At 46.2% G+C, this 119,782-nt stretch overlaps 5 protein-coding genes across 8 annotated transcripts; 2 read left to right on the forward strand and 3 right to left on the reverse strand.

Annotated features, from left to right (window-relative positions):
- Positions 1-274: 274 nt before the first annotated feature.
- WDR81 (WD repeat domain 81) lies at positions 275-37,992 on the forward strand. 2 transcript variants are annotated; one of them, XM_061558837.1, is made up of 17 exons: positions 275-1,095; positions 4,894-6,711; positions 6,892-8,081; positions 16,215-16,346; positions 16,916-17,059; positions 18,203-18,512; positions 19,906-20,013; positions 22,090-22,301; positions 23,177-23,364; positions 26,442-26,610; positions 28,196-28,316; positions 29,148-29,378; positions 29,731-29,999; positions 32,081-32,333; positions 33,083-33,276; positions 34,573-34,752; positions 35,121-37,992. In XM_061558837.1, exons 2-17 carry the CDS (start codon positions 4,944-4,946, stop codon positions 35,460-35,462), a joined length of 5,811 nt encoding a protein of 1,936 aa, XP_061414821.1. In that variant the 5' UTR covers positions 275-1,095; positions 4,894-4,943; the 3' UTR covers positions 35,463-37,992. The 2 variants fall into 2 exon arrangements, with proteins under 2 accessions (XP_061414821.1, XP_061414820.1); XM_061558836.1 differs by having other exon boundaries at positions 4,894-8,081; positions 33,131-33,276.
- A 987-nt stretch (positions 37,993-38,979) lies between these two features.
- Positions 38,980-50,512, reverse strand: CCS (copper chaperone for superoxide dismutase). The gene is made up of 8 exons (XM_061558838.1): positions 50,432-50,512; positions 47,475-47,547; positions 43,995-44,132; positions 42,521-42,710; positions 41,232-41,292; positions 40,973-41,050; positions 40,118-40,221; positions 38,980-39,446 (listed from the first exon to the last, which is right to left on the reverse strand). Exons 1-8 carry the CDS (start codon positions 50,453-50,455, stop codon positions 39,287-39,289), a joined length of 828 nt encoding a protein of 275 aa, XP_061414822.1. The 5' UTR covers positions 50,456-50,512; the 3' UTR covers positions 38,980-39,286.
- A 276-nt stretch (positions 50,513-50,788) lies between these two features.
- LOC133346978 (G2/M phase-specific E3 ubiquitin-protein ligase-like) lies at positions 50,789-78,535 on the forward strand. 3 transcript variants are annotated; one of them, XM_061558841.1, is made up of 11 exons: positions 50,790-51,007; positions 56,174-56,258; positions 64,490-64,565; positions 66,436-66,533; positions 67,057-67,158; positions 68,133-68,257; positions 71,250-71,418; positions 72,000-72,106; positions 73,287-73,403; positions 76,874-77,004; positions 77,511-78,535. In XM_061558841.1, the coding sequence occupies exons 6-11, from the start codon at positions 68,139-68,141 to the stop codon at positions 77,942-77,944; spliced, it is 1,077 nt and encodes a 358-aa protein (XP_061414825.1). In that variant the 5' UTR covers positions 50,790-51,007; positions 56,174-56,258; positions 64,490-64,565; positions 66,436-66,533; positions 67,057-67,158; positions 68,133-68,138; the 3' UTR covers positions 77,945-78,535. The 3 variants fall into 3 exon arrangements, with proteins under 3 accessions (XP_061414824.1, XP_061414825.1, XP_061414823.1); XM_061558840.1 differs by lacking the exon at positions 64,490-64,565 and having other exon boundaries at positions 50,789-51,007; positions 66,413-66,533; XM_061558839.1 differs by lacking the exon at positions 64,490-64,565 and having other exon boundaries at positions 50,792-51,007.
- Positions 78,536-83,658: 5,123 nt separating this feature from the next.
- NPRL2 (NPR2 like, GATOR1 complex subunit) lies at positions 83,659-93,264 on the reverse strand. Its single transcript, XM_061558842.1, has 11 exons — positions 92,890-93,264; positions 90,722-90,813; positions 89,977-90,145; positions 89,405-89,513; positions 88,638-88,774; positions 87,471-87,568; positions 87,176-87,212; positions 86,899-86,992; positions 86,170-86,287; positions 85,776-85,975; positions 83,659-84,745 (listed from the first exon to the last, which is right to left on the reverse strand). Exons 1-11 carry the CDS (start codon positions 92,959-92,961, stop codon positions 84,678-84,680), a joined length of 1,194 nt encoding a protein of 397 aa, XP_061414826.1. The 5' UTR covers positions 92,962-93,264; the 3' UTR covers positions 83,659-84,677.
- Positions 93,265-98,265: 5,001 nt separating this feature from the next.
- Positions 98,266-102,092, reverse strand: LOC133346980 (protein dpy-30 homolog). The gene is made up of 5 exons (XM_061558843.1): positions 102,028-102,092; positions 101,114-101,160; positions 99,794-99,841; positions 99,549-99,688; positions 98,266-98,582 (listed from the first exon to the last, which is right to left on the reverse strand). Exons 1-5 carry the CDS (start codon positions 102,035-102,037, stop codon positions 98,510-98,512), a joined length of 318 nt encoding a protein of 105 aa, XP_061414827.1. The 5' UTR covers positions 102,038-102,092; the 3' UTR covers positions 98,266-98,509.
- Between the last annotated feature and the right edge of the window lie 17,690 nt (positions 102,093-119,782).

Raw genomic sequence — 119,782 nt, forward strand, 5'->3', positions numbered from 1 at the left:
GATGACGATTGCTTGTCTTGCGATGGAAACGTCTTAGTTTTTTGTAAAAAAAAATATTGTTCTCCGTGACTTTACCTTAAGACCCAAATACTGTAATATGAATTCCTGCTGTCACGAGAGCTTTAAGTGAAGACCCACCCACGTGTTGTCAGAAGGATGCGCGTCATTTCCGGCACGGCCCACGTGATCCAAGCGTCGAGTTCCCACGTGACTCGCCGCTCGCCTCTTCACGTGACCGGCGCCCACGTGACTCGCGCAGCGTGGTGCGAAGGACGCGGCCCAGCGGTGGTGGCGGCTGCTCACACGGGGACACACACAGAGACACGGGGACACACAGAGAGACACACACACAGAGACACACGGGGACACACACAGAGAGAGAGAGACACGGGGACACACACAGAGACACACGGGGACACACAGAGAGACACACACACACACAGACACACGGGGACACAGAGAGAGAGAGAGACACGGGGAGACACACAGAGACACACACACAGAGAGAGAGACACGGGGAGACACAGAGACACGGGGACACACGCAGAGACACACACAGAGACACACACAGAGAGACACACACAGAGACACGGGGACACACACAGAGACGGGGACACACACAGAGACACACGGGGACACACACAGAGACACACGGGGACACACACAGAGACACACGGGGACACACACAGAGACACACGGGGACACACACAGAGACACACAGGGACACACAGAGAGAGACACGGGGAGACACGCAGAGACACAGAGAGAGAGAGACACGGGGAGACACAGAGACACGGGGACACACACACAGAGAGAGAGACACGGGGAGACGAAGACACGGAGACAAAGACACACGGGGAGACAGAGACACAGAGAGAGACACACGCGGACACGGGGATACACAGAGACACCCGGGGCCAGACGGAGACGGACACAGCCGCCCAGACTCGCCCAGCTGTGTGAGACGGGCGAGACCGAGACGGGGACACGCGCAGGGGAAGTGCGGCAGCGGCGCGGGGACAGAGACCCCGGGGAGCGCTCCGAGCTGCGGGGAGAGCTGCTCACTCGGCGGGGACCGGAGCGAGGGTGAGGAGGGTGAGTGTGAGGAGGAGGGTGAGGGTGAGGAAGGGGAGAGCCACGGTGAGGAGGGGGAGAGCCGGGGTGAGGGTGAGGAGACGGAGGGGAACCACCCCCGGGGCGAGGAGAGCCCGTGGGGGGGGGACCTGGGTCGGGGTGAAGCCGCCCGAGTTTCCCCGCGGGTCCCCGCGGGGGCTGCAGGTCGGGGCAGGAAGTTCGATTTTGTTGATGTCAGCGGACTTTGTTGGGCTCAATATCATTGGCGCCCTTTGACGGCACAGATCTGATAGTTGTGTAGATGATCTTAGTTACAATCGTGTTGTTCTGTTTAATATGTCGCCACGCAAACAGGCGGAGGTGTTGCTCGTTCTGCCCCCCGGGGGTTGACGGCTCACGGGGGGATCAGCTGGTGGCGGCTCACGGGGCCAGCCTCGCCGTGGGATCCGTGGTGGCACCCACAAGCCGAGATGAGAACTTAAACCAAACGTTACATGTCAACTTGTATTTTAGTGAGCAATCATTAGAAGGATGTTATTAACCAGGTAAAACCATCACTGCTTTGTAGTGAATTTTGATTTAAAGCTTTCGTGACTGCAGGGATTCATATTCTTTGTTGTTTGTGTTGCAGTCGAAACGTCGTGAGAATTGTATTGTTTTATATTTTGTATTATTTTATTGTTTCCCTTCTACGTGACTTTACCGAAAGAACCAAGAATATGCTTTGTAGTGGGTGTCGTCTATCATATCTGCCGGGCATTTTCCCGCATATACCCCACAGAAATAGCGTTTTGTGTAAAACTAATTTCAGATAGCCCGCACCTCCATATTCCCCGCATGCATTCATATCTTTCTTACCACGGCAACTCTCCCACTTAAACAAAATTTTCTTGCTGTGGGTTTCCCACCTGATGATGATTGCTTGTGTTGCAATCGAAACGTCGTGATTTATGTATTTTATTTGCTACCTACGTGACTTTACAGAAAGAACCAAAGAGTGAGTTTGTATGTTAGCGTAGCAGGAAAAATGCCCCATTGAGCTATGTAGTTATTTTTTCAGAAGCGACCTGTTACAAATTATATCTCGACGAAGCCGCTTTTATCATCATCACCATCAAGTGGCAATGTATAGCAGAGGCCAAATGCTCTAAACGCATGATTCTAAATAAATAGGCGTCGGGGTCTGGATCCAAACCAAGTCTTCCTGCATACCCTCTCGCCCTGATCTTGGGGGTCGGAGGCATCGGTAATGTAGTGTAAACTTAATTTTAGGTACTATTTTTTTTGTTTTACAAAAGAACGGGTTAGATTTGTCGACGATCTCGGTACTAACTCAAACAATTGTAACTCGGAATAACGCCAAATATCCTAACGCGTAGGCTGCACGGGAATGTGCTCCTGGTCTCTGATGCTTGTTTTTAAATGGGAGCATGCATCGAGTCTTTGGTCTCAATTGTGGTTGGGTTGTAGTGGGCAGCAGTACAGGAAACTCGGTTGTACTGTAACTCTATGCTTCTCCTTTTTGCTCCCCACCTTCAGCAGCCCGCACTGACCATCGTGGTATCGATCTTCTATATAAGGAGTTAATCTGTATATCTCGAACACCTCAAGGTAGAAAGCTGAAATTTGGTACACAGGTAGTTTTTAGGACACAAACAACAGGAGAAAACATGGGATTTTTTTATTTTAAGGCCCCTAAATCTGGATTTTAAGTTTCCCATAAACATGTTTGTGTGAGGTTTCCTTCAGAACCCGTTCAAAATATAAGATTACGTTTTTTGTTTTGATAAAGCGTTAAACAGCAAGTAAAATAAAAGCGAGCCATTGTTCTATCTTTTATTGTTTTTGAGATATTTCGGATTCTAGTGGTTGTGAACGCTGCACCGTGTCCCACTGTCCAGTCTTCAGTTGCATGAAACGACTCGAGTGCAACATTTATTTATGTTGCTCGCGTTTAAAGCCGTTTCGGTTTCGGGGCCATATCTTTCGTGGAGTTTAGTACGACTGGCTATTTGCGCTGTTTTATTTAATTTAACGATGCGAGCAGGATTAACGTATGCATTATGTATTCGGCACGTTTATTATTGAGGCATCGACAAAGGGATGTACATTATATTTCAGTCTTCACGACCAAAAAAAGTAAGACATACGCAATGTGATAGGGTAAGCCAATGGTGGGTAATGGATTTCGCCAGTAAGTGGAGATTTATTCCCTAAAGCCACAAAGAATCCTCCACGGATTTAATGGGATACATTCAATGCCCATCTGGCTCCTTAAAAAAAAATGACAGTACAGTACTCTGATAGCAAAGATTATAATCAGCACTGACGAGCGTGGTGAAGTTATTATCAAACAACCCCAGTCACCATTGAGGCATAAGGAGGCCTTAATGATGCAGCAGTTTATTGACAATGGGCTGTCAGCTATTATTACTTGATTACAGAAATATAAGCCTCAAGGTATTTTGTATTAATACATGTTGGATTTAAGATTTACTTGCGCCATTCCTAAAACGGCCATCATTTTTCTTAGTTGTAAGCATTGCGCTCCTATCATTAACACGCTCTCGTATCTCGCTTGTGGGATGACGATGATGGTTCTTTTTATTTTCATGATCTCAATGCCAATATTCCATGTTACTGCTATGAAGTCAGGTCATCCGCTTTCAAATGAAATGGAAGTTTCTGAAATTCAGTTTATGTTAAGTTTACCTTTTTTTGTAGAGATATATTCTAATTTATAATACCCAAGTGCCATTATTTAGCATATTGCTAATTGATGGTATGGTTTACTCATTATACCTCTACACAATATAACAATTCACTCATTAAGCCTTAATGTATTATTAAGGATTAAGACTTTTTAATCATTTAATTGCCATTTAAACTCTGATTCCATTTTTATTATTTTCCAGCAGTAGCTGCTGGGTAAAAGCCAATTTGTGTCTGTATGTAGCTTCACTTTAATCGGCTAATGCAAAACAAATATCCACCAATGACAAGCACATTGTGTCGAGTCAACTATAACACAAATTGACGTCAATCAGTGCTCGCCAACAGAATTAGCATAATTTATGTATAACTTTCGAAGAAGAAAAATGTAAAATAATGTCCAGTTGATTGCCTCTTATCCACGACTGTATTCTGAAGTTCCTAATATCCGTGGGGTCTGCACAGTTTGCATTGTGTTCCGTTATTTGGGGATTGACATCGATGTTCGTTCGTTTGATTTTGAGAATTCTGGGAAATGCGCCAGATTGGCGCCTGTATTCATCCTGTGGCATCCATGGGAGGATTTTTCTGTGGATATTGGAAATAAGTCTGCTTACTCAGGAATTTCAATGTTCCCCACACTCACCTTGAGTAGTGGAGTTGTATTTCACTTTCGATAGACTGACCAATAGAATTGTTGTGAGAGAGGTTTATGTAGGTTGTTATAAAATGGAATGAGCGATTCTTTGTCAATCCGCTGCTGGATGAAGGCCTCCCTAAGCTGTGTGATAGTCATGCGGTTGTTTGACCATTAATTAAGCACTCTAAAATATTTGTATTCCACTTTGTTCTGAATGAAGAGTTTAAATTTAATATAAAAAAATATGTTTTGACTTTCTTCCTTGGCAGTGTGTTTTTCACATGGACTGTATTTTATATCATTTTTAATTAAACTACAGTAAAGACCAATTTGTGCCTGTCCTTTGACATGTTGTATATATTTATAGAGTAACTCTTATTTACATATAAAGGCGAAACCTTTATATCGTATTCATTAACTTGCATTCTCTTTGGTTCCCCCCTCCCGATCCCATTCTCTTTTGCTAGGTTCAAACACCGAACATAATATGGAAGCATCATCGCTGGCTGTCTGAAAGATGCTGACGTCTTCTCATGTCACCATGGAGGAATTATTGACAGAAACACAAAGGGGACTTGGAATAGAGTGTGCCCAGCTGGCAGTGGGGGAAGGGAGCCGGATAACTGCGTTGGTGCCAGACGATTGGATCTCGAGCCTGAGCGAAGGGGGTACGCTACCGCCCTCTTGTCCCAAGCCTGATGGGCTGACGGCCTCAGAGGTCAGTACCCTTCTGCAGAAGTCTGTGCACAGGCTCCCGGATGGTTGGACCAAAGTGTCTATACAAGTGGTTGTCAAGAGCTGTCTCGATTACAGAATATCCTGCATCAGGTGTGTCAAGAACTGCTTCTCAGGATTTGATGGCAAATCCCCTCCAGAATCTTTCCTGCATTTCATGCAAGGCGTCTGTCATGATAACTTCAGGAATCAGTGGACAAAAGCCTTCGAGAAGTACGCCGCTCCCTACCGCTCTGCCACGGAAAGCAAAAAGCCACGAGCCGCTCTGACGGCAATCAAGCACGCACTCCAAGAGCTCCATGGCTTTAGTTGTGTTCCTGTAACTTCTGAAAGCAATTACTCGGTTCTGTGTATTAAAGCTGCTCACATGCACACCTGCCCACCACAGGGCATTAGCGTGCTGAAAGCCAAAGCCCTGGTCGAAACTTCTGACCGTCTCTTTGTTATCAGTTCATTTCTAGAGCACAGCCTTCATAGCGTGGTTACATTCAGCCCGGCGAAGCTTGCCAACAGTCACGCCAAGGTGCTGTTTGTGATATACCAGGTTCTGCAGGCCATGGCACTCTGCCACAGTAGAGGCCTGACGTGCGGCGCCCTTTCCCTGCACGATCTTGCCATTGATGAAAGGCTGCGAGTGCAGTTGAACCCACGGTTACCCGACTACGAGAAATGCAAATCTGGGCATCGCAAAAATGAATCAGGAGAAATGCCGGAGTCTGTAACGGAGGAGGTCGTTGGGCACAAAGAGTCAGAAAGTATGGAGGAACAAAGACTCTGTGAGTCATGTAAGAAATGGTTAGCTACTGCTGTCACAGACTGGGTCCACGGGAAGAAGAGCAACTTTAGCTATCTCATGGAGCTGAATCGCCTTGCTGGGCGCAGACTGGGAGACCCAAACTACCACCCTGTGCTTCCGTGGGTGGTGGATTTCACCGTGCCGTTTGGAAAACTACGCGACATGACCAAATCTAAATTTCGGCTGAACAAAGGCGATGGCCAACTGGACTTTACCTACCAGATGAACAAGGAAGCTCCCGTTACCATGGGAGGAGGGCACATGGAGCACCTTCACGTCCCCCATCACATTACCGACGTCCTGTCTGACATCACGTATTACGTGTACAAAGCCAGGCGGACACCCAGGGATGTCTTGTGCAGACACGTGAGGTCAAAATGGGAGCCCAACGAGTATCCGGCCAGCATGGATCGCCTGCAGAGTTGGACACCGGACGAGTGCATCCCAGAGTTTTACACCGACCCAGACATTTTCCGCTCGATCCACGCGGACATGCCGGACCTAGAGATCCCGGCCTGGTGTGACTCGTACAATGACTTTATTGAGAAGCACCGGCGACTCCTGGAGAGTCCCAAGGTTTCGGAGAACCTCCACCACTGGGTCGACCTCACATTTGGCTACAAACTATCAGGAAAAGAGGCAATCAAAGCCAAAAACGTTTGTCTTCACTTGGTGGACAACCACACCCATCTAGCAAACTTTGGTGTCGTTCAACTCTTTGACTTCCCGCACCCTCAAAGAATGAGCCCTCGTGGTGAGTCCATTCAGGATCCACCGTACATTACGCAGTCACACTCATATGCTGGCCATGTCGTTAAGGACGCTGTAATTATTGAAAGCCATCAAATTCCTGACTTGGACGTCCCTGATGTTGGAATTGAAGGCTTGGACTGTAAAAGTGACTTCTTTGCTGCAACATCTTCCGCACTTCCAGATGAGGACGACGGCAGTCTGGAACATGCAGCGGAGGCACTGGATGCTCTGGAAGACGCAAAACGCACCGATAGTCGAGCGGCCATCTCATCCATGGCGACACCGAGCAGCAGCAGCAGCGTCTCTCTACTGCAGCTGGAACCAATGTTTATGGGACTCATGAGCACTTGGAAAGTAAAACCGCAGCTCTCTGAAGGTCAGGAGCTCAGCAGTGCAAAGATAATTCTACCAGAAGATTTTAATCCACTCCAGAATTTGGAGAGGTTGGAGGCATTCTATAAATTCACAAGCGCCACGGGACATTGTCAGCTTGAAAGGACAGAGGTGTCACAAAATGCTTCAGACATTGCCTTCCCTGATTTGCTGCAAAGGGACATGCAGGCGTTGGGTGTGCTGATTGCAGAAATATTTTTCGCCCCCAAACTTAGAACGTTGACGGTGGAAGCAACTCTTGTGGATCGGTTCAAAGCGGTGAGGAAACTCTGCAAGTCTCACAAGAATGCTCTACCACTTCCATTGCAGCATGCTGTGGAGGTCTTACTGCAGTTGGACAAGGATATTTTTGTGGAGGATGTTGGGCAGGGCGTGTGCAGCGCTGGAAGCCTTTTCAATTACCCCATGATTCAGTCGGGTCTGCCGCCACCATCGGCGTTGCAGCTCATCAGCCCTCACGCGGACATCATTGCATTCCCCGCGTATTTTCCGGACCTGTACGGTTTCGTCGTGCGCTTTTACAGGGTGACTGAGAGCGGCGATCAGAGCGCCCTGAGGGAATTTATCGTGGAGCTCTCCGAGGACCTTCCAAAACTCCTCGGTAACCTCACGTCGGAGGGAATGGAGATTCTCCTGCCGTTCCTGCTGTCACTCATGTCTGACAAGGTTGTGGCTGTGCGAGCGATTCAGCACCTCTTTGAGTCGGTGGCCAAGGCGCTGGGGCAGCGGAATGCCAACAGGTTCCTGCTGAAGCCTCTCATCGGCGTGTACGAGAGCGACTGGTCGGGCCAGGAGCGGCGCAGCATGTACGAGGAGGCGTTTGTGCTCAACCTCATCGCCTGCCTGGGCCTGCCGCAGTTCCTACACTCGATCCTGAGCCACATTGTCCACGTGGTGGCCGGCTTCGAGAGCAAGGTCTGCGCCGAGGACGAGGACGCCACCGCTGCCGCTGCTGCCGCGGGCAGCCCTGCACGCCAGGTGTGTGGCGGCGCTCGTGCACGATGCCGCGCGGCCTCCGCCACTGGCTGTTTGTTTCTGTGCGTGTACACTTGCGCTGCCTCTGTTTGTCGATCCGATATTATAAGAGGCCACTGGTGCTATGGCACTTTTAAATCATCTTGGATTGAACACTCGTTTCTTAGTCCGGTTGGCTACGTACGGTGCCAAACAAGTTCATACAATCTGCTGCCGGACAAGAGCCTCTTCACGCTTTTGGGTCGTCGGTGGGGGGGGGGGGTGTTATTTGACCATGATTTACCACCGCTGGTCAATGTGGGTTGGTGGAGGCAGGGAGCACAGGCATGGGGGGGAGCATAGTATAGTACAACAATAGATTTTGCTGCCCACATATTCGTACCGTGTCTGTACGCAGTATATCCTTTGCCGGTGACTTGTTTACATACCATATGTTCACAAGAATGAAGTTAACCTTGTGTTGTATAATTTCAGGTATTCGCATGAAAAAACACACAACACAGAGCCGTGTTGTATTTTTTTTCTATCGCATGAATACTTTCTTTTGACTTCCGTTTACATCCTCTTCTTAGGAATTCCCGAGACTAAATATTTGGCCGTATACAGTACCAAAGGAAATTCCATCTCATTGAAGTTTACGTAGAAAGCATACCCTCTCCGTTTTATTCAGCTCCTCAAATCAAATTGTAAGCCTACGTTTCTGAGAAATGTCACCCACTCCTCCAGTGGTATCATACGGTGTGCTTAAACACTTTTTTTAACACTTATATAGGAATTTCGTTTTTAATGTATGAAGAACGGATAATACACTGTAACATGATCACAAATGTATGTTAATACCTCCAAAAAGTCAGTCTGCACTTGTTCACCATCATTGTCAACACGTGCCTGGAATCTTCTCCAGGTGGTCTCCAGAACCGGATGCACATTTCTTGTGGTATTGTTGCAAATTCTCAGTTGGTGTTATAAAATGTTGATGCACCTTGCAATTACAAGTTGCTACGATTTTCGCTGATCTCATGGTCGTGTGAGGCTCACATACCAGACATTGCAGCAGCATAATCATAATGTACAGCCCTTTGCCAATTCATTGGATGAAGGCCCCCCCCATGCCATGATGGTCAGGGGTGGTCGGTTGACCGTACTTCATTCTACGGGTCAAAGCAGGTTGGTGAAAGGGGGCTACCAGTTGGTGTACTAATAACCGCACTCTCCCTATGCCCCACAGCAGTAGAACGTATAATAATCACCCCATTGAGATAATCGTGATTTACAAACGCGTAGAAATCAACACAAATTGCCTGCTCACTCGAGTACTATAACGTCTGTCTTATATCCAGTACTGTCTCCGCTGTGGTGCCAGTTTAAAAAAAAAAGTTTGTTATGTAAAGAAAATAGTTTTTCTGTCGGCATATCTGACTTGTTGAGCAAGATTCTGAGCATAATAGAAGTGGAATTTGTTCAATGGCTCCGTCGTGATATCAGTTTTACATATTGAAGGTAAACTCCAGCTTATGAGACCCATTAATTTTTTTGGAACGTGCTATTCGCAACATTCGTTTTTAATAACGCTGGTTACAGTGTAATGGTAAATTAAATCCTGTACAGGGGCTCCTCTACTTACGAACATTCATCTTACAAACTTTCAGAGATACGAAAAAACCTGCCGTTATTTCCAGTTGAAGCTGTTCCCGATGCTATTGCCTGTTGCAAGTTGATTTATGAAGAGAAGAAGAGAGCCACTGTGCAGACATCTCTTGGTAAGTTTTTCAAGAGAGTAGAGAGAAAATACGAGCACCAAAGGAAATTAGGATCTACATCTACAGAAGATTAAGAACCAGTGGCATCTATATCTATGGGAAATGATACAACTTTTAAAGCCATTCTCTGTACAACATGTTTGGAATCGACAGGAGTAAAATTAGACTTAAGAACAAATCGACTTACAAACCGACCTCTGGAACCTAACTCGTTCGTAAGTAGAGGAGTCCCTGTACCCATCGGGGCCCTTGAAACTGCTGTATTGGAAAGCTGCTGCATGGGCCGGTCGACGAGCTCGTGGGGTAACACTTTCGTGTGGGGCGGGAGACTGGAGTGTGAAGAAAACGATAAGATGGCAGGAAGATGACAAACCATTGGCAAAGGTCATAAGCTACTGCATGCGCAACGCCATCGCAGCTGCTTGTGGCCCAGCCCTGGGGTGTGTTCGGCACATCATGGCTCCTCCGTGTTTGAACCCAAGCAATTGAACTCGCTGCCAAAGTATCGTGGGTACCGCGTGTGATGGTGCAGTCCTTGTTGATTTTTCCTATTCGCACAGCAGAAGAGAGGGACTATCCGGTATCGCAACCACATAAAGCACTCTTTTTTTCACGGTGAATTCGTATCTAAAAATTAATCGCGACACATTTTCACGCGGAACAAATGTTGCTGTCTGTCGGACACAACTCCCCAATTAAATTGAATAACCCTCCGATAACAGTGTGCACTTTTCAGGAGATGATCTGAATGCAAGCATTGCTTGTCGTGTGGGATGCACGTTTGCCGTGATCAACTTGAGATCGTTTTTGATGGTTTATTTTACGCGACTAGAAAACGTGTGTTTATGTTTGTATGAATATATTCGCCAAGTTACTCGCATGCAGAACTATTGTGATTGCTCTGCTTTTAGTCTGACTTGTCTGTGGTTTGGCAGATATCACTTTTTCCCCTTATCTGCAGGAACATGTGGGTAACAGGGAAGGTGTAGTTTTGTAATACACTGAAAAAAAAAGTATTTTTGCGATACTTTTTTTGCATTCTTGATTAGCTACAACTTAGATCATCACACCCATGTACCATCCATTAAAATTTAAAGAAAAAAGTGCGCGCTCACAATGCACACAGCGGTCACGTTTTCACATATTGCACCACATTGCCCGACATGTCAGTGTTAACCTCACTCCTACCCAGACATCCGCTGTAATCCAACCTCTCTTGTAAAAGGCAGACGAAACAGATACTCTCGGCCTTGACATTCAGTAGTGCACAACAAGCCGAATGGGTTTTTTTTGGCTGATTTCAAAAGGTGTTATCTCACTGTGACATTAAACCCCATAGTTAACCTCAATCATTGCTTTTACAACCCTACACATGATGGAGACTCATTAGACTCCGGTGGTAACATTTGCTCTTTGTTAACGCATAGAATGCATCGGTCTACAGCCAGCCTGACCACTGACGACATCTGACACTACCGTCCTCTGTGGGTTTGTGCTGCAGCAAAGGCGTTAGCCCCCCAATCTCACCCGTCATCTCCAGCTCTCTCCGTATATCACATTATCTCCTTGACAGACTGTTGGGGCAAGTTCTGGTCACGAGAACCTATGAAGGCCGGGAAGGCACACAAGAGGGTGGGTGGCCAGCAGCACGCCCAGGCCACCTTTGTCTCCCCAGCACTGATGTTTACACACCGCACCAGATACCAGTTTAAGGCTGAGTGAACCTAAGGGAGGCCCAGGACAAGTAAAAAAAATTAGCACTACTTTTGGTCATGAGCGGGAATCGAACTTGGGTTGTCGGGTTCATTGTAGAGTGCACAAACCTCTGCACCACTGCTCTCCAACCTTTCTCTGCTGTAAGCAATGGTAAAAAAAAACCCTGTTATTAATTTTAATTAACCAGTTATTCATTGTACAAGTTCACTGAAGCAGCAAGTTTATACCGACATTTTAAAATATTTATTCATGTGAACAAATACATCGTGAAGCAAATACCAAGCTGAACCCTCGTAGCTGCTTTCAAGGCTCCGTGGAGGTTTCAGCAGTGGCCCACGAAGAGCCATGCAGGAGCCACAACACCCTCTATGATTGTGGATGGAGGGCGTGCACCATGCACTTGGCAGTGCGTGCGCAAAGGGGAACACACCAGACAGGTTGGGGTGCTGGTTATAAAAGTATGACTGATACGGGGGTGACCTTTGCTGGTTCGCATTTTAGGAGCCTGTGGACTTGACAACAAGGACCCAGCGTGCTTGTCATGTCTCGCTCCGATAACAAGAGTGTTCCTCTGGGGCTTCTTTGTTTGGTCTGTTCATATTCTCTTTCGTAATTAATCTTGATTTAAACGAACCTCGTTCCAAATCGGATTCATATTTTGTGTGTGATGTAGTCCTGTATCCAATGCTACATTTACACAAAAGAAGCAGTTTTAAGTTTATCTTTAATATACTCGGATATTTAGTGAGTGCAAATAAAAGGTGAATTTTACAAAATAGAGTGTTCTTTCGGGGGAGAAAATAAGTGTTAGGAACAGGAAGTATAAAAATAGATGGAAAGAGCATGGGAAGTTGTTATTATTTTGAATAATGAAGCATGTGCTTCACATTCAAAAAAACACTGGAACACAGTGTTGAAAAAAAACATGTAGCATATGACCTAAATCATACATTGTTTCAAATAAACTTAGAGAGTTTCAGGTTAATCTTGAAAAACAAATCCACATCCAACACAAGCCTCTTCACTTTAATGAGATTAGGCTGGAATTCCCACTGGTGTGTGATTCCTATCCACAGTGTTTAACCACCTTTGCTTTAACACCATCTCAAACATTTCGCAGGAACATTGCACCCAAATATTAAGCCACAAATGTTAAACTCAAATATAGACCAGAAACATTTAACCCATATATAAACCACACACATTTAACTAGAAACGTAGAGCAAAAACATTTTGCCATTTGTTGATCAATTAGTTTTTTTTGATCATCTCACAGAATTATCTCGTCGGTGAATTCTGGTCAACTGTGTTAGTTTGTAAAATTCTCAGCAGTGGTGTGATATCTGCATGAACACATGTTGAAACGTAACTAAGTTATGTAGATTGAAAAGTAAGATGTACGCTATCATTGTCGTAAATGATAACAATAGTAATTGTCAGTTTAACACGTAGGCTTTCGCGACCAATATTATTCATAATCAACGTTTTTGGGTTTAATCCCAAAAAAATAGCAATTCCTAATTAAGCCAAGGGCTTCAAAACCACCTAGATTGTATGGGCTACCAAAGATCCATAAAATCGGCATCCCTTTACGACCCATAGTCAGTACAATTGGCTCTGCCACATATAAATTAGCAAAATATGTAACTAAACAAATACAGCCCTACGTCGGTAGGACATCATCATTCATAAGAAATTCAGAACATCTTGTGAATATGATCAAAGATATTAAACTTAACCCTAATGATATTTTGGTGAGTTTTCATGTGATTTCGCTATTCACTAAGGTTCCAGTGAGCGAGTCGCTTAAATTACTTGATACACGGGTAAAGAATACAGGTTTACCAAAAGATATTCCGAAACTCGCTGACCATTGTTTAAATAACACTTCTTATGGAGAGGCGAATTCTTTAAACAAAAGGAGGGAGCAGCAATGGGCTCTCCTTTATCTCCTGCTATAGCAAATTTGTACATGGAAAACTTTGAAACCAGAGCACTTGCCTCGAGCACATTAAACCATCCTTTTGGTTTAGATATGTGGATGACACTTTAGTTGTCTGGCCACATGGTAAAGATACACTGAACGATTTTCTAAATCATCTCAATGCACAAAACCCAGCCATTCAGTTCACCATGGAAATGGAGGTGAATAACACACTCCCGTTCCTGGATATTGTACTTGGGCATGGCCTAAATGGTAAAATAACACACAGCGTTTACAGAAAGCAAACGCACACTGATGCCTATCTGAATGCAGATTCGCATCATCACCCAGCTCAGAAATCCTCTCTTATCAAGACGCTCATACATCGGGCTAAAACAGTGTCAGATGGTTAAAGTCTAGTGAGAGAGATTAAACATGTTAAAGAAGCACTAAGACAGAATGGCTACAATAATGCTCAAATTAACAGAGCACTAAATGCCAAATCACGATCGCAAAGCAACACTACTGAAAGCAATCAGATTATTAAAACAATAAAAATACCATTTATCTCAGGAGTAACTGACAAATTAGCCCGTGTTTTGCAAAAGCAAAACATTACAGTAAGATTTGGTACAGTCCACAAAATTCAACAACTAGTAACGTGCACTTAAGACGAATTACCTAAATTATCAACAGAAGGTGTATATCGGATTAATTGTGTATGTGGCAGATGCTATATTGGACAGACAGGGCGCAACGTTAGTGTAAGACTAAAAGAACACCAGAGAAATATTAAACTATCACAAACACAACTGTCGGCAGTGGCAGAACATGCATGCCAACAGGGACACTCAATTGATTTTGACAACGTTGAAGTGTTGTGTAAAACTAGTTACTACTGGCAAAGACTAATTAGAGAATCCATTGAAATTGAGAGAAACAGAAATAACGTTTAATCGCTCAGACAGCTACAGGCTTAGTGCGGCCTGGAAGCGTATTATTAAATAAGATACATTACAATTCCTTATAAGGGAAACAAATACTAACTGATTACTAATGTTGCATAATCACAATAAAACACATTCCAAATGATTACTAATCTACAACTAGCATCGTAACAATAGCCTGATTACTAATCTAGTATATAATTACAATAACCCCCCCCTCAAATCTTTGCACCTGATGAGTTAATGAGTTAATGATGACGTCACCCTGCTGCTGCTCTATATTAGAACGGGAGACACAGCAGAGCCTCACCATTCTGGCGAATTGCCCGATGATGCTGGATGCAATTACCAGCGAAACGTCGTACTCAAATTGTAAATTGTTGTGGTTTCACACTTCAACACACCGGTGGGCTAAAGCAGTGAACTATTTGTCTTTTGTCAACGTGACACTTTTTTACTGATTGGCCGTGTCGGGTGGTGGAGGGTTATGACACATAAATAACGCGATCTAAACCCAAAAACGTTGATTATGAATAGTAATTGTGTTAAAGCACCACAGTAGATAGCATTATAAAACACTCCTCGGTTGGCAGTGTTGTGTACTTTGTGTATTCCCCATATAGGCCTTTGGCCAACACTTTCATATCGATTGATTATATAACCTCACAAAGCTCTCATCAGTACAAAACCTCTGTCTAATATGTACAGATTGTCATGAGTGGATGACTGATGTGAATGCTCATCGTCTTCTTGGTTCTTTCGGTAAAGTCACGTAGAAGGGAAGTAATAAAATAATAAAAATAAAACATAATAAAATAATTGTGAGAATTATTTTATTATGTTTTATTTTTATTATTTTATTACTTCCCTTCTACGTGACTTTACCGAAAGAACCAAGAAGATGAATTCCTGCAGTCACGAAAGCTTTAAATCGAAATGCTCATCGTGTTTTACTAGAAAGCTGATATTTGGCACAAATATATTCGAGTCTTTCCTTACGAATAGAAATTTTAAAAAACTGAATTTAGAACGTAAATTGTCTTCCAAACTGAGAGAAACAGCTATGAACTTTGTCTTTTTGAACCTAGGCCTACAAATCCTGGACTGTATGTGGGCGAGGGGATAGCTATGAACAGGCTTAGCAGGCAGTCGTTGTACTAAAGCCAAAGGACTCGTGTGGACCTGGGGGGTGGAGGCGAGTGTGTGCAGCCCTCTGGTAGCGGCATGCCGGGATGTGGGGAACAGGCCATTATTGTGCGCACGTTTGGCGTTGATGGTAGATGTATGCATGTTGAACTTCTGTCGCACCGTACGTAGCTAATCGGAGGTGCGGGGGAATGACAACAAACTAAACGCACAAAGAAGCCCTAAAGAAGTGAGTTTCAATCTAGATTTATCCGTGCATAGCTCCAATAGCTTCCTAATATCGGAAGGAAGAGCGTTCCAGACGACCGCAGAAGCACATTCGAAAGCGAGCTATGCAGTGACCGTCTTTGTGCCATGGCCATCTAAAAGCCCCTGCGAGGATGACCAGAGTTTGCGCAATGGTTTATGCTCCCTGAGATCAGCGAGGCATTGTGGTTAATTTGTGGACAGCACTTTGTGTGTAATGAGTGTGACCTTATAACGTATTTGTTCAGCAAACGGAGGCCAATGCAGCTCAGCGAGCACTGGACGGACACGGTGGGATCTTGATGAAGGGTGCGAGCACGTGATTTGCGCCATGTTCCACCAGGGGCCTTGTGGCTGTGGGAATCGTGTGTGAGCCAGCTGTCCTTCCCTCGCGCAGGTCTTGCTCAACGTCGCAGGCACGAGTGTGAACCACTCGGAATCCATGGACGGAGCTCAGCCCGGGCACTTGGAAGGTGGCGGGGACAGCGAGATGGAGGACTTCTCCGGAGGGGTGGTGCTCAACGATCAGGTTGGGGGGGGGGTGTCGGCATGTACGCATGTTCACATGCGCACGCGAGTAGCCAGTCTCGCACTCACCGCTCGCCCATCCACCTACGCTCACTGGCTGTTGCCTGATGATGCTAGTTGTAATTACTGGCGAAACGTCGTACTCCAATTAAATGTGGGTTTATTCTCCAACACACTGGTGAACTGTACTCGTAACGAATCTGCACGTTTTGTTTACGTGACAAACCTTACTAACTGGGTGGTGGCGGGATTAACGACACATTTGCTCCCTCGTGTGAACCACAACATATTTAAGAATCTACCCCAAAAACCTCTTATGGATCCTACACCAACATTGGTGGGCACGGATCGGTGAAGGCGGTGAGTAGACGTTCAAGAAGCAAACTACGCGACAACAATGGATGAAAATTTCCCGCACAGCCCTCTGCAGACAATGTAGCCACAAAACAAATGTTCTCGGTCTCGCGCGCATTCAAGCGCACGGCGCAAGGTGAGCTGCGGTGGCACATGGCGGCACGTGTCTTTGAGGGGCACGTGCGAGCATCTCCCGCGGCTGCGTGTGCACGTCAGGTCATGCTGGGAGAAACGCTGGACTTCACGTCGGCCGTGTACAGAGGCAGCGGGGACGAGGATGGTGCTCAGCCGCCCCCAGCGGACGCCACCAGCATCGGACAGGACAGCAACAAGAGCAGCGGCAGCGACGCTTCCTACGAGGTGCAGCTCCCCTGCCTCACGAATGTTGTAACTCTGAAATATTGTTTTAATTAATTCTATTCTACTCTTGCGTATGGGAAGATTAGGAGGTTAATGCCAATGTCGAGGCCACGAGAGGGCAGCAGGCGAGAGCTTGTATTCTTTTTCTCTTCCTCCATTGAAGGAACGCAGACTACAATGGTTGACTATACGGTCCATGGCTCGGATGGCATGGCCACAGTTGTAATACTGTGGCTTGTCTTTAAATTTCCATTCATGAAGGAGATGTGCGCAGCGACCTATGTTCTGATGTGGTTGATGGTTACACTAATCTGCCTTTGAGGGGGAATGTCAAAGCCAGGAGATGCGATGTTGGGTCCAGAATGAGGTGTTTATTGTGAATGTCTGCATCGTTCCACTCTGTACGCCAGTATCCTTCCAGATCTGGTTGAGATCCCATATACAAATAGAGTTGCCAGAATCAAGAGGGAAATTAAGATGGACCCTATTCGCGAATGTAGAGCGGTGTTTATTTTAAAAGATTACACTACCCCAGCACTTCATAATGGATTTTTCACAGGCAAAAATAAATGAAAAAGCCTCTAAATATTCGTTGAGTCTCCAGCTGGAAAAAGATTGAGACGAGATCAGTTTTGTCTTTGCCTTTAAGGTACGATAAATGATTGAGAAGCCTGTGGCCTGGCATGAGAAGAGTGACAGAGGGTGTGTGTAGTTGTGTGATGTCATCTTACAGGACCTACCTTTGGCACAAGATGATGCACAGTTAGTTGCAGAGTTCTGAATGTACACGTGAAATGCTATCTTATGTTATAGCATGCTACCAAATCTATCAAAAGAATTAACCTCTGTTCTGATTTTCAGTTTATTGAAAACTATGTTTTTTGTGTTTATCTTAAATTTGCACTCAAAGCAGTCCTGAAATATCCCCATAAAATATCTTCACAAGAAGGAGACGACCCTTACATGGGAAATGCAACTGGAGAATCTACCCGGTCACGTTCCGTCGTTGAGAAGCATGTGTGCAGAGTTTGAACTCAAGACGGTCTCATGGGGGTGATGCACCATGTGAGCATCCTCAAACGGGCCACAGCTGGAGCAACAAAAATATTGAATAGTCGAGGTTCTGATTTCAAATTTTGACAGGTGGAGAAAGACGGCGTGAGCCTCAAGTCTGTGGACAGCGGGCACGACCTGGCAGGGGCGGAGCGGCCTGATGGGGGTGACGCAGACCGCTCCCTTGACGAGGGAGGGCCAGGGCCGGGGGAGTGCACTGCGACGTCGTTGGCTCCCGGCGAGCTCGGTGGTGCGGTGAGCCCAGTTGAAGTGGTCGGCCACACCACCCTCGCCAATCTGTCTGCTTCCTCGCCACTCGTGGCTGGAGAAGCAGCGGATGGATTGGAGCCGGGAGGGCCAGCACCGGACAGCGAGGATAACGACATCAAGAAGCTGATCCGTAAGTGGGCACGTTTTGCGCCGGAAAATACGCAGCGAAATGCACGTGCTTTTGCATTCTACTTTTTCGAGGCAGTGCAACGCGCATTGTATCGCTGGGCATGCATGGATCCGCACAGTAAAACTACTACGGTTATTAAAAGATAGACCGTAAGTTGTTTTTAGAATCGGTCACCGATTCGGAAAGTTTAGTCATCAATGTCAGCGGAATCGTTCGAAGCGCAGGACGCGTGCGACTCTGATTGGTCAGGGGCAGCCATCTTAAAGCCCAATGGCAGGAAGCTCCTCACAATGGGAAATGGGAAGCCCTCTCGTCATGGCAGCTTCATGGGCAGTGTGGTGAAATTCCGGGTTCTCGCAAGACCAAGGGGTTCTTTGCGACTGATGAAGTTGGGGATATAATTTAAGATGGGTTGCAGATACACAGTTAACCATGTGAATGCGAGTATATTATAATGCAGATGGACAGTGCTGTTGACATGGCAATATGAAGATAAATGCCTGAGGCCAAAAAAGCTGCATTTAGGAAACTTAATAGGACAGCTTCCAAACAATTAGCTCATTGCATGAGAAAGGTCAAGGACAAAGTGTACAGTGCAGGAGTGAACACAGGAGTATACATAATTCAGATGTGAATGTTCCACTGGCATGTGTCCAGTGGAGATATGTGGTTGACCTGATGAGATCCTGTCATGTGTCTGGGGTAGATCAGACCCAAGTTCAATCCCAAGCCCTTCAGATCAAGTCCTCATTTGTACAAATCCCATTGCCAGGGACAGAATCTGATCTTGATCTGATGATGGGCAGATTACCTTATTATTTAAAACGTAACCATGCAGTAATCCATTCACTGTATGGGTTAAATAACAGAAATGTAAATGTTTAGCAGTTGGTGAAGGAACAACAAATCTTATTGTGAAAAATACTGAAAGTACACCAAGAGTATATATCAACAAAGAGCTGCTTGTAGCTAAGAAGTAAAGATGCCACCGCTCGATGTGAAAGGGTGATGGGTTCAATCTTTGTGTGCCCGTGTGTGTGTGTGCTCGCCAACAGCACTTACCCCAACAGTGTATCACACTATCGAGGGGATCTGTGTGCATATGGGGAGCGGTAGTGTAGTGGTTAGCATGGACCCGGCGACCCGAGTTCGATTCCCGCTTATGACCAACACCAGTGACGATTATTTGAACCGTTCCTGGGCCTCATCCTAAAACGAGTACCCGATGCGGTGTGTGAAAACATCGCCACTGGGGAGACAAAGGCAGTCAGACGTGGTGCTGGCCACCCACCCCTTCATATGCCGTGCCGGCCTTCATAGCTGCTCGCTAACAGCACTTGCTCCAACAGTCTAATAAGGTTATACGGGGGGGATCTTTGTTTTGTGTTTATAGGCACAGCTTGCCGGACTGTGCGCACGCTCATTGGGAAGCTGGGACCTACGCTTGCCTCGCGCTACGTGGCGCGGAGTCTCCTGCGACTCCTCTCTACCTGCTACCTGGGTACCCCCCCCCCCCCCCATCTGCTGTTACCCCTTGTGTCAAAATCACAGTTAATTCCCACTTGCAAGTGTGCATTGGCTGCCATATCCTGTAAATGTCACGGTTGGCCAAGTACGGTGCGAAACAAGCTCAACATCCATACAGGGCTATTGCTGGGCGATCATACAATCGGTGACCCATGTAAAATATCTTGCCTTGGCATCTTGTGTGAAATGGAGGCATGCCAGGTTTGCACAGAAACTGTGAGTGGGCAACAAAGAGTAGCGGAAGTGTTACAGAATCCCTGACGTAATTTCTGCTAAGCTTCTGCTTTAGCTAAACCACAATGAGCTGTTTTCTGAGTCTCTTGCTTTAGTCCTTAAAGACTGAAGGTCCGACTGACCCAGACGTGACTGCTGCCATCGCCATAACCTTAACGCATAACTGCCGCCATCTTGCTCAACAGCTGCTATTTTGTGATGACACGGTGGGCTGCTCTTAACAAACATCCCTCTAAGTCCTCCGCTCTTCATCGGCCACTGGCCATAAGCTGGCATCTCGGCCTTGTTGCCCTCATCATTCATCATCTGCTGAATCGTTCACAGGCCTTTGTCAGCACCCGACCGCTTTATCTGTTCCATGCACGCGTGGATCTTAACACCAACAGCTGGTTCAAGCTCTGAACGAACAGACTAAGGTTCCAATACTTGAAAGAACATTCGGAGTAGCGAGGCTTTTTTTAAACCGAACAGATTTAAAGAACACAGGATGAGATGTTACTATCCTTTGCGCAAGCACTTCCAAGAGTTCATGAACAGTGAGCCTGGTGAAATTTGGGAAGCGCATCGTCAGTAGTGTACCTTTGGTTCCTAGGGTGTTTCGGCCTTTCATACTATACACCCTCCCCAAAGGCGGCCAGCGACAGGGTGATCAATCCTACGCTTGCGTCCCATTCCCAATTAGTCATAGGAGTTGCCTTGTTGTTGATAGCCAACATCCCATGGGACTATGCAAAGTTGGTGAATTTTGCTAGCAGTTAAATTACAATCTTTACACTGATGTAATTGAGTCGACTTTAAAGCACAAAATTACAATTCCACCTCAATAATCTCAGAGAAGCCTCGGCTCCTCTCAGAAAGAGACTTGAGAAGAAAGTTTAGTTCTCACAAGGTGAAAGAACATGTATTTTGTGGCACAAAGCGCCTCCGATTATCATGGTTGGCTACGTATGGTGCAAAATAAGTTCAACATAAGTCCATACATATGTAGCGAGTCATTTCAGAGACTATTTAGGAGGCAACAGCGTTTATTCTACACTTATGCAACACCGTTACACACGGGACTAAATACACCTATCTCTCTCGCATACGGGATAACTACAATCGAGTCAGAGCAGCCCACGTGCTGTCGAAGACGGAGACGCAGCACTTGGGTTCCACTTCACCTGCAGACAGCCCCGATATTCGGTCGGAGTTTCCCTTTTATCCTTCTCGGAGTGGCTTGGATCCACCCTTGGCCACGCCTACTTCTGAAATATTCCCGAAGGTTCCAGGCTACCTTACACACCTGTTCCCTCTCTGGCTCCATCCTTAACCACACCCCCTTCGGGAACGCTCTAGACGTTTCTCAGCTCCTCTTACCGTGTCCCCTCGTTCACCTTTGGCTCACGTTCCTAACCTCGGCCCATCGCGTGCTTAACCCGTTGCCGGGGTGACTCGTCCTCACATGCCCCCTACCACCAGCAGTCCCCACCACACTTCCCCAGTGACCAGCTATGTGGCAATTACCTGCAGTGCAGGCGGAGGCTGCTATCCCCTACTCTGTAGGTAGGACTCATCTTCTGCTAGCACCCAGTACCATGCCCATAGTGGCCCATAGTGACCCATTGTATGGTACTGCACGGTGTGTGAGCCTCTGCGCCCATTTCTACGGCACTTGCCGCTACGCACCGTAGTGATCCATTTAACATCACTACACATACAAAAGACGGGCGTCGTTTGCAATAACTCCCACTGTGGTAAAATGCGGTGTGGTGCAAGGTAAGTACAGTCGTTTTAATTTACCGCTGTGAAAATGTGTGTGCCCCATTCTGAGCAGGCCCCGCCAAGCACCAGTTTGTGAGTGAGGGGGGAGCGAAGGAGGGCGCAGGGGGCGGCGGTGGTGGCGGTGGACGTGGTGCGGTGTACCGGGCACGCCCCGTGCTGGGGGACGGCCATGCCGAGCCCGTCGTGCAGTGCCTTGTGCACCTCGCCTTCACCTACGGGGAGCCCGTGCTCACGCTGCAGTACATCCCCCATGTCGCCTATGCCGTGAGCAGCAGCATCAGCAGCAGTTGTAGTAGCAGTAGCAGTTGCAGTAGCAGTTGCAGTAGCAGCAGCAGTTGTAGTAGCAGTAGCAATCGCAGTAGCAGCAGCACCTGGGGGTCCTGCAACAGGGTGGTCCATTGGGAGTCCTTGGCAGAAAAATTTTGCTTGGGGCCTCAGCGCACGAGAATTAGATTCCTGATAATGGCTAACACTGGTGGCAAATTGTATCAGAAATTAGTTTAAAGCATCACTTAGGTCAACTCGGCCTTAAACAGTAGCTGGTTTAGGGTGTAAAACAGCAGTACTGGAGATATAAAGGCATTGGGACTTGCTGCTGACCACACCACACCCCTTCGTGTGCCATGCTGGATTTAATCGGGGCTCGCTAATAGCCTTTACCCCAGCAGTTAGTGATGGGCTATGTAGGATTGTTGTCTTTGTTCACATTTTATCTTTTAATATTGATGTGTGCGTGTGTGCTGTAGTATCAATTGTTGTTTGTTCCGGTTTGAGACGTGATGTAATGTGGATATGTCTCTGGCAAGTGGAGAGAATGTGCTGTCATGGGTGTGTTGAGACCTGAATTTACCACAATGTACAAGTACAGCCCTGTGGTCTATCCACTGCTGGATGAGGGCCTTCCCATGCTTTGTGGATCATTGATATTATTTAACTGCACATTAACGCCCTCGTCAGTGTTGGTCAGTGGAGGTGGGGAGCGTAGATGTTGGAGCTTTGCAGTACAGGACAGTGGATATTGCTGTATACGAGATAACCCTACTTGGCAAGTACTATCCCGGTTCAACCCACGCTGAGCTGTGGAGATGTAATGAACGTGTACCTGGACACAGAGGCGGCTGTTTGTATGCGGGCTGCAGGTGGCGTCCAGCTTGGCTGGAGGCGCGCGCATGAGCAGCCGCAGGGAGGCGAGCCTTCTGGGGGCGGTAGCCTTCACGCAGCGCCTCGTTGTCTACCTGTCCGACACCACGCTGGTGGACTGCATGCGCCGACTCAGCCAGGAGGTCCTGCAGCCCGTGGTGAACATCGTCACCTCCCCATCGCTCAGGTGCAGATCGGCACGCTCGCAGCGTGCTTTGCTGAACTTCTTTCGCACTGTGCATAGCCAACCGTGCGAATCAGAGGTGTGGAAATTGTAGCTGAACGAAGTGGCTTATATTTTGGAATTTATGGTAGCAGCCAAGTAATCTAAAAACAAAAGTCTACAAAAATGTAGCTTATTCCATGCCAAGTTCGGTTACTATGTAAATCTTGACTTAAAGCTTTCGTGACTGCAGGAATTCATATTGTTTGGGTCTTTCGGTAAAGCCACGTAGATATAAAAAATTACATAAATCAAAATCACGACGTTTCGATCGCAACACAAGCAATCGTCTTCAGGTGAAAAGAGGGAAATCTGCTGAGGCAGGCTGTTTATAAAGGTTTAGAGATGGGCGGGGCAGCTAATGTTCATGTAGGAGCGAGTAGGGCCCGGACGACGCAGTGGCAAGCCGCCGTTTACTAACACACCTAAAGGTTGGCTGTGTTAGTGAATGTAACTCACAGCCAGTTATGACCTAAACTGGTTAATAATGTCCTTCCAATGCTCAGTTTGTACCCATCCTCTCGGTTGAAATTGTGTCTGTGTTTATATATCTGGATGGCTTCACGAACGAATCTTTGCTGATAGCCAGTGGATTTGCAGAGTTACCTTCGTCTTGTCAAAATAAATTTCGTGTGTGCCCACCGCGTTAAAATAATGATCAGCCACAGCTGAGGTATTGGTCTTACCGTGTTTCAGATCTGCCTTATGTTCACGAACCCGGTCCGAGACATGTCGCTTAATTTCCCCAATGTAACTGCTGCCGCAGACACAGCTTAGTTTGTAGACACCGGGGTATTGCATGTCAGGGATCACATCCTTCACAGATGGGATCAAATCACGAATTTTATGAACTCTGTTGAACCGTACCTGGATCTTGTGTTTGCTTATAATTTTGGAAATCTTTTGGTGACCCCTGCTATGTATGGCAAGGTGATGGTTTTGATTGGTTCCTCAGATGGTTCTTTCCCAACGGTTGGAGTGATAGCTTTACGGATTGTGTAGTCTGAATATCCATTCTTCTTGAGGGCTTGGTGTACGTGCTCCAGTTCACTGGCTAGGTGGTGACGGTCAGAAAATACAACAAGCGCTATGGTATAGAGTTTTGATGAGGGAATTCTTCTGGGATGGATGGTGGTGGGAGTCGGGTTTTAGGTAGGCATCCGTGTGGGTGGCTTTCCTGTAGACAGTGTCCCAACGAGCCGTCAGGTCTCTTTTCGATTAAAACATCCAATAATGGTAGCTTGCCATCCTTTTCCACCTCCATGGTGAATTTGATGGCTGGATGTATGGAATTTATGTGGTTGAGGAATTGGTTCAGAGCTGGTAGGCCTTGTGGCCAGATGACGAACGTGTCATCTATGTATGTCTTCCACAAGGAAGGACGTAGGGTGGATACCTGGATGGCATCTGTCTGAAATTTCTCCATGAAAACATTGGCTAAAACTGGAGATAAGGGAAAGCCCATTGGGGCACCTTCAACTTGTTTGTAGAATGTTCTATTCCAGGTGAAGTAAGTGTTGGTGAGGCAGTCTCTAACCAGGGCCGGTACATCAGCATTCAGTCCTTGTTGGGCCAAATCTTCAATGATTGTAATGGTGTCAGGCACAGGAACTTTGGTAAACAAAGATACCACATCGAAACTGACAGGAGAATCACCTGGAGATGGTGAGATGTCCTTAGTTGAAGATATCAAGTGAGCTTAACTCACCTCAACTGTACTTAACTCAGCTCACTTGATATCTTCAATGATTTATGTAATTTTTTTCTATCTACGTGGCTTTACCGAAAGACCCAAAGAATACTATGTAAATGTCTCGTACAACTCGGGCAGAGTTTCCCCAGCCAGTGGTAAAAAATGTACATTTACCCACACTGGTGAGATTTACGTGGGTCTGATACCTCTCTTCTACTGCACAACCGAGCCGCACTGTGCCCGTGCAAGGGGTTTGTTCACTGCAGAAGCCGAGCCGTGGCACTGGCGGCCACGTACGCTGAATAAGTCCAGTCTCGTGTTGGTGACGCATTGGCGCCATCTACTTGTGGTGCACTGAAGGTGTCAGCCCCACCCACTGCTGGCTTCCAGACTCAGATTGTCTTGCAAGTCGAGCATATCATGTCTTGGTTCTGGCTCAGCGTGGAAAATAGCCCGTGGAAAACCACCCATCCCGTGAGGGTCCTGCGTTGGCTCGGCTCGGATGTGTCAGTAGAATAGAGGTTTTAGGCGCCTGTGGCTAGGATATTAACAATCTAAACTTTTTCTTATTTTACCAGGCAAAGCCCACTGAGCTATTAGCTCTTTTTCAGAGACGACCTGGCTACAAATGATAGCTCAACGAAGTGGCACATATGTGGGAATTTATAGTAGCCGCCAAATAATCTAAAAGCAAAAATCTCATGAAATCTTATGAATACAAAAATAATTATAATTTACATTTATTTGTAAGGCGCCTTCCACTAATGTCTTAAGGCGTCTTGTAAGAATAAGGCTACGGAAAAGACCACGAGAGACAGAGAAGCTAAATAGAATAAACTGACTTAAGCAGATCTGTTTTAAGACGAGACTTGTAAAAGTATAAACGAATTTCCAGTGGTAGGGAATTCCACAACCGTGGTGCTTGTTCCATCCCAAGTTTGTTAACTACGTAAATTTGTAGCAGACTATACATCACATTAACTGTGGATGACCCCTTGTGTAAGTAAACAATGGCTGTGGTCAATTGAGATGAATTAACATAAATAACATTGGCTGTGGAAGGCAAGCGAAGGTGAGAGGCAGGAGAAGGGTTACAAGGTTATGGAAGCATTTCGGCAATGCGTCCGCTAAATAAATGCACTTAACAGCCACACGTGTAGGGTTAATGTCCTGTGCAGGTTACTGAAGAGCAGGTCATATGAATCTACTATGTCGCGTGTGTAGTGTAGAGCAGTGGAATCAATTTCACTATCAATCGTCATTCGATAAGTCAAGCCCATGCTGGCACGTGAGCAAGCGTATACTCGTGTGTGCTTGTGTACGCGGGCGTGCTCGTTCATGTGAGCAGCTTTCCGAGCGGTGGGCAGTGCCGTGCCGTGCTGTGCCAGAAAGCGATGAACTTGATGGCGCTGCTGTGCCTGCGCATCGGCGGAGACTCGGCCCAAGTGCACATGGCCGACGTCATCCGCACCTTCTTCCACGGCTTCTCCGTCGCGCACAGTCTCGTCTCCCCACAGGTGTCCATGCAACCCTGTAGCCTGAGCTTGTTTAAAAAGAAAGGGCTCGGGATGCACAGGGTCCATGAGTGGCCCGACACGGTCAATGGTGAACGAGTAATGACACGGTGTGCTTTTGTCTATCGTTCATTCTGCTGTGGCTGTCGCTCGCTGTGCGTGTATGAGGGAAGGCGTGTGACGTCCACTTGATCCCGCCTCTCCTGTGTGTCCTCCATTCAAGAAAGTAGTCTAACTTTGTTTGCTATCTTTAATTACGTTTGCTGTTTTCCTAATGAGGAAAGTTTTGCAGTTAATTCGGGTTATCCTCGCAAAGATGGTCACTGCATCGCATGCTTACAAATGTGCTTCTACGGCCATCTGGAATACTCTTCCAATATTAGGAAGTTAGTGGAGCTATGCACTTTTAAATCTAAATTAAAAAGAATTTCTCTACAACTGCTTTTTGTATGGCGTCTTTCCCCCACACCTCCGATTAATACAGTTGGCTACATATGGTGCCAAAGAAGTTCTACATACGTACATACAATTCACTCTGGGCATCAGCAAACATGCAAATAGATATCTAAATAAGTGGTTTGAAAAGTATTTGAATCAAGACATACTTTTTTACTCTTGCTTTGTAGATGGAATTAGTTCATCCGTAACATTAGCATCGTCTTCATCATCCTCTTGCATGCCAGCCTTTTGTGAATGGACACCAGACAAATAATCTCTTGCATCGATTTTTTGATGCCAGGCCCCATGAAGTGCTGCTTCTACGGACGAGTTGCAACGGCACCGTGCTTTCTTTCAAGGCCCGATGAAGCGATGGGTGTGGGAAAATCGATTTTTTTATTTTTATTTAAACTTGTTTACGCTCCACACACACAAAGTAGCCCGTAGATATAGATGTGTGTTTTTACATTTGTGTATATTTTTTAAATGATTTTATTGACATAATTATCCTAATGTTTTAACTACGACAGTTTATACCGATTTGCCTTTACAATATGGTCATACACAAGAAATGTCACATCAAAAAGAAGACGTTATTAGTCATCTGCTGTGAGGTAAAACTAAGAATTACAGTACTGAGATGTGGGACACCCTGGAAACAGGTGCAATGGGCACCATGAACAGCCAAATCTTTACACACGGGGCCACCCTCAATTGAAGGAGCATGGTTTAAAACATTGGCATGGCCTAGCCTCTACAGAGACCACAATCGGTGACACGAACGCTCAGGAATACCTTGAGCGAGTGACGAGCCACACGTACATTACGATGTTGGTTTCACATAACTTGGATTCTATCTCTTAATATATTATCATTCTTTTTTTTCTTATTAAGCATGCATTTATCGCAACATTCCTGCTGAGATGCAAATCAAGTGTTTTACAATCGTTCCATACAGATATATTCTCTTAAGTTTAGTGTTCTAAAGTGACACTAATGTTTCTGATTCAGGTCTGATGTATATATTCGATTACTTTGTTGATTTCAATCTAAATACTCTTAATCGTCTTGCACAATTACTCCCGGATTGTTGTACGAGTGGAGGTGCTTGTGGGAGTGTGTGACACGTCCCTTTGGTCTGCCGCTATAGGGAGGCCCTTCAGAGTCTGGGCTCCAACCTGAGCAGGAAGACACAGGCCTAGAGGAGATTAAAAAGGCCTTCACCTCCGAGTTGGCTTACGCTGCGTTTGTGCCGTTCGTCTGCCTGCTCGGTACATTCAGCAACTTTCATTTTTCCCGCTTTGCTTTCCCTTGAACCGGGGGTGGGGGGAGCCAATGGCCCGGGGCCTCTCCCCCGTCTCATGACCTCGTGTCACATGGCCTGTGGGCACACGACGCGGCCTCTACCGCTGCCACAGAACAGCAGCCTGCAAACAATATTATATCTGTCACTTGAAGCATCTCAGTCTCACTAATCGGGTACTATAGGGGAATATTTAAAACTTTGCAACACTGTTTCTAATATTGGTGCCTGAAGTCGCCAAAAAAGTTCAGGCCCCCGATTATATGTTGTGGTCTTGGATGATGCTGAGGTGTGCGTTAAATGGGCGGCCCACCAAAGGCACTTGAAGGTTCTTTTGGACCCTCAGTAAATGAAAGGTACCTTGCACAGTCTCATCCACATACCTCCTGCAGCTCCCTTCACTCTTCTTGCCATAGTCGACCACAGTCCTTTTATAATGTCACAGTAACAGTATAACAACAAGAGAATATTGATATTGAAGGCCTGCCTGCTAGTTGTTACAAAGATGTCAGCAAAGGATGGCCTCCAATTACAATTCATGCTATCACAGTGTCTTTAATGTCTATTTTATCAAGTGGTGTGCTTTGATGGTTTCTAGCACGAAGCACGAATAATCACACAGCTGCAAGAATGCAACTACTGGCTGGCTCTGCAAACTAGCCGTGTGGAACGCATGTTGACCCGTCGGCTATCCATCGCTTTCGCTGACGATGAGATTTGCCACAGAACTTCGCCGTAGCATCCGTGGCATCTTTGTGTGTGGCCTGCGATTTGAGATTGCCGCCGTTGCCCCTCGCAGGGAATGTGAGCGTGGAGAAAGTGATTCCCAACCATGAGCTGGTGACGCGCCTGAGCTTGGAGCACGAGGAGCTGCAGCGGAGTCAGCTGGATTCCTCGCCCGGCTCCGCGACGGACAGAGAGCCGGGCGGGAGCTTCACGCAGCCCCGGGCCAGCTCCTCCTTCCAGGACAGCGATGAGTTCGGCACCTTCGGCGGCATCATGATCGGCAACCGCATTCAGATACCTCAAGGTGTGTCTCGGGCCGCAGCTGTTCCCATCGGTAACCAAGTCTGTTGAGTGACGAGAAAAAGCCCATCGGCAATAGGAAGCTAGTGCATGCTTGAAATGCACGAGTTTCAAACGACGCGCAAATACGTGCGGAACGCACAAAACAGCCTCTGTGCGCTTGTAAAAATCAGTTCCAGTAGAGGTGCACTGTGACCCTCTCGGCTCTGTCCACAACACCAGAGATTATCCGGGACTGACTGTGCATTTCGGATTGAATTGGTCACCGATTTGATCGGCGAGCTCAAGTCGATGAGCAGGACGTGGCTGCTTACATCTCTTAATCCGGTTGTTTGACGGAACGCACGGCGTTGCAGGCTCTGCCCCATCAGACGTGGGGCCGCTGGGCCGCGTGTCGGCGCACAGCAGCCCGCTGGCAAGCGCGGTGAGCATGGTGAGCTCGGTGAGCTCCGAGAGCACGGTGAGCACGCCGCCGTCGCGCTCCCTGGAGGAGGAGAGCCTCGTGAAGCAGGAGCTGCGCGTGAGCGAGCGCATGCTGGCCGGGAACTGGCTCGCCTACTGGCAGCACGACATCGGCCTCAACCGCACGGGCGGACGCTTCATCTTCAACCAGATCAAGCTGCAGGTGAGGAGACGCCATCGCCGCCCGAACGGTGCGCCGCTTTAGTACTTGGACGTGCTGGGGTGGGTGGGGGGGTCGTGTTGCGAGGGGGCTGTGTATCCGCAACGCCCCATTTGCTGGGCTGTTCCAGGAGTTCTGCAAGATCTGTTACTGTTTAGTGAGCCGCGTGCTGCTTGTTATGATTATTTACAGCTCTTCATTAATCAAATATCCGTCATGGGGGTTCTTTGACCATACTTCACTACGCTTGCCACAAAACTGGTTCAAGCATCGCTCGCCACTGATATTGGCCATGACCAGGAATCCAACGAAGTTTGTTGGGTTCATAGAACAGGGCAAGAATGAGAACCCCCTTTGCCAGAGCCCCACCAATTGCGTATTTTAACATCAAACTCAACATTGCATCATCACAAGGAAATAATCTTCACATTGCTGGCAATGTGAAGAGTCTATTCTTCATCAGGAAAGTAATTGACTAATAATTCCATTTACAAAGCACCTTTCATGGAGGATCTCAAAGTTCTGTATAAGACGCAACAGCAAACACCTAGCATAAAATCACTGGTGGAACTAACATATAGACATAAATAACTGCCAAAAACCATTTACTAAATTCACTATTTAACTAAGTTAAATATACAGAAGTGTATAAATATGTTTTAAGACTTTTTTTATATCCTGATATCTCATCGAGATATACATGCACTTTGTGCACCGTGTTGCATTGCAAACAGCAGAGATTCGCCCAACCCGGTGATGAGTAACGGGAGTGAGATTGAGTGGCGAGTTTGGTCCAAACAAACCAGTTTTTACCATGGTACTCAAACCGTATTCTTACAAACCCCTACGAGTTCTTCCAGGTTTGCTTACAAACCGACTGTGTAACCTGGATCGGGTTTTGCATACATTTTAAAAGGACGTACAATGGTGGGTTTTTAAACCCAGCACCCACTGATGTGTAAAAATGCACAAATAACAGCTGCGGCTCACAGATAGTGTTTCAAGCTTCAGAACTGTCAAGAGCGTTATGAGCATATTGAGGTCACCCTTTGTTTTGTCAAATCCCAGCCGAATGCCCGAGTGGCAGCGTATTAAATTAAACATGCTGCCAGGGCAAACCACGCGGGAGCAGCGATCAGCGGGAATGTTCCTCGAGGATCAGCAGTGCAGCAGTGTCGGCTGACATGCCCCTGACCACCATCATGTGACAGCAGTGTGTGTGTGTTCAGATTTGAGGCTCATCTACCCGTGAGAACACTGTATTTCACAGTGATGCTCTACATGTTATTCATCTGCCATTTGAATTCTTTTCAACACGCTATCCCACCCCCGTGCTAAGTTGCATATTCTGAAAAAAATTCACGTGATAATATTTTCTTGCCGAGTTTGGACTAAAAACTATCGACTCGATGGTCTGGGCCGGGTTGCATAAAACAACGTGAATGGAAATTTATCTTAATTTACCCTGATATCAATTGCAAACCCAGCCCTGGTTAAATCTGCAACGATTTCATTCAAGAGCGCTGTGTCGGTCTCGTGACATGGTAATCTGTAATTTCTGAGCCCCCTGCCCCTTCTGCCTCTAGGGTTAATGAACAGGCATTTTATGCCAATGGCATTGGACTTTTGTGACGTGCTAGGCTTGGAGTTTTCTTAGCTTAAGAACACTTTTTATTCACTAGGTAAGAACCACTGAGCTACATAGCTCTTTTTCAGAAGCGATCTGGCCACAAATGATATCTCAACGAAGTGGCTTATCACGTGGAAATGTATAGCAGCTAAATACTCTAAAACGCATGTTTATACATGTGGAGGCAAAAACTGGAGAACCAAAAGAAAAATGCATGCCATCCACAGGGAGAACACGTAAACATGCAAACTCCAAATATACAGGCGTCAGGGTCGGGATCGAATCCATGACCTCCTGTATACCAGGCGAGGTAGTTCACATCTCGCCACCGGGTTTAAACGAGTGCTGGCCCGTAGCGGTATTAGTGTGTCACCGAGGGGACCCCGACAAATTATTCCCTCGAGCATGACCACGGCAAACGTGGCCCACGCCGCTGCGACGTGTCGCGACGCAGACGTACGTGGGGCACACGGGGATGGTGAAGGCGCTGTGCGTGCGGCCGGACGAGGACGGCTTCCTGAGCGGAGGCAAGGACCGCACGGTGCGCCTCTGGTCCCTGTCCAACTCTGGCGATGGCACCGAGCGGCTGCACGCGAAGCTGACGTACGGCCAGCACCGGCGCTCCGTGAGCCAGGTGGCGCACATGGAGGGCGGGCAGCACGTGGTCAGCTGCGACGGCTCCGTACACGTCTGGGACTGCAACACAGGTGCCGGCAGCAGCAAAGATGCGTGCAGTGCAAAGCCTTCGCAGAGAACCAGAGCCGAGCTCGCGTAGGCTAATCTCTTCTGCTAGGGAACCAAGGGGGGAGAACATAACAGGTTCAAGGTGCAGCCCTTCAATTGCTTGCCGACGCCACTACTGGCCGAGGGACCTCCACCCGAGGGAGTTCTAGAGAGAGCCCCCCCCCCCCCTCTACTAGAGGAGATTTGGCATATGAATCCACGCTGGCCAGGTGTCTTGAAAGAGATGGGAGTCCCCACACTTTACCCCACCACACGTAGCCCAATGTCCACCCCCACACTCTTTGCTGGGTATTACCCACACACGTGGGCTGTGCTTGGACTGTATCCAAAAACTTAAGACATGTAAATCTAACTACATCTAAATTGTATATTAAACAAAACATTGTCTTCATATCTTTGGTTATCCAGGTCTCTCTTATGAAGAGATGAGCTCAATGGGATGTCATTTGATTAAGTGAGACCCACTGGCTGTTTCAACACAGTGGTAGGGTGGGACTTTGCCAAGAATGCAGACCAAACTCTATCCATTTAGGAATCTTGTAGTTCACATAATACCTTACAAAAATGCTCCAAAAAGTGAATTCTGCCCAAGTTTAACCATGTGTTTTGTGCCGTTACCTGACGTGTACGTCATCGCATCTTTACGCGCAGGTTAACATCGTGTTGACTTTACACACAGTTAACGTTGGCGTGGCCATTGCGTGCGTCCTAGCGCGTGACCCTGAAGGGAGCCTGTGTGTAATCCACGAGCACCTCGCAGGCTCCACCGTGGCTGTGTACGAGGCCCCCGACTCGCGGCTGAGCGTGAGCTCTCTGGCCGTGCTGCCGGTGCCGCACAACACGATCGTGGCAGCGACGTCCGACTCCATGCTGCGCTTCATCGACACGCGCAAGCCCGGGATGCAGGTGTGATTCACGTGCCGTCGCCTGCATGCGTACGTGTCGGGATGCGAGATTCTGTGAAATGTATTGAACGTTTCAAACTCTACAAACGATTGACTCCCCCTAATACGTGGACACACCTTTTCGTCAATCCACTGCTGGATGAGGTCCTCCCTCCATGTCATTTGCCCCGTGGGGGTTATTTCACTTCACCATGCTGGTCAGTGCAGGTTGGTGAAGGTGGGGAGCATAGATGTTGGAGCATGGCCCAATTCAACAATAGATTTTACTGCATTGCCTCTTCTGCCCACCACATAGCCCCTCAGCCTATAACAACCTGTTGTGCATGGTGGTTACCCATCTTAGTACTATCCTGGTTCCACCCTGCTTAGCTTTGGAGAGCTAACAAGATGGGGCCCATTTGGAGCGGTTAAGTCATTGACACGGACGCTGTGAGTGCCCACTCATGTCCCACGCATGCACACACCCGCTTTCTCATGCACACTCGTGCTGGCATTGTGTGTAAATTCTGTTACTGGATCACGGCTACATGTTGCGATGCAGGAGGGGAATCACAAATATCACGTGGTATTGGGATCAGCTTGTAACTTATCTAAATGTTTTCCTTTAATATTGGCCGTCAATCTCCTAATACAGTTACATCTGTACTTATTTACATTCTACTGATTAATCTCATTGACCTTCCTTTTGTAAAATTTTTTTTACCCTTTTATCTGGCAACAAAACTGACACCTTTTTTTACAAGGAGTCATGTTTGCATTGACCACAATACCTGCGGTCGGAATGCAAACAAAACAACTCTGATAATGTATGCACTGTCCTTGAAATTGATTGGTCCACACCCGAGCCAGCTTTTCTTAAGAGCCTCGTCTCACATGGTGTTGGACCAGATGATGCCAAAAGGCGTTATTGTGGTCAATGCAAACATGATTCCTTGTAAAAAAAGGTGTCAGTTTTGTTGCCAGATAAAAGGGTAAAAAAAAACAATTATCATATTTTGCTACTGGCAAAGGAGGTTCCAATGACCTTGCTGTTGTTTATGCCAGAGTGGGATCCTAGGAATCATAGGGATTTACCTGTAATGTAACATATAAATGTGGAATAGAGCCTGATATTGCCTTTTTAAAAAGTTTAATTTTGTATTTGGTAAATCTGTGAAATAAAATGTGATCGTGATGGAGTCATTATCAAATGATTAACGAGGCTCTCGGTGTCTTTCCGCACGACTCGGCTGTCAATGGTGAAACGAACGTGAACCAAATTTGTTTTGTTGTCTTGCTGTGCGCGGTGCTGACCCAGCACGAGTTCCAGCTGTCAGTGGGAGGCGGCGGCGGTCCGGTGCGCTGCCTGGCGGTGAGCCCGCATGGTCTGTGGGTGACGGCCGGCCTTTCCTCCGGCATGCTCGTCATGCTGGATGTGCGCACGGGATACTTCCTTCGGATGTGGCAGGCCCACGACGGCGAGGTGTTGCAGCTCAAGGTGAGCGCTCTCACTACGAGACTCTGCCTATAGTACAGCTCCTCTTCTCTGCCCATCTTGCCTCCCGCGACAAATCCCTCTTCTGCCGCGTGCGTGGGTTTTCGGCGTTGTGCTGCATTGCTCTCTGATGTGTGTTCGGGCTGTGCCACTGAATGTTAATTTCCTGAAAAGGCTCCCACCACATGGAACCGAACGTCCAACGTCATGCCCAAAAACACATGGGAGAGCTGAACAGTCTTCATGATTTTATCCGCCACCACATTTATATCAACATTGCCACCTATTGGCAGATTGTATTCATCTGTGAAAGCCTTGTGCTGTAATAATGGGGTGAATATCAAATGTATTAAAATTATGATTATTTGCAGGGCGTCGGCAGTAACACGTTGGTGAGCTCCTCGTCGGACCACACGCTCGCCGTGTGGAAGGCGATGGATGCTCGCTTGAGCCATCTGTTCCGCAGCACCCCCGAGGCGGCGCACACCTGGGACACGCTGGCAAGCAATGGCGCCGGGGAGGCCGGCGAGGTGATCGCTGGCACCACCGGTAATCGGATATTTGTGTACCCTCTGGGGGACTGCGCCTCAGGACCAGCCACCAAGCTGCTCCCCGAAAACTTCCGCGGGGTGCTGTCTCGCCTTGCCGTGCTCCCGTCCAAGCGGCTGCTGCTGCTGGGCTCTGACAACGGCAGCGTGAGCTTGATGGCTTAGCTGCCCCCTTGGGACTTCCTCCCGGCCACTTAGCCCGCTCCCTGCTGCGTTTAGTAAAAAGTTAAAAGGTGCAGTCCTGCAATTGCTTTCTCACGTCACTGCTGGCTGAAAGGTCCTCCACGAGAGGAAGCTCAAGAGAAGCCCCTTTTGATTGTATCTAACCGACTCTTCTCCACTGGCCAGACATATAGGATGAGGTGGGGGGTACCTAGTTTACTCTACAGCACACAAGCTGTGGATTGACGCACTGGTCGGACCAATTTATACTGCTGGATGAACAGAGGTAGAGGGTTTAATAAACTTGCACCGTTGTTTCAACTGCCGCACTGGAAGATCGAATCGAACCAGCGACCTCCGAATTGCAAGTCCAATGTGCATTTGAAAAATCTGTACATATGTTTATACCGCCTACGCAGACTTGGAGAGACGCGTTTCCCTGGATGAGTCCTTGCAAATGAATGGACCAAATTTTGGATCAACTTGTTTATCTGATTGTATTATTGATGGATTTTGTAGATTAAAAGATTATGAATAAAGTTGTTTTTAAACATGAAGAAGGATTTATAATGTACTCAATGAAATAAACTTTGAAAAACACAAGTTTCTGAAAAAGTCACACGAATAAATCTTGAAATGTTACGCACTCTTCTCTTACAGTGTACAGCTGTTGTCATTGAGGGTAATTTTGGCTGAATGTAGAAACATTCGGCACTGGTGCTGTAGTCTATGGGCCAAAGCAGAATTGGAAAACCCTTGGCAGCACTATTAATAATGTAGAGCCCCCTTTGTCAGTCCGCTGCTGGATTAAGGCCTCCTAAAGCCGGGTTATTTGACTGCGAGTCAGTGTGGGTTAGTCAATGGGGAACCCCAAACCAGTTCAGATATCGCTTGCCACTGATGTTGCCTGTCGCTGGGAATGAAATTAGTAATGCAGTGTGTTAATCACTGCACCATCGACCCCCCCCCCCCCAATTTGGGTCCGTCAATATTTACCCACATTGAAGTAGCACGCATGTCATATCGGCGACACGTTTTGTGATATCCAGTGGCAGCGACAGGTGACAGTGGTCGAGCCCAATGTGCAGCATCAGGAAGACGTAATGTCATCTCTCCACCAATGTCCTAGGTTGGGCATTTGTTTAATATGAATTGAACATTTTGCTCAATGCTGTAAATGTTTGTTTTTCAACATGTTTAAGTCTCAATATTTTTCTGCGTAACTTGGGAAGATGTTACTGGAGGGATTATTATTTGGAGCAATCGCTGTGCAACCTATTTTTGCTCGTAACCTTTTCCAACACCTTTGCCAGTTGTACACTATTGCTCTTTAAGTTGTGGTGTAGCAATCACCCGTATAGCACTTGAGTTACACACATCTGGTGATATTGTTAAATGTTTCCTTATGCACCCCTAACAAAAAGTAAGTTTACAGTTATGTAAAACGGTAATTGCAATGTAAAATAACATCATGCTCAATTGCATGCCCATGATGTGTACACCTTTTGCTGGACAGGGAAAGCTGCCAATGGGGGCCCTCCTTGGCTAGACTGCAACAGGGCATTGAAATAGTTGAGATGTGACGCAAGACACTTTTGAGTGAGACATTTACGCATGCTATAAATGCATATCCTTAAGCTCGCAATAATGTATTTCAAAAGGCATGGGTATTTCCTAAACATGTAGCCTTAATACTGCTGGTAGATTATTTCTGTCGATGTATTGTAAAATTGTGAACAAAGTGCGACTTATTACTCAACTTGAAATGAGGGTTCAACACGGTAACTACTCATCATGGCTACGTTAATGAGTAAATTGTTGTCATTCGATAATTAGTTTTAAGAATAACGATGCTACTCAATTACATTTAAGATTGAGAACTCTACCACCGGTGGTATTGGCAGGTCAGCAATTGTCAGCATTTAAGATTGAATCCTCCTGTGGCCCCATCCCCTTAGTTTGTGATTGGTTGCAGTTGAGAGAAGATATGGACGCTCAAAGAGAATTGTGCCAAAAACGACCTCCCAGGAATTGCGCAAACTGTTTTGCCGAAAGGTTTCGTCAGTGTTTTCTGCAAATGCAAAATCCATTCTGCATGAATTGGACTTCTGGATCATGTTTTTTTCAGAAAGTTGTCGCTTATTTCGGAATGGATTATAGAGCATAAGTTGCTATTCATCAGATTTTGAAAGAGACTTTTAGGATGTATAAGGCAAATATAGCAGTGCTTACATTTTATATTGAGACCCAACATTGTGAGGAAAGCTGACTGGGATGTGGAAATGTATAAACCATGCTGATATCTCATTGCAGATGACAATCACTGTAACCATCCCACCAACCGTCACCACAGTGTGAAACAAACATGAAGAGCAGGTGACATGGTGTTTGCCTTTGTTGAAGTGTGCCTGCCTAATGCCCCCTCTCATCGTGTCGCACGAAAGAACGGTGTGAGTTGTACCCTCGACATGTTTTCAGAGGAGTAGACAAGTTGACTTTTCAAAGTAAAAATTGAAATAAAATGTCTTCTGTATTCAGTGTATCATTTGTTTAGCAGTGTGGCATCCATGTGGAGGGCGAAGACTGAACGCCCTTGCATTTGCAGCTGTTTAATGTGAATTTGACCTCGGCTGCACTCAGCCCTTGCAATGATCGTGGGAAAAATCGGCAGTAAGCTGCAGATCGTATATCAGAGTTGCAGTGTCAGGGGCTCTTCATCCAGGGCACAGCACCATGCACTACAAACATCAGATGATAGTGTGCCCACGCTGGTACTTGTCCGAGGGTGATATTGCTGCGAGCTGTTTAGGGAAATGTAAGTGCGCGCGTACTCGCAATGCGTGTAGAATGCTCTCGAATGTGGTTTTGGGTTGGGAGCTTTTTCAGGAACTGAAACACATCGAAGAGCTATACAGCACAGCTGCATAAACCGAAGTAGTCGTACGAATAGAATATGCTACAAAATCATGCGTGCAGTCGTACAGGAAAAATACTTAATGCAAAGGCTACACAGCATAGATACCTCATTACCAAAGCAAGTGAGCTGGTAGTGGGGCGGTTGGAGAAGGGTGCTGGTTCAGGTGTGTGGAGTGTAGCTGCAGGTGATGAAGTGTGGAGGCCTGCCCAGGGATTCCAGGTGCATTGAGATCTACAGTGCAGTGTGGGCAGCCGATGATCGGCTGCTACCCAACGGGTTCGCAAGTTGTCATGTGGCCATCTCGGGTGTGAAACCGCAGGTCGTGTTTACCCTTCCCCGACCCAGCGCCCCTCTGTGCAACGATCGCTTGAAACTCTTTCAATGAGTACAGCCCCACGCCTGTCCCAATGCTGCAGTACCCCGAGAACACAAGACCCTACTCAAGAGCCGCCACCACTACCTTGTGCCAGGCTTGTTACTCGTCAACATACGCAGAAATTATAGCGACTGTAACTTTTAATGTTAACAGTCTCCATTTCATTTGTCACTACAATTAATGAACGCTTGACAAATTATATTAATTTATCACCACAGCTATCCAAATGTAATTGGAATAATTTATTGAAACATTGGGGGAAAAAAATTAACTGCAGTCTGACAAATAATAGAATCACGAATGTCTTCTCGGTAAGCAAATTATTTGCGTGAAATTGTTTACAATAAACATAAGACAATTTCACATCATACTTTTAATCTTGCCATCGTATGTCAAAAAATCATACATGAATGGAGCAATAAGTCTCATTTGATCGGAATGGTTGTCCTTCGCGTGTTCCAATGGGGTGCTCTGTGCACCAAGCGCGATCTGTATTTACTTGCACCGTGTTGCTTAATCCGCTGGCGGGTGGCACTAGAGGTTGGCCGTGTGTGCCGGCTGCTGGCCCTGCCGGCCCGGCCCGGCCACCGGCCTGTCGCGCTCGTCCCACAGCGTCACGCCGTCACACGTGCAAATCTTCTTTTTTGAGTTCTCAAAGAGTCCGGCGGAACGAGCAATGATTCCACAAGCCAGTCTGTTGTAGAAAAGTCACATGTCGCACTGAGTATAGGATAGGGTTAAAAGCCCAAGTTGCCAATGAATTGAGCTTGCAATGCATTGCATGGAGTAGTTGACCAATTCCTTACTGCAAGAGTGAAAGAACACCAAGTGGCTTTTAATAAAACAAAAATCTTACTTGTACTAGAAACATACTTTGTTGCTATTCAAATGGAAGTCTTGCAGAAATAATGGCTACATATTTAGATGATCCATCAACCCTCTACGAACCACAACTACACACCGGCAACTTGGAAAATATACCGTGCTAGACTGTTGCCATGTTTCTGTGCTTTCATATATCCCGTTTTTACTTTGCCCCCAAATTCATGGCAATGCCCATTCAAATGCCATTTCGTTTATGACAGTGGTGACATGTTCATATATTGTTCCTCGAGGAAATTTAATCTGTTGCTTAGAACCAGTCCAAATTCTCCAACTGTTGCTGTTACCTGTATATGTTTTGCTTTAATTAGCTGTGTCCTCACTTAGACCAAGTTAAAACAATGGAATTACCACTACCACAAATGATGTTATTAAACCACCTGCATGCAAGAACTGAGGGTGGAAATGCCAAGGTGGACATGCCAAAGTGGACTTTGTAACCTGATACAAATATTGCCTCTAACTGCCACTGAAGAGACTCACCCCGGCCCGGAATTTCCTGTGACTTTTGACAACGGGTGAGTTCCACGTCCCAGGTCATCTGCCGTCTCATCCACCACTACCGATCGTCCGATGATATCTCCCACCTACAAACACGTGGACAATGACACATTGATGCACGTGATTTTGAGCAAGCACACGTCAACTTGGGAATGAGCGAATGTGAAGAGCCGCACAATGAGTCAAGTGAGTAGTGGCTGAAAGGGTCAGTGATGTGTCTGGTGATAGTGACCTGCATAGTCTTCACTGGCTGGGTCAGCTCCAAGCCCTGGTTATAGCTCCACTGGAAAGCCCCCTTTGAAAGTGGTGAGCTGTTACATTTTAACTTAAAACTTTCGTGACTGCAGGAATTCATACTCTTTGGGTCTTACGGTAAAGTAACGTAGATAGAAAAATAGTAAAATAATATATTTTTCTATCTACGTGACTTTACCGAAATACCCAAAGTGTATGGTGAGATGTTATCTCCCTCGCCTGGTATGCAGTAGTTTGTGGGTTCGATCCAGACCCCGCCGCCGGTATATTTGGAGTTTACATGTCTCTCTCCTTGTGGTTGTGTAGATTTATCTCCGGGTCCTCCAGTTTTTCCCTCCACATTTATAAACATGCGTTTAGAATATTTGGCCACTATAAATGTCCACATGATAAGCAACTTCATTGAGCTATCATTTGTTGCCAGATCGTTTCTGAAAAAGAACTATAAAGCTCAGTGGGCCTTACCTGGTAATATAAAAATTGTTTAGTGTAGAAAGTAGTGCGTGAAGGCACGGCTCTGTGCTTACACAGCTGCTGGCCAATCAAAACTAGTCATGAAATCGAAGCGTAAAGATTAAGTACCTTTATTTTTCCAGAGCTCACGCGGAACGATGCCCTGCCATGCTCATCCGCTGTGATGTTCCCCAGATCTCCAACATGCTGCGTGTACAATCATAGATGCAAAAGTACGTGGACAGGCACTCGAGGATATACAGTTATTTTATTCATAATCAACGTTTTTGGGTTAGATCGCGTTATTTATAAATGTGTCGAAACGTGAGACACTTTTGAATGCAGGATTTTAATTCTGCCTTGGCCCATCATTTGATGTCGCACGTACGGAATTGGGGTCATCGGGGCTGCCATGGTTGCTCCTGTGTGGGTTGAAGTGGCCTCCACAACTGCAATTCACATAAAAACACGGCACTTGAATGAGAACATTTTCTTATCAGTGGCATCATGGTTCCGCTGTTATAATGTTGGGATGCAAGTTATGAACCAGTAGCATGCGGAGTCTGATCAATTGACTGTTTTAGGCTGATAAACTCAAGAGTTACAGGTGTCAGAAGATGGCGAAAGGGCCCACGAGCGACCTGCAAGCTTGTCGTTGGCAGGGGATGCGTGTGAATCACCACCTTGGAGTTTCACGTGGCACTGTGTGACAAGGGAGCAATTAAGGGCTGTAAATGGAGCCACTGGCTAAAGGGATTCCTTTTACACTGCTAGGTACATTCACAGGCCTCTTGTCAATCGACTGCTAGATTAGGGCCTCTTCCATGCTGAGGGTTATATAAAACCATACTTTACCATGCCAATCGTGTGGATTGGTAGAGCTGCAAATATGTCAATTGTATATTTTACTGCTTACATTTTTCGATTTAAAGCTTTCGTGACTGCAGGGATTTATATTCTTGGTTCACGTAGAAGGGAAATAATAAAAGCATATTATTTCCCTTCTACGTGACTTTACCGAAAGAACCAAGAATATGCTTACATTTTAATGTGAGTCTTCATTTAACAACAATAATTCAATTTGATTATATATTTGATTTGAAAACAAATGTAAAACATCCACAGCATGACCACACGGTAAAGCAGCACTGTAAAAACGTGTTATTTTTACAGCGCTGCTTTGCCGTGTTTTGAATTTACATTTGGTGAACCTAATTACCAACAGCACATCAACATTAGTATGCATCAACATTAAACTTGTATCGTGGTGGGAACAGAGAGTTGTATAGCAGCATAAGTAGGGTTTGGAAGATGGGGAAATGTGCTTTGCATGGCAGGTCAGCAAGGAAACATGATTCAAATGCTGAGATGAAGAGAGGGGAGTAACAGGATAATATAATCAGACGAGAATGCATTTTCATATGTATTGCTGTTTACATTCAATGTTAATGACTGCAATTGTACGTGGTTCCGGTGGACACATTAAAGTTCAGATTAGTTTGATAAATATCCATATCCATGAATAGTGAAAACATTTTTGGGAGAGACCTGAGCACTGAGAACTTTTATATCATCTGGTGGCTACGACTAATTAAGAACTCGTCACAAAAAGCCCCACGCACTCGCCACGTGCCACGCCCCACGCCGGGTGCATTCACGCATGCAACTCTGCATCACCTGAAGCAGCCGTTGGTGAGGTCTCCGAACTCGTGCACGTGCAGACCATGCGGGCCGGGTCTCAGGCCATCGACGGTGCCCTCGATGGCGCAGGTGAGCGGTGAAAGTTGCACGAAGCGCACCACGCCCAGCACCGCACCCCGCACTGCGCCGTCCCCGGACAGCTGGGCCACGGCGGCACCCAGTGGCCCTGCGAGAGGACACGATGCACGCACCCAAAACGACGAGACGACCATTCTCCACGTCAGCCTTGACGGAGTCTTGAGAAGACGCTAAGAGTAAGCGCCTCTCGACTTGCACAGCACATGGGAGGGCACGATAATTAACTCCACGAATTACCAGCTGCCTTTGTCTCCCTCAGTCATGAGCTGGCCGGTGTACCCGTTTTAGACTTTGTCGGTGCAGAGGCAGCCCAGACAGTTCAAAGACAGTTTTATTGTATTTTTCTGTGTTTGACGAGGGATCTAATCTCGGTTTCTGGGATCGGAGAAGAGTGTTATCTCCATGACTCCCCATAGACATACCCGACACATTTGCGAGCGATAAAGAAATGAACGCTTTCACAAGTGACAGATTATATTCTTTGGTTCTTTCGGTAAAGTCACGTAGATATAAAAATAATAAAAATAAAGTGAATTAAAAATATAATAATAAACTAAAAACCACTAATGTAGACTGGTTCTAAATCGGAGTGAGTGTACTGGCAGTGTGATGTTGACTGTAGCAATGGTTATTAAACTGATTGAACATACTGGCAGTCTATAATGTACACTGTAGCCTGGTTCTAATCTGAATAAAATAAAAACAAACCACGACGTTTCGATCGCAACACAAGTGGTCGTCATCAGGAAAAAGGGGGGTTAGCCTCTAAAGGCAAACTGTTTATAAAGGTTTAGAGATGGGCATAGCCCAAGTGCGTCAGCAGCATGGGCGGGGCAGCTCATGTTCATGTAGGAAACAACTCAGCAGTGAGTGGGTCTGCACCCAAGCCAGGTGAGGGCTCGTTGAGAGTGACAGATTGCCAAGAGCGTGTCACTTTACATTAATAAATATGTTATTCGTTCAAGCCAGGCGGGGGCTCGTTGAGATTCTATTCTCAAATTAGTGCTTTATTACGATTATTAAGCGCGAAATGAAATTTAGAATTGAATATTTCTGCACGGTGCATAAAACTGCACCTGTAAAAACTGGGATATACATGAACAATGTACAAAACATGGTCCAATACATAATTTGAGTCAAGAACATGAAAGGCAAAACCCAGAATTCACAACCCCACACATTAATGAAACAATTACAGAGTACATGGACAAATTGTTGGACTATAAATCACTGCAGCCAGAGCACACCATAATAGAAACCAAAGATGAAATTACCAATTTGCCCAGCCATTGTGTTAATCGGACAAAATGAAAGGTCCTGAGAATATTGCGTGGAACACACTGGATGACCAGTGGCAGCATGCAAGGCACACCTCCCTGTGTCGGTCCGATGCCCCTTAGCACGGCCCTCTTGCCGGTGGTCTCGATCAGGCTTTGGACTTGAGCTGATGGGAGTACGGTATCCACCAGCACCTGCTCTTTCGCCAAGTCCACCTGCACTCCCAGCACACCTGCCCCCAAACAAAGATCCCTCGTATAGCCTTAACAGACTGTTGGGGCAAGTGCTGTTAGCGAGCACTGATGAAGGTGGGCACGGCACACGACGGGGTGGGTGGCCAGCACCATGCCCTTTGTCTCCCGAGTTTCAATGTTTACACATCGCACCAGGAACTTATTCAAGGCTGCATCATCCTAGGGGAGGACCAGGACCGGTTCAGAAAATCGTCACTGGTGTCGACCATGAGCGGGAATCTAACTCTAGTTGCCGGGTTCGTAACACAGCTAACCGCTACACTACTGCTCCCCACACCTGCCCCCACACACATACACGTGTACATTTACACCTATTAGTTTGCACATTCAGTTATGAATTTTCTTCATGCTTCATACACAAAACTCGATTGTTCTGATTCGAAGCAGCCATTGCCTATCCTCGGCTGGATGAAGGCATCACCATCTTTCAGCCCTGAAAATCCACAATCCAGATCACTCATGCACAGGAACCTATCTCATTGGCCCGTCTCCATAGTGGCCATCCTCTGGGGCATGGCTACAAAGGTCGAGGTAACCAAAAGTGGCTGATATTTGAATGCTTCTACCTCGAGAGTTTCTAGTCCCCACTGCTACCATTAAAGGCAAAACCTAAAAAGTTGGTACTATTTGAATTCACTCACAAAACTATTAATCCAAAGCAGTGTGACAAACTACATCTGCTCCTGTATGTAAAACAAGCTGAATCAGCTATCAAATGTCTCTCTGGTGCAAGAGTGGGGCACAATTATGGCCTTTCATTATTTTCCTAATGGCAATGTAGAATTATCTGTACTTGAATTTTTTTCATTTACTTCATTTTTTACTTCTGATTTATTTTGGCAACTTCCGACAGCTTGTATTTGTTTTCTTTTACTTTACCTCTTTCAGCCGTCTGTTATAGTGCAAATATAATAGTATTATTGTTGTTTAAAAGTATAATAAAAAAATGTTATGAATTAAGACCAAACGTGATGGCATAAAAAACATTTTCTCACTAGGACAACATACCAACACCCGCCATTCGCCACTAATTGAAAGTGACGTCACCACAGCACCTGTCCCACGCCAGGTGCACTTTTAGGAGGTCTCGGGACAGACCGAGGTGCAATGGGTTGGCTGACTGAGATGACTGGTAGATGCACCAGCTGTACTATGGGCACCATAGCATTTTGACTTAAAACTTTGGTGACTGCAGGAATTCATATTCTTTTGTTCTTTCGGTAAACTCACGTAGATAGAAAAATTATAATAAAAATAAAGTGAATAAAAATATCACGACGTTTCGATCGCAACACAAGCGGTTGTCATCAGGAAAAGGGGTTAGTCTCTAAAGGCAAAGGGTTTATAAAGGTTTGAGATGGGCGTAGCCCAGGTGTATCAGCAGCACCAGAAACATGGGCGGGGCAGCAATGCCAAATTCAGCAGCAATGCCAATGCAGCAGCAATGCCAATGCAGCAGCAATGCCAATGCAGCAGCAATGCCAATGCAGCAACAATGCTAATGCAGCAGCAATGCCAATGCAGCTGCAATGCCAATGCAGCAGCAATACCAAGGGCTGCCAAGAAATCCCTGCACCCCGCTCCACACACCACACTGCTGACGGTGGAGGTTGATTGACAAGAAAACAAGTCAAGTCATGACCCAAAGTGGTTGATGACATCTTTCCAATGATTGCTGAGTCTATAACGTTCCTCTCGGTTGAAATTGTGTCCGTGTCTGTATATATGGATGTCAGAATATCCATTCCACCAAGCTCTCAAGGCGAATGGATTTTCTGACTACACAATCCGCAAAGCCATTGGCCCAACCGTGAGGAAGGAGCCATTTGAGGATCCAATGAAAACCATCACCCTGCCATATATAGCAGTGGTAACCAAAAATATTTTAAAAATCATCAACAAACACAAGATCCAGATCCGATTTAACACGGTACATAAAATTCGTGATCTGATCCCTTTCTGTGAAGGACAAGATTCCTTACATGCAATATCCCGGCGTCTACAAACTAAGCTGTATCTGCGGCAGTAGTTACTTTGGGGAAACTAAGTGACATGTCTCGGACTGTGTTCGTGAACATAAGGCAGATTTGAAACACGGTTGGACCAATACTTCTGCCGTGGATGATCATTATTTTAATGCAGCTGACTCACACGAAATTTATTTCTCTAAGACGATGGTATTTTGCAAGCCTACTGGCTATCAACAAGGATTCGTTCATGAAGCCATCCATATGTGGTGGTCAAGGTTGACACCAAGGTTGACACAGGTCACACAGGTCACACAAGCTAGGGGAGAGGTACGTACCGGTCTGGACCGGTCCGGAACGGCAGGGACGAGAGGTGGTTGGAACCGCTCTGAGGGGACGGGGCTGGCGAGAGCCAGGGCCCCGAGACACCCCCGCCCCTCAGAGAGAGGGGATATAAGACGGCTCCCGGAGAGCGGAGGGGTCGATCTTACGAGAAGCTGAAGGAGGTGCGGCCGGAGATCCTGGACCCCCAAGCCTCGAGGATGCCGCCCCGCTGGGACTGAGTGGGCTGAGTAGCTGTAGGCTAGGGAAGAGAGTAACTGAGTATCTGTAGGCTAGGGAAGGAGAGTAGCTGAGTAGCTGTAGGCTAGGGAAGGAGAGTAGCTGAGTAGCTGTAGGCTAGGGAAGGAGAGTAACAGAGTAGCTGTAGGCTAGGGAAGGAGAGTAATGAGAATAGAGCCGGAGGCTGTACCTCCCTAGGTTGTGTGGTTGGACTGTTCCCCCAGTGAGTCCGGAGGACTAGTGTTATTGGAATAAAAGCGTGTGGCCTCTACGAAGTCTCGGTCTCATTCAAGAATACTACACATATATACAGACACAGACACAATTTCAACCGAGAGGAAGGTGATAGACTCAGCAATCATTGGAAAGATGTCATCAACCACTTTGGGTCATGATTTGACTTGTGTTTTCTTGTCAATCAACCTCCACCGTCAGCAGTGTGGTGTGTGGAGCGGGGTGCAGTGAATTACTGGCATTGTTGCTGCATTGGCATTGTTGCTGCATTGGCGTTGTTGCTGCATTGACATTGCTGCCCTGCCCATGCTCCTGGTGCTGCTGATACACTTGGGCTACGCCCATCTCCAAACCTTTATAAGCAGTTTTCCTTTAGAGGCTAACCACTTTTCCTGATGACGACCGCTTGTGTTGCGATCGAAACGTTGTGATATTTTTATTCACTTAATATTTATTTTTATTTTTTCAATCTACGTGACTTTACCGAAAAAACCAAAGAATATGACACCATGGCATATATACACAGACACACGAGTTACTCAGCACTGTCCCATGTACCTGGCACTCCATGCAGAGCCTTCTTCACCGCATCTTCGCAGCTCCTGCAGCTCATCTGCACAGCAAACTCCAGCTAGGGGCACAAGAAGCACACCGCACAAAACACCACGTGGGATGTCACGGTACACACGCGTAACAACCGAATGCTCACTGCTTTTTTGTTGAAGCTGTGTTGTTCTGTCCGTGTTGAATTCTCTGAATGTTTAAAATGTCCTTATTTAACTCTGTTTCATTATGTGTCTTTAACCGTTTCTCGCTGTCAATTAGTTGTGCCTCTCCCTTTGAATTGACGTCTCTGCCAGGGACCAACTTTTAATCTCGCAAGGTCTCTGTGAAAATGTGTTTGTCTCTTTGTGCCGTAATGGTATTTAAGAGTTTAAATACACCCATTAGACTCAATTATCTACGCAAGTAAACTAATTAGCAGACGGTGCAACAACCACATAATTACCCTTAACATTTAGGTGATTGTGGGTGGAAAATAACGTTTTATCCACCCAACTCTCACCAAATAACAAGGACCAACTTGTCCTGAATGTGAGAATGCCAATTCGTATACCTTCCATTTTACTTTGTCGTGTTTACCAAAATGATTCCAATTGTGCCGTGTAAGACAAACCACTGCAGGTGAACACAGGTGAGAGACAGAGTGAGACAAACCACTGCAGGTGAACACAGGTGAGAGAGTAAGACAACCCACTGCAGGTGAACACAGGTGAGAGACAGAGTAATACAAACCACTGCAGGTGAACACAGGTGAGAGACAGAGTAAGACAAACCACTGCAGGTGAACACAGGTGAGAGAGTAAGACAAACCACTGCAGGTGAACACAGGTGAGAGACAGAGTAAGACAAACCACTGCAGGTGAACACAGGTGAGAGACAGAGTAAGACACATCACTGCAGGTGAACACAGGTGAGAGACAGAGTGAGACAAACCACTGCAGGTGAACACAGGTGAGAGACAGAGTGAGACAAACCACTGCAGGTGAACACAGGTGAGAGACAGAGTGAGACAAACCACTGCAGGTGAACACAGGTGAGAGACAGAGTGAGACAAACCACTGCAGGTGAACACAGGTGAGAGACAGAGTGAGACAAACCACTGCAGGTGAACACAGGTGAGAGACAGAGTAAGACAAACCACTGCAGGTGAACACAGGTGAGTGGCAGAGTAAGACACATCACTGCAGGTGAACACAGGTGAGAGACAAAGTGAGACAAACCACTGCAGGTGAACACAGGTGAGAGACAGAGTAAGACAAACCACTGCAGGTGAACACAGGTGAGTGGCAGAGTAAGACAAACCACTGCAGGTGAACACAGGTGAGAGACAAAGTGAGACAAACCACTGCAGGTGAACACAGGTGAGAAACAGAGTAAGACAAACCACTGCAGGTGAACACAGGTGAGTGGCAGAGTAAGACACATCACTGCAGGTGAACACAGGTGAGTGACAGATTAAGACAAACCACTGCAGGTGAACACAGGTGAGAGACAGAGTGAGACACATCACTGCAGGTGAACACAGGTGAGAGACAGAGTGAGACAAACCACTGCAGGTGAACACAGGTGAGAGACAGAGTGAGACAAACCACTGCAGGTGAACACAGGTGAGTGACAGAGTGAGACAAACCACTGCAGGTGAACACAGGTGAGTGACAGAGTGAGACAAACCACTGCAGGTGAACACAGGTGAGAGACAGAGTGAGACAAACCACTGCAGGTGAACACAGGTGAGAGACAGTGTGAGACAAACCACTGCAGGTGAACACAGGTGAGAGACAGTGTGAGACAAACCACTGCAGGTGAACACAGGTGAGAGACAGTGTGAGACAAACCACTGCAGGTGAACACAGGTGAGAGACAGAGTGAGACAAACCACTGCAGGTGAACACAGGTGAGAGACAGAGTGAGACAAACCACTGCAGGTGAACACAGGTGAGAGACAGAGTGAGACAAACCACTGCAGGTGAACACAGGTGAGAAACAGAGTGAGATAAACCACTGCAGGTGAACACAGGTGAGAGACAGTGTGAGACAAACCACTGCAGGTGAACACAGGTGAGTGACAGAGTGAGACAAACCACTGCAGGTGAACACAGGTGAGAGACAGAGTAAGACAAACCACTGCAGGTGAACACAGGTGAGAGACAGAGTGAGACAAACCACTGCAGGTGAACACAGGTGAGAGACAGTGTGAGACAAACCACTGCAGGTGAACACAGGTGAGAGACAGTGTGAGACAAACCACTGCAGGTGAACACAGGTGAGTGACAGAGTGAGACAAACCACTGCAGGTGAACACAGGTGAGAGACAGTGTGAGACAAACCACTGCAAGTGAACACAGGTGAGTGACAGAGTGAGACAAACCACTGCAGGTGAACACAGGTGAGAGACAGAGTGAGACAAACCACTGCAGGTGAACACAGGTGAGTGACAGAGTGAGACACATCACTGCAGGTGAACACAGGTGAGAGACAGTGAGACAAACCACTGCAGGTGAACACAGGTGAGTGACAGAGTGAGGACAAACCACTGCAGGTGAACACAGGTGAGAGACAGTGAGACAAACCACTGCAGGTGAACACAGGTGAGAGACAGAGTGAGACAAACCACTGCAGGTGAACACAGGTGAGAGGCAGGACTCGAACTGGGAGCGAGGTGTCCTCCACTCACTACAGTCTACACTACAGTCTACACTACAGTCTACAGTCTACACTCGCCATGGACCACTTTCGCGACTGACTGTGGCCTCCGCCTGCGTTGTGATGTATCACAGTTAACCCTTACGACGTTAAAAAGCTGCCGTCTTTGAATCCCACTTCACAGCGGACGGCGCGCTGTTTTAATTAAAACGTACAAACACAGTATACAGTACAGTGTGTGTGTGTAGCGAGTTTCGCCGGCAACGGGAGTCGAACCCTGGCTGGCGGCGACTCTGAAACCCTCTCACCTTCGTGGTGCCGTCCCCGTCCATGATGGGCACACTGCAGTGTCCACGCGCCAACTGCGCATGCGCGTCTGTGGCCCCCCGCCATCCCCCCCCGCCCCCCACGCGATCCCCCCGCCCCCTACGCCATCCCCCCTCGCCCCCGGACCCCACACCCGCTCTCCCCAATTCAGCCCCCTCCTCCCATCCTTCCCATTACGCCCCTCCCCCATCCGACCACGCCCCCCGCCCGATGACGTCACCACCCCATTCCCCCCCCCCACCTCTCTCCGCCCCCCTCAGAGGCGATCGTTTCTCCTCGTCACGTGGGTGCGCGTCCCCTAACGGTCGCGTTGGCGCGGTGACGTCACGATCGGCGCACCAATGAGCGGGCGCGGCGCGCGTCACGTGAGACGCCAGGCCGCGGTTTGAAAGTCCAACGTTTGGTCGTGCCACGAAATGCAGCCGCGGCGGTGGTGAGGAAGGCGGTGAGGAAAGCGGTGAAGAAAGTGGTGAGGAAAGCGGTGAGGTGGTGAGGAAGGCGGTGAGGTGGTGAGGAAGGCGGTGAGGAAGGTGGTGAGGAAGGCGGTGAGGAAGGCGGTGAGTGACTACTGCCACCCTCCCCTATCATTCACCAACTCGCTCACTCTCCAACTCACCCACTCGCCCACCCAGACATTCACTCCTTTACCCTCTCACCGCTCGCCTACTTTAACCAACTTCCCTTGCTCGCATCTCCGTTCCCGTCGGGAATAACTCTTAAGTGTTCACACGTAACCCCTCAGCGTGTCGAGTCGCGTTTGTTAAATCGCAAGCTGCAGTTTTCGTTCTCGTTGGAATGAACCGCCGCTCGAGACTGATGCGCTGCACGCAACCTGCGAGACGCGTTTGTTGATGGCCGTGGGTGGCCAAGTTGCTTCACATTACCAACACAAAAGTCCACGTCGTGGAAGCAGAAGCGAGGCGTCAAGCTCCGCTACCTGGCAGCGGTGTGTGGCGTGGGGCCAGATGTGATAAAGGAGCGCGTCCCATGTCGGGGGTCGTTGTGAATGGATAGGGCCCTTGACATGAAATGTGGCAATTGTCCTGCCAAAGGCCCTTCGTGGAGACTGGAGGAGGAGGAAGCGGCAGTGGGGGCACAAACGGGACTCTGTGTGGAGAGTTGGCGTGGTGGGGGGGGGGTAGTTGCGTGAACGTTTTAGTTGACTGCGTATCGAAGTAGGATTCTTGAATATCTGTTTGGCCACGAGTACAGATGGAGCAGGGTTATTCTGATCACTGACTGAACTGGCGGTCCCATTAGAGAAATTAACCAGCACACGTACAATGCCAACAACTGTTTAAATGATGCATGGCATACATTTTTTTAGAATGACGTACATTTAATCTGTCCAGATTTTCTGAAAATAATAGTATTTTATGCATATTTATTTTCCAAAAATAGTGACTTTAATACCCAGTGTGAGATAAAATTATTTGTGATTGGAGATTTGTCCATCTGATCTGGCAGAAAAAAAGAGTGTTGCACGTTCAATATGAAGATTATCTCCTTTACCTGGAAAACTGAGTACGTCACACTGAGCAGGTCTGCATCAGCCCTCCATATTCTGTGGTTAGTTTCTTAATAACCCTGCCAGCCACATATTGGCTGTAATTAGCCATGTACATACGTGTATTGTTGAATCCTAGAGCAAATAGGGACATTAATAACAACCTCAACTTAATTGGCGGTTGCCCATTTCTCTTGTGCCGCAACAGGATCCTTCTGGAAGATAATTAAATTATCTTCAAATGTCTCAAAAGTGGGGCGACATTACGCTATTATTGATTAAGATCCCTTTAATGCTGGTTTCGGCAACGTTTTTATATATATTTGACAGTTTTTAAATCGGACAAGTCCCTATGAGAGTTACTGTGACTGAATTTATTCCACGAGTTGACCCCCAATATAAGCCTTTATAGTTACATGTGCATATTTTCCAGTGCAATTGAATGCATGTACTGTATATAGAAAGAGGAACAACATTTTCGTACAGGTAAGGTCAAATTTCAGTATACTAGTCAAGTTTTGATTTTTGGACAGTCCACTTCCTTTTGTGGTGCTCATATGAAAGGTTTTAAAAATGGAATACTTGATTGTGATTGGCTATTCATTGGCATTTGACCTCGCCCCCCTCAATTCTTCATGTAATCCCCAAGGATCTCCAAGTAATTCTCAGAATCTTCAATGAATCCTCAGCACAGCTGATGCAATTTAGTTTTTTCCAACTTGTAAATACCATCATGGTGAAATATATTTATCCTGCAAATGGGTTTACTTATGAACATCTGTTAACAACTTAGGTACCCATCATACACTTTTTTTCTTTTATCGACCAGTTCCATTTTCTTGTAACATATACAGCATGTACCGATACTTGCTGTTTGTATCATGACCTATGAAAAAATGATTGTCACTAAGATCTGTACTGTATAACATCTTCACCATCCTAGGACACCCATGATATAGAGCCTTAGCTCATTGGGCCCTTCCTGCTTAAATATAATTTCTTTAGAAATACAACGGTTTTTTTTTCTGTAAGATTGTTGACTAGAGGCATGCACACAGTGAGACAGAAATACAAAGAGAGGGTGACATAGAGGGGCACAGAAATAGTGATACAGGGACACGGAGATGGTGAGACATACAAGTAGACAGTGAGGCATAGACAGGCACGAGGAGATGCACAGAGTCACATGGAGACACCAAGAGGCAGACAGAACCACAAAGGAAGACAACTGCCGTTCGACACTAAGTGGCGAACGGCAGTTGTCATAATCTAGCTGTTCTGCCCTCCATTGTTGGAGGAGGGCAACTGCCTCCAACTGTCTAGTAGCAACCTTCATGATCCTCCTCCACAGATGCCGATCTTAACATCACTAGTGCCATTTCGATTTAAAGCTTTCGTGACTGCAGGGATTCAGCTTCTTGGTTCTTTCGGTAAAGTCACGTAGAATGGAAATAATAAAAATAAAACATTAAATAATTCTCACGACGTTTCGGCCACAACGCAAGCAGCCGTCCTCAGGTGGAGAACAGGTCTGTCAAGGAGACAGTCTGAATGACAAGCTCCAGGCTTGGAGCGACTATTTAAGCTGGGATGGAGGGGACGAAGAGCGCCTTGACAAAATAATTTGCATATCAAGAGGAATTTAGCATATTTATGGGAAATGCAGATATGCGATTAGTACTACTTGTGAAATGCGTAGGAGGTTTGGCGAGGGGTTTAAAGTCATTGTGCCCGTGCATTATGCAGGATTAGCAGCATCAAAGGGAGGGGATAGGGGTAGCATTAATAAAGGGAATGAGTGTTAATAATATGTAGCTGCAGTAACTAAACCACCACGTAAACAACTAAAGTTTAAACTACATAGTATCATCAGTATACTAAATATACTCTACAAGAAGCTGAGTTACTAACAGTACAATTCTATGTCGCAAAAAATATAATATGCTTCCATCTAAACTTTATTCTCTTACATCACACGAGTCTACACCGTACTATATACTGCCATAGACAAACCCAACATTAAATTATATACTGTATTGCTATACACCACCTTATACATTGTAATATTACACTATGTATTATTCTACCCACCCTAATGTATATCACACTGCTGTATATTCACTATACAATTACGATACTGTATATTACTTTGTACATTGTATTAAGCATTACAATTTTATCTATATATATAAAATCGCAAATCTGTCTGTGTGTCGCCGGACCATACGCAGTTTCATTGGACGGTGGTTGCCCCTGGCAATGGGTAGCGACGCATTCGCTACGGGGTGGACGCCATTTTTAATTCCCGTTAAAAATATGCGCACGCATTAACACGCGACTCTGAGGTAAATTCATCAAAGTTTCACGTCCTCTTCACTCCCCCCCCCCACCCCAATGTGTGCAATTACTATTATAGGGTCGGTAGATAATACAATTATAGCGATTAGACAGTATTATTGTAGCGCGGGGGGGGGGGGGGGTTAACGGCCCCAGTACCCAGCCTCAGCCGGGTGGGCAATTTAGGCGAGGCCGGAGGCTCTGCACGGTACTAGGCCTCGACACCCCACCACACTATAGGCCGTACATATTACTGCACAGCGGCCGAGGAGATCCTGGCTGGGGGGGGGGGGGCAGGGGTAGCAGCCCATCTGTGTATATATGTAAGGTTTTTAAGAAATATATTTTTCACCCGGGCAAAGCCGGGTACTTCCGCTAGTACTATTTATTATTATACACTGTACCATTGACCGTCGTGTGAAAGATACTAAGAGGAAGCAACGAAATATGTCAATGTGAGAGTAGTTGGAGGAGACTTGTAGCGGAGCAAAGAATCCATTCCTTGCAGAGAATACAAGATATATAGTCAATGCCAGTGAGTGGAACGCGGTCTGAAAGTCACCGTAAACGTGAACACAATCAGTTAAGATCCGAAATGGTTTATTACGTCCTTCCAATGATTGCTGAGCCAGAATCCATCTTCTCGGTCAAGAGGAATTTAGCATATTTATGGGAAATGCAGATATGCGATTAGTGCTACTTGTGAAATGCGTAGGTTTGGCGAGGGGTTTAAAGTCATTATGCCCATGCATTATGCAGGATTAGCAGCATCAAAGGGAGGGGATAGGGGTAGCATTAATTGTATAGTGAATATACAGCAGTGTGATATACATTAGGGTGGGTAGAATAATACATAGTGTAAGCAATACAGTATATAATTTAATGTTGGGTTTGTCTATGGCAGTATATAGTACGGTGTAGACTCGTGTGATGTAAGAGAATAAAGTTTAGATGGAAGCATATTATATTTTTTGCGACATAGAATTGTAATGTATTACTTACTGTTAGTAACTCAGCTTCTTGTAGAGTATATTTAGTATACTGATGATACTATGTAGTTTATACTTTAGTTGTTTACGTGGTGGTTTAGTTACTGCAGCTACATACTATTAACACTCATTCCCTTTATTAATGCTACCCCTATCCCCTCCCTTTGATGCTGCTAATTCTGCATAATGCACGGGCATAATGACTTTAAACCCCTCGCCAAACCTACACATTTCACAAGTAGTACTAATCGCATATCTGCATTTCCCATAAATATGCTAAATTCCTCTTGATATGCAAATTATTTTGTCAAGGCGCTCTTCGCCCCCTTCATCCCAGCTTAAATAGTCGCTCCAAGCCTGGGGCTTGTCATTCAGACTCTGTCTCCTCGATAGACCTGTTCTCCACCTGAGGACGGCTGCTTGCGTTGTGGCCGAAACATCGTGAGAATTATTTAATGTTTTATTTTTATTATTTTATTATTTCCATTCTACGTGACTTTACCAAAAGAACCAAGAAGATCACTAGTGCCAGTCATTGACAAGTCCAATCAGTTCCGCATCCTTCTGTACCATATAAGCCCATCTCTTCTCCAGCCCATATTGTGCCTGGAAAACGCTTGAATGAGTAACTACCTTGCACAGATTGTTACAGACAGTGCAGCAATCTTCAATGATGTACTCTTCTTCTATGCTTATGTGGCTATGCTGCCCACCTTGACCATCTATGCTAACCAGTTTGGTAAAGTATGTTAAAATCGTCCTGATCTGGTAGTCATCCAGTATTGGTTGACAAAGGGCTGTAAATGTAATTGTGGATATTATTTGATGTTTTTAAACGAATTTTCTAAATGTATTATGACATCACTGGCATGTTTTCTCTGCTCTTACAGCTCTCTTACCAATTGTCGTGGGAAGTGGAGAGAAAAGCGAGAGAGATGAGCAAGGGCAGTGGTGAGGTCATTCCTGAGGAGCCAGGTGAGTAATGCCTCATCCCCATGACCACTTGCAAATACAGTGATACCTTGACTTTGTCCACTTGACTTTCGTCGCTTCGCTCTTTTGGCCGTTTTCAATTATAACCACATTTCAAATTTCATCCACATACTTTTCTTTTTCGTTCGATTTCATCTAACCTTCCACGATGTTGGCGCCACGATGTTCGCGCCACGCGCCATCTTTTTCGTTAAGTCTTTGAATAGAAGTCGTTCAGTGAGCATCTTACCTATAAAAGTCATTTTTTTGTCTGTCTGTCTGCGCGGGTACCTTGTGACCTTTTTAACTTACAAACTGTGGGATTTACGGATCGAAAAAGTGCATGGATACCACGCCGTATGCCCCGGGACGAAAAAGCACTATTCGTATTTCACATCTGTCAACTTTAAAAGTAGTTAAATTAGCAATTTATTACTCTTATAAGCACAGGGTGGCGCCATGCGCGAGTTAAGCCGGCTCAAAGTGACGGTTGCCCAAGCAACGCACACACGCGATCGTTGGGGGGGAATTCTCATTCATGTTAAAAATGAAAAAAAAATACACAATTCTGAGGTAAGTTCTTCAGTGTGATGTCCCCCCCCCACCCCAATGTGTGCACTTACTACTATTGGTCGGTAGATACTACTACTATAGTCCTTTAGATACTATTACTGTAGAGCAGGCAGGACGATGGTGGGGGGGGTAGCAGCCCAGCCCCAGCCTGCAAAGGTGCCACCTCGGCCGGCTGGGCAATCTAAACGAGGCCGGGGGCTCTGCACGGGACTAGGCCTCACGAAGGTGTAATGGGTTCCGGAGACACTTGTAGAGGTAACTTCTTTATTACAATCCAACAGCAGTCCAACAGTCCTGATACTCTGTAACAACTCCCAGGTACACAGCCTAGGTACACAGCCTAGATACACTACTCTGGCTACGCTCTGGAACTCGCCCTCACAAGGTCGTAGAGTCGGGAGTTCCAGAGTCCCACCACTGGCTCTCACAGCGTCCCAGGGTCCTCAGATGGCTGGTCTTGGGTCTTGAGCTACGACTGGCCCTGATCGTCCAGGGAGCTCCCCTTTTATGCCTAGTCCCCAACGAGGGGTGGGGCCGTGTGCGCCCCCAGATATCCCACAGAGCACACACAGCCCCCCCCCGTTGGTGGCGCCAAGCGGCTTAAGCGCCTGGGCCGCCCGGGAACCCAACGCCTGGCGCCAAGAGGCTTAAGCGTCTGACCCGCCTGGGAACCCAGCGCCTGGCGCCAAGGGGCCCAAGCGCCTGGCCCGCCCAGGGTCCCAGAGCCCCCAGCAGCCCCTCCCTTCTTATGTCACTACATTACCCTCCTCTATGTAGCCTCCAGCCATCCCGGCTGTCAATAATTAGAAAGCTTAAATTAACGAAAGGGAGAGAGAGGAAAAAAAAATACGCGAGCCTCAACAGGAAAAGAAAAGAGAACAAGAAAGCAACCATAAATACCATAACCAACCTGTACAACTTTACACTATATACAAGCATCAATCAACAAAAAGGTGAAGCAATGACACGTGAACAAACGACCCGCGGCACACCTAGCCCTCCTCGGGATCCGCATAGCAAACGGGGAATTAACAACAACAAATATACAGATTCCGACGCGTTGGATGCACAACCACCGCATGGATGGCAGGGTTCCACACCACCCTGCCAGCCTCCCATCCGTCAGGTGGAGAGAAGGCGAAGACCAACATGTCGAGCATCCCTCTACACACACTAATCCGGACGTCTGTCTACGTCCCGGGTCGAGAAGTCGTACTTCAGGGCCGACCCATGTACTGGGCAAAGAAGTCGCACTTCAGGGCTGCTCCAGTATCTACATTTTAAAATATATATATAAAATTGACATGACACAAACTAAATAAATCTGCCTGCTCCTGTCCATAAATGGTGGCCGCACGCGCGAACCGCATCTCCAAGGCATCCCGTGCTTGCGTCCCAGCAGCCCTCAATGAGGACCACCACCAACATTACATGTCAACTGTTAGCACCCCCCGCCTTTCCAACGTGACGTCTCCATCCTAAAACCCTGCACGTCGGCCATATCAGGGAGGAATTTCCGTGTTACCACCCCACCGCCTTTCCGACGCGGCGTCACAACCAGTAGCACGCGTCGGCCATATCGGGGGGGGGGGACTTCAACCCAGTCTCTCTCCAAGACTCGCATCGCAGCATATAGCTGTACCGACCGAGCTGAGACCCAGTCTCTCTCCAAGACTCGCATCGCAGCATATAGCTGTACCGACCGAGCTGAGACGACCCATCGTTCACTCACTGCACAACATGCACCCTAACAACTGAGGGATACAGTCCCAACGTAACGGGACAACTACACCTGAACACCACGAATCTCCAGCCCACTGTTTCACCGCGCCTCGGAGTGTTGCAATCTCCGGGCCGTCAGGGCGAGCCTACTGCTCCAGACGCACCACGGAGGGTCTCAACCTCCGGGCCGTCAGGTCAAGCCATCAGCCATTGCATGACGGGACCACACTCTCCGAGCCATGTGAGCGCACAACCCACTAGGCTAGACATGCCACGGAGTGTTTCAATCTCTGGGCTGTCAGGTCAAGCCGTCAGCCATAGCATGACGGGACCACACTCTCCGAGCCATGTGAGCGCATCGCCCACTAGGCTAGACATGCCACGGAGTGTTTCAATCTCCGGGCTGTTAGGTCAAGCCGTCAGCCATAACATGACGGGACCACACTCTCCGAGCCATGTGAGCGCACAGCCCACTAGGCTAGACATGCCACGGAGTATCTCTATCTCCGGGCTGTCAGGTCAAGCCATCAGCCGTAGCATGACGGGACCACAACTCTCGTATTAGACACGCAACACCCACTGGGCCATCCTGGTCAGGATCTGCACCCCAAGATATTTGAGAGCCAGCACGACAATTCCAAATCTTTGGCAGCATGTCACCATCTCAAGATAAATGCCCCATACAGTCTATACATCGTTAACAATGACAGCACAAGCTATACATTAACAATCACGAACAAAGCTCAATACAAACCATACATTGTTAACAATCACAAGCAAAGTTTCGCACACACATTGACAACACTCACGAGCGAAGCTCCACACAGTTTACCCAACAACAATCACGACTCCCCGATGACAACGAAGAAAATGTCAAAAAAAATCATTAATCCGGAGCGTGTAAATGGACGAAGTGTCAGGGGCCTGGTCTCCCGACCTCCAACCTTTGGCCAGAGCAGAGGCGACGACCAGCGTGTCGGTCGATGTGCCGGCGCCGGTTACAGTAAGAATGGCGCCCTCACTGTCCGGTCGCAGCGCTGATGACGCGGTATGCTAGGTTGAAGCCAGCTGTCGTCCGGCGGTGAAGGTCGCAGCGCTGATGACGCGGCGTTGTTTGGTTGGACCACGTTGGGCCTGGAAGTGACGTTACTCCCAGCGGTCATTGCTCCCTCGACAGAAGTGACGATACACCCGGAAGTATCCCCCACATTTGTAGCGGGAACGGCGGTGGCGTCCACCATGTTTGTGGCGGCGGCGGGCTCAGGCGGGCGCTGCGCCACTTCTCTCCCTCCCGCCATCGCCTGTGAGCGCCGCATCTCGCCCAGGAGGGAGGCGGTGGCGCAGAGCAGTTCTGCGAGGCGAAGCAGCGCCTCCTCCATCCCTGCTCCCGACGCTGGAGAGGGGGCGGTCGGCGGAGCAGACAGCTGCTCAGCCGGCGGTGCGGCGTGGTTGTCGGCTGGCGGTGCAGCGTCGCTGTCGGCCGGCGGTGCGGCGTTGTTGTCGGCCGGCGTTGGCCGCCCCATCGCTGCTTGCTCCTCGACATGGCTTACTTCTTGTCTCCATGGCCACTTCTGACTCCAAATGTAATGGGTTCCGGAGACACTTGTAGAGGTAACTTCTTTATTACAATCCAACAGCAGTCCAACAGTCCTGATACTCTGTAACAACTCCCAGGTACACAGCCTAGGTACACAGCCTAGATACACTACTCTGGCTACGCTCTGGAACTCAATGTCACTACATTACCCTCCTCTATGTAGCCTCCAGCCATCCCGGCTGTCAATAATTAGAAAGCTTAAATTAACGAAAGGGAGAGAGAGAAAAAAAAATACGCGAGCCTCAACAGGAAAAGAAAAGAGAACAAGAAAGCAACCATAAATACCATAACCAACCTGTACAACTTTACACTATATACAAGCATCAATCAACAAAAAGGTGAAGCAATGACACGTGAACAAACGACCCGCGGCACACCTAGCCCTCCTCGGGATCCGCATAGCAAACGGGGAATTAACAACAACAAATATACAGATTCCGACGCGTTGGATGCACAACCACCGCATGGATGGCAGGGTTCCACACCACCCTGCCAGCCTCCCATCCGTCAGGTGGAGAGAAGGCGAAGACCAACATGTCGAGCATCCCTCTACACACACTAATCCGGACGTCTGTCTACGTCCCGGGTCGAGAAGTCGTACTTCAGGGCCGACCCATGTACTGGGCAAAGAAGTCGCACTTCAGGGCTGCTCCAGTATCTACATTTTAAAATATATATATAAAATTGACATGACACAAACTAAATAAATCTGCCTGCTCCTGTCCATAAATGGTGGCCGCACGCGCGAACCGCATCTCCAAGGCATCCCGTGCTTGCGTCCCAGCAGCCCTCAATGAGGACCACCACCAACATTACATGTCAACTGTTAGCACCCCCCGCCTTTCCAACGTGACGTCTCCATCCTAAAACCCTGCACGTCGGCCATATCGGGGAGGAATTTCCGTGTTACCACCCCACCGCCTTTCCGACGCGGCGTCACAACCAGTAGCACGCGTCGGCCATATCGGGGGGGGAGGACTTCAACCCAGTCTCTCTCCAAGACTCGCATCGCAGCATATAGCTGTACCGACCGAGCTGAGACCCAGTCTCTCTCCAAGACTCGCATCGCAGCATATAGCTGTACCGACCGAGCTGAGACGACCCATCGTTCACTCACTGCACAACATGCACCCTAACAACTGAGGGATACAGTCCCAACGTAACGGGACAACTACACCTGAACACCACGAATCTCCAGCCCACTGTTTCACCGCGCCTCGGAGTGTTGCAATCTCCGGGCCGTCAGGGCGAGCCTACTGCTCCAGACGCACCACGGAGGGTCTCAACCTCCGGGCCGTCAGGTCAAGCCATCAGCCATTGCATGACGGGACCACACTCTCCGAGCCATGTGAGCGCACAACCCACTAGGCTAGACATGCCACGGAGTGTTTCAATCTCTGGGCTGTCAGGTCAAGCCGTCAGCCATAGCATGACGGGACCACACTCTCCGAGCCATGTGAGCGCATCGCCCACTAGGCTAGACATGCCACGGAGTGTTTCAATCTCCAGGCTGTTAGGTCAAGCCGTCAGCCATAACATGACGGGACCACACTCTCCGAGCCATGTGAGCGCACAGCCCACTAGGCTAGACATGCCACGGAGTATCTCTATCTCCGGGCTGTCAGGTCAAGCCATCAGCCGTAGCATGACGGGACCACAACTCTCGTGTTAGACACGCAACACCCACTGGGCCATCCTGGTCAGGATCTGCACCCCAAGATATTTGAGAGCCAGCACGACAATTCCAAATCTTTGGCAGCATGTCACCATCTCAAGATAAATGCCCCATACAGTCTATACATCGTTAACAATGACAGCACAAGCTATACATTAACAATCACGAACAAAGCTCAATACAAACCATACATTGTTAACAATCACAAGCAAAGTTTCGCACACACATTGACAACACTCACGAGCGAAGCTCCACACAGTTTACCCAACAACAATCACGACTCCCCGATGACAACGAAGAAAATGTCAAAAAAAATCATTAATCCGGAGCGTGTAAATGGACGAAGTGTCAGGGGCCTGGTCTCCCGACCTCCAACCTTTGGCCAGAGCAGAGGCGACGACCAGCGTGTCGGTCGATGTGCCGGCGCCGGTTACAGTAAGAATGGCGCCCTCACTGTCCGGTCGCAGCGCTGATGACGCGGTATGCTAGGTTGAAGCCAGCTGTCGTCCGGCGGTGAAGGTCGCAGCGCTGATGACGCGGCGTTGTTTGGTTGGACCACGTTGGGCCTGGAAGTGACGTTACTCCCAGCGGTCATTGCTCCCTCGGCAGAAGTGACGATACACCCGGAAGTATCCCCCACATTTGTAGCGGGAACGGCGGTGGCGTCCACCATGTTTGTGGCGGCGGCGGGCTCAGGCGGGCGCTGCGCCACTTCTCTCCCTCCCGCCATCGCCTGTGAGCGCCGCATCTCGCCCAGGAGGGAGGCGGTGGCGCAGAGCAGTTCTGCGAGGCGAAGCAGCGCCTCCTCCATCCCTGCTCCCGACGCTGGAGAGGGGGCGGTCGGCGGAGCAGACAGCTGCTCAGCCGGCGGTGCGGCGTGGTTGTCGGCTGGCGGTGCAGCGTCGCTGTCGGCCGGCGGTGCGGCGTTGTTGTCGGCCGGCGTTGGCCGCCCCATCGCTGCTTGCTCCTCGACATGGCTTACTTCTTGTCTCCATGGCCACTTCTGACTCCAAATGTAATGGGTTCCGGAGACACTTGTAGAGGTAACTTCTTTATTACAATCCAACAGCAGTCCAACAGTCCTGATACTCTGTAACAACTCCCAGGTACACAGCCTAGGTACACAGCCTAGATACACTACTCTGGCTACGCTCTGGAACTCGCCCTCACAACGTCGTAGAGTCGGGAGTTCCAGAGTCCCACTACTGGCTCTCACAGCGTCCCAGGGTCCTCAGATGGCTGCTCTTGGGTCTTGAGCTACGACTGGCCCTGATCGTCCAGGGAGCTCCCCTTTTATGCCTAGTCCCCAACGAGGGGTGGGGCCGTGTGCGCCCCCAGATATCCCACAGAGCACACACAGCCCCCCCCCCCGTTGGTGGCGCCAAGCGGCTTAAGCGCCTGGGCCGTCCGGAAACCCAACGCCTGGCGCCAAGAGGCTTAAGCGTCTGACCCGCCTGGGAACCCAGCGCTTGGCGCCAAGGGGCCCAAGCGCCTGGCCCGCCCAGGGTCCCAGAGCCCCCAGCAGCCTCTCCCTTCTTATGTCACTACAAAGGCACTCTGTTCATAGTTAGTGTTATAGTTTTGATATTTACGACTATAGAGTCAGCATGTACCACTGTAGTGGTAGTAGATACCGCCACAGTCAGCATGCACCACTGCAGTGATAGGAGATACTGCCACAGTTGGTATGCACGACTGCAATGATAGCAGGTACCGCCACAGTAAGTAGGCACCGCTGCAGTGATAGCAGGTACCGCCGCAGTCGGTAGGCACCGCCGCAGTGGTGGTAGGCACCGCCGCAGTGGTGGCAGGCGCCGCCGCAGTGATGGCTGGCGCCGCCACAGTCGGTAGCAGGCACCCCTACTACTGCTATCGAGTCGGTAGATACTACTATAGTTAGTAGATACTACTGCAGTCAGTATACACTACTGTTGTGATTGTAGATACTAATATGGTCAGTAGCTACTACTATAGAGTCAGTAGATACTACTCTAGTTAGTAGATACTACTACTCACAGATACTACTATGGTCAGTACATACTACAACAGTCAGTAGAAACTACTACAGAGTCAGTAGTTTCGACTGTAAAGCTAGTAACTACTATAGTCAGTGGATACTACTATAGTCAGTGGATACTACTATAGTCAGTGGATACTACTATAGTCAGTGGATACTACTATAGTCAGTAGTTACTACCATAGAGCTGGTAGATACTGCCAAAGAGTTAATAGTTACTACTATAGAGTCGGTAGATACTACTGTAGGGTCAGTAGTTACTACTACGGTCAGTAGATACTACTATACAGTCAGTAGGTACTACTGTGGTGTCTTCAAAAATTACTCACACCGACACGTTGTAACAAGTCACCTGCTTCCACTTTATTTCACCTGTTCTTGCGCCAGTTGTAGGCACTCCTATAACTATCTGTATGGTCACATACACCTCACTTCTCCCCGCTCTTATCTATTCTGCACCTCACTTATCCTGCACTCAGCAACTCTGCCCTCAGCGACTCTGCACACAGCAGCTCCGCACTCAGCGACTCTGCACACAGCAGCTTAGCACTCAGCAACTTTGCACACAGCAGATTCACACTCAGCAACTCTGCATCTCCACCGCTGCCCTCACCTACTCTCCCTCATACCCGCTCACCCGTCTGTCCCAGGCGGGGGGGTTCAGCCAACACCCGCCCAGTGACGGCGTGAGGATTGAGGGTCCCATTGACGGCTGGAGCGGAAGCGGTGAGATGTCTTTACTCTTGGTTCCCCAGGCAACAAGAACTCCCTCCGCTTACGCACAATCTCCTCTACACTACTATACAGTCAGTAGCTACTACTAGGCTCAATAGATACAATAACAGAGTTGGCAGATACTATGAAAAAGTCGGCAGATACTACTATAGAGTCGGTAGATACTCCTCACTCTATTTACTGTAGGGTGTGTAGATATATATGCCTACGTGGGGGTAAAACATTTTTCGGAAACCTTTCTATAACTTTTTGGACTTCTACAAGCATCTTATAATTTTGTTGACGGACAAATGGACCAACGGCACGCCGGGCTTTCACAATAGCTTAGTATTTGTGTATGTATATGTTATGTTTTTAAAAGAAGTTTTGAAATATATTTTTCCCCCGGGCAACGCCGGGTACTTCAGGCTTGTCTCTTATATTTGTGTTTAATCATATATTATTCATACTGTACTTATTTCTGTGATTATACTGTAAACAACTCATAGTTATTTTTGTGATAACAGTATAATACTACAATGTTCATAGTTAATTCCGGGATTATAAAACACGTGTACAGTATTCATACTGTGCTTATTTTTGTGATTACTGTAAAATACTTATTTTTGTGCGTTAACATATTAATAATGGGTCCGAAGTGTGGTGATAGTAAAGCTTAAAGAACCCATAAGTTATCATTTTGTTTATTTATTTAGTTTTTTTATTTATTCTTGTGTTTATTTTTATTTTACTTCTGTTTATTTAGGTTTCACACGCATGTGTTATCTAGCTACTGTGGTTATTTGCATGTACGTTTTTATATTTACTGTAGTTATTTGCATGTACGTTTTTCGCCGGCCAAAATAAATTTACAAGCAAAATAAAGGCTCTGCTTTGACATTCATCCATTTTTGAAATTCGTCTAAGCTCTGGTCCCTAACCAGACAGAAGTGCAAGGTGTTCCTGTAGGTTTTTATGCCCAGGGATGGTCTGTGATGATGAAAAGTAGCTTGTGAGTGTGTCTGAAATTGTTTTTATCACTGTATACTGCCAGCTATGACATGGATCAGAGGCATATATACGAACACAAAGAAATAGCTAAAAAGTCAACGAATAAGTGCGATTTCCCCACACCAACAGCCTCGCTTGTCCAGCCACACCCCTATTCTCGAATTCTCCTCGCTGTCCCTGCTCTGTCACTCACCGCCGTAATTACACTTCCCCCGCCATTGGATGCCGTGCTCCCCCTCACGTGACCCTGTCAACGTTTGTCTCATCAACCATCATTAGCACGTCCATTAGTAACCATGGTCCCGGGGAACCATACTGTCCCACTATCACTCCGTACTGTCTTTACATAAATACAGAAAAAAGGATAAAATGGTTCCGGAAACAAACATAAATCGGCCACAATATGGGTTTGGGAAAGACACATTGCTAAACGTGATGGTGACCGTTGGACGACAATTGGGAGGAAAGACAACCAGAGGAACATTTCCAATAGGACGACCACCATGAAGGTGGAGCGATGAGATCAGTTCATGTGTAGCAGTGAGATGAATGGTAACAGCACTGGATCGTGAAGGATGGTGACATCGTGGAGAGGCCTTCATCCAGCAGTGGATAGAAAATGGTTGATTATAATGATGAAATATTACGAATTCAAGTGTAAACATTTCTTATTTCTTTCGAATAAAAAAAAGTTGGCTATTGTCCAGGAAATCTTGTTCATTGTGCAATTGCTTGGAAATATGTGGTATGTGCATCTTATACTGTATACTTGAAAAAAATATTTAAAAGTAAAATGATTGTACATGTTTAGAGATTTGCATATTTACATTTCATAACTGAGAAATTAGTATTTATTTTATGTTTCCTTCAGCCTGCAAGCTGTGTGGCTACGCAGAAAACAACGCCTTACAATATGGGGAGAAAATCACTGATCCAGAAAGTGGCATCACAGCCCATTACTATTGCCTGGTAAGCAACTTTTACATGCTGTCATCTCTGGTATATTTGCCTTTTGGGGGGGTGGAGCGATGACACAGTGATTAGTGTACTGCATTATAAACTCGGTGATCAAAATTTCATTCATTAGCGTAGCTTCCCACACTTTCTCTTTCACTGCCCTATCATCCATGTTAAATGCTCGAATGAGAGGAAAAGGTCGACATAAGTGTGAGCCTATAGATGCCTAGCACCCCGTTTCTCACCTGTCTCCTCCATGGCTACAAGATACAAACAGCCCTGCTCACTGGCAAAATGCATATGAAATATTACAATAGAAAAAAATTATAGTTGATTACGTAAGTTTCCTTTCTGTTTAGCGTGTAATCATTCAACCTGAAGTTAATATAAAGCTGGAAGTTGGTGCACTGCTATAAATGAAATGTATTTAATTTAAATACAACTAATGCATGTGATTCTTTGTATGTGCCATGATATTGACTACGTTGGTTGTGAACTAACATTTGAACGTGATTTTGATTCTCCGGTTTAATAGATTTTTTCAAGTGGCCTATGTCAGCGGGGAAATGACTCGGAGGGCTTATATGGCTTCCTCCCAGATGACATCATCAAGGAAATAAGAAGAGCAAACCGTTTGGTCAGTTTTCACTGCAAAGTTTTTTATTTATGATTTGTTAGTTGGAGCAATGAGCCTTTGCAGCATTTGCTATGTGTGTTCAATTAGCATACACTGCATACGTTTAAACATTGCATGTTATTTAGACCTCTAACCTTATAAGAGCCCATTCGATTGGACATCTTATTTTAAATGAATACGTTGGAGAATATAAGAAAATGGACAGTGAATGGCAAAAACAAAAAGTTAAAATAAAACAGTGCAAACAATTTAATTAGATAATGACATCACTGTTTTTGCAAATGTCGATCAACTTAATACATCGTAACAGATTAGTGATGTTGTAATTTGATATTCTAAGGTAGGCAGGTAGAATATTACTAAAAATATATATGTTTTACAACATTAACTGCTGCCAAGTAACTGATCACTTATCGCAACTTAGAATTGATTGTAAATCTCATTAAGCTCCTACCTGAATTTATCTGATTTTAGTGCTGTGGTCAAAGTCCTGAATTTCCTTGGTAGTTTCATGTATTTTAAACTTGTGTGGCAAGACTTCATGAAATAAATGATGTAACAAATTGACTTGTCTATAGTGTTTCCATAATTATGAGTAAGTTACAACAAATTCAGTGTTTACATAGTAGTTCTTGTTTGATATTGACCCTTTCCCATTCCAATGACATACATGTACGTAAAATAACTTTATCGGGACCAAGGCTCCCACAAGGCCATGCGGGGAGGGTGTGTGGCACAGTTGGGCACCAGCTATCATAGAGTGCGGTTGTGTCGCTACAGTTCTCTGGGGTGAGTACTATGTCTTTAAAAAAAGTGCTATGCCTCTAAATAAAATTACCGCTGAACCACTTGCACGTTCCGAGAATCAGCGGTGAACAGGACCCACCCTGCTACTTGGAGGCATCTTGGAACGGGAAAGGGTTAACTGTCGTGCATTTGGTCTGTGTTTACTCCGCTCTCTCATACCACCACAGAAATGTATGCTTTGCAAGCAGAAAGGAGCTGCTATTGGGTGCAATTTAACAAGTTGCAGAAGAAAATTCCACCTGCCTTGTGGAATAAAGCTTCATTGCCTCTTTCAGTTCCAGGGCACTTTTCCGTAAGTTTTTTCAAACATCCATGGCCACAAGGCTAGTTTATGAAGTAAAAGCAATGTTCACAGCCCATACGTGAAGCCGAGACTACACATAGCATTTTACAGCACATAAAGTTGATTGTCACCTGGAAAAACGCTTTGTCAATCCATCATTCTTTTGTCACTGTCTTCACCCTGTGTATTTTGGTAGCTGAATAATGGTATTTTTTTTCTTCCAAGATTTCTGGTTAAAAATAAAATATCTTACTGTTAATTTACTTTTGTTTAAGACCACAGTCGATAGTACCTTGTTGTTCTGGGATATAGCACCCACTCAGCGACACACAGGGAAAGGGGACTCGGTGCACATACTGGATATGCATTGATGTTGGGGCCAAATCTTAATGTGTTAACTATTTTGACAACACAATAAAATGTGTGTTGGCAGATTTTATAAAGTTTGTATATTTCACTTGCGCCTGACAGTCCTGCTCGAGGCTATAGGGGGGAGCTTTGTTTTTGGAGCTCTCCCTCCGCCAATATAACAACACGGTGAGAACAGATCTGGTCAGTTCTTCTTCCGCCCTACATCCACATGATCATGGAAGAGCGCCTTCATCGCCATACTGCTGCTGATGTCGGGTATCGAGCGAAACCCTGGACCAGGGCTCCTCAACTTTGGATTGATCAATGCACGTTGCATAGTCAACAAGACGGCACTGATCCAGGATCTGATCAACGATTGTGGACTCGACATATTGGCCGTTACCGAAATCTGGGTGTATGATGACTCACCGGACGTAATTATGAAGCTGCATCTAACGGATACGCTATTGTACATCAGCAGCATCGCGGCAAAGCCTGGCACCAGCAGCCCCACATGGTGGAAGGATCCTACTGATTCACCGTAGAGACATCTGGCCATCCAACTCATTAAAAATCACCGTCATTCGAGCTGCTGTGTGAACATAATGCACAGCAGCATGCAGGGGCTTACGATCGTTGTCATCTATCGACCGGCGTCTTCACCGCTGTCGAATTATTTTCTGAGCTTTCTGGTCTGCTAGACTGTGGGTCACTTGGCTCTTGCGATATCATCTGTGGTGACCTATATTGTCCCGGACCGACCGGTTCTTGTGGTAAAATCAACAGTGATCTCGCCGAGATTATTGCCAGTCACAGTTTTATCCAACACGTCTGTGGCACAACATGTCACTCGGGAAATATACTGGATAACATCTTCACATCCACCAATACTGTGACCGACATCGAAGACGTGGGTATTTCAGATCACAATCTCGTGATGTGCAAAGTAGCATAACCAGTTATTCGCCCACCCGTCACAACAATATACAGAGACTGGAAACGACTGGACCACGATTTTTTCCGTCAGATTATCCGGGCATCATCAGTGTGTCTAAATCCTGCATCGATGGTTGATTCATTTGCAGCTCACTTAGAAAATGACATCACTTCTTGTTGAACTCGTGCCCATCCGAACAAGCACAAAGAGCCACCTGCAAATCTGCCAATCGACTAATTATTGAGTCTCTCAGATTGTTCTATGCTCTGCGTGTAAATGAGTTGGCTCATGACCCCCGTGCTCTGTGGCGCGTCGTGAAGGGGATCCTACACTCCAACTTCCCTTCAACTAGTCAACCAGGTCTTTCCACAGTACTTGTGACATAATTCAATAAAATAGTGACAAACAAGACGGCAATTTATAACTTTCAGACAACGCATTCTCCCGGTTTGCCGTCTGAGTTTGATTAAACTGGAATCAATGCAAAACTCGAGACTTCCGCACCAACGCCGGTGGCAGATATGTCAATGTTCATCACATGGCTGCCAAATAAGATCGCCGCTAGAATGCATCCACATGTTGATTCTCAAATCATGGTCGGACATGCTTGCACTGCTGATTGTCCACCTGGAAAATATTTCATTAAGCGAGGGCTGTTTCCCAGACCGATCCAAAATGGCGCAGGTACTGCAAGATCTTCCATTGCTCGCTGAGTTGCATTGGCTTCTGGTTGTCAAACAAATGCATTATAAGGTCGCACTCATTACACACAAAGTGCCTGCCACAAATGAATCACAATACCTTGCTGATATTATAAAGGAGCAGAAACCATCACATTGAACTCCGGTCATCCTCACAGCAACTTTTGGCTAGCCAGCAAACAAAGACGGTCACTGCATCTCGGGCTTTCAGATGTGCTGCGACCGTCTGGAACGCTCTTCCTTCCGATATTAAGAAGCCACCGGAGCTATCCTCTGTTAAATCTAACTTGGATTTTTTTTTTATTCCTTCTTGTGTTTAGTTTCCTTCACCTCCGATTAGCACGGTTAGCTACGTACAGTGGGAAAGAAGTTATACATACGTGACGTCATATTGCCATGCATGTAGATGTGATGTTACATGGCAATGTCACATCATAACCTCTCCATGTGGCCATTAATCTCTATTTACTTCTCCTTTCTAGGTCTGTCATCTCCTTTATCTTGCTAATTTTTATTTCTTACCTAAATCTTTGTTATTTCTGTCTCTTGCTTCACTAATCTGTATCTCGTTTTTCTAATTTGAGTTATGCCTGTCAGCAGTGCTTTGCTTTCAAAAGGTTTACCATACGTGATTTAATACTACACCCAAACATTTTCACAATAAGCTAATTATTCAGTGGTACTGCAATGGCACAAACAACACAAAACTGAACACATTCGTCAATAACAGAATTTTGACCCTCGCGATAAGCAGACCGCTGACACTCACCAACTTGTGGGGTTTTTGTCTTCCCCTTGGTTGCTGACCTTTGCTTGGGCACTAAAATGTCTGTCTTGATAATTTAGTATACTTTACAGTTCCCAGAGTGGTCATCAGTACGATATTTTTTTTTTCATGTGATCTATTTTTCTTGGTGTTGCTTCAGGTCATTCAGACTATATCTGCAATTCGTTGTCAAGTAAATATGCAGTTTGTATACTTAATATATAAAATGGGGATTTCTGTTTTTAGGTCATTCTGCGCAGAACACCGCCCAGTCCAGCTTGAAGCGAGGGGCCGTGCTGACAGTGAGCCGCAGACTTGTGTGCTGTGTCTAGAAGTCATAGACGATCTATCATCTTTTGACGCTCTGTGCAGTGCTTCCTGTTGCAACACTTTCTTCCACCGCTCCTGCATACAGGTGAATAGCTGAGACCCTGTCTATAGTTGTATGTATCACTTTAGTCATTCCTACTGCCATTACCTGGGACATTGTTTTTGGTAAATTTCAATGCGCTGTTTTATCTTGCAAAATCTTGGAAGCTAAAGAAGGCGTGAGTGGATAATTCTTGGATTGGTGATCACCATCCACAAGGCAGATTGTAATGGGCTGCTGCTGCGGGCCTCTGTTGTGGGTAATGGGGAAGTGCAGCAAAATACATTGTACTGTACGTCTATGCACCCATGTCTGTGCTCCCTGCCTTTGCCGACCCGCAGTAATCAACATGGTTAAATTATATTAAATAACCCCCCATGACCTGCATATTGTGGGCAGGTTCTCTTATAGCATTGGGTTGACAAAGTACAAGTCCATTTTTTAAAATCTAAACCTCGATTGATATATAGGTAACTTAATGATCTCTTGTAGTGGTGTATCCTATAATAATACTAATATCCTGACATCCGTGGTAGGACATGGAAATAAGCATTTCCGTATTGCGCGTTTTACCAAAATTACACTTGCACTTTTTCACAGCATAACTTGCTTTTGTTCCACAACAGCAACAGGCGTTGCACTCGGGATTGTTCTTCTTTCGCTGTCCCATCTGCAACAACAATGAGAAGTTCCAAGCTGAAATGCTTCGCATGGGTATCCACATCCCTGAGAGGTAAACCGCTAAAATATTCAAATATTGGCACTATTATTTGGATTGTTGTGGAACATCGTCAAAGGTCTACTTTCCTATTTATTTTCTATCACCAAGGTGTATCCCAGTTGTGCTACGTGCATTATGAAATGTGACAGAGCATGTTTCCATTCTGCAACTTGCTACTGACAGCTAAATGTGTGTTTATTTGGTGCAATTACTGACCAGGCAAAGTCCCATCAACTCGCTACGCTTGAGAACCGAGTTTATTTTGGGAGGATCCCCAAGATTTGACCCCAGAATCTCGGTAATGCTTGCTGTTCGTTTTGCCATGGGCACTGTAAACCCGCTGAAACTATTTTAAATAAGACCGTGACTGGAAATTAATATGCTTTGGGTCTTTCGGTAAAGCCACGTAGATAGAAAAAAATAACAATATCACAACGTTTCAATCACAACACAAGCAATCGTCATCGGGTGAAAAAAGAGGGTTGTGTTGTATCTGATGACGATTGCTTGTGTTGCGATCGAAACGTCGTGATATTGTTATTATTTTTTCTATCTACGTGGCTTTAACGAAAGACCCAAAGAATAAGAATTCCTGCAGTCACGAAAGCTTAAAGTCAAAATTTAAATGAATAGATGCTGCCCTGGTGTTTAACGGTTCGCACACTGGACTTGCAATCCAGCGGTCGCCAGTTTGATCTCCCGGCACGACAGTTGAAACACTGAGACACGTTTCTTAAATCCACCCCGTCTCTGTCCACCCAGCAGTATAAACGAGTGCTGCACAGGTTATTATGATGCATGTGGTGGGGTATCGAGTGGGTATTCCCACCTCTTCCAAGATGTCTAGCCAATGTGGAAAAGTAGGCCAAATACCCTCTAGTTTTTTACCAAATTTTTGTTTTCGCAGATTTTGGAGAGTTCTTTAAATGTTACTTTAAATAGATCTTTACACTATCAGTTCTATCACTTATGTTTTTAAGAGGTACAAATAAATGTTATGATATATATTTTGATGTAATATTTCTAACAAGCCTTGTAGTTAAGGAGTTAAGATGCATGGCCATATGTGCTATATATATATATGACAAAAAGACAATTGTTACTTGGTAGTAGTATCCTCCCCCCCTGCAGGATTAAAACAAATCTGCAATTGATAAAAGCTAAATTTGAGATTGGGATTCATTTGTTAAAGGGATGCATCGTGGGAGCGTGACGAGAACGCCTTTCAAGACCTACTGATACAGTACCAGCGCTGTGACATCAAACGCTGCCAATGTGCAATGGGACGAGATTACAACAAAGCCAACAGGTATGTGCACACAGGCTACAAGCCATTCCTGACCTGCTCAGGGAGTTATGCAATTCAACACTCCACTACTTCGTCACAGCAATGTGTTCGACCAAAGCGAATAAGGTTTCTGGATGCAGCAACTGTGTTAAGATAATATACAGGTCCGTTATGAGCGTGGTTAGCATTTAATATAAAGACATAATTTTCATCGTCATGTATCACTAATAACATTGATCTACAGCCAAAATGCTTCCAAAATAAATGTAGTCCAACTTTAATAATTCTGGGTCAATGAGAATGAAAATGATGCTTAAAATTGTTGATTGGCTCTAGTTTTCAAGATATGCTACTGGGTCAGTGTGTACGACCCTTGACTTGGGAATGGCGGAGGATATGTGAGTTATAAAGGGAAGGGATCTCAATTTAAACCAGAAATGACTAAAATACATCTTTGACTGGATTTATGAATAAATCTATGACTGGGTTTGGACAGGACTTTCTTTTTGAGCAAAACAATGAATGATGCAATCTGAACCTGGTATTGCATCATACATGATATGAATTCCATCATGTTATTCCTAGACGTCATGGATGATGCAATTGTAGTGGGTTAAATTCAGGCGCACACTGGATTTTGGAGGCAACACTATTTATCAGCTAACACAACAGGTAACACTTCACATAACGACTTAAGGTGGTAGCCACCATTCCTAACTTAGCTAACCCACGGGGGCACTACATCACTGGACCAGGACAGCCCAACCCGCTGCCTGGTCCACTAGCGGAGACCGGAGAGCTTCATCCCAGAGATGACTCAGCAGAACAGCACAGAACAGCCCAGCTCTCTGTCCACGTCCCACTTATAACCACTCCGGCATGGCCAGCTCCACCCCAGGCCACGCCCCCTTCCCGATCCCCAACCACGTGACCCCCCTGGGGCCCCTGGCCCCCCTTTATTCGGTCACGTGTCTTGTTGGGTTCACGCAGAGTGTCACGGCCCGACACGACCCCCGTGACACCTGCCTACAGCCCCCATACCAAGCCAATAGAGTAGTGTCGTTCCACTACACTACATAATCATAACTAGGCTTACACCCCTCTGCTGAACAAATTGCCCTATATCAGCTCGAGAAATCATACAGTATCGTGCTCTCTTATTTGTCAGTGTTTGATTTTGCAAAGGGACTTTTCTGTTTAGCCAAAGTGAGCAAAGATGCCTCGTAGTTGTGTGAGCAAAGCAGATAACGTCTGCTGTTTGTGATGAAGTGACATTTGCATCACAAAAGCGCAGTATAACCACTATGGTTAAGAAAGCCTATCATCTTTATTTTGGCTGCAAAATTGGAGATCAGGACAAAATGTGGTCCCTACACATGCTGTAACACTTGTGCAACAAAACTTCACCAGTGGTTGAACAGGAAAAGGAAATCCGATGCCTTTTGCAGTGCCAATGATTTGGAGAGAGCCAACAAATCATATTGGCAATTGTTACTTCTGCATGGCACCTCCAGTTGGGCAAAAGATGTGTCAAAGAAGAGAAAGTGGACTGTGAATTATCCAAACATTCTATCAGCTATACACCCGGTACCCCACGGAGAAGGACTGCCGGTTCCTGATGTACCAGAATCATTCTGGTCCTGAACATCAAGGTCACATGACCCAGATTTTCTCCCATCCTCCTCCTCTGAGCCACACCTCATAACACAAGGTGAACTGAAAGACCTTGTCAGGCATTTGGAACTACCCAAGAGTAAGGCAGAGCTGTTGGGCTCCAGACTGCAGCAGTGGAATCTCCTGGCAGGTGATGTTAAGGTTTCCATGTTCTGTGACCATGAAAAGGATCTTGTCCCATTCTTCTTCATGGAAGGTGATCTTGTAGCCTGCAACAACATCGATGGTGTGATGGCAGCCCTCAACATCGTTCATGATCCAGATGAGTGGAGACTGTTCATTGATTTATCGAAGATGAGTCTTAAAGTTGTTTTGCTGCATAATGGCAATGTTTTGCCATCAATTCCAGTTGGTCATACAGTCCATATGAAGGAAACCTATGACAACATGAAACAACTTTTGAGGTGCATAACTATGACCAACATCAGTGGCAGCTTTGTGGAAATTTGAAGGTGGTTGCTCTCTTGCTTGGTCTGCAGACTGGATACACAAAGTACTGCTGTTTTCTCTGCTAATGGGATAGTCGTGCGAGAGATTACCACGACATCAAGATAGATTGGCCACTCCGACAGTCATTGGAGCTGAGGAGGAAAAGTGTTCAGCATCCACCTCTTGTTGAATCAAGGAAGATTTTGTTACTACCCTTACACATCAAGCTGGGTCTGATGAAGAACTTTGTCAAAGCCATGGGTAAAACACAAGCAGCTTTCAAGTACCTCCGTGGAAATTTTCCAAGGTTAAGTGCAACTAAGATAAAGGAAAGTATCTTTGTTGGTCCTCAGATTCGTGAACTTCTTCGAGATTATGCATTTGACAGTGCACTGCGTGACAAGGAAAAGATGGCATGGAAAGCTTTCCAGTTAGTGGCAACACATTTTCTCGGAAACAACAAGGCAGACAACTACAGGGAGTTGGTGAAAAGGCATATAAAAGCTTTGTAGTTGCAAGATGTCACTAGATAAAAAATTTTGCACTCTCGAGATTTTTTTCCGACCGAACTGCGGAGCAGTGAGTGAGCATGGCGAGCGATTTCACCAGGACATTGCGACAATGGAGAAACGCTATCAGGGCAAATGGAGCCCATCAATGCTTGCAGACTATTGCTGGACAGTGACAAGAGATGCTCCATTTAATGAATACAAGAGACGAGCCAAGAAGCGCTGAGTAGACAGTGAATAAGGACTAAACTATGTACATATATACATAATAGTTTTTTTGCCTTTTGTTTCATAATACATGTTATTTATATAACCCTTTTGCAAATGTTTTAAGTGTTACATGAACAGGCCAAGTGACGTGTTATCATGTAAAGCGCAACCATGAACACATGAAAAGACCTAGGTCTACAATTTGAGTAAAACTCTACTAATATACATAGACGTAAAATGTAAAAACTGTAATATCTTGGGAACAATCAATTGTTTTAATTGTCATATTTTAATTGAGCACATTAAAATCCATAATAAATAGCATGTCATCTCAGAAGTAGACGTCTAAAAAATTGTAGATCAATGTAATTTTACATTTTGTGTTACTCATAAGATTAAACTGGAAACCAGCTAAATGATTCTTCAAGCAACTATATAACATGGCCATATTTTCCACGTTTCTGAATTATGTCGTACATATTTTCCAACATCAAGTTGATGTTGGGTTTTTGTTTAGACCAAATATCGATTTAACCAAGAGGTTAATTCAGCTCGATCTCTTTGTGGTTCTGTATGCTTTGTTTTTGTGACCGGAATATCTTTTTTGAGTTGTATAATCGATAACCAGGTTCCAACCTTGTTGTTTCTCTCACGAAATATTCATTTCAGTAAGTGGGAGGTGACGCGCTGCGACTGCTGTGGTGCAGCCGGCGCTCATCTGGCATGTGCGGGACTGAAAAGCAACCAAACTGACTGGTTCTGCCATGGATGTCGTCCGCTCCTGGCGAGGAGTAAATCGCGTATGTGCATAAGCTGCTAAGGATTTTTTGTTTGTTGCTGCTGTCGCCAATTACGATCGTGTAAGGTTAAAATCTTACGTGCGGTGTTTTTGTTTGCAATGTTAAATTTTTGTTAAAAAAAAACCACGGCTGCATTTGTTCTAGATCACAGCTGAGCGGCCTCATACATTTTTTTAAAATAAATTGTAATTTGTATCATGGAGACTAAGTAACCAAATACATAAGCAGACTGTCTCCTTCATACTTGTCCCTCCACTTTACACATCGATAATTACTTCCTGCTCATGGGATTGTTATAGAGATTGGTCAAAAAGGCCCCTAAATCTAAGGACCAAGATGTTATTTATTAAAAAAATGTATGCTGAAACAGAACCACAGTGGAATACACAAAGGTTAACTTAATAAATATCACTTGCATACACTATGTTGGCAATGTGAGTGATATTCTACATCGGACATACTGTAATTGTATTAAACTGCATCGTATGTGTAATTCATGATTTCAGCGCATGGCAAGATTGGATCTCCAAAACTGCAGCTTTCGTTTCCTTCATCTCCTCTGGATCCTGAGATGGAACGCAGGGATAAAAGCAGCTTCAGCCCATCGCACACGAAAAACGAAGATGCCATGCCCCTCTTCAAACATACGGATGGCAAACAGGGTGCACATTCTGCTACGCCGCCACAGTCTGCATACAGACGAGCAATGGGCAATAAAGATGCACCAGGATACCCAGTTTCTAGCCCTGAGGAACCGAGTCCGTTAGGTGGTAAGGTGAAGAGTAAATGTGTTCGAGGGCTTCTTGATCACCAGGTCAATAGAATGGTGAGAAAATCTGATAAATGCAAACGTACCATTAGCCATTCCTTGACAGATGTATTGCCACTTACAAAAAAACATTCAAGCGGTCACAAAAAAAGTAAGACGAAGCTTACCTAGCGGGCATGAGAACAACACGGCTCCTCTGGCTCTTGAGATGGGACAAGCACTCGCTGGCCACGTGGAATTAAAGAGGTGTATAACATTTGTATCATATGTAAACTATTGGTAAAGGTGGAATTTGGTGATGGTATGTTGGGTGATGGGAATCTTATTGGAACACAATTCACCAGGTTGAAGAGCTGAATGTGCGTAAGCCGTTTTGAAGGTGGAATACCAAAAATGTGCAAGTCACATTTTCATCTGAATGGATCTGCTTGGCAAGCATAACTTGACTTGACTGAACAAATACTCCACCATATTGGTTGCAGAGTAATACAAACCGTGTTATTTCCATTGTACTTGTTATTTTCTAAGTTCACTGGAGCAGCAACTTGATAACATCAAATATTTTTTTCAATGCCAATAAGCAACTATTTGGCGTAGAAGTTAAAAACACAGCTTCTAAATGTATCCCCATTATGAGATAAATATTTGCGTTGTTTTACTGTGTCAATAAAAGACACTGGCTTCAATTCTCGACAAACCTTAGACATGTCCTTGACAATGATGAATGTCTCTTTTTGTGTTTTAATAAAGGGCTGCACAATGTTCAGAATGCTAGTTTGATCTTTTAAGTTATTACATCGATCACCTGTAATAATGCCTTGCATCTGTAATATGAGCAAACCATGTATGTATTTTTTACTTCTTTCACACCGTACGTAGTGAACCGCGTTAATCGGAAACCATAACTCGCTAATTTGCAAATGCCTGTATATTGCTTTACAGTTTTCATATGATTTTACTCAAGGATATACCAGACAACACTGGCATCATGTTGAACACTTCCATATCCTGTAAGTTCTGGATCGTTTGAAATGGTGTCCAACTTTAAGCTCCTCACACGGTTTACCTTAGGTGTAAATCTCCTTGGTCCATTTTCACATGCAAAAAAAATAAACCTTTTCTTTCTATTCCATTATTACTCGTATGCCAAGTTTTACCTTTACCATTTATGAACAAGCTTTGAGAAAATCTTCATGTAATTATCGGCTTTGTTCTGTGCTCGTCTTCAAAGTATACCGAAAGTATTACCGTTTTTCTTTTATATGTAATGTATTAATGTATGAACCGTATCCAGCTACACTGATTTTTCTGATTTAGCCAAAAATAACAGTTCAATAACCAAAGGCAAGTGGAAAAGCATGATTTGGTGTACCACAAGCCTCAGTGTTGTTTAACAATCTGCAGGAGCTAGTTTGAGTTTGTTTCAAAGTGGTAATAATTAGTTTTGATATGTCTACAGGGCGTCTCGGAGCTTGACGTCACACCTCGTCTCAAAACATTTGAAAGTGGACCAATCAATTGTCTTAAGCCTTATACTGACCTCGTTAGTCAATCAGGATTGTCTATAAATTACAAAAAAATTCCACGATGGTAACTTTTCATTATACATTGCCTAATATATGTAAAGCACTCGTGGTTATATATACACACGAGGTTTTGCTACATGTCAATCACTTCTGTTCACAAACTTTTTTTTACCAAAAAGTATTTCTAAGCATCACGTCTCGCCAATCTATTGAAACATTGAATCAATGACGACTGTCGGTATTGAATCTGGTGTTGGATATATTCACCTTCGTCTGCCTCAGTGGGTCGGCAACCAAAATGACAGATTTTTTTGTCACGAAATTCGGCAAAACTCTTATTTCAAGAGCCGGAATGGAATGTGGTGAATACGAGACGGTGGCCCTTGATAAGTAACGTTACGAAGCAGTACTTACAAGAGCCGCATGCGGCTATGTAATATTAATTTAGTAATCGTCTACACGTGTAAATACATTGCCCACGACATGCTCTCAGTACCGCCTTTATAGTTTAGTAGTTGTTTCTTGGGTCAGAGTTTAACTACGTGATAGTTTTTTATTTGCTTCGTTCATTTATTTGGATGGTTAATCTTTCAATGTTTTCAATATTGCGTTTAGCACGCAATTTAGACAATGTGTTAGAATAATTTTACATGTTGCGTGTTCAACCTGAGCGCTAAATCCGTGGTCGGTTTTGAGTAAACATCTCGACAAATGGATACGTTGGTAGTGTAACATTGGGATATATGCAGTGTTTTGCATCGTCTTGAATACGCTAATATGTTATGTTTCGTCTGCAAGCTAGAGACGTGTACTGTCGTATATTTGTTGCTGTTAGAGATGTTATCTCACTTTAATTTAACTCTGTGATATGTCATTAGGTGCTGCTTTAATCACGTGTGTAGCGTAGATGTATGTTTTTCAGCGTGGTCGAATGAAAATAATACAAAATAAACGATTTGGCGGCACGACTAAATCGTGTTTATTTGGGGTCGGTGAGACGCAGGGGATATGAAAGTGCCGTGCTGTAACACCCACCGACAGGATATGCAGTCAGTCTGTTCACCTTACATTTAGTACAGGTGATCATTTGCGTAACAAAAATGATTTGCAATTGCTTTTGTTTAAAGGTGATTGCATTAAGCAATGTCCACTGGAAAATTGCAAATATCGTACTATTTGTGCAGCCTGCACGTCCATAAGTAAATGCTTTAACGTGCCCTACGGTAACATACATCGTTATGAAATACAATTATTATGTTTTGAATGTGTACGTATTGTTGGAATGGCTTAATATATGTAGTGTGGGTTTCACGAGAGTGGAGACGGTCGGTTAGAGGAAACACGTTCATTAACAACTATGTTGTTGGGGGGCTCCTATGGCGCCCCCCAACAACATAGCATGTGGTTGTGCGGGGGCGCCTACGGCGCTCAACCTTGGCCACAATATCGATATAAATCGATGCATAGGTTTATGTGGTTATGGTTGTACTTTATTAATCCCTAGTCTCTGCAATTACGTAAAGGAAACAAGAAATGGTAAAAAAAGTAAAAACAGAGCAATGGAATACAATACATATTCGACATTATTGTAAAGCAAAAAAGTCCATCCCATGTGTTCATTATTTTTTTAATATTTTAGGCAGGAAATAAGTTTTCAAATTTTGACATTTTTCTGGGTTGGGACCCCCAGACACCCTGGAAGATTTGGTCCCCCCCAATGTTGACTCCATGGCGACGACCTTGGGCTACTGTGTCTGGGTGACCTAGGGGAGGCGATTCTGACCTGACCCAGCCAAGGTACAGGTCCCGACCACTGGCCCGCTCGGTCCCAGCCCTTACAAGGACGTCGGGCCCCGATAGTTCCAGGGTCGCACCACTGGCTCACTCAGACCCGGCCCTTACAATGACGGCGGTTCAGGGGAGTCCCAGGGTCCTAGCTAGCTGGTCTTCAACTGGCTGCCTCGACCCGTCCAGAGGTCCGGCTTTTATACAGCTCCGGAGGCGTGCCTGCCCCCGGCCACGCCTCCCTTCTAGAGAGAGTTCCAAGGGGGGTCCCGGGGAGATCCCAGCACACCCCGCAGCCCCCCCTTGCCTTGGAGCTGGGGAATCTAGCGGCCCCTATCCCGGTCCGAGGTATTGCCCCTGGTAGACCCCGTCTGCAACGGCAGGTCAGTAGCGCGACCCATTTAGTATATATATATGGCCCTATTTACAGCGCTACATTTAACTTCAAATGAAATTTATATATCGCTTATATCTGTAATGACTGTGATTGTCACTGTGTAGTGCCGGGCTTACGAAGCCACGGCGGATAATGTGTTAACATTGTGTAGCCGCTTATGGGGCGAAGTACCAGCCCTAGCAGGGCTTGGGTGAGCGCTGGTCAGCGCGGAGGCACCGCGAGCAGTGTGCGGTGCGGGCTCCCAGTGAGGGAGCGAGAGGGAGCGTCAGCCAGCCAGGGTGACGTTGGGGCATGATAACGCTGGTTGACCTGCTGACACGTGACCGGATAATATTGGAGGGGGGCCACCGGTGGACGGGGCCGCTGGGCGGTCACGTGGTCTAAAAGAGCTCTCGGGAGCCTTCGGGAAAGAGCTCGAGAGATCCAGAAGGTGGGCGGGGCGAGGGGTGGAGCCAGCCCAGGGGCATATAACGGGGGCCCAGTGAGGATCTCGGGATTCTTCGTGTTGCTGGTGATGAAGATCCACGTCAGGTAAAAGAAGCCTCTAGCCACGCGGTCCAGGACCCAGCTTGTGGTCCGGGCCGGGATAGCGAATCGTGTCTAGTTCTGCCGTAGCGTAGCTAGATGAGCATTCAACACCCAAGTATAGGTTGTGTTATGTTATGTTGAGTTATTGAATAGTGTTGCTCCCAAGACAACGTCTGCGACTCAGTTGGACTCACTACATATCTATGGAATAGAATGACGCATTTCCCCCTTGCAGAGCACATCGAACTCGCCCTCAGGCCATTCTGGCTTCACCACCTCGCGGTGACTGCAGTTGCTGTAACATCCACCACCACAGCGACACGAAGACGCGTTTAATATTCATTGAGAAATATCCAGTGAACTTGAGGCTGTCGTAAAGATGCGCAGACGCAAGAGGGCAGCTGTGTTAATGTGGGAGACTGCGGGCGCCCATATGACAAAGTTATATCAATGATTATGATTTCATCTGATTTAAAAACTCATGTAGTTCTGTGTTGTCGGTGGGAAATGTTATAGATTCACCTTTTGATTGCTCTTGCTGTTGGTAAGTTGTTTACTTGTAACTCTTGACTTAAAGCTTTCGTGACAGCAGGAATTCATATTCTTTGGGTCTTTGGGTAAAGCCACGTAGATAGAAAAAATTATAACATGTTATTATTTTTATATTTGGCTTTACCAAAAGACCCCCAAAAAATAGTTTACTTGTGTTCTATTCATTTTAAATTAAAATTTGTTTTCCAATCAAAAGGTCAGATAGTTGTAAAGGGTTGTTATTACTACCGCGGAGGTGAATTAACCGTAAATAAATGCGCCGGCCCCTTTCACTGGAAGGATCCCGTGAATTCGTGCACAACAATAGACCATTGGGCATTTTGGCGTCACGGTCCAAATTTGCCACGAAAAATAACTCAAATTACGTGCTTGGAATTGAAATTAACAATATCCCCCCCCCCCCCCCCATCTTACTACGAAAACTTGGCAAGACCCTCCTGAATTTGAGTCATGAGACAAGGGCTTTCCTGGGTACACCAGTGCAATAAATAAATTCGGCGTTTCGCATTTGCGGTAAAATGAACGTATGAATCACGATTGCTTTTTGTTTGTTGTCCTTCACCCACTCCGATTTGCAGTTGGTACTAATGAAGTTCAACAGTACAATCATTACTGGTTACCACACATTAAGTAAAATCGATTTTCTGCACGTAGAATGTACAGTATTGCAAATTCATGCGTTTCAACTCGGAAGCAAAGAGAGCTGCTGTTGAAACCATGGGGCAAGTTTCTTAAATAGCGTGTGGTAGGATAAAGTGTGGACACGTCCACCTCTTCCAAGACAGTCTGGTTAGTGTGAAAGAGTGAACCAAATACATTCTCTGGAGTTCCTTTCAGTGGAGGCCCCTTTCACCAGCAGTGGCGTTAGCAATTGTAGCAATTGCAGGGCAGCCACCGTTCCCTTTCAACTGCAAAGCGAGGGAAAATGTACCACTGATTGGCACGTGGTGAAAAGTCGCCACGTGCCAATCAGTGCATTCACGACTACAGTTCCGCTAGAAACGAACCAGTTCCTGGCTTTTGGAACCTGTCCAGTAATTTATTTGTAAAAACAATCATTGCTTTTTTTATATTAGTATTGAAAAAGCAAATATAAACATGTGTATGAGGTCTTTATTATTAAAGATTGCAAATATGTCCAACACATTGTGAAAGCCAATCGTCTTACATTTCAGTTAAACCTTCACATTTACAAGTCAACAACGAATCATGCGTCTCCAACCAGCGGCAGGATGAAATAATACTAACTGCACTTAAAATATAAATAATAGGAATACATGTCATATGTTATGGCCAGTGCTGAGTGAAATCTGAACTGTTCTTGAGTATTTTCAAACTTAACCAACCCCGCATTGTCCAACATGGTGAACTATGATCAGACTAAATATTGATGTGCTTCATGATCAACACAGGTGAAGAACAAACACATGCTTTCGGCAACTTAATAGCCAGATTGGTTCCAAGCAGCATATGTGCTTTCAAAGGTTACGTAGAAATGATCACAATATTGGCATCAGAAACAAGATAGTGATATAATCAAGCGCAATATCATAAACACAAACTGAACTCTAAACACCGTGGTCAAAGTGAGTTCACGTCAATGGAAACTGCTGAATTCTGGAAATTTAATCAATAAAGAACATTGATCTGGCAATTTGAGTCTGTTGGGGCAGAAATATTCTATAGCATGTCACTCAACCAAATAAGGTTCTGCATATTGTTTCCAAAACCTGCGGAATACAGCATTCGTAACGTAACTAAAATAAGCCCAATATGTACATTTATATTCTAAGCTGCCCAAAGAGACTGGACAGATGTCTTTAAAAAGACAGGTTCTTCCGATGTAACTTCCTTTATTTAGCCACACGTAAAGCCCAACAATTTCTCCGAGACCCGAACCAGTGTCATGTAAAATATTTTTACATTTTAAAGACTTTGTCATACTTAAACAAAAACCCACAATTATCTTTATTATACATACCTTGTATTACGTATGAAAAGGAAACATTAACATTATCCAATAATAAATAATGTGCAACTCTAATATTAAATTAACAGTCATCAAAACAATTGTTAACAGGATAAGTACATGACCACCTTGGTTGTTGGTGTGCTGTTATTTCCAACACACCAGTATATTCGGGTCACTGTCGATGATGTCTTCCAATTCCCGGTAGCTTAAACCTGCACTCGCACACAACGGAGATGATTCACTTGAACACAAGTTCGGTGGGAATGCAAACGAAATGTTTATAGTATTGGGAGCTCGAAGAAGCTGTGTTGAACTACTTACTTTAAAAAATGTTTAACTCTGTAATGATCCTATCTTTCTGTTACAAAAATATATAATTATTTTATGACTGCTATTGCAGGGGCCTGAGACTTCTTGGAAGTTTGGTTAAGGTTCACATGCTGATGTTGCTTTTCGTATGTTTTTTTTATTGCTCAACATTCCCTTGACTTCATTAAGAGAAGAGAAAACCTTCAACATGATGTGCTTTGGGCATTTTATCAAAATGTGCGCTTAGTCCATTGACTTTCAAGCGGCAGAAAGAGTGTTAAGATAACTTTATTTTAAACGGCTGCAAAAAATTCAGCTAATGTGTTCCATAACATTGACGTAGGGAAAATAAACGGAACGGCATGTGAGCAATTGTTTGCATGGAGAGACATGCAGAATGTGAATGGGAGGCCGTGTATACGTGTAATGGTATTTGGATAAGTGCAATTTCTAAATTCAAGAGAACAATTACCATGTAAATGGAAGCAACACAGGGATAGTAATAAGCCGTTCACCCTATATGCTTTGCGCTTACAGGTCGAAGTGGGAATGAGGTCACAGCTGAGAAGCTTGCAAAATGACTCATACCACCAGTCGTATTAGGCCAATACGTTGTTTGTTTTCACTCGTATACAACCTTATTTTGTATTTACACACGTTATGATTAATTTTGTATTGCATCTTCAAGCACAAACCATGTTTATTATTCATGCTCCCCTGACGCACAATAATGTGGATTATGGATATGTATTCGTCCTTTCGGCAGAATTTAAAACCGTTAAAAGTTTCCAGTCATTTTTGCCAATATTTCTGATACCATAATCATCACATATTTACAAGATGCGAATTAAGGCGTATCATTTGCCTGTTAGTAATGCATGCATGTGAATTTGCACAGCAGTCTCATTGTGTGTGACGGTGTAAGTGTGACACCTTTGTGGCAACTGATGTGGTCCTGGCTGTGACAGCCGGAGAACCAGCGCGAGGATCGGACCCTCCCTTCGCCCGTCCTCCCCTCGTTCCCCTTCCCCTCCCTCCCCTCGTCCCCTCCTCTTCCCTCCCCCGTGAGCTTCAGCGGGAAGCGGTGCAATCGGCGGATCATGCCCCGCATCACTCCAAACTGCACCAGCTTCCTGCATGCAGTCACGCACGACGCACGGATTATACACGTGCTTTTGTACAAGCGTCTGTAAACACCGTCATACACAGGCCTATTTGACCATACTTCCCCATGCTGGTCAGTGCGGTTTGGTGAAGGCGAGGTCAATAGACGTGGGAGCATAAAAAAATTAACTAAAAGCACCTGGGGGCCCCTGGGGTCTCTCACCTCTCGTCCACGTGCTGCATGAGTGGGGAGTGGCGCTGGCAGAGATCGCGTACCGTAGTCCCAGGACTCAGGCCCGAGTAGAGAAGGAATGCCTCCCGCAGGGACACGCGCTTGTGACCTGTGTGCAGCCCAGCCCCCACAAACACAACAGATACGAGCACAATATACACATTCATATACACCAGCACACAAAGACACAGGATACCATGAATGAAAACTACCCCAATATTGAGGCTAAACAAAAGCTACTTGGGAATTTAGTATTTTTGTAAAAATATTGTACTTAAAAACTGATACAGATTCTCCTGCCTGAGTTCTTGTTGAGGTATTTTACCAAATCTTACTTGTATCTGTGAAATCTTTATGCCACAAAATCTGCATATACCAATGGAATATTTGCAGACTACTCATGTCTTTTTTTAATCTGACAGAAGTAAAAATATAGGAGTGCCAACACGCAAACTGCAAATATTCTATTCTTGGAATATGCAGATTTTTGTGACACTAGTCATTACTAAGTGGTGGCATGTATGTAGAACTTATTTCGTGCTTGATGCATGCTAAGTGCACCAAGACAACATGGAATGGCAAAGGTTCAGCGGCAGGGCACAGGAAATATCCAAGCGTTACGTCTTAGCAGATGCACAATTGAAACACGGGTACATGAGGCTACACAGTGACGCACGCGTGTACACACAACGCTGTTGCCCACACGGACACAAAGCGCACCTGGCTTGGTGATGTAGGCGAGACACTCCTCCTGTAAAGCTTTGTCGTCGGTCAGCTGCTGCAGCCCAGGCGTTGGGCAGTACACATTGGAATACTATGCACATGCACACGCACAAACACACAAGCATCTCACTTGCCTTGCAATTTTTTTCCACAAATTATAAATAATCTCCGCATGGATTGCCATATACATAAAAAAAAATCCATAGATACATGCCTAACAAGTATTTTGTTTGGAATCAGATAAGGTGTTCAGTAGTGGTGCAGTAAACCTTACCTGGAATATAGGGACAATGGTGACTACATCATAGTACCTGTAAGACAGTTGTAAATAATTTAGTACTGAATGCACTACCCACAGTATCAGAGACAGGGTTAATTATTACAAACAGAAGCACATTTGGGAGAACACATTATACGATTCATTGGTGCGAACATAGTTATTGTATCAGTGCAGATATATTTAATTTTTGCGAAGGGACAAACTTTTCACGGTATTCTCGCTCAGGGATCGGAGTGATGTTCTTCTCAGGGTTTACTGGTGGTGAGGAGCACAGGCTCGGGGCACTCACAGCAGGTTTTGTACGGCAATGCGTACGAGGTTGAGCTCCACATCAGCCTCGTCGGCGATCCTTCGCACATGCCGGTACCCGTCCATATACGGCACGATCTGCGCGGCAGCAAGGCGCACAGTAAACAACAGACATAGCCACGCCTGTGTCCACAGAGCACACACACCCCACGACAGCATCCTTTACGTTCACCATGTGCAGGATTTCATTACGTACGCATGGCAGCATGCGTGCTTGGCTGCTACGAGCAAAGTGTGGCTTCACCATTTGTAATGAGAGTAAAATCTCCCCCGATGTGGAAGGTAAGCAGAGGGGTGCCTCACCTGCTGGCTACAATTAAGGATAGCCCACAGTGCGACTGCGTTCACCAATCTCAAACCATGGACCAGTTGAAACAATGGGTAAAGATGCTCAAATCTCCACTCCTCTGTCCCCATCGGAGCAGTCAGTCTATCAGCAGGTCACGTACCGTAGGGTAGCGTCGGTACACCAACTACTTCCAAGTAGAGCCCCTTCTGCCAGCAGTGGTGCGGGAGAGCAAATTAGCAATTGCGGGGTTGCGCCTTTACCATTTAACTGAGACACGAGGGCCAATGTACTACGTGGTTTGTACATTCGCCTGCGTTAATCTGCATTTATTACTAAAATTATACTGGATAACAATTACTGGTTCCTGACTTTGCAACCGGTGATCGATTCTGAAATGGTTTCCAATTTACCGGTTATAGTTTAAGAAACCTATCCTGAAGCCATCCAATGTTTCATCAACCATGACATGAATATAGAAACGCTGTTTATCAATTCCTTGCCCCACGAAAGAAGAGGAGCTTGCTGGCTTGAGGTCTTACTGGCTGCACACTGCTGGGTAGTGTGCATATGTTGTATGTATGTAGAACTTATTTTGCACCGTACGTAGCCGACCCTGTTAATCGGAGGTGCGGGGGAAGGACAACAAACTAAACACAAAAAGCAGTTCTAAAAAAATGTGTTTTCAATCTAGATGATGATTTACAAGTGCATAGCTCCTGTGGGCTTCCTAAAATAAGGAAGAGTGTTCCAGACGGCTGCAGAAGCACATCCGAAAGCACGCAATGCAGTGACCATCTTTGTTCGATGGCGAGGTCTCACTGACTGAACGCTGCATCGTGGACAAGGTGATGCCCTCACCTGCTGGGTGGTGAGGTCCCACTGGCTGAAGTCGCGGGCATCGCGGGGCTCTGTGAACACGGGGACGTCGTACTCCTGCACCACGGCCGGGGCACGTCGCTGTGGGACCACCTTCACGTGGATCGTGTTGGACTCGTCTGCACAGCGCTCGAGCAATGGCCAAGACGATTCCCAATGTGCATACGTACATGTACAGCCCTTCAGCCCATCCACGGCTGTATTAGGGCCTCCCCCATGCCATATGGGTCATGGGGATTAATTTTTCATACTTCAGTGCGCTGTTCGGTGTGGGTTAGTGAGACATGGAGCATAACAATGTATAATGCTGCATAGCTGTCTGCTGCCCAGTGTGGTCCCAAAGCCTATAATGCATACGTGTTGGTCGTCCATCAGACATAACATGTAAACAAGGACAAATTTACTCCAGCACTGGACTAACATAGGTCCAAAGTAATGCAAGATAGATATTTGTTTTTTCCTGCAGTAAGATCAATCGGAAACAATCATATAACTCGGAAACACCCAGCACGTAGGCAGGTACCGAAAAGTCGTACGATGACCTCGACCAGGGGTCGGCAACCTGTAGCGTGGCTCTTTAAGGACTGCCGCTTCATGACGTTATTTATTAGGGGCCACCGCCGCGTATTCACCGTGTATTATGACTGTTAAAATATGTATTTTTAAACCGAATTCGAAAAAAATGTCTCTTCTTGTTATTTCGGTTGCCGACCCCTGACCTAGAGAAACTCGCAGACCGTGCCGCTCACCGACAGGAATGGAGCATCTCCCGGACGAATTGAGCTCCGACAACAGCTCGGCCATGATGCGTGGCAGCCTCTGCTTACTCTCTTCGTTGGAGATGAATCCATTCTCCTGCTGTACTCGGAGAGCGAGAGGGACACTTTGTTAGAGAGAGGTGACCTAAAGAGGGTGGCAGGTGAAAAACAGATTGGGGTCAGAGGAGGAAGACATGGCGCACAGAACAATAGGAGACATTACCCTTGGCGAGAGTTTACGTTGATATATTGAGTTCTGTAATTAAAGTGTGAGAAAGGTAATGGCCAAAAGAGTTAAATAAATTAAGTGTCCAATTGTAAAATCACAAGTTCCAATTCTGGCCATCGTTAGCTCAGTCTTATCAGATCTCAGAGGTGGGTAAAATTAATACCTCCAAGTCAGCATCACTTTGATGGGACTCAACAATGGTTGTATTAATGATTCATTGGTCACCACTGCAGAAGCATGGCTTGTTCAACAATTACACCAAGCAACAAAGACTGATGGAAGTAGGTTTTAAGGTTGCAGAGTTCTGCTTAAGGTGTAAGAAAAAGGCAGGTACCTCCAATGTCTTGAGGTAGGTGGAGAGCTTCTTAACGATAGGCTCCAGAGAACAGGTCTTGGCAGCCGCATCGCACACCAAGGCCATGTTAAAGAGCAGCGCGTTGCGGGAATACTTCTTGTTCTCGATGCACACCGGGCAGCCAATCACCTTCTTTCCAAGAGCCGTCCTGCAGGCAAAAAGAAACGCCCGAAAACCTGAGTTGTCATCATTTATGTCATCACCTAGTAGTCACAGAAATAGGTCAGAATAGGCACAAAAGCGAAATAGGACAATGGTCGTGCCCAATATCATCTCAGTGTCAGGGTCTTCCTAGTCAGAAAATGTCTGTTATTTGTGGAATCAAGTAACAACGGACCACTGTCTTAGCAATAACCTTTTTTATATCAGGTTCTACTCAAGAGCAGATGCTTTATAACCACTGGCTTAGATATTCAGCATGTTGCCAATAAACCTCCCCCAATGATGAATACGTGTTCCTTAAGCACTGTAAATATTAAATTAATTAATGGTTACATTTCTGAAGCTGAACAATGTTTAAAATCATTATTAAAATGTAACACTTAATAATGTTATACTTTTGCCACTGTTCTAGTGATGTATCAAACATTCAAATGGCAAATTATCTATCACTGGTAAGACTAATGTACTCCATATTTCCCTTAAGGTTCTCTGCTGCACGAATGAGAAACGAATTAATGAACAATAGAACTTACAACAAATGAAAACATGTGTTTTGTCTTACACTGTAATAAGTTTATTTTGTAGTTCAGGTTTGGTGATGATGTAAACTTGAATGGTATCAAAGAACTCCTTTGAGATGTAATCCTCTGGAACCTGCAGGTCAAAACGCACGATGGATGATGCATCAGCACTCATGCGCTGTAAATCCAAACGGAACATACGAACACACCACAAACACCGCACAGATGCAATCATTTCCCACAAAGGCTTTCACAAAAGCAGGTAGGAAGGCATTGATAATGGCAACAGCCACCTTCATTCCCTCTCTATCCAATCTCTTCCTCTAATCATTTTAAAACTCTCAAGTTTTCTTTGGAACCACTCTCTTTAAATACTGAAATCCGAGCGTCATGTGTAGAATAATCAGATTACTGTCCACGGCTACATTGCATGGACAACTTTATTTGTAATTTAATGTCACACTAATGTAATTTCATTTGAATTCAGGAATTAATGCTTTAGTTGGTGCTGGATAATCACAAATATTAATTTAGATTCATACAGCGTCTAAATACCGCACAAATCTGTTCCAACAAGCAAACCAAATCCACATACCACTGATACAATTACTTCCCAAATTTCACGCTTAACGAAACACTGCCCAAGTGGACATAATAAAAAGGAAAGGAACTTGTGAAAAATAAATCGGCAGATCTAGTTATTCAAATATTATTCACATTATCAACTTCGTTAAATTATAACTGTACAGCATTTTAACCTCACGTGTTTAATCTGTCATGTATCTGTTTACACGTGTAAATCTTCAACGCAGACAAATTGTATTATGATCGCAAACGATTAACAGCGTTAATCAGTGCTGTAAATGTTCGCACTTTTGATTGATGGGGGATATTAGAGTGAATAGTTCGTGTTGTTTATAACAGAAGAGCCGAGCACTGCCTCGGCCCTCTTGTGCACGAATGCCTTCAAGGGGTAGCTCTTCAAATGAACACTTGTGTCTACAATCCATGTTGTGCAAACAGAAACTCCTCTAACATTCTACAAACAAGCAAAGAAAGCGGCGCTTCCCACATCTGCGGTTATTACAAGACACCACTAAAGCCCCCATTGGTGTATTCAAGTTAAACATACTTAGTATGAAAAGCTAATAGGTTTTACCCTTTATGGCAATAAATCAGATGTTCTCAGATGTTCAAACACCAACTAGAAACCTTTTGCAAGGAACCTATTTTACTGCCAGAAAAAGTGAAAACCTACCCTTGTTTTTTATACTTTGATACTGGCAACAACAAAAATAAAGTCCCATTTAGTAAATACTGTTAGGGGCCGTCCATAAAAGCTCTACCCCCCCCCCCCCCAAATAAAACATGCTTCAAATCGTGTGGGGGAGGGTGTGGGGGGGTGTGGGGGGTGTGGGGGGTGTGGAGGGTGTGTGGAGGGTGTGGGGGGGGGTGTGGGAGGGTGTGGGGGGGGTGTGGGGGGGTGTGGGGGGAGTGGGGGGGTGTGGAGGGATGTGGGGGGGGTGTGAGGGTGTGGGGGGGGGTGTGAGGGTGGGGGGGGTGTGGAGGGTGTGGGGGGGGTGTGGGAGGGTGTGGGGGGGTGTGGGGGGTGTGGGGGGGTGTGGGGGGGTGTGGAGGGTGTGGGGGGGTGTGTGAAGGGTGTGGGGGGGTGTGGAAGGGTGTGGGGGGGGGTGTGGTGGGTGTGGGGGGTGTGGGGGGTGTGGAGGGTGTGGTGGGTGTGGAGGGTGTGGGGGGGTGTGGGGGGGGTGTGGGGGGGTGTGGGGGGGTGTGGAGGGTGTGGGGGGGTGTGGGGGGTGTGGGGGGGGGTGTGGGTGGTGTGGGGGGGGTGGGGGGGGTGTGGGGGGGTGTGTGGGGGGTGTTGGGGGGGTGTGGAGGGTGTGGGGGGGGTGTGGAGGGTGTGGGGGGGTGTGGGAGGGTGTGGGGAGGGTGTGGGGGGGTGTGGGGGTGTGTGGGGGGGGTGTGGGGGGGTGTGGAGGGTGTGGGGGGTTGTGGGGAGGGTGTGGGAGGGTGTGGGGGGGTGTGGGGGGGGTGTGTGGGGGGGGTGTGGGGGGTGTGGAGGGTGTGGGGGGGGGTGTGGAGGGTGTGGGGGGGTGTGGGGAGGGTGTGGGAGGGTGTGGGGGGGTGCGGGGGGGGGGGTGCGGGGGGGGGGGTGAAGAGGCCGAGACGGGGGCCCGAGCGAGGCCCGTGCCTGGAAGGTGATCTTGGGCCCTGCCGTGGGGTGGAACTCGCTGAAGAGGATGCACTCGATGCTTCGCTCCATCGCCTCCACCACCCCCGCCCCCCGGGGGGATTCACTCAGCCGAAATCTCTTTCACTCCCCTTAGCACAGACACTGGCCTCTCGCTCACCTCATCGCGTCCTCGCTCACCCCTCTTTACTCTCACCCACCGTCTCACACTCTCACCCTGCCGCTTACTCAACGTCTCTCTCTTACCCTCACTCGCCTCCCACTTTCACCCTCTCTCTTACTCACCCACACACTCACCCTCTCTTTTACTCTCTCACTCTCTCACTCTTTAGCACGCTCACTCACTCTCTCACCCTCTCTCACTCACCCCCTTGCCCACGGGAGCCGGGGCCCTGCAATCTGAATTCGCTGTTGTCTGCGTGCCCGGGCACGTGAATCCTTCCCTGTCCGGGCCCTGGAACCGGAATTTCTTTTCTGAGCCCTGCAACGTGAATCGCGCGTTTCCGGGGCCCAGGAACGTGAATGCCTCGTTGTGTTGCGTGGCCCTTGAACATGAACATCTCTCGGGGCCCAGGAACGTGAATGCCTCGTTGTGTTGCGTGGCCCCTGAACATGAATCTCTCTCGGAGCCCAGGAACGTGAATGCCCCGTTGTGTTGCGTGGCCCCTGAACATGAACATCTCTCGGGGCCCAGGAACGTGAATGCCCCGTTGTGTTGCGTGGCCCCTGAACATGAACATCTCTCGGGGCCCAGGAACGTGAATGCCCCGTTGTGTTGCGTGGCCCCTGAACATGAACATCTCTCGGGGCCCAGGAACGTGAATGCCTCGTTGTGTTGCGTGGCCCCTGAACATGAATCTCTCTCGGAGCCCAGGAACGTGAATGCCTCGTTGTGTTGCGTGGCCCCTGAACATGAACATCTCTCGGGGCCCAGGAACGTGAATGCCTCGTTGTGTTGCGTGGCCCCTGAACATGAATCTCTCTCGGAGCCCAGGAACGTGAATGCCCCGTTGTGTTGCGTGGCCCCTGAACATGAATCTCTCTCGGGGCCCAGGAACGTGAATGCCTCGTTGTGTTGCGTGGCCCCTGAACATGAATATCTCTCGGAGCCCAGGAACGTGAATGCCCCGTTGTGTTGCGTGGCCCCTGAACATGAATATCTCTCGGGGCCCAGGAACGTGAATGCCCCGTTGTGTTGCGTGGCCCCTGAACATGAATCTCTCTCGGGGCCCAGGAACGTGAATGCCCCGTTGTGTTGCGTGGCCCCTGAACATGAATATCTCTCGGGGCCCAGGAACGTGAATGCCCCGTTGTGTTGCGTGGCCCCTGAACATGAATATCTCTCGGGGCCCAGGAACGTGAATGCCCCGTTGTGTTGCGTGGCCCCTGAACATGAATATCTCTCGGAGCCCAGGAACGTGAATGCCTCGTTGTGTTGCGTGGCCCTTGAACATGAATCTCTCTCGGGGCCCAGGAACGTGAATGCCCCGTTGTGTTGCGTGGCCCCTGAACATGAATCTCGGAGCCCAGGAACGTGAATGCCCCGTTGTGTTGCGTGGCCCCTGAACATAAATATCTCTCGGGGCCCAGGAACGTGAATGCCCCGTTGTGTTGCGTGGCCCCTGAACATGAATCTCTCTCGGGGCCCAGGAACGTGAATGCCCCGTTGTGTTGCGTGGCCCCTGAACATGAATCTCTCTCGGGGCCCAGGAACGTGAATGCCCCGTTGTGTTGCGTGGCCCTTGAACATGAACATCTCTCGGGGCCCAGGAACGTGAATGCCCCGTTGTGTTGCGTGGCCCCTGAACATGAATATCTCTCGGAGCCCAGGAACGTTAATGCCTCGTTGTGTTGCGTGGCCCCTGAACATGAATCTCTCTCGGAGCCCAGGAACGTGAATGCCCCGTTGTGTTGCGTGGCATTGTCATTCCCACTCGAAGAACTCGACCACATCGGCGCTGTCCAATCCGTATTAGTGCACCGACTACCTCCAGCAGCATCACCACTTGAATGTTGTTTCTCCTTTTGTCCAATGCAGTTACCTGCATTACTTTAGAAATAGGCCGGATGCAATTGTTCAGTGCGAAAGGGACCAGTCACATTCTCCCAGCAAGTCTCAACCCGGAGTGACCAGATCTGGAAGACGCTACTTAATGATGATTTTAATACAAGGGCACACCTCGATTTAAAGCTTTCGTGACTGCAGGGATTCATCTTCTTGGTTCTTTCGGTAAAGTCACGTAGAAGGGAAGTAATAAAATAATAAAAATAAAACAATAAAATAATTCTCACGACGTTTCGGCCACAACGCAAGCAGCCGTCCTCAGGTGAAAACCAGGTCTGTCGAGGCGACAACGTCTGAATGAAACAGCACACGAGCTTGGAGCATATATATAAGCTAGGTTGGAAGGGGGGGAAAGAGCGCCTTGACAAAAGAATATGCATATTCTTTTGCATATTCTTTTGTCAAGGTGCATATCAAGATATGCATATTCTTTTGTCAAGGCGCTCTTTTCCCCCCTTCCAACCCAGCTTATATATATGCTCCAAGCTCGTGTGCTGTTTCATTCAGACGTTGTCGCCTCGACAGACCTGGTTTTCACCTGAGGACGGCTGCTTGCGTTGTGGCCGAAACGTCGTGAGAATTATTTTATTTTTATTATTGTATTACTTCCCTTCTACGTGACTTTACCGAAAGAACCAAGAAGGGCACATCTCTTTCGGTAGTGTCAGATTAATGTGTAAATAACAGGAATGTAGTTCTACATCTATTGCTGGAAACGTTTGTCGTGATAATGCTCATTATAGAATGCAAAAGTCACGAATAGCAAAATCATAATTAAAAAATTGTTGTGGAAAACTGTACCCCTGATATATACATTACTTTAATCATGATGTTGCTACTGGCAACTTTTACATTCTATAATGAGCACTTACCACGACCTTGGTATGGAAGTTGTTTGGCTTGAATGTCATCACATTCATCTCCACATGGGTCATGTTCACTGTCAGTTTTATCCATGAGCATCGGACAGAACATTTGGTCACGTAGATAGGTTCAAAAATTTTTTTTTTAAATAAACAAAACACCACGACGTTTCGATCGCAACACAAGCGACCGTTTTCAGGCAGAAAAAGGGGGGAAAACTCCCAAAGGCAACCTGTTTTTAAAGGTTTAATATGGGCATAGCCCAAGTGTCAGAACGAAGTGGGCGGGGTACAGGTGCCCTGGGGTCAGCACACCGCCCTTGCAGTGCGCCCAACAAAGTGGGTTATGTTAATGTGGGAAATTAACAACTTTTTGTACTTGTAGTATGCCCAACTTCAAGCGGAGATGGTTATGTTAATGTGAAATCGGAGAATAAAGAGAAATGTAGGCGCATGAGCCCTGGAGAAATTAACAACTTTTGGTGTGCCCAATGCTGGGGCGACACAGTGAAAACTGGAATTGTTTGTCCCATATTTAGTCAAATAAAACTAACATCGGAAGGTGACAAGATGGAAACATCACAGCCAGTTATCTCTGGTTGTAGCCAATGTTTCGTGGGAAATATTGAGACAAATTCCATCAAGGCATCCACTCTATGCCCATCCTTGTGGAAGAGGTACGTAGATGACACGTTCGTTATCTGGCCACATGGCCGACCAGCTCTGAACCAATTCAACCACATCAATTCCATACACCCAGCCATCACATTCACCATGGAGGTGGAAAAGGATGGCAAGCTACTATGTTCTAATCGAAAAGAGACCAGATGGCTCAATGGGCTACTCTGTCTACAGGAAAGCAACCCATACCGATGCCTACCTAAAACCTGATTCCCACCACCATCCATCCCAGAAGAATTCCCTAATCAAAACTCGACGCCATATAACTCGATGTATCTCCGACCATCATCACCTAGCCAGTGAACTGAAACACGTGCACCAAGCTCTCAAGACGAATGGATATTCTGACTACACTATCCGTAAACCTATCACCCCAACAGTTGGGAAAGAACCATCTGAGGACCAAATCAAAACCATAACCTTGTCATACATAGCAGGGGTCACCAAAAAGATTTCGAAAATCATGAGAAAACACAAGATCCAGGTTCGATTTAACAATCCATAAAATTCGTGATCTGATCCCATCTGTCACGAAAGCTTTAAGTCAAGAAATTGCCACTACTTTGCCCAGTTTTTTTCTCCCAAACTCTTGCAATTAGTCTTCTTAATTGATACGGATTTAAAGTGAACTTAATAAAAGGGACAGGAAAAAATGTCATCAGCCTTTTTCATTTGTGAAGGTATAACATGTTCAGACAAATTTTCTGAACATACTATAAGCCTTCTCAGTAAGACATTTTTAGAAGTACACATAGGTAACTGCAAAATATTTCAGGCGTGTAGCTTTATTCGTTTTTACCATATTCCAGTGTGAAATTTAACCCAAAACACATTCGTGAATTCATGATTTACTCTCCTCCATGTTTAAATGAGCATTCCAATTGGCCTATAAAACTGAAACGTTGCATATGGTCTAGGTCTATAGTAGTAAAGCCTTGGACAAAAGGATAAACTATGGATATGGTAATGCTGGAAGGTTCCTGGTATGCAGGCAACCTTAACCCATATAAATTTTAAGATAACATAATTTTAATCTTAAGTATGATGCTTGGAATTGTCTTCTATCACTTAAAATGTCCATTCTTTACAATGTTAAGCAACATTAACCTGTACATATTGAGTGGAACACTATGCGCAAGACACTGCGTATTAAAATATATATTGGGGGTAGTTACCGTGAAACACATTCCTGCGGAGGGAGCTGGTAGGAACGTTGGGTTGCTCGGTCAATAGCCAGGGTCAACGGCGGCGTGCTGTATTTCGCAAATATGGCCGACTGTGAGGGCGGGCACAAGCCGGCGTGAGTAGGTTAAACGTTGAGTTTTACAAGGGGGCCATGGGGTGACCAGCCCCTCCCCACCCAGCCCCACCCCTACCCAGCCCCTCCCCACCCCTCCCCTCCTCGCCCAGCCCCACCCTCCCTACCCAGCCCCTCCCCACCCTCCCCTCCTCACCCAGCCCCTCCCTACCCAGCCCCACCCTTCCCATTTTTGGATGCACGACGAACGGACACAATAATCCCCTGTGGGCTGGTGTAACCAGGAGATTCCTACCAGTATAACTGTTCATACCTAGTCGTGCAATGTATGTTCTGTTTAACTCCTGAAACAAGCTGGTTAAGAGGAATGTGACATTTCCAACACTGGGACAGGGCTGTCAGCAAGAGAGAACACACATGCCAAAGTAGGAAACCACTTCGATATTTTTTTCATAACTTGCCAATAAATTACCCTGAGACAGTAAAATCGTAAGCCTGTAACTCTGAAATATAAGCGTGTTAATTTTTATTGACAGCTTAAACAATACAATGTCAAATCATTGTGATTCACTTTACTCAAAATTCAAGTCAACTGCGTCTTAACAGCCAATGGTTATAATTCAATACAACTGATGGTAAAAAAAATCAAAATAGAAAAATCATGGTTCTCCAAAAAACAAACAAGTTTATATAACCTTATCCAGAGCACGCATTTGCAAATGAATATTTCTATCTCTCAAGCACATCCGAGGTTTAGTTCTTGTCTTCGTACTGGGCCTTGTTTTTCATTAAATATGCTGCAAGGTACTCAATAGGATTTGGTGGTCTGCAATGAAACATAAGACAAAGAAAAAATGGTTTCGTTAGTTAGCCTCAACAGACCATTGATATACTTTAAATTGATACTTTATAGAGAAAACACATACTAAAAAGGTCCTGAGTGCAGCATTGGACCAATTTATTTTCAAATATTGTATGAAGAATATCTACACGAAAAATGGGGACTCGATATGCACAAGTGGATGGAAAACTGTATGCTGCCATCATCATCACGATCCATGGGCAGATAGCCTGTAGGTGTCGACTTCACATTGGTCATTGTTTCCACTTTCCTATCTATTGCCAATTTATTTAAGTAGTGCCATGTCATTCTCCGTTAGATTTTCCTCTCTTTTCGATTCCTTTCATTTTTCCAAACAACACACTTTAAATGTGCTTGTTGTTGTTCATTCTACACGTGTCCAAACTGTGTCAGTTTCCTTCTCATCACTGCCTGCATCATCAGGTCTTCTTCTATGTGCAACCTTTTTCTTACTTCTACATTGGTCGCTCTTTTGGTCCAGTTTACACGCAGTATCTATAACAATACATTTCGAATGGAAATGTCCAAGTCTCGCAGGCATAAAAAAGCTGTACTGAACATGCACGAAAAAATGTTCCATGTGGTCTTGTCGCCGATTTGCTTGCTTCTCCATGTTATTGAATACTTCCGATGACTTCTTTTGCCTTTGTGATCTTCGCTCTCATGTCTTTCGTTGCAATCGTCGTCCCATGTCAGTTCGACTTCGCTATGCTGTACCTTCCCCTAGAAGCACCATAATGCCCAGCAGATGGGGGTCTCATGAGGATGATTCTTGCTAAATCACTTGTAGCTCAAGTGTTGTGACAATGTATGGTCTTTTCATATTAAGTCTCTAACAGTGATTAAGAGATTTGTTTTTAAACGGTTAATATACAAACATATCACTGAATAACGTGGTAATGTTTCTATCAGGTAAAAGAGCATAAGCACCTGTCCTTGGCAAGCACAGACAGCCCCTGGAGGAGGATCGGCACCACTGTTTGGTCAAGATATGCCCGCGTAGGCAGTGCCTGCAGGTCCACCTTCTGCTTGGAACGGTCCCCGCCAACCCTCTCGCTCTCCATGATTTTCTGTAATGAAGTACAATAGCAGTGGGGTTTTTGGTTTGCATGTTAAGTTGAAATATCTGCAAGAACAGAAGCCGAATGGAAGATGGAAGTGTGCAGATGCAATACCTGGATACTGTCTGCAAGTCCGAACTCTGCATGTGGATTTTCAGGTCCCTGCAAAGGAAACTTCCGTTTTGAGAATGCAGTTTGCAAAAGCGCAACAGGTTTTAATTTTCAGAATAAAAACTTAGTTAAAATTGAAATCATCATGAATTGTATTTCGATTCCTTATCTTCCATCTTCATAAATCCATCACATTAAACAAAGAATAGGAGTTGTGGTTATGTAAACGGTAAGAGATGGTTAGGGTCAACGCTACGACTGCATACATCTGCATAGCTTGTCATCACTTCACACCGTATGAGGACTGGTGCCGAGCTTGTGGCATTTATGTATGGTAGGTATCTCACCATCTGGTCGTTGATTCCCAGGCACCCATATAAATAATGTTAATTTGCATGAACATCAGCCACTCTGGTGATATGCAAATACATTACAATGTGTGATTCAGGCGTGCGCATCAAGTCAGACATTTACAAGCATATAATGTAAAATCACAAGCTCGTTTGCAGACCAACATCTGGTATGTGCTGGTCATTGGGTCAGATTGGAAAGAGAACTGTAAACATAACTCTCCACCCAATTTCTTCCCTCCCTCCTCACCCCAACTTTCCGTAAGTATTTCCATGAAAAGAGCTGCGAACTTGACCACAGTAAATGGTAATAATGTACAACAGCACCGTCAATCCACTGCTGGATGAATCGCCTATCACTCTGCGGTCAGTCATTCAAACACATGTTCTGGTCCACACTGGGAATATTCAACTTGTATGTATCAAAGTGTGCACCTACACCTCGCACTCATTTACCTCTCGAACTCTCTCTCCTACTCTTGCAACTAGGTTGGGATCTGCACCATATCTATGCAACTCTGCATGTGATAGTATTTGGAGCAGATGCCAAGTGCTGTTCTCTATTGTAGTCTATCAGCATTTAAAATTTACTGCAGATAAGTCTATTGAAACTGTAATTCAAGCAGCCTCGTTTCATTATACAGTCATCTTATCCCATACTGGCCTAGTACATGACCCCACTCAGCAAATTCAAAGTATTTTTTTTTTCATTGAAGTCTGTCTCGTGTAGAATATCATACTGTGGTGAGTATTATATCCAAGACAACATTTATCTTAAAACTCATTCGTCAGGAATCATGTCAACCCGTTTAAGTCCATCAAGTGGTACGTTGCCTGCTGAACCGATGGTTTAAGTCTACCGTGTGAATATATATTTAGAAAAACAAACGGATTGTTGCATTCATGAAAACATGCTCTGGGTCTTCTTTTCAGAATGAGCGGCCTCCTGGCGTTGGCTGTGCCAGCATCTTACCTGGGGCTGCGACTCGGCCGCTTGCTCAGCCGACACCACCGCCTGTTCTGCAACACAACAACCGCAACACACAACACCGCGTCAGAGAGACGGAAGGAACGCCGCGATAAGAACTGATGCGTGAATCGGAACGTGACTCCCCGAGTCCTGGCAATTCATCGAATCACACGGGGTGCGAGGCTTAGTTTGTAACCTTAAACACACAAAGGGGGTGAATATCACCGAGTGTGTTATACAACCGGTGAGTGGCTATGCATGCTCGAGAAACGCTCCATTGTTTAATGTACAAGAGTGTTGAGTGCGAGAAGAGTGAATGTTGACATTTGAGGAGAGTATACGCTCCGAATATGACGACATTGTGGGGAGAGAGCGAGCAGTGTTAAGCAAGTATGTCGTGTTAAAAGTGTCGTGTTCTAAGAGTGCGAGACACGTCCTTTCAGTACGAGTTGAGTGTGAGGAGTGCATTAGGAGTGTGTACTATTTGCAGTGTTTTAGCGGAGAGCGATCTGCTAAGAGTAAGTGCTGGAGTGTGTGAGAAGGGCGAGGAGTGTTAAGAGTGAATTCGGTTTTATTACTGCGATGAGAGGTAATGTGGTAGGAGGGTGCTATTAGTGCATAGAAGTGTGTTATTGGTGTGTAGTCTAGTGAGTACAGTATTAGTAGGAGTGTTATTGGTGTGTAGTGTAGTGAGTACAGTATTAGTACTGTAGTATGTTATTGGCATGAGCAGTGTTAACCGCGCGCTTTGTGTGAATCGTGCGAGGGGCGTGTTACTCCTTTGAGGGGTGGCTTCGTGCGCTCTGTGAGCGTGGCGAGGGTGGTGTTATGTCGGTGGCGCCAGCAGGCGAGTGAGTTGTGAGTGAGTGCGACGAGCCCCGCGCTCGCAGCAGCCGGAGCTGCCAGGCGGCCCTCACCGTCCGCCATCGCTGCTGCTGCCTCCGTCTCTAGGGCCGCGCGGCTCGCAGCCAATCCGCGCGCGCTAAACGTGTCACGTGACGCGCGACGCGCGTGCGTGCGCGTGCACCACAGCCGCTGCGTGAGCGGCCGACGCGCGAGTGCGGAAGCTTCTGTCTGAGACTTCACGGCTTCTGTCTGAAACTCCGCGGGCTTCTGTCTGAGACTCCACCGGCTTCTGTCTGAGACTCCGCGGCTTCTGTCTGAGACTTCACGAGCTTCTGTCTGAGACTTCACGGCTTCTGTCTGAGACTTCACGGCTTCTGTCTGAGACTCCGCGGGCTTCTGTCTGAGACTCCGCGGGCTTCTGTCTGCACCCCTCCCCCCTTGTGAGTTGTCACTCAACACAGCAGAGCCGTAGAGCGGTGGCGCAATGATTAGCGCGCACTGCGATGTGAACTCCACCAAACGGAGTCAATGTTCCGGACACGGCTAACATCAAACACCCGAGCCATTTGCAACATCAACATTTTTAAACTGGATGAATCCGGTAAGCTATAAAGGAGCCGTCCATAAATGACGTCACGCGATTTTGGACGATTTTTGACCCCCCCCCCCCCCTAGTCACACGGCGTCACAAAAAGTCAGACCCCCCCTCAAATATGACGTCACAAAGCTCTGCCCCCCCCCAAATAAACATGCTTCAAATCGCTTTAAACTATTGTCATTGTAGTGCGTATTTAATGTGGCGCTGCACTCTGATGTTGTAGGAAAAAACATTTATTAAAAAGTCTCTTTAATTAAGTAGAACGTGTTGTCTATATTTATTTAAAGTTGCGCATTTTGATGTGACGTCACATTCTCCCCTTCCCCGTCGTCACACATCGTCCCAAATGTCTGACCCCCCCCCCCCCCCCCCAGGCGCGTGACGTCATTTATGGACGGCCCCTAAACGAAGCCGGCAGTGGCGGGCGGTCGTCTGAGAGTTGTTGTTGTGGTGGCAGGGCTCGTGGGGACGAGGGGGCACTGTGGACCGGTGCGCCAGAGGCTCCGCTTTCAATGTCCCTGTGAGACATTCAATGTCCCGGGGAGACTTTAACGATTTCCCAGGACCCACCCCCCCCTTCAAGAAGAGGGAAAAAAGTCATCAGGACGACGTGGCAACACCAAGCCCCGAGCATTCATCACGGCAAAACCGGGGGTCCCGAACTGCGCTCACGCTCTGGGGCAGGGCCGGTTTGGTGGAGAAGTTACCGCCAGCGGATCGTGCCTCCGTGTCGGCGGCCCTGTGTCCCTGTGTGGTGTGAGAGCTGCAGTGGTCTTCATTGCAAGGCCCGCGGGCCACTGGCGGCCCCTGGTGGCCTTTAGTAGGGCCCATGACGTACGGCCCCCCACAAAACACAAAGAGTGAAAACACCCCCCCACCCCCCCGTCATCACCATCGTGCTGTCAAACCCCAATGGTTTCAAATGTGGCTGCGCTCACACTGATGATGTCTTATCGGCGAAAGTGGGCTTCTGATAATGAGTGAAGCACACTGTTAGAGCAATATTCAGCAGCCCAGCAAACCCTCATCCCCACGTCAGAGAGCAGTGAACCAACAAGTTGTGCCACTTTCATTGATTCTGACACATCTTCATCATTCTCAGCGTTGGTTATTTCGGTAAATTCACGTGACTTTACCGAAAGAACTAAAGAAGATGATGAATTCCTGCAGTCACGAAAGTTTTAAGTCAAAATCGTCATCATCGTCCTCAGCCTTGGTCAAGCTGCCGATTCAAATCTTCTCAAGCACCCGGCCATCTCACGAGTCAGCAATGTCATAGTTCACCTAGCACCGTCAAACGAGTTCATTTCATCACTCCATCTCCTCGGTGGACGTACTCTCAGACGTGGTCTGTTCCTTGGATGGCAACTCATTGTTCATGACATCGGCCAGATCTCCTTTAGCCGTGACATTTCACGCTGAAGCCCACTTACTTTTGTTAGGTCAGATGTCAGCAACCTGATGTTCTTCGTTCTGTCTTCTCTCCGCTGTTCTTTCAATTATTCTTAAATCAACTACCCATGACGATGTTGACACAATATTTCCTTTATTGAAAATATGAATGACATTTTGCTGTATGAAGCAAGGGCGACGTATAAGCTAAAGCGGTGTTAATGTGTTCCTCTGTGTGCTACTCATATAGGCCTGTGTTAGTGTAACGCGTGTGAATGTTACATTTGACTTTAGATGCCTGTGACGACTGCTCTTGTTACATGAATACACCTATTACACATTTTATGCGTAGAGGCGCTATTTGAACACACTGCATAATTACCGGAACGCCGCTATGCTGGCTTGGAGTAGGGATTATCGGTGTAAGGCACTTCCACGAGAGTACAAGGTCCGCCTATACATCATAATACGATATTGTTGTACCCTATATCCCTATAACCCTGTCAAGGTGGATTTGTAGAAAATAAGGCGAGATGGAGTGTGTTGTGTCAAAATAATTCCCAGAACAGCATTCCGGATTGAAATTATGCGCTGCATTAGAGTAACGATGTGGTGCAGGATGTGTTACGTACACATCGGTATTGACAGCCAATGAATGACGAAATCCAGTCGCATCCTGCAGTGTCAGCCAGTTGGTGGGCGCATTTCAGAAAGCAGCACAGCTTGGCACAGCATGTCGGCATGTTTGAGACTCGCCTGGAATGCCCATGTGTTCTCATGCCACGCGTGTGGGTTCTATTCCAGCATTCATAGATAATAGCCATGCACGTGTGGGTACTTCACACACTGGAACACCCTGATCACTGTGGTAGTCATTTCTCCCAGAGTTCTGCTAATTTAATTTTACATTTATGTCACTGTAGAAAATTTATTGAAAGGCATCATGGACTGAGATTACAGACTGACCAATAGCTGCTATGAATATAAACATTGGCTTCTATTGCTATTTCAGTCGAATACACACAATCGTATACATTTACCAGACTAGCTGTTTAAAACATTTTCCAAAAAACCTCATGCGAATAAATGTTTGGCGTTTCTACTGGCCTCATTCCGAAGCACAAACATGCACTTTGGGCTGCTCAACAAGATTTTGATCCAGCATTGACTGGGGTTGCCACCTCTGTGGTGCAAAAAACTCGGGACATATCGTGAAGAGGATACTATCTCACTATTTTGAAAGGGGCAGAAATACACTTAATTGCACTGTCTTCAGTGGTGTATATTTACCAACTTACACCGGGACTTCTAATGTCCTAGGAAGACTTACAGAACTCTGCTTTAACTAGGGTCCAATCCTGGGGAAAAACAGGACAAGTGGCAAACCTTATTCTAATACAGCAACGGCACAGCATTACAAGCTGATGGCACGTGGCGGCATGAGCTGTGAAAATTCATACTGGATTAAGATTGATGCCCTACAGTAAACGAAGTGATTTTGGGAGGAGACAGTTTTGTCCCGTGTCAATGGGTAATGAACAAATACGATGCTATCCAACGTTTGTGAGTAAATGTGTGGTCGTGTGTTTCTACGCGTGTGCAAGTACTGCGCTTGCGTGCTAAAGCCAAAACACAAAGCAGGGGAATGGGATCTTCTACAAAAGATTCTCCAACATGTGCTCGATGTCAGCAGCTTATTATATGCTCATGTCGTACGAGTCCTCCTCCACTTGGGTTGCTCCACACGCCTGCAGGTGCTTGCACATTTCGATTCTCTGCAGAAATAAAATATTTAAAAATACTTTTAAAAAAACACGCTTTAATGAAATGTACTCGTAATGGAACAACTCCACGACTCCAGGAAGTGGCCCCGCAGCTTGCCATAGCGTAAGGGACCGTGGTGATTTACAAGCAACGTGAGTTGAGCGTGGACAATTAGATCCGTAAAAAAGATTGTTTATAAATATATATTTTTTAAATTTTTAATGATAGAATATAGTATTGTCATCAGTATGACATAAGTATACCAAGTTTGCAGTCGATAGCACATTGGGAAGTGGGTAAAAATTGAGTTACAAGACTTTTTTAAGGATACGACAACAGACGGAGTGAGTTAAATAATAAAAGCGTGTAATAATAATGACCATCATCGTCATTATCACCATTAATGTCACTCAGTTGTTTTAATCAGATAAACAATGACCGGGGCTTAACTTCAGCCAGGTCCGTCTAGGTTGGTGATCCAGAAAATATTCCCGTACACCACATCCAGTAAACCTCTTGCTTCCGCTGTGGCTGCTCGTCACATGCCACTACAGTCTTCTCTTTAGGTCCACTCCAGTCGACCAGTGACCCAGAACATTTTCAGTCAGACCATGAAGCCCCGATAATTATGATACCATGATAGGAAATAGAATAATTAAGCAATTAGTAAATCCATATCTGGATGAAGACCTCCCCACATAGTGTCAGTGGTAGGGGGGGGGGCATACTTCCCCACGCTGGACCGTGCTGGTTGGTGAAGGGGAGTGACTAGGACCGTTTAGCATTAACTCGCCACTGACATTAGCACCGGTCAAAAATTAAATACAGATCGTCCAGTTCTTGGCACACACGGAGCTCTAACCATGTCGCCACTGTTCCACTCCCAGTTATGATCATACTATTGTCGACATTCCCTCTAGAACACAGAGTAAATTAATAAAAGGGTGCCTTTGAACACGTCAGAGAATTCATGCATATTCATTAATTGCATGCCTTGTTTAATAGTAATTAGAAACATGTAAAGTTTTTTAGATTATGGTCCACCATCAGATGATCACTTGAAATGTATAACAGTGTGGAAGTTACATTCAGTTTTGACAAATGTCCATCCATAAGCAGCGTTCAACGAATCGTGTTATCTACGGTACTCACCGTGCGTTGTTGTATTGAACATGTGTAGGTGTATTGTACGCAGGGGCGGTTTCTTCATTAGGGCGATTGGGCGACGCACCACCAATGTCATTCAACCACAGAGTCACGCTAGCCGTCACTGTGCCTCTGGATATAGTCCAATCAGCGTCATGCTACGTTCTGTGGAGTACCGCCTCTTTTTGGGCGATTTCCCTCCAGCTGAGAATCGCCCCAAGTGGTCCCATAGACTTACATTCAAAGATGTTTTTTTTCGAATGGGGGCGCTGCAATGCATTCTCTATGGCTTCCGGGAGGGCTCGCCCTAACGTGCTTACGTCATCATATGTGCTTACGTCATCATACGTAAGCACGTTTCATCCAACAATATAATTTGTCGCCATCTAGTGGAATCTTTAATAAAAGAAACTTGAGTGGTTTGTTTTAACAGTGAGTATAGAAACAAACAAGATGTATTGTAAGAGTCACTTTATTTTTCATTAATATTAAAGAAGTGAAGTTGCCTTTACATGCTTAAGCTGTTAATTTATCCATTGCATGGGTGGACCTTATCCTTATCAATCATCCAGACATTTGCCCCCCCCTGAGAGATTTTGCAGGAGCCGCCACTGATTGTACGGATGGTGCAAGGTGCATGCAGGGAAACGTTGCACGTACCGGTTGGCTGGTTAGCTTTTTCAACACGTCCCTGGCCATTTTCAGACACGGTTGATAGTCAGGCGTTTTTTTTCATGGACTTGCACGATTGCTTGTACACTACATTCTGTCACACACAATCACACAGTCCATGAATCTCAGGGTTCAAAACAATGAGCAGTAAAACACAACGATCCAGTAACATACAGGGTAAAACGGCACATTCCCACTTTACAAAATACAATTACATTATATTTTTATCATTGGATTATTTTTTATTTCAAACTGACCACATTACCGAAATCTTCCAGACCTTCCCTCTGGCTAAAAGAATTGAAAAAAATTAACGAGAAAGCTGTTGCAAGGAGCCGGCAAAGAATCACCCCCAATGAGGAGCTCGCATCTGGCTCCAATTCCAAATGGCTCACATGGTGGAGCCTATCAGACTGGGAGTGGGTTTCGGCAGATGCAACTCTCATGAAATCATGGGGGTGCTTCTACATAACTGACCAATGTGCTTGTCAGGAGAAGCAACCCTTATGGATCATCTCCTGACATTCCCTGCAGCACCAAATGCACTCCTCAAGATTTGGCAATGCCAACAACAGAAGCGGTGGCCTGTGCATAATATTGGGAATTATTAATACAATTAGCACAATTAATTCAAAATGAAGTGATGTGGTTTTGCATGCAAGTGTGGCTGGCATGCGTGAGAGTTTGGTGTGTGCGTGTGAGAGCGCAAAAAGGGTAACGGTAGAGCGATAGGGTCCTGGATGCGTGTCGCACGTGTAACAGACTCTAGAGTGCGGGAGACATGACAGCTCTGCTCGACCGTACGTGGCTGGACTACACGCACATCGTCAGTCTGGGTGATGTCTGAGCTCATGTAGGAGCTCATGTCACGTTGTGGTGGTTAGTGGCTGCTAAGACAATGAGCTACTCCTTTCCCAGTGCCTGTGGTGACACTGACCTGCTGGGGTTCCACTACCTTGGCAATGCTATAATTGTCCAGGGACCCTATGACCAAGGGCACAACCACATTTGGGAGCTGGAGGCATTCTTCAAACGAATGCTTCCTGGTGCTTATAGTTTAGATTATGGGTACGTTCCGCGAAATTCACTCCCCACTTTGTTGCAGTCACCGGCTTGAGACCATGAAATTGCTACACTTGAGAACCCAGTTCAATTGCAGGTGGCCGAAACCCATATTGAAATCCCTGATGTCAGATGTACCAGGCCAGCACTCTGAAGCGCTGTGCCAACGTTTTATAACTTTCCATGCACAGAATAGTAGTCAATCTGCAATTAATCAACAATATCCCCAAATCTATTACTTGCCGATCAGCCTGAATGTTTTTTCTCCGCTGCCTGTGCACTTGTTGTGGTTGCTTCCATTCTTAGTCTGCTGCTCCCAGGCGTATCACCAATGTCGGTCTTGCCACGTGGAACAACCGGTCTCCACTATGTGTAAAATGGCATTTTTCGTTGGCACAGCGCAGCTTTTGTGAAGTCAAAGTTTCGTTTGACAATTTCTGCTGCTTTTTAACAGTTGACAAGTTAACTAGCAACATGAATAACACGGTAGTGGTTGCTATGCCTTCACACCTTCGCAGGTAGAATATTCTCGTGCCACCTTAGCCATGCTTACTTTGAACCTCTGGACTTTATAGCACCCGATGTATTTTCAGGTTGTACCGCACGTTGTTCAGCATGATGTTCGACATTTTGCTTTGCATGTTGGGAGCGTCTTCAGGATATCACGCCGAACAACACGCGGTACAGCCCACAAACACATCGGAGAGCTGTACGACACCAACCGTGAAAACAAACGGCTTTCCTCCTGATGCAATCCATAGTGGGGGAAGTCTTTGTTGCCATATCCTGTTCATAACGAACTTATTGCCAATATTCAAACATATGGATCGGGTGTTGAATCTGTATAATTGAGTAGTGAGCACATTTGTGCGTGTGTACGTTTATTTCTGTGTGCTTGTGAAAGTGCATTCCAACCTTGCGAATCTTCAGAATGTCCACGACAACTTCCATTGTGGTCTGGCACAAAGCACACTGGTCCTGTACGAGAAAACAAGCACCACGGTTTAGAAATGGGACAGTTATGTAGTCCACCACAGTGCCTAAGATTTATTCTACAAATACTACTGCATATACAAAATAATGTAAATATGAAATAATAAGCTGTTCATCCATCTGTACTTAATGTCCGTTGCCTGTGTCTGCTCTGTGTATGAAAGTAATGCAGTCTGTTCGAAAACGCTGCGTGTTTTCCTGATGCAAATTGGATATAACGTGATGAATGTATGAGGGAACATTTTATTTATAACGCGGATACGAATTGGATTTAACGCGATTAAGTGAACAGAACGATGTCCCATGAGTATGAATGAGCCGTTGTACAGCTGCCTTGACGTAGCATCGCACACGGCGGGATGCTGCTGGATGCTTCGAGATGCTACCCACGCGCCTCAGTCTTTGTTCGGCCTGCATACGCATCGCGGACGGTGCTTTACTTGAATATTATTTATTATCACGCGATTTTCCATAATGCGGTGTTCTTCAGGAATGCAACTACTACCGCGTTATAGGAGAACAGACTGTACCAACAACAATAAGTTAACAGCCACCATTCAACAATAGCAGAACCACTTTTGGATAAAGGCTTCTTTACATCGTATTAGTCATGGCGGGTTGATCATCCTTCCCCACGTTGGTCAATGAAGAGGTTGTGGGGTGCCCAGAACCAGTTCAGATATCACTACCCGCTGATGTTAGCCAGGACCAGGAATCTAACTCAGATCACCTGGTTCATAGTGCAGTGACCATGCACTAATATTATTCGTGCCAATTTCCAAGTGGTAATTTTAAGATAATTTTACGTGACGTGAATGAAGGTCGGGGAGAGTGGGTGTGTGCACCTGGCAGCTCTGTGAATGCTGTTCATTGAGTCAAGTGAGGCATTGCCCGAGACACCATCCCAGCATCACCGGGTTATGTGGCTGAAATGGACGGCAATGATTGACGTGGCTGTAATCACCAACAACCACCAAGCCTCCGTGGAGGCTTTTAAATGGCTCAATAACCTCCACATCCAACAAATAACATTGCAAATGTCACCTCGCCACGTACGAAAGAAGAAGACCCCAATGAACCTGTGTGGCGTGGAGAGGCCCTCATCTCGCAGCGAACTGACAAAGGGCTGTATGTGTACAATTAAATAACTATAGAAATAACCATAGTGGTCTGTATGGGTGAACGGTGGAGGTGCTGTGAAAGTAGAGGGAATTGTAGTCTTTGTGGGCACTCAAATCATGACACTTCACCTGTTGAAATATGGTATATAGTTTTGCAGATACTTCAATAAGTCGATGGCATAATTACATAGCACATGTGACAAGTTCGTTGATGTGATACGATGGTTAAGAGTATAACATTTTCATTTTGTATCATATACAACAGGTAGCGCACCCATGTTCTCACAGCTGGTGCATCACTTGACAATGGAACTGACAGATTTTGGGCAGAGAGCTGGAAACCCTAAGTGTTGTTTTGCGCAGTTATTCGTAGTTACGAGGGTATAACCACCAACGCTCTGCACTTAGGAGCCTGCTCATTTCAAATACAGAACTTAAACCTGAGATAATTTGCGCAAGAGTTTTCGCACCTCTGATTAGTAAAGTTGGCAACAGGACAAAACTTAAACACATATACACACAACCCAATTGCTCTCGCAATCGCACAACTTAATCATCGCCTGCCCTTGCTTTGTTCAAATCTGAGTGAATAGTCGCACGACAAGGAGTGTGAAACAGCGTACTCAGGATTGTAACCACCATGGTTCACTTATGTGCAGCACGCGATAAAATGTCTGCTACAAATGAGTAGATAAAAACTTGATCGAAGTTGAGTATCTTTATGTTGAGCAACCGGATGTGCAACTGCTCGCAATTGGCTCCAGACGTCCACATTCAGGATACGCGATTCAGTTGCGCAACCGATCACTCCGATGTGTACCCGGGTTGAGTGGCCCTGGCACAACTGTTTTTTTTTTTATTCTAAACAAGACGACAGCATATCCGTAAAGAAGCGTGTGCTTTGGGAGTGCAAATATGGCAACGATTTGTACAAAAGTGGCACAATAACTGTCACTTACCAAGGCACCAACGTTTTCAAGCGAATCCTCAACATCGGTGTCAGGTGATTCCAGAAAGCCGTGCGCACCTGAAGGGAGGCAGAATCGTCAAAAAAACGAAGCAAGTATTCTGTCACTTGAAGGAAATGGCCTCATTACCGCATGCTCCTCGGCTTGATGTCCGACGTTTCGCTCGACGTGCATACCAATTCAGGAAGTGAAGAAGCTCCCAGCATGTGGAGCGAAATGTCCGACATCATGCCAAACATAACACGTGGCACAAGCAGAAAAACACATCGGAGGGTTTGTGTGTCTCCTGTTTTGACAGCATGGAACCTTCATTGAGGTTACCGCGACAGATGTGGCCAGTTCACGTAACCCGTCTATCTCATGGTCGCCTTACAACGCCCCCCATATCATTTCATCTCACAGACAAACACACCTCGTCAAAGTTGTACACTACTATGCTCGCACGTCTGTGATATCTCCCTTCCCTAACCAGCGCGAATAAGTATGATCAAATAACACCCACGACTCCCATCCGGTAAAGCTGATTAACAAAAGGGCTGGCTATGTACATAACCATTGCCAACGATCATTCAACCCTATAACAAGAACAGGTGCGCAATGCGTACTGATAGCACACGCCAGGGCGGCCAGGACAACGAGGGAAGACAGTCGGAGATGCTCCATGCTGATGAGCTCCGAGGTACGACTCTGAGACGAGGGGGAGCAGGGTGCCACAGACTCGGAGAGGTGACAATTTATAGTCGATTTGAGAGGCCACCAAATTGGCCACTCCTCAACAACCGATACATGAGGGAGTGGAAGTGTGTGGACGTGTTCGTGTGCGGTATGGCTAACAATGCAAAAAAATATGCGTAAAACGTATTTTTTTTCTTCCCCCTTTTCAAATTTGTTGCGTGAGGTGTTGAAAATAAGTGTGGTCGTACAAAAGGAGCGAATGTTAGGGATTTTAGTCCTCACAAACATCAAGCCAAAGCCACATTAATAGGAAGTAATTTTGCAACATTAGCATTTATTCAAAAAATGATTAAGTTTGTAGCTCTCATCATTTTTTTTTTTCTCTTATTCGCAGTGGTCTGAGTATAGTCAGAAATAACTTGGTCATTATCTTTGGCAACGCTGCTTCATAAGAACATTATGGTGCTCGAGAAACGCCGTATAGGGCGCTATATCAAAAACAAGTCAATATCATTGTTCACTCATTTAGACTTTTGAATATTTGAACAATGAATATTTTCCAAATGAGAGACAAATGGCAGTAGTATGAGTTTGACTGACTTGTATTCAGAGAAAGTGTATCGATGCTAAGAGTGTCACATGGCAATCGTCTGCAGCGATTGCCTTGATCTGGCAGTGGAAATTACATGGCCCGGATATTGTAAAAACACTGCACATTTTGGAAATATTAGCTTGAAATGTAATAACAGGGGAGTTCATTTATCAAATATTTTCCTTTGGCAAATATTTCACTGTAAACCTTTAAATTATGTTGGCAGCGATCACAAATCATAAAAACACATCGCATTACTCTTTTTTTACACTGCTTTTTTACATCCATTTGTAAATCCACTACTAGATGAAGACCTCCTCATGCTGTGTCACTCGGGAGGTTGATGAGGAAGGGGTGGGGGATCCAGGACCTGGGTGCTACAGTGGTGAGATGTTAACTCTCTCGCTTAGCATACAGGTCATGGGTTCGATCCCGACCCTGACGCCTGTATATCTATTTACCCGATCTAACTAAAAAACATCTGTATTATGGATGATATTGGTCGTGAAATCCTACGTCGAGTTTGTGTGTTCTCCGACTGGGCTATAACTGGTCCAAAAAAATTTAGGAGTTCAAACATCACTCACCACCATTGTCAATCATGACCAAAGATCGAACTCAGACCACCAGGTTCATAAGTGTAGTGCACAACCACTGAGCTACTGCCTACCCCAAACGCTACCTTATCACAGAATACAGCAGCCTAGCATTTTGCCTGGATCTGTGTTTAGAAATATGCTTTACAACGTGGTGCCTTAAAGACACTGGACAATTTGCAGAGAGTAGATATAACAATACATTTGAATTGCCGTGAACAGTTTTTTTTCATTCGCAAATTTTGAACAGAACACACACACATTTCAACAGTTCAAATGTATGAACAAACCAATTATAAGTTATAAATATACGCATCCGATTTAGAATTCAGAAACGTATCATGGAAGACCAGACAACAATAAAAAAAAATTAGAGTAGTAAATTCTCCAAGTCCATGTAACAGGTCACATTCACTGATAAAAATTGGGCTTGGGAAGGCCACGTTACAAGAATCAATCGTAGCCGGTGCTTGAGACAAATGACAGAATAGCAGCTAAAGAAGAGAATATGCCTGAGAGCATGTCCAGAGGAGCAATGAAACCAGCTCATTTGCATGAGGGTGCCTTTGATACAGCAGTAGATAGATCATGGCTGATGAGAAATAGACAAACATCCATTGCTATGATATTCCCACTGGTGGTGACATGAAATGAACAATATCATGGAATTCTAGAATATTGCAGAATGAATGAAACTAATGAACAGAATCTGGGAGGTGCCATTGTTTGAGAAAGTATAGGGGCGTGTTGTGCGTGATGGATGAGATGACAGCGAGTTTGATGGGTTGAGTGACAATGAGGTAAACATACAGAGCAGGGTTAGTGGGTGGGGGAGACGAGCAGCAGTCCGTTCCATCAGTTGCAGATAACCCAGTAGCAGTACAAATGTAGTGAGTCCAACTGAGTCGCAGACGTTATTCTTTAGAGGCAACACATGTATTATATCAACACGTGATACACAAAGGGGTAACTGCCCCTTTACCAGATACAGCCTCGGGTGGTGACCACCCAGCTAACTATATTATACGGAGAAGTTACAACTACGAAGGGTCGGACCCTCACTCGGGTCCCGGCCATGTGTTGATGCCTTGTAGGACGTAGAGCTTCCAGCTTGTAGGACGTGGAGCTTCCAGCTTGTAGACGTGGAGCTTCCAGCTTGTAGAACGAAGCGACCCCGGTCCCTTTCAGGGACCCACCTTATATCCTCCCAGGTCGGGGCTGTCTCCACCCAGGCCCCGCCCACCTTCTCGAGCATTCTAGCTCCCTCTCGATCCCTCTCGAGAGCTCTCCCCGGATAAATGATCACCCCTAGCCCCCCCCCCCCCCCCCACCTGGGGTCCTCTCTGTGGACACTCCGGATCACGTGTCTACGGGGTCAACTAGAGTGCCATGGCTCGGGGCAACCCTGCCCCTGGGCTGACACTCTCCCGCTCACCCTTGTGGGAGCCCGCACTGCACGCTATGTGCGGTGCCCGTGCTATCCCAGCGCTCACCAAGCCCCGCTAGGGCTGGTACTATACCCATCTACGGGGTGTACGTGATGACGGTGCATCGCACGCCTTGCTATAGTAAAGCCGGCATCACACAGCAAACTACCCAATGCTCTCCGCGGCGTAGGAACATCGCACGCCACGACCCTCCTGGGCCAGCACCATACAGTGAGATCCCCGATGTCACTACACAAACACCAGCCAGGGGAGGACCTCTCTCGAGCAGGAGGCCATCTTGAAGGTTACGGCCACTGCACGAGGTCCCCACAGAGAACTCCCAGAGCAGTGGCTGAGGCAGTGGAGCAGTTGGGGTTGTCAGCCCACCCGAAGATCATAGAGGCGGCGCGCGCGGTGCTGGAGACGCATGGCGCGGAACTTGGTGGCCGTGCTCCTCTTTACAGGGTGGTCCTGCTGGTGTACTCGGCTCACTGGAGCAGGTGGCACAGAATGCCGCTCTACATCGATGAATACCACGCCAAGGGGGTGCCGGTGGTGCCAAGGGGCTCTGCACAATAGATCACACAGTACACTACACACTGCACCGTACACACTAAATTGCACCACAGACTGCAACATGTATCAAACACTACTGTATGACATTATAGCTTACCCATCAACATCCCACTGTACATTACAGCAGTGCACAATACTTTTAATTAAATCACACAATGAACATGCACACAAAAAATAGATACGCATAAATACGAACACACAAAACAAATAAGTTAAATAACGAACAAAGGATTTAAAAAACTCGTTAAAAAAACTGAGAAAGTTGAAAGAACAGTAGGTGTAGTGACTGTGAATGTCATTGTGTGGTGTCGGGCTTACGAAGCCACGGCGGATAATGTGTTGGCATTATGTGTAGCCCGCTTACTGGGCGTAGTACCAGCCCTAACAGGGCTTGGGTGAGCGCTGGTCAGCGCGGAGGCACCACGTACAGTGTGCGGTGCGGGCTCCCCGTGAGGGAGCGAGAGGGAGTGTCAGCCAGCCAGGGTTACGTTGGGGCATGATACACTGGTTGACCTGCCGACACGTGACCGGATGATATTGGAGGGGGGGCACCGGTGGACAGGGGCCGCTGGACGGGGGCCGCTGGGCGGTCACGTGGTATAGAGGAGCTCTCGGGAGCCTTCGGGAAAGAGCTCGAGAGATCTAGAAGGTGGGCGGGGCGAGGGGCGGAGCCAGCCCCAGCCCAGGCCGACATAACGGGGGCCCAGTGAGGGGCTCGGGGTTCTTCGTGTTGCTGGTGATCCACGTCGGGTAAAAGATGCCTCTAGCCATGCGGTCCAGGACACAGCTTGTGGTCCGGGCCGGGATAGCGAACCGTGTCTAGTTCTGCCATAGCGTGGCTAGATGAGCATTCAACACCCAAGTGTAAGTTGTGTTATGTTATGATGAGTTACTGAAGAGTGTTGCTTCCAAGACAACGTCTGCGACTCAGTCGGATTCACTACATTACAATTAGAATAACGATCCCCCTGATTACAAAGTAGAACACGATACATATTACGCGTTTAATTGTCGTAATTTCAATCATTAAGTACTGTACGAAAGACGGTAAGACATATAGACTGCAATGGTATAATGCGCGCATATGCACAACGGTGCATATCGCGACACAGTCTTCAACATGCACAGATTTAAATAATTTATATCAACAATCATAATTAGAACATTTATTTTGACAATTTCAATAGCAATAACATTCTAAATCATAATCACGGTTCGAACTTGCTCACTCAACTTTAACGTAACCATGTTGCCCTCAGCGCGTCGGAACGGGCGTGACAAAGCAAATAATAATTATATTTATTACGATGTCATTATTTTAGCAATAGTACTAATTATTATTGGTGTAATTGTTGGTCTCGGGCTACCGAACAGCGGCCGCTCCGGCGCCTTGACGAGCGGCGATGTAAGCGGCCTTTCATTGGTCAGAGGCTGCCCAGCAACAACCACTAGGATTGGACGAGACGTCCCCCCCCCCTCCCCCCCGTAGCTGGGCGCGACCATTCATGATTTGAAATGGGTGGGAGGGTGGGGGTTGGAATGTTTTGAGTGTTCATTATAACAATTTAATATTATGGCTCTCGCATAATGTCCGTGATGCAGTCATTAAATCCTTTATATTAAGTTCGCTTGCTTGCTTGCGCGCTTACGACCGTGCAAATCTTTCGGTCGTTTTTTAACCCACTTTCCGTGATCCAATCGAGCTGACATTTTGCACACTGACTCGTTGTGCGTGACAATTTATTTTCGTAAATTTTTTTTCCCAAAATTTTCCACTTTTTAGGAATTTTTTTTTCATATTTAATTAAAAATACCAATGTGATAAAAATAAAACTCTTACTCAAGAAAAACAGAAATGAATAATAAAATAAAACCGATGCCACGCATATAAAGAATTTATAGAAAAAACTTTGTTTCTACGGGTTAATTTTTTTTTAGTCTGTTGATGGTCGGCGATGCGGCAATCGACTCATCTCGACGAGCTGTACACGATGCACCACTATGGTGCGTACGAGCGTTCAGGGTTTCAGCGCTATCGTTCTCGCTGTGTTTTGACATCGCGGAGTGGCACCGATTTCAGATTGATGGGTACCCCAGTCGTGGAGTTAAGTACATCCCTGGAAAAAATAGTGTCCCAGACATAAAATATTTCATTGCCTCGGCCAGTTTGTATTATTTGGTACCCCGGGGTACCGCCATGAGGATCAATTAATATAAAAGACGAAAGGCACAGGATCGGTGGGACCTGGAGCCGTTTTATACAATTAATTCTTGAACTATCACGCGAGACGACGAGTCTGTGTAGAAAATTGCAGCTCGGTAGGCTTCGTAGATCCGAAGATATTAAGCGTCAAAGATTTGAATGGATAGAAAATACGTGGAAAGTCCAATGAAAGTGTGGAATAAAAAAAAGCTTGATTACTGCACCAAACCCAGAACCGGTGTTGAACTCTGCTCCTAGACCAAACCCAGAACCGATGTTGACCTCTGCTGCTACGCCAAACACAGAACCTGTGATGACCTCTGTTACTACAACAAACCCAGAACCGGCGTTGAACTCTAATATACCAAACCCCATACCGATGTTGAACTCTGCTACTACACCAAACCCCAGACCGGTGTTGACCTCTGCTAATACACAAAACCCCGTACCGATGTTGAACTCTGCTACTATACCAAACCCCGTACCGATGTTGACCTCTGCTTCTGGTCCACACCGAGAACCGGTTCAGCTTCCCCCTCCCTGCCCCCACCATTCCAGAATGGCAGTGGGAAGATGTGAGCAGAGCACGAGTGCTTTGTTCACAAGATTGCTGAAAGTCCTGATCTTGTTTTGGACCGGATTTCATTCGTACATTGCTGACTGCTGTGTGTTGGCCACTGTGGTATACCATGCTACGTGTGCGAGTGAGGAAATTGCTGTGGCTACAAGAAGCTGATGCATACATTTGCCAATAAAGTATTTTTTTTTAAGCTCAGCAAAATAACATTTCTCCTTTCTTAGAGAAATTCGTTTACACGAGCAGTAGTGTGGTCTTAAAGGTCAACATTTAACAGAATACAAATGTATCAATGTACTCTGCACCCCCACCATTTTACCAACAGGCTTGGTGAAGTAGGGTCAATAAACCTCCAGTGCCATCACAGTGCGGGCAAGACCCTCAAGCAGTGGACTGATAGGGGTGCACATGCACTCATACAAACATGTACCCCACCAAAGCACGTATGTAGCACGCCGTGGGTCATTTGTGATAAACTCACGACGATATAGAGAATTGTGTACATATTATTGCAAATGGTGAATTTTGCTACACTGATGTCCACTGTGTATAAAGAAAACGTTTAACAGACGTTCTGGTGTGCTCATATTGAAACGTGGTTGTCCCTCAGCCTCCAGATGCCCGGCTGCTCGATTCTCCTGGACCCCACAACCCAGTTTTTAGCCCCAGCAACGCACACCCTTGCCAGGCAGACATCTATGTGAGGCTTGGGGTGGTGGTCAGGAACCACATTTTTAAAAATGTTTGTTTAAACATAGTTGTATGTACATGAATGTTAAGTTAGGTTCTCGCCCTGATCTCTTGAATAGCAGTGCAATCCCTCCGATGTTGGAGAACGGTCTGTAAACTACGTATGAAGTTACACTGCATAAAGTGAACCGTCACCCAAACAATGGGGAGTAGCACTTTCCTTCACACCCTGCTACAGAGTCACCAGTCCATGGGCCAGAGCAGAATTTAGCACCACTGGTGATATCAGATATTTCGCGTATCGTCCTGGGAAATTCTTCAGCAGGTGAAACGAGTTCCAAGACAGAGCTAGGCAGCACAGCCACACGCACGTACGCAGCAGGATCACATGAACACGTCGGGTCCACACTGGTAGTCGGATGTGGGAGGCAGAGCGAGCACATGGCCAGGATGCGGGGTGCGGCACACGAGTGGATTGCGAGACGAGGTGTGTCAGTGTGACGAGGTGGCACTGGTACACGTGGGGACTGTGGTGGGCTGGGCACTCGAGTGGGTTGTGGTGTGGCGGTGTAAGAAGTCGAGGACATTTGCCATTTGCAGGATGGCGATGCTTTCACGTGGGGCCGCAAAGGGACGGCTGTCACAGGCTGCCACTGGAAGGTCCCCCGCGTGGCTAGACGTGAGATGTACTGCATAAGCAATGGTGATTGATGGGTGGTGAGGTCAAGAGATTAGAAGATAGTTTTTTGGAATGTAACAAACAATGAAAACTGC

This window comes from Lethenteron reissneri, chromosome 25, assembly GCF_015708825.2.
Source record: "Lethenteron reissneri isolate LAM-NWPU_2019-01 chromosome 25, ASM1570882v1, whole genome shotgun sequence".
Classification (NCBI taxonomy): Eukaryota; Metazoa; Chordata; class Hyperoartia; order Petromyzontiformes; family Petromyzontidae; genus Lethenteron; species Lethenteron reissneri.

Bases quoted from the DNA above. Each gene is read 5' to 3' on its own strand.
- CCS (XM_061558838.1), bottom strand. From the start codon at position 50,455: ATGGACGGGGACGGCACCACGAAG. The intron at 44,133-47,474 runs GTACATGGGACA...GTTTGGGGGCAG, and splicing joins GGCTCTGCATGGAGTGCCAG to GTGTGCTGGGAGTGCAGGTG. The intron at 40,222-40,972 runs GTACTTAATCTT...ACGTGTTTGTAG, and splicing joins TGAGCTCTGGAAAAATAAAG to GTGGGAGATATCATCGGACG.
- NPRL2 (XM_061558842.1), bottom strand. From the start codon at position 92,961: ATGGAGCGAAGCATCGAGTGCATCCTCTTCAGCGAGTTCCACCCCACG. The intron at 86,993-87,175 runs GTAAGGTTTACT...GCATGTGCATAG, and splicing joins CCATTGTCCCTATATTCCAG to TATTCCAATGTGTACTGCCC. The intron at 86,288-86,898 runs GTGCGCTTTGTG...GGCTGCACACAG, and splicing joins CGCCTACATCACCAAGCCAG to GTCACAAGCGCGTGTCCCTG.
- LOC133346980 (XM_061558843.1), bottom strand. The intron at 99,689-99,793 runs GTATTGCATCTG...ACTTCATTACAG, and splicing joins GACTTGCAGACAGTATCCAG to AAAATCATGGAGAGCGAGAG. The intron at 98,583-99,548 runs GTGCTTATGCTC...GTTTCATTGCAG, and splicing joins TCTGTGCTTGCCAAGGACAG to ACCACCAAATCCTATTGAGT.
- WDR81 (XM_061558836.1), top strand. From the start codon at position 4,944: ATGCTGACGTCTTCTCATGTCACCATGGAGGAATTATTGACAGAAACA. The intron at 26,611-28,195 runs GTGTCCATGCAA...CTGCCGCTATAG, and splicing joins ACAGTCTCGTCTCCCCACAG to GGAGGCCCTTCAGAGTCTGG. The intron at 32,334-33,130 runs GTGCCGGCAGCA...AGCACCTCGCAG, and splicing joins CGTCTGGGACTGCAACACAG to GCTCCACCGTGGCTGTGTAC.
- LOC133346978 (XM_061558839.1), top strand. From the start codon at position 56,219: ATGAGCAAGGGCAGTGGTGAGGTCATTCCTGAGGAGCCAG. The intron at 66,534-67,056 runs GTAAGCAACTTT...CCGGTTTAATAG, and splicing joins CAGCCCATTACTATTGCCTG to ATTTTTTCAAGTGGCCTATG. The intron at 77,005-77,510 runs GTATGTGCATAA...TCATGATTTCAG, and splicing joins CCTGGCGAGGAGTAAATCGC to CGCATGGCAAGATTGGATCT.